Below are 143,496 nucleotides of genomic sequence, written 5' to 3' on the forward strand. Positions count from 1 at the left end.
ACTCTACGCCCGACCTTATGGAAGAGGTACGTAGACGACACTTTTGTCATCTGGCCACATGGCCGGCCTGCTCTAGACCAATTTCTCGACCACATCAATTCCATACATACCGTCTGTAAAAGATGTGGTTCCAGACATACAGTACCCTGGTGTCTACAAACTAAGTTGCCTCTGTGGTAGCAGTTACATTGGGGAAACCAAACGACATGTCTCGGACCGCATCCGTGAACATAAAGCTGACCTGAAACACGGTAGGACAAACACCTCAGCCTTGGCAGATCACTGTTACAACTCAGTGGGCTCACATGACATTGACTTCTCCAAGACAGAGGTTCTCTGCAAGCCATCTGGCTATCATGAGAGATTCGTTCATGAGGCGATCCACATATACAAACACAGAGACAATTTTAACCGAGAAGATGGATTCTGGCTTAGCAATCACTGGAAGGACGTAATAAACCATTTCGATACACATTAGGGTGGGTAGAATAATACATAGTGCTATATTAAAATGTATAAGGTATAGGGTGGTTTATAGCAATACAGTATGTAATTTAATGTTGGGTTTGTCTATGGCAGTATATAGTACGGTATAGACGCGTGTGATGTAAGAGAATAAAGTTTAGATGGAAGCATATTATATAATTTTTTACAACGTAGATTTTTTTTTTATGTATTACTTACTGTTAGTAACTCAGCTTATTGTAGAGTATAGTAAGTATACTGATGATGCTATGTAGTTTATACTTTAGTTTGGTATGCAGTTTATACTTTTTTTTTTTACGTGGTTGTTTAGTAACTGCAGCTACATACTATTAACATTCCTTTCCTTTGTTAATGCTACCCCCCTTCCCCCCCCCCCTTTTGATGCTGCTAATCCTGCATAATGCACGGGCATAGTATTGATTTGGAACCCCCCCCGCCCACCTCCTACGCATTTTCCATATGCTGAATTCCTCTTGATATGCAAATTACTTTGTCTAGGCGCTCTTCTTCCCACCTCCCCCCCTTTAACCCAGCTTAAATATACGCTCCAAGCTTGGTGGTGTTTCATTCTTCGCCTGAGGACGGCTGCTTGCGTTGTGGCCGAAACGTCGTGAGAATTGTTTTATTATGTTTTATTTTTATTATTTTATTACTTCCTTTCTACGTGACTTTACCGAAAGAACCAAGAAAAAAAAAAAGAAAAAAAAAAGTGTAAAGTTAATTCTTAATTTTGGAGCTTTCGTGACTGCAGGAATTATTCTTTGGTACTTTCGGTTAAGTCACGTCTGAAGATAAAATAATAAATTAAATAATAGCATATTACGACGTTTCGATTGCAACACAAGCAATCATCATCAGGCATAAAATAAATAGCAATAAAAATCTAACTAGAAAACTATAGACATACATGCATGTGTAATAATCCTTCTTGAGACGGCTTCGGAATCAGTCTTTTTTATTTCCACTTCCACAAATACACTTTACTCACACACTCTCCGTTGCTGGCAGACAACGGAGAGAGGGCAGACTTCACACCAAGTCCCCACCCCGCACGTGGCACCCTGCTCTTGTCGTTCCCAAGTCTGCTCTCGATCATTCCCTCTCTCTCTCTCTTAATCCCTTCGTCACGTGGTACCCCCCAGCCAATCCTCCATGGACAGCCTTGACCGTTCTCGATGGTTCCCTGTCAATCCCGGGACCACGCCTCTGATCCGGCTCCCCATTAGCTGGGGCCCCGAATGGCCAGACCAATCACCCCTGCTGACATGCCGTGATCACGTCGGGGCCATGCTCCCTGTCTCAACCCTTATTGGCTACAAAGCAGGACTGGCAAGCCAATCCCCACGTGAACCCTCTATGGCTGTTATTACATCACCCCCCCTCCCGGGGAAAACATTTTAGCCGTCTCGGCTGGGAAAAGGGTGATGAACCAATTCCGTTAAACATCTTATTAGGGCACCAAGGTGCGTTTAACAGTTGAGGGTGAAACGGCGTCCCCGCGCCTAACAACACTTAAAAACAGTCACCCATGAAAACCCCGACATACATTAGGGTGCCCCTGCAGCGCAGTAACGACAGGGAAAATAGCTAAACGATCAAACGTTAACGAAACGGAAGAGATTTCGACCGCGTACACGACGCGGGATCCTCTCCGCTTCCAGCGCATGGTCGCTTTGCTTCCGGATGGACAGGAGGTAGTAGGCTCGAAGAAGAAGTAGGTTGTTGGTGCTTGGTCACGTCCAGGGCAGGCCCCGTTGGAGGGGGGGCAGCGGGGGCTTCCTCAGCCCTCAGAACCTGTTCATCTGTAGGAGGCACAACACAGTCCCCCTTGGGATCAACGGGTGTGGCAATCGGTGTAGTCGGCTCGGCAGAACCCGGCAGGTCAGCTAGTGGGGATGAAGGACCGACACGCGCGTCAACATAGGGTTTAAGTCGCGAGGAATGAACATACCACCGACGTTTTCCGTACTGAACACGGATACTTTGCGAGTTCCAAACATCTACCAACGTCACAGGCCCCCACCACGGCCTGTGCAGTTTGGGGGACGTGCCCGCCGGTACCTGGGGGCAGTGGAGCCACGCCAGGTCTCCCACTGACCAAGGCATGCGAGTATGCGATTGACGCGCATACCGTTCGTTCCTTGCCTGGGCATGGGCCGTCGCACACCGGGCAGCCTCTCGCGCCTCCGTTACTCGTTCAAGCGAGTCACGCACGTGGTCAGGCAAGGAGCGGGATGGTCGTTCACTCGGCTTACCCAGTTACACATCGATGGGTGGAACATTTTCACGGCCATGCATCAAAAAGAATGGTGAGTATCCCGTGGACGTGTGCGGAACCATGCGGTATGCCGCTAAGACGCCTGGTATGTGCAGGTCCCAATCGGTTTGCTTTTCACTGACCGTGTGACAAAGCATAGCCGAGAGGGTACGGTTGAATCGTTCCACCATACCATCTGTTTGTGGATGGTATGGGGAGGTGCGAACTTTCTTTGTACCCAGCGCGTCACAAACGTCCCTAAGCAATTTAGAGGAGAAATTCCGCCCTTGATCTGTGAGCAGCCTCTCAGGTGCCCCCTTGTCCATGACATACCCGTTCAAGAAAGCGTCGGTGATGGACGCTGCCGTTTGGTCGGGCAGAGGCCAGACCATCGGCCATCGAGAAAAATATTCCACCCCGACCAGAAGGTATTTATTGCCCCTAGCCGACGGGGGAAACGGCCCCAGAATGTCGAGAGCAACTAATTCGTTGATACGGGACACCTTAATGGAACGCAACGGTGGTACATAGTGGTTCCGAGGCGGCTTCCTCTTTGCACAATCATGGCATGAGCGGACAAAGTCATTGACGTCTGCCGTCATACCGGCCCAGAAAAAATCCTTTTGCATCGCGGCCAAAGTCTTTTGGACGCCGAGGTGCATCAACTTATCAGCGTGCAGAGCACGGAGCAGGTCGTAGCGAAGCGAAGTAGGCACTACCAAGCGTGGTCGGTCAGACAGCCCGTCGGTACACATTAACAATCCCGACTTGCCTCGGAACATCTGCCACTTCCAGCCCGCCAAATGAGATTTTTGTTTCCCTACCAATTTTCGTAGCGGAGCCAGCGAGGCATCGGCCTCCTGCTCACGTAACCAGACCGCGTGCGGCAGCCGTAAGGTATCATCGGTGTCCACCGACACCTGTTGGTCATCTTCCTTCGCTTTCGCCCCTGCGTCGTCCTCATTCGCTATCGCCCCCATAACCGGGCAGGGCGACGTGGGCAGTGCCGCACAGCGGTGCGTGCCCGTCAGGAAAGTGCACGGAGGAACGGGCGGCAGCCTTGAGAGCGCATCAGCGTTCGCGTGACGGGCCCCCTTTCGGTATGTAATATCGAAGGAAAATTCCTGTAACGATTCCAACCACCGGGCCAATTGGCCTGACGGCTGATCCAATTTCAGGGATTATTGCAAGGCCGCATGATCAGTGCGAACCAGGAATTTCCGTCCATACAGGTACGGCCGGTACAATCGAACAAAATGGACAATTGCCAAGAGTTCCCGCCTTGTCACGCAATATCGCGTTTCCGCAGGGGATAGAACCCTGCTGCCGTACGCCACCACTCGCTCAACCCGTCCTTACGTTGCGACAAAACGGCCCCAATGCCGATATCACTAGCATCCGTATCAAGGATGAACGGCTTCGAGAAGTCTGGGTAATCTAGCGTAGGTGGTCCCGAAGTGCCCTAAAATAACTTTCTTCCTCCGCTCCCCATTTAAACCTTTGATTTTTGCCAGTTAGAACGTGTAATGGTTTTGCCAACGTCGCAAAGTTCTTAACGAAGCGGCGATAATAGGAAGCGAATCCAATAAACCGCCGAACATCACCCACTGAAGTGGGTGTGGGCCACTCACGTACACATTTGGTTTTCAGAGGGTCAGTGGATACACCGTCCGAACTGACAATATGACCCAAGTTACGGACGGAGTGTTGCAGAAGGTGGCATTTCTTAGGTTTAAACCTAAAGGTCAGCCGCGCGCATTCTTTGAAAAACCGTCTCTAGGTGTTGGAGGTGTTCCTCGAACGTGCGGCTGAAGACAATTATATCGTCTAGATATATGAGGCACGTTTCCCACTGTAGTCCCGCCAACACCAATTCCATGAGCCGCTGAAACGTCGCCGGAGCCGCATTCAGGCCCATAGGCAACCAATTAAATTCAAAGAGACCTTGCGGCGTGCGGAATGCCGTTTTGGCTTTCGACTCATCATCGAGGGGAAGCTGCCAGAAGCCCGAGGACAGGTCGAGGGTGGAAAAGAATTTAGCACCCGATAAAGCATCCAATGAGTCATCCATCCTCGGTAAGGGGTACGCGTCCGCTACCGAAATTTTGTTCAACCGGCGGAAATCAACGCAAAACCTCGTACCACCATCTTTTTTCTTAACCAGAATGACGGGCGCGCCCCAAGGGCTGTTGGATGGCGAAATAATATCCGCCGCCAGCAATTCATCTACTGCCCCACGCACGTGTTCCCTTTCTGCCGGGCTCATGCGGTGAGGGTGCATACAGATGGGAGGTGCCGCACCAGTGTCAATATGGTGTGACAAAAGCGACGTGCGACCGAGGTCCAAATCATTTCTGCTGAAAACATCAGCGTATCGTAACAATAGTGAACGCAGGGCGTTCCTATGTTCATTTGACAAGGAAGAATTCTCTCCACATAAATCTGCGATCCAGCATTCCTGTGAACAATTGTGCGGAGATCCACCCGCGGGCATCCGAGCGCGCGGCGTTTTGTCACAAGAGGCGAAATCAGTAGTGGTGTGAGCCAGCACCGATCCCTCCGGAACAACAACGCGGTCAGGTCCCCCATTCAACACCTGTATGAAAGGTGCCTGACCTGGTCGCACGATCGTTTGTGCTGCCGCCAAAGAAAAAGATTTAGATACCGAATTCGATGGGGATAATAGCACGCCCTTCGCATCCCTTCCCATTTGAAGGGGTTTTCGGTAACGCAGCGGAATGAGCATTTGCGCTCCCGACGGAACCTCCACCGTAGCTGCAACTACGGCGGTAACTGCGTTTCCTGTTCGCGCATTGGCCAGCAGGGAAGGCAGGAACGCCATCCTACGACCCTCCGGTATTTCCAAACAGTCCTGGTCGACCCGTATGCTCAGCGGCATCCGGCACAGGAAATCAGTACCAAGCAAGCATGGAACAGCTAGCGAGCGAGAGATTAACACAGGTCCTGCGGCGGTAATATTTCCGATAGCGATGCTCACATCTACCTGACCACAGATACCCATTTCGATTTAAAGCTTTCGTGACTGCAGGGATTCATCTTCTTGGTTCTTTCGGTAAAGTCACGTAGAAGGGAAGTAATAAAATAATAAAAATAAAACATAATAAAACAATTCTCACGACGTTTCGGCCACAACGCAAGCAGCCGTCCTCAGGCGAAGAATGAGAACATTATCAAGCTAGGAGCTTATATAGGTGTAGCGAGGAGGAGCGCCTTAACAAAAGAATGTGCATATGAAGAGGAATTTAGCATACCAATGGACAATGCGTAGGGGGTGGGCGGAGGGGTTTCAAAGTCCCATTATGCCCATGCATTATGCAGGATCAACAGCACCACGGGGGGGCGCAAGGAACAGCGTTAATAAAGGACAGGAATGTTAGTGATATGTAGCTGCATTTACCAAACAACCACGTAGAAAACCGAAGTGAAAACTACATAAAAACAAAAAAAAACTAAAATATAAACTGATACTTACTATACTCTACAATAAGCTGAGTTACTAACAACAAATAATAAAATTACAATTCTACGTCGTAAGAAGTATATAATAAACTTCCATCTAAACTTTATTCTCTTAGCATATACAGTACTATATACTGCCATAGATAAACCCAACATTAAATTATATACTGTATTGCTGTAAACCACCCTATACTTTATACATTTTAATATAACACTATGTATTATTCAACTCACCCTAATGTGTATCGAAATGGTTTATTACGTCCTTCCAATGATTGCTAAGCCTGAATCCATCTTCTCGGTTAAAATTGTCTCTGTGTTTGTATATGTGGATCGCCTCATGAACGAATCTCTCATGATAGCCAGATGGCTTGCAGAGAACCTCCGTCTTGGAGAAGTCAATGTCATGTGAGCCCACTGAGTTGTAACAGTGGTCTGCCACGGCTGAGGTGTTTGTCCTACCGTGTTTTAGATCAGCTTTATGTTCACGAATGCGGTCTGAGACGTGTCGTTTGGTTTCCCCAATGTAACTGCTACCACAGAGGCAACTTAGTTTGTAGACGCCAGGGTACTGTATGTCTGGAATCACATCTTTTACAGATGGTACCAGATCACGGATTTTATGTACTGTGTTGAATCGGACCTGGATCTTGTGTTTAATCAGGATTTTGGAGATCTTTTTTGTGACCCCAGCAATGTAGGGTAAGGTGATGGTCTTGAAAGGCTCCTCAACAGGATCTTTCTTGATGGTTGGAGTGATGGCTTTGCGGATTGTGTAGTCGGAGTAACCATTAGCCTTAAGAGCTTGGCGTACGTGTTTGAGTTCACTGGAAATGTGTTCATGGTCGGAGATGCATTGGGCTCTATGATATAGAGTCTTGATGAGGGAATTCTTCTGGGATGGATGGTGGTGGGAATCCGGTTTTAGATAAGCATCCGTGTGGGTGGCTTTCCTGTAGACAGAGTGGCTCATTGAACCATCAGGTCTCCTTTTGATTAGGACATCCAAAAAGGGTAGCTTGCCATCATTTTCGACTTCCATGGTGAATCTGATGGCTGGGTGTATGGAATTGATGTGGTCGAGAAATTGGTCTAGAGCAGGCCGGCCATGTGGCCAGATGACAAAAGTGTCGTCTACGTACCTCTTCCATAAGGTCGGGCGTAGAGTGGCAGTCTGGATGGCGTCCGTCTCAAATTTTTCCATGAAGATGTTGGCTACAACCGGAGATAGGGGGGAGCCCATTGGGGTGCCCTCAATTTGCTTGTGGAAGGTTCCATTCCAGGTGAAGTATGTATTGGTTAAGCAGTGTCTCACCAGGGGGGGTACCCCAGCATTTAATCCTTGATGAACCAAGTCTTCAATGATTGCGATGGTGTCAGGCACAGGCACCTTGGTGAACAAGGAAACCACATCAAAACTGACAAGCAGGTCCTCTGGGGACAGGGCAATCCCCTTGATTGTCGATACCAGGTCAGTAGAGTTTAGTACTGCAGAGGTGGTTTTTCCAGTGAAAGGCCGTAGGATTTCGGACAAAAAACGAGCCAGTTTGTAAGTGGGGGAGTTGATAGTAGAGACAATGGGACGAAGAGGTGTATCTTCTTTATGTATCTTTGGCAAGCCGTACAATCTTGGTGGCCTGGCTGCAGAAGGTTTCAACGAGAACTGTTTGGTCTGATCAATTAATGCGGTTGAAGCAGAAATGATGTTGTTGGTTTTGGAGACGAGGCTGTTGGTGGGGTCTCTTTTTATTTTTGTGTAGCTGCCATCGTTGAGTAGTTCTTGAATTTTGTTGTTGTATTCTATTTTGTCCATGATGACAGTGGCATTGCCTTTGTCGGCTGAGAGGATGACAATGTCATCCCTCTTTTTTAATTGAGCTAATTCAAAACGCTCATCTTTGCTGATGTTGCTAGCTGGCATCTTAGCGTGTCCCCAGAGGACCTGCTTGTCAGTTTTGATGTGGTTTCCTTGTTCACCAAGGTGCCTGTGCCTGACACCATCGCAATCATTGAAGACTTGGTTCATCAAGGATTAAATGCTGGGGTACCCCCCCTGGTGAGACACTGCTTAACCAATACATACTTCACCTGGAATGGAACCTTCCACAAGCAAATTGAGGGCACCCCAATGGGCTCCCCCCTATCTCCGGTTGTAGCCAACATCTTCATGGAAAAATTTGAGACGGACGCCATCCAGACTGCCACTCTACGCCCGACCTTATGGAAGAGGTACGTAGACGACACTTTTGTCATCTGGCCACATGGCCGGCCTGCTCTAGACCAATTTCTCGACCACATCAATTCCATACACCCAGCCATCAGATTCACCATGGAAGTCGAAAATGATGGCAAGCTACCCTTTTTGGATGTCCTAATCAAAAGGAGACCTGATGGTTCAATGAGCCACTCTGTCTACAGGAAAGCCACCCACACGGATGCTTATCTAAAACCGGATTCCCACCACCATCCATCCCAGAAGAATTCCCTCATCAAGACTCTATATCATAGAGCCCAATGCATCTCCGACCATGAACACATTTCCAGTGAACTCAAACACGTACGCCAAGTTCTTAAGGCTAATGGTTACTCCGACTACACAATCCGCAAAGCCATCACTCCAACCATCAAGAAAGATCCTGTTGAGGAGCCTTTCAAGACCATCACCTTACCCTACATTGCTGGGGTCACAAAAAAGATCTCCAAAATCCTGATTAAACACAAGATCCAGGTCCGATTCAACACAGTACATAAAATCCGTGATCTGGTACCGTCTGTAAAAGATGTGATTCCAGACATACAGTACCCTGGCGTCTACAAACTAAGTTGCCTCTGTGGTAGCAGTTACATTGGGGAAACCAAACGACACGTCTCAGACCGCATTCGTGAACATAAAGCTGATCTAAAACACGGTAGGACAAACACCTCAGCCGTGGCAGACCACTGTTACAACTCAGTGGGCTCACATGACATTGACTTCTCCAAGACGGAGGTTCTCTGCAAGCCATCTGGCTATCATGAGAGATTCGTTCATGAGGCGATCCACATATACAAACACAGAGACAATTTTAACCGAGAAGATGGATTCAGGCTTAGCAATCATTGGAAGGACGTAATAAACCATTTCGATACACATTAGGGTGAGTTGAATAATACATAGTGTTATATTAAAATGTATAAAGTATAGGGTGGTTTACAGCAATACAGTATATAATTTAATGTTGGGTTTATCTATGGCAGTATATAGTACTGTATATGCTAAGAGAATAAAGTTTAGATGGAAGTTTATTATATACTTCTTACGACGTAGAATTGTAATTTTATTATTTGTTGTTAGTAACTCAGCTTATTGTAGAGTATAGTAAGTATCAGTTTATATTTTAGTTTTTTTTTGTTTTTATGTAGTTTTCACTTCGGTTTTCTACGTGGTTGTTTGGTAAATGCAGCTACATATCACTAACATTCCTGTCCTTTATTAACGCTGTTCCTTGCGCCCCCCCGTGGTGCTGTTGATCCTGCATAATGCATGGGCATAATAGGACTTTGAAACCCCTCCGCCCACCCACTACGCATTGTCCATTGGTATGCTAAATTCCTCTTCATATGCACATTCTTTTGTTAAGGCGCTCCTCCTCGCTACACCTATATAAGCTCCTAGCTTGATAATGTTCTCATTCTTCGCCTGAGGACGGCTGCTTGCGTTGTGGCCGAAACGTCGTGAGAATTGTTTTATTATGTTTTATTTTTATTATTTTATTACTTCCCTTCTACGTGACTTTACCGAAAGAACCAAGAAGACAGATACCCATGCTTCCCCCATTTGCGGCAACACACACATCATTAACCTTGCGTATCCGCGACGTAGGAATGGACAACAAATGAAAAATAACATCTGAAATGATGGTAGCAGACGCGCCTGTGTCTACCAAAATATGGACGTCAACGCCGTCGATGGTACCCCGTACCGTCGACGAGCCCGACGCCGCGGCCACAACCCTGTGAGCCAATTTCTTCCACTGTGTGGCAGAACGTGTAAATGGAGCAGGAGAAGTAAAATTATCCTTAGGAGTGTAAGAATGAGTGCGAATGGATGAGTGATGTGACAAGACCTGCCGGGTGTCCGATTTGTGCCGACTCGCCCGAGGTTGTTGCAGCTCCGCAGCAGGTGGAGGAGATGGAGGTCCCCTTGGCGGAAGAGGCGACGGCAGAGGTCGGCAGCGGCAGTCACGGGCGAAATGGCCCCGTCTGCCGCACTTGAAACACGCGGCCGACGTCGGCCGGCGGTCGGACGACCCGGCCCTTGCGCGTGGACGGCCCGTGTAGTCGCCACGCTGGTCGCGCAGCCGCCGTCCCGGAATCCTATGCGGAACAGCAGCAGCCAGCATGTCGTCGTCGCCCGAGTCGTCGGAGCAGTGGACAACCAGTCGCGAAGACCACCCCAAAGGCGGCCCGTCGATTTCGGGTTTCCCCGTCCACGCCGCCATCTGGTCCCAACGCTTAATATTAAACTCAGCGTCCAGGCAGCGCGCCACCCATCGCGATGTAAGCGGTTCGTGGCCGCACACTGGTAGAGAAATGTTGAGCTCCTGAGACAACTCCAGCATACGGGAAAGGATGAGAGGATCCAAATGATCGGCCGTCGCGTCGGGGTAGGCAGCCATGGCGAGCGCCATCAATGCCCCCCGATAAGCCAATGGCGATTCCTCCGATGCTCGGCGACGCGACATAAATTTTCTGGTGGCTGACGTCGGTGGGTCATAAAATTCCGCCATCTCTGCGAACGCATCCCGCAGTGTCTTCTACTTGGACACCGGGATGGAGCGGAAGACCCCCAGAGAAACATCATCAAGCAGTGTAGGTAGCGCTCCCAGCGCTTCATCCTCCGTCCAGTTCACGGATCTAAAAGCTGACTCGAAGCGCCACGTAAAAGCACTCCAATCGCCCCCGGCGATAAATTCTTTAATTTGTGGAAGGCGATGTCCGCGGTGGCAAGCGCGCGCCGCGGGCGTCTCCGACTGCCGTTCCCGCTCTCCACCCATTGCAGGCAAAATGGCATCCGGCGGCCGCGTGGTGGTAGGCGCGCCCAAAATGGCGGCCGACGGCTCCGGCGCAGCCGACCCACCCAAAACGATGGCGTCCTCCCGCGTGGCAGGAGCAATGGCGGACTCAGATTCCTTTGCAGGACGCCTTCCCGCGGTGTCCAGCTGATCGGCGATCTGGCGACCCACGGCTGGTGAGGACGCCACCGCGGTCACCAGCAGAATGGCGCGTAGCGACTCGATCTGCTCCGCCATCAGCCGCCATTCGTCTTTTGTTCCTGCGGTGGTCGCATCTTCCCCCGGTCGACGCTGAGAGGCATCGAGGAGAGTATTATCAGCAGGCGGCATCGGGGCTGTAGCTCCGAACAGCTCATCTTCATCCGTCTCGACTTCTTCCTCCGATAGAGGCACGGGCAGGTTCTTTTTTCTGGGGTGTTTAGACATCTTGACGATCGTCCAAACAGTCGCAGAGAAGCACTTCTGACACCAGTGTAATAATCCTTCTTGAGACGGCTTCGGAATCAGTCCTTTTTATTTCCACTTCCACAAATACACTTTACTCACACACTCTCCGTTGCTGGCAGACAACGGAGAGAGGGCAGACTTCACACCAAGTCCCCACCCCGCACGTGGCACCCAGATCCCCCGTACGCGCGTGACCCTGCTCTTGTCGTTCCCAAGTCTGCTCTCGATCATTCCCTCTCTCTCTCTCTTAATCCCTTCGTCACGTGGTACCCCCCAGCCAATCCTCCATGGACAGCCTTGACCGTTCTCGATGGTTCCCTGTCAATCCCGGGACCACGCCTCTGATCCGGCTCCCCATTAGCTGGGGCCCCGAATGGCCAGGCCAATCACCCCTGCTGACATGCCGTGATCACGCCGGGGCCATGCTCCCTGTCTCAACCCTTATTGGCTACAAAGCAGGACCGGCAAGCCAATCCCCACTTGAACCCTCTATGGCTGTTATTACACATGTAAAGTTAATGTTCCTCCTTTCTTTTTTAAAAATATACTTCAAGTCCCACAACGATGTATAGAATAGCAGGTTTGGTCCACAGCTGCAGTGCGATCGTGGCCCCGCTGTCCGCTGCTCACTGCTCCTTCATGCTCGATCCACACTGGAGGGTGCTCGGGGCTCACAAGTCAGCACGCTCGTGGTCAGCCATTAACTGCTGCGCTGCACGTTTGCAGATGATCTGCACGCCAGGCTTGATCTGCAGTTGGAATACTCTGTGGCCATGCTGCTCAACACATTGCCTATCAGCAGCTGCCTGCTTCGCGCGAGCACCCTTGGTGCCCCCCCTCCCTTGGGAGGTCTCCTGCTGTGTGCCGGCCCCGCTGTTCCTCGCTCACTCTCTAAAACTCATAGAACATCAGTTACTTAGACGACATAACTTTTCCAGCCTATAGCCTGGACACCATTTCATGCACACTCGATATTGGTGTATAACTCAAATCTCCACTTAACTTCTCACACGTCTTAGCTGATAATAGTGTAGGGGTCTTACGGAGGAGAGATGTGTAGGGGTGATATGTATGGGATCCTATGAGAAACTAGCACAGTGGGCGGGGCTTAGTGAGCACACGGGAGGGTGCTCGCACCGACGTCCGCAGATGGTACCCCAGCGGGGGGGAGGGGTTCGAGATATAAGGGGATGAGCCGGAGGGCTCGGGGCAGAATGTGGTGGTGACTCTTGAAGACTGAAGACCTGCCTAGTGAGAGCCCTGGTCTCCCCTGGAACGCCGCCCTTGTAAGGGCCGCGCAGGTCAGAGCCAGTGGCGTGGTCCTGTGAACCAGAGTCAGCACTCTGGGACTCCAGGTACCGTAGCCCGACTCACCAGTGTCGGGCCAGATAGCCTCCCCTAGCCCGTTAGTGGAGGACTCGGGGGTAGGTTAGGGATAGCCAGCGGTGTGTCCCCAGTTATCCGGGTGAGGGGGCCGCTACCCCCTCCAGTATACGTTGCCCTGTGCCGAGTGTGAAGTTATAATAAACATCAGTGTGCCTCAACCCCGGGTGTCGACCTGTGTTCGACGGTACTACATCTGGCGTCAGAAGTAAACAACGAACATGGACACGCGCCGAACGGCTCGGTCCGGGGTGCAAGAGGCGGAGGACACCGCGGAAATGGCGGTACCAGAGACGGCTGATGAGGGCAACGAGCAGCCGGTACAGAATGCATCCTTACCGGGGCACCGGGAGGAAGGGGAGTCGCTGCCCGACGGACTTCGGCTGGCGCACGCGAGGTTGGCAGAGCTGCTATACGCCGCTGCCGCCACACTCTAGACCATTACTCGGCTGGGGGCTGCGGGACCACCGCGGGGCGAGGACGGCCGACGGCCGTTGCGCCTTCCCGCCATTTCTACCGACGCCACTTTTGAAAATCCCGCCATCGCCGCAGCAGCTGCCGAGGGCGTGGCCAACCTCAACCTGGGGTCCTACGTCGGCTCTACCGGGGCTGCCACGTCACCACCTTCGGACGGAGCGTCACTATCTGCGCGACAGGCGATTACATCTGCCGTTCGTGCTGACGCTCAGCCGAGTTGCAGGGACAGCAAAGTGCGGGCCTCCACGGCGGCCGCTGCGCTACACCAAAGGCTGCCCCTGCTGAAGGAGTTCGTGGCTGAGGAGGGCGACTGGGGGGGATTTCAGCGGCGCTTCCTCGCGCATCAAGAAATGGCGGGGTGGTCAGATGACGAAGCCCTCTGCGCGCTACCAGCGCTCCTTGACGGCGACGCCCTCGCCGCTCTTACGTCCGCATCGAGGGACAAGCGCTCTACTCTTCAGACGGCGCTGCAATTGCTGGCTGGGGTCTACGGGCCTTCGGCGGAGTGTAGGCAGCGATTCTACGATCGCCAGCGGGGTGCGAAGGAGTCGCCCCTCGCCTACCGTACGAGCCTTCTGGCGCTGGCCAAGACGGCCTTCCCTCGCATGGATGACCAAGGCGTGGATGCCATGGTCTCCGAGAAGATCCTTCTGCTGGCGGACGACCTGGATGTCGCTATCGTTGCGCAGGAGGACGCAGAGATGGATTCCCTCCAAGCGGCGCGGCTCCTCCACGCTAACCTCCTGTCGCAGCGAAGGAAGGCCAGCAGGGCAGCGGCCGGGCGTACGGTGGCTGCCATCACCCCACCGACGGAAGAGGTCTACGCCGCCGACTTCCGACAGCAGCAGCGGATGGGAGCACGGGCGGCCCGGGATGGGTCGGTCCGCTCCGACCGCCTGTCTTCACCGCCTACGCTCCCGCGCTGCTATAACTGCGGCGTCCGGGGCCACGTCGCCTTGGGGTGCCGCTCCCCTCGACAGCGGGGGACGACGCCTCGCCGGGACGACGGGCCTCCTCCTCCTCCTCCTCCCAAGCTCCACCGACATGACCCGGCAAGTCGCGGCACCCCACATGTTTGGCCAAAGCACACACCCGTTACACATGTACACACCGCAACGAACGGGGGGCCAACATTGCATACCGCGGGGCCAACACGAACCACTATGGGGACCCAATTCGAACCCGCACAGTGGTCCGTGTTGGCCCATCGCGTTCTGGCTGCGCCGTCGGGGTCGTCGGCCGTAGTAGGGTATATTGACGGGGTCGAAGTGCGTATCCTCGTCGATACAGGTGCGTCGGCGACCATCATTTCGGAACTAATATACAACATTCTCCCTGTCCAAAGTCGTCCCTTGCTACCGGTTGATGTCCCATTCTACGCTGCTAACGGGGGCTCACTGGGTATCATGGGTCAGATTCGCGCGCAAATTTCGATCGGTGATATTAAATTGTCCGGCCCTATTTTTGTTTCCTCCTCGCTGGCGGTTCCGTGCCTGCTGGGGACGGATTTCTTGGGCAAAATGCCGATTCGGATTATGATTAATCAGGGTTGCATTGAACTCCCGTCGGGACGACGGATGGCGTTTTTGCCTTCCTCTACTACGGATCGCTCGGCGTTCGCGGCGGTACCCGCGTTGGTAGTTCAAACGGTTCGAGTGCCGCCGGGGGCACAAATGTTGGTGCCCCTTAAGCTTCGTAGGCCCTTCGCTAAGGGTGTTGGGACCAGGGTGTCCTGCTGGGGCCATCTAGGGCTGGGGTTAGCGGGCCGCATTTGGTGCCCGCTCAGACCATTGTAAGGGGGGACGGGGACCCCTTCATCGCGGTCCTCAATGTGGGGTCGCAGGCCGTGGTCATTCCCCAAGGGACCGTGCTTGCTCACGCAACGCCGGTGCCCTGTGAGGAGTCTGTTGCAAATCACGTACACGTTGCCACTCTGCCGACTCCACATTCGGACACCGATGAAGGGTGGCTTGAGGCGCTTTGTGCGGGATCGACGGACCTGTCGGATGTAGAGCGTCAAAAACTTAGGACACTATTGCGCGAATTTGCCGATGTGTTTAGTCAAAACAAATTCGATCTGGGCTGCACCCATTTGCTGCGTCACCATATTTATACTGGTGACAGCGCGCCCATACGCCAAAATCCCTTCCGGCTGAGTCCCGCCGAGAAGGACCATGTAAAATCGGCTGTTGATGACATGTTAGCCGCCGATATCATTTCTCCCTCTACCAGCCCGTGGGGAGCACCGATCGTTCTGGTAAAGAAACAGGATGGATCGTTGCGGTTTTGCGTCGACTTTCGTCGCCTCAACAAAATTTCCCTTGCTGACGCATACCCGCTTCCCCGTATTGATGAATCGCTCGACGCCTTGGCGGGGGCGCGATTCTTCTCCACATTGGATTTGCTTTCGGGATTCTGGCAGCTTCCTCTGGACGATGAATCTAAGCCTAAAACCGCATTCTGTACGCCACATGGTCTCTTCCAATTTAACCGGTTGCCGATGGGATTACACTCGGCGCCGGCGACTTTCCAGCGATTGATGGAATTGGTTTTGGCTGGATTGCAGTGGGATTCGTGTTTAATCTATTTGGACGACGTTATCGTCTTTAGCAGAACATTTGATGAGCATCTCCAGAGGTTACGGGCCGTTTTCCTCAAAATGCGGGCTGCTAATTTGAAATTTAAACCACAAAAGTGTCATTTGTTGCGCGAATTGGTACGTTATTTGGGGCACATCGTAGGGCGCTCGGGTATTGCTACCGATCCCGCCAAAACGCAGTGTGTCAGCTCCTGGCCGACTCCCACCTCGGTGGGAGAGGTCAGGAGCTTTGTTGGTTTTGCGTCATACTACCGACGCTTTGTCGCGGACTTTGCCACCATTGCTAAGCCCCTGCACGCTTTGACGTCAAAGGGGGTCCGCTTCCATTGGGGACAGGAGGAGGAGGCTGCGTTCCGCTCACTTCGGGACGCTCTGGTTAATGCCCCTCCCCTGGTTTATCCCGATTTTTCGAAGCCCTTTGTGCTCGATACCGACGCGAGCAACACAGGTATTGGGGGCGTGCTATCCCAGGTGGTTGATGGCGTAGAACGGGTGGTCGCGTACGGAAGCCGAGTGTTGTCTCCAGCGGAGCAACGATATTGTGTGACGCGTCGGGAACTGCTGGCAATTGTCTACTTCATCCAGCAGTACCGGCCATATCTGTACGGACAGTGTTTCATTGTCCGTACAGACCATGCGGCGCTACAGTACGCCCTGCGAGTCCAACAACCATCGGGTCAATTGTCTCGATGGCTGGAGGTTCTCCAGGATTTTGATTTTCAGACCACGTACCGTAAGGGCGTTCGCCACACCAACGCGGACGCCCTGTCACGCATGCCGACCACCCCCGAATGCGCATGCCTCCTGGGGTCGGGTCGGTGCAGGCATCCTGCTGAATTGCCTGTCCCGGTCTTGGCGGCTACTGACGACGTAGCACCAATGACAAATTCCATCGCACAACAGGGTTCTGATTCCCTGTTGGGGTTGCCTGCTACGGAATGGGGTCGGTTGCAAATGGAAGATACTTCCCTCCTTGCGTTGCGCCGCCGCGTCAGGGACCGGGGGCGGGGGAGGGGTGATGCCGACGCATGGGAAATGCTCGGTGGGTTGTTAATGCATTGGGACGGGAAATCCCGTAGACACCGGCTAGTGGTCCCTTCGGGGTTACGGGGTAGGGTGGTGTGGGCCGCTCACGAGCGCCTCCTCCACCTGGGTACCCAAAAGACCCTGGCCTTGCTCCAACTTGATTTCTTTTGGCCGGGCATGACGAGGGATGTCGGGGATCTATTAGGATCGTGCCCTAAGTGTGCGCAGCGCAAACCACCAGCGAAGGAGTCGAACCCGCCCCTGCAATCTATCAGGGTTTCCCGGGTAAACGAACTCGTCGCGCTGGACATTCTAGGACCGTTCCCCGCCACCCCCAGGGGAAATAGGTATTTGCTAACCGGTGTTGAATATTTCACGCGCTGGCCTATGGCCTGGCCCCTGGCCAACCAGTCGGCGGCAGCCATCGTGGAGGCCTTTGTCCAGGGCTTTGTCCTTGACAAAGGTGCTCCCGAGCGGCTGCTGACCGACCAGGGTAAAAATTTTTCAAGCAAATTGCTCAAACAGGTCTGTGAGATCCTTGGCACTAAAAAGATTCGCACCTCTCCATATCACCCACAAACCGACGGGATGGTCGAGCGGTTGCATCGTACCATCACGTCGATGTTGTCGCAGCACGTTTCTGACTCACAGACAGATTGGGATTTGAAAATCCAGGGGGTCCTGTCAGCATACCGGTTGGCCCCCCATGCTGCGACGGGATTTTCCCCCTTTTTCCTTATGTATGGCCGCGAACCGGAGCCACCTGTTCAGGCCCAGCTGCAGATCCCAGCGCCTCAGGGAAAAACTCAATTGGCCGAACATGTTAAATTCAACCTGGAAAGATTAACGGAAGCGCGGGATGCTGCCATGCAAAATTCTGACAGGCAGCAGAGGGCTAATGAGCGCCTCAGAATGGCTCGCGCGCATGTGCTACAGTGGAAGCCGGGGGACAGGGCATGGTTGCACTGTCCCCAGGTACCGCTCGCGTCCTCCTCTAAACTGCTGCGACCATGGCGGGGTCCCGTCGAGGTGGTTGAGGTCCTGAGACCTCAGTGCGTGCGCATTCAATGGGGGAGGCGCCGGTGGTTTGTACACCCCTCCAGGCTAAAACCCTTCGTTGCGGTGCGAGGTCCCACTACACACGCGCGTGGCCAAACATGTGGCGGGGCGTCCGACTCAGGGAGGTCTTCTCCGGTTCTCTCGCCTAACGTGCTGCCGGCTGTACCACCCACAGGTGCACCGGGAGTGACGGGCTCACGCCCGACGACCCCCACAGGGAATGCTGAGGGTCTTGCGACGTCAGCAACAGACTCACTCGGTGATGAACACCTGCCGGCCGACGACCTGCCGGTCGGGCCTGTCCCGTGTGACGGGCCTGCGGCGAGGACGCGCGCAAAAATGCGAAAACTCTTGTGAGGAAATTAGAAAAAAAAAAAATTTTGATGGGGGTATTTCTTTTGGTTTCTCTTTTCCGATGTTCATTCGCATGTTGTGCTCACGGTGTGGGGCGTCCGTGCTGTGTTCCCGGCACGTTGCATTGTACGATTGTTGGGCGTGCTGTGTGTGTGTGTTCTGGGTGTTCTGTGTGTGCTGGGGGGGATTCCAGGTTAAGAAACACGTGTATATACGCTCGTATTACGGATTTCGTATTTATTCGGGCGGGGTTCGTCGGGTTCGTCGGGTTATTTTTCCTTCCTGTTGTTCTTCTCGTTGCGTTATTGTTGAAAAAAAATGAGGCACACGCTGGGGGATGGAGAGGGGTTTAACTTTTATTGTCAATGTTGCAGCCGGGACGGCTGCGAGCTGTACAGGGGGGGGTGATGTAGGGGTCTTACGGAGGAGAGATGTGTAGGGGTGATATGTATGGGATCCTATGAGAAACTAGCACAGTGGGCGGGGCTTAGTGAGCACACGGGAGGGTGCTCGCACCGACGTCCGCAGATGGTACCCCAGCGGGGGGGAGGGGTTCGAGATATAAGGGGATGAGCCGGAGGGCTCGGGGCAGAATGTGGTGGTGACTCTTGAAGACTGAAGACCTGCCTAGTGAGAGCCCTGGTCTCCCCTGGAACGCCGCCCTTGTAAGGGCCGCGCAGGTCAGAGCCAGTGGCGTGGTCCTGTGAACCAGAGTCAGCACTCTGGGACTCCAGGTACCGTAGCCCGACTCACCAGTGTCGGGCCAGATAGCCTCCCCTAGCCCGTTAGTGGAGGACTCGGGGGTAGGTTAGGGATAGCCAGCGGTGTGTCCCCAGTTATCCGGGTGAGGGGGCCGCTACCTCCTCCAGTATACGTTGCCCTGTGCCGAGTGTGAAGTTATAATAAACATCAGTGTGCCTCAACCCCGGGTGTCGACCTGTGTTCGATGGTACTACAATAGTATTATATGAAAATGCATTCGCACACCTCTTAGCATCTGGCAACTCTTAGCTTAGTACAGTACAACTTCTCAAAGTCCATGATTTTGCAAGTGACTAAAACATAAGGAAAACATAGAATAAAAACGTTTAGCAATACTCAACGCTTGACACAGAGCCTTTGCCTCTGGAAGACTCAACACTTGGCTGATTACGGGTGCCAGTCCCGGAATTTTCCGTTGCAAGACTCAATACTTGGCTGATTATATCACTGGTCTACAGCCAAAATGCTTCCGAAATAAATGTAGTCAAACTTTACTAATTCTGGGTCACCGAAAATGAAAATGCTTAAAATTGTTTATTGGCTCTGGTTTTCAAAGAATGCTACTGGGTCAGTATATACGACCCTTGATTTGGGAATGGCGGAGGATAAGTGAGTTCATCTTCTTGGTTCTTTCGGTAAAGTTACGTAGAAGGGAAATAATAAAATAATAAAAATTCAACATAATAAAATACAATTCTCACGACGTTTCGGCCACAACACAAGCAGCCGTCCTTAGGTGAAGAACAGGTCTGTCGGAAAGACAGCGTCTGAATGAACACCACCAAGCTTGGCAGCGTATATTTAAGCTGGGTTAGAGGAGGAAGGGCGCCTTGACAAAGGAATGTGCATATCAACAGAGGAATTTAGCATATTTATGAAAAATGCAGATATGGGATTAGTCACTACTTGTGGAATGCATAGGAGCGTTTTGAATTAGCTCAATTAAAAGAGGGATGACATTGTCATCCTCTCAGCCAACAAAGGCAATGCCACTGTCATCATGGACAAAATATAATACAACAACAAAATTCAAGAACTACTCAACGATGACAGCTATACAAAAATAAAAAGAGACCCCACCAACAGCCTCGTCTCCAAAACCAACAAAATCATTTCTGCTTCAACCGCATTAATTGATCAGACCAAACAGTTCTCGTTGAAACCTTCTGCAGCCAGGCCACCAAGATTGTACGGCTTGCCAAAGATACATAATAAAGATACACCTCTTCGTCCCATTGTCTCTACTATCAACTCCCCCACTTACAAACTGGCTCGTTTTTTGTCTGAAATCCTACGGCCTTTCACTGGACAAACCACCTCTGCGGTCCTAAACTCTACTGACCTGGTGTAGTGACATAGAATGGTCAATACTGTGTCGGCCTGTACGAGGGCTGGGGGCCCCAAGGGAGTGCCTGGGGGGTCACATGCTGGAGGGATCCGGACCTTCCCAGAGGTGGGGGAAGTGAGGCGTGTCCTGGGAAGGGAGGCGTGGCCTGAAGAGAGCCAGCCACGCCGGGGCGGAGCCAGCCACGCCAAACCAGATATAAGCGTGGTGTGAACGCAGAGCGAGGCTGTTGTACTGTACTCCAAAGTGAAGACATCATCGGTCGTCAAGTCCCGAGTCGTCGTCCTGGGCCAGGCAGGCCATTGCCTGCCTGGTCCAGTCTGTGTCGTGTTCCAGAGTGTTAGTGAGTTGAGGAAGGTGGTCACCACCTTATGTACAGTGTTATATTACTTACCGTTTAATAAATAGTGTTGCCTCCAAGCTGCGTGTGTGTGCACCTAATTCGGTCTTACTACATTTGGTGTAGAAGTGGTCATCGAACTTTCGCTGATTAATTTGAAGAAGCTGTACCCTTCGCTGCCATGGTGTAAAAGCTGGCAGCGAAGTGCAAGACCCAACCGGAGGTGCGGATGGACGGTGTGGGTTGCACCTGGCCTCTCCCTGCGACGACCCCGGAGTCCGGGGCCCCGGTGGTGTGCCCCGGGGGATGGGCGACTGCAGCCTGCATGGGAGGAGGCTGCGGGCCCGGGCTGGTCGCCATCGACGGCGAGTTGGAGCGACGTCACTCGTCAACTCGACCAGCTGCTGGTGGCAAGGGAGTGGCCGGGTGTTGGTGAGTGATGGCGAAATTGCAAGATGACGCAGCTGTGGCGTTCCCGCCATTTGCACCATGCCGGCGGTTCCCGCCACTTCAACGTGCCGGCGTTCCCGCCATTTCAACGTGTTGGCGTTCCCGCACTTCCCACAGCCGCGTTCCCGCCATTTTCACCGCGGCAGTGGTTTCGCGGTGGTGGCGGCGTTCCCGCCTTTTGCGCCTTGTGTGCTGCGCCGGCCTGGCGGCACGCCGCTGCAGCCCTGTGATTACGGGCCTCCCTCCCCACATTAAAGTAAGAAGAGCGGGGGAGGGCATCGGTGGTGAGAGCGAGAGGGGCCCGTGATTGAAGAGAGGGTTTCGACGTTGGAGACACTGCTGGGAGGGACTTTTCCAGTTTGACTCTCCGGTTTTGTGTTCCTCGCGGGCGGTTTTTCCCTCTGTTCTTTTTGCATTTTGGCTTGTGCGAGTGTTATTTGGTCTTATATTGTTGGTGTGATGTTGTGGCCAGGAAGAGGTTGGCTTAGGGCTTTTGGTTTGCTATTCATAGGGATGTTAGTTGGGTGCTTGGTGTTGTGGTGTGTTGCTGTGTGGCGTTTTTGATGCTTGGCGTAGGGGTTTAGGATTGGTTTGTTGTTGCGGTTGTCTAGGATTGTTGTTGTTTATATGTGGGGACTGGATGGAGCATTGCGCCAAATGATTGACTGTACGAACTTCGTATACTGCATATACTATATTAATCAATTCGGCGATTTTTGACGTTTGTGTCTAGTTTTTTTTGCTCTCAAAATTCGAATGCCCTGAGTCCCATGGTTAATGTTGAAGGGGATTTTGAAATGACAGGTTCGGTTTGTTTCAAACTCACTGGTTGGTTCCTGTCCATTGTTGCACAGATGATGTCTTTTGTGCGGGAATGCTCCTTGTGTTCTACGTGGATCGGGGGTGCGTTTCCGTTAATTGCCGTCAAATTGCGTTGCTCTCTCCACTCGGTTGGTACAGCTGCATGCTGCAATGTGAGTCTCGGAGATGATGTGTACGGATACGGGATGTGAGGTGTATTGTTGTGACCATTGAATATTCGGGATCGTCACAAATTGTGTGTACCTGTTCGGCATTGGATCAGTTCTGTGGGGGATCATAATTCAAATTGTATGTGTTGTGATGGTGTTAAATTGCGATGGTGACGTGCTGCCAGGGATTTGGAATTGTGCTGCTGGCTGTCACCTATCTTGGGGCGCAGGTCCTGACCAGGATGGCCCAGTGAGAGTTGCGTGTCTAACATGAACGTTGTGGTCCCGTCATGCTATGGCTGACGGCTTGACCTGACAGCCCGGAGATTGAAACACTCCGTGGCATGTCTAGCCTAGTGGGCTGTGCGCTCACATGGCTCGGAGAGTGTGGTCCCGTCATGCAATGGCTGACGGCTTGACCTGACAGCCTGGAGATCGAGACACTCCGTGGCTTGTCTAGCCTAGTGGGCTGTGCGCTCACATGGCTCGGGGAGTGTGGTCCCGTCATGCTGTGTCTGACGGCTTGACCTGACAGCCCGGAGATCGAGACACTCTGTGGCTTGTCTAGCCGTGTGGGCTGTGCGCTCACATGGCTCGGGGAGTGTGGTCCCGTCATGCTATGGCTGACAGCTTGACCTGACGGCTCGGAGGTTGCGACCCTCCGAGGCGCGTTGAAACAGTGGGCTGGAGATTCGTAAGGTTCAGGTGGAGTTGTCCTATTACGTTGAGACTGTATCCCTCAGTTGTTAGGGTGCATGTTGTGCAGTGAGTGAACGATGGGTCGTCTCAGCTTGGTCGGTACAGCTATATGCTGCGATGCGAGTCTTGGAGAGAGACTGGGTCGTCTCAGCTCGGTCGCTACAGCTATATTCTGCGATGCGAGTCTTGGAGAGAGACTGGGTCGTCTCAGCTCGGTCGGTACAGCTATATGCTGCGATGCGAGTCTTGGAGAGAGACTGGGTTAAAATCCCACCAATATGGCCGACGCGTGCTGCTGGTTGTGACGCCGCGTCGGAAAGGCGGTGGGGTGGTAACATGGAAATTCCCCCCCCGATATGGCCGACGTGTGCTACTGGTTGCGACGCCGCGTCGGAAAGGCGGTGGGGTGGTAACATGGAAATTCCCCCCCCGATATGGCCGACGCGTGCTACTGGTTGTGACGCCACGTCGGAAAGGCGGGGGGGTGCTAACGGGTGACTGTCATTGCATGCGTGATTCTAACGGGGGGGGGGGGGGGGGGGCTGTGCTGGAGCGTAAGTGGGTTAGCCAGTTTTCATGTATATTTGTTGTTAATTCCCCGTTTTCTGTGCGGTTCCCTTTTACCCTCGTCGATTCTGTATATATTACGTGATTGTATTTCTTATCGGTCGCCGGTCATTTATTGATGTTGCTGGTTCGGAGGCACACCTTTTCGATTTTTCACAGTTGTGTTACAGCCGGGGACGGCTGTGTGTTTATACAGGGGGGGGGTGATGTAGTGACATAGAATGGTCACTACTGTGTCGCCTGTACGAGGGCTGGGGGCCCCAAGGGGGTGCCTGGGGGGTCACGTGCTGGAGGGATCCGGACCTTCCCAGAGGTGGGGGAAGTGAGGCGTGTCCTGGGAAGGGAGGCGTGGCCTGAAGAGAGCCAGCCACGCCGGGGCGGAGCCAGCCACGCCAAACCAGATATAAGCGTGGTGTGAACGCAGAGCGAGGCTGTTGTACTGTACTCCAAAGTGAAGACATCATCGGTCGTCAAGTCCCGAGTCGTCGTCCTGGGCCAGGCAGGCCGTTGCCTGCCTGGTCCAGTCTGTGTCGTGTTCCAGAGTGTTAGTGAGTTGAGGAAGGTGGTCACCACCTTATGTACAGTGTTATATTACTTACCGTTTAATAAATAGTGTTGCCTCCAAGCTGCGTGTGTGTGCACCTAATTCGGTCTTACTACACTGGTATCGACAATGAAGGGGATTTCCCTGTCCCCAGACGACCTGCTTGTCAGTTTTGATGTGGTTTCCTTGTTCACCAAGGTTCCTGTGCCTGACACCATCGCAATCATTGAAGACTTGGTTCATCAAGGACTGAATACTGGGGTACCCCCCCTGGTGAGACACTGCTTAACTAATACATACTTCACCTGGAATGGAACCTTCTACAAGCAAACTGAGGGCACCCCAATGGGCTCCCCCCTATCTCCGGTTGTAGCCAACATTTTCATGGAGAAATTTGAGACTGACGCCATCCAGACTGCCACTCCACACCCGACCTTATGGAAGAGGTACGTAGTTGACACTTTTGTCATCTGGCCACATGGCCGGCCTGCTCTAGACCAATTTCTCGACCACATCAATTCCATACACTCAGCCATCAGATTCACCATGGAAGTCGAAAAAGATGGCAAACTACCCTTTTTGGATGTCCTAATTAAAAGGAGACCTGATGGTTCAATGAGCCATTCTGTCTACAGGAAAGCCACCCATACGGATGCCTACCTAAAACCGGATTCCCACCACCATCCATCCCAGAAGAACTCCCTCATCAAGACTCTATACCATAGAGCCCAATGCATCTCCGACCAGGAACACATTGCCAGTGAACTCAAACACGTACGTCAAGCTCTTAAGGATAATGGTTACTCCGACTACACAATCCGCAAGGCCATCACTCCAACCGTCAAGAAGGATCCTGGTGAGGAGCCATTCAAAGCCATCACCTTACCCTACATTGCGGGGGTCACAAAAAAGATCTCCAAAATCCTGAATAAACACAAGATCCAGGTCCGATTCAACACAGTACATAAAATCCGTGATCTGGTCCCATCTGTAAAAGATGTGGTTGCAGACATACAGTACCCTGGCGTCTACAAACTAAGTTGCTTCTGTGGTAGCAGTTACATTGTAGAAACCAAACGACATGTCTCGGACTGCATCCGTGAACATAAAGCAGACCTGAAACACGGAAGGACAAACACCTCAGCCATGGCAGATCACTGTTACAATTCAGTGGGCTCACATGACATTGACTTCTCCAAGACAGAGGTTCTCTGCAAGGCATCTGGCTACCATGAGAGATTCGTTCATGAGGCGATCCACATATACATGGAGACAATTTCAACTGAGAAGATGGATTCTGGCTCAGCAATCATTGGAAGGACGTAATAAACCATTTCGGATCTTAACTGATTGTGTTCACGTTTACGGTGACTTTTAGACTGCAGTCCACTCACTGGCATTGACTATATATCTTTTGTATTCTCCGCAGGGAATGGAGTCTTTGATCCGCTGCAAGTCTCCCTCCACCACTCTCCCATTGACATATTTCGTTGCTTCCTTTTAGTACCTTTCACGCGACGGTCAATGGTATAGTGTATAGCAGATTGTATAATAATAAATAGTATAAAAGTGTAATGTTTAATATAATGTATAAGGTAATATATAGTATCGTAATTGTATAGTGAATATACAGCAGTGTGGTATACATTAGGGTGGATAGAATAATACATAGTGTAATATTACAATGTATAGTCTAAGGTATAGGGTGGTGTATAGTAATGCAGTATATAATTTAATTTTAGGTTTGTCTATGGCAGTATATAGTACGGGGTAGATCCGTGTGATGTAAGGAAAAAGTTTAGCTGGAGGCATATTATATTTTTTGCGACGTAGAATTGTAATGTATGACTTACTGTTAGTAGCTCAGCTTATTGGAGAGTATATTTAGTATATTGATGATATTGACGTAGTTTATATTTTAGTTTTTTACGTGGTGGTTTAGCTGCAGCAGCTCCTTACTATTAAAATTCCTTCCCTTTATTACTGCTAACCCGACTTCCTCCCTTTGTTGCTGCGTATCCTACATAATGCACGGGCATAATATGACTTTGAGACCCCGCCCACCTCCTACACATTCCACAAGTAGTGACCAATCCCATATCTGCATTTACCATAAATATGCAAATTCCTTTGTCAAGGTGCCCTTCCTCCACTAACCCAGCTTAAATATATGCTGCCAAGCTTAGAGGTGTTCATTCAGACGCTGTCTTTCCGACAGACCTGTTCTTCATCTGAGGACGGCTGCTTGCGTTGTGGCCGAAACGTCGTGAGAATTGTATTTTATTATGCTTTATTTTTAATATTTTATTATTTCCCTTCTACGTGACTTTACCGAAAGAACCAAGAAGATGAATCCCTGCAGTCACGAAAGCTTTAAATCGAAAGATAAGCGAGTTATAAAGTGAAGGAATCTCAATTTAAACTATAAACGACTAAATACATATTTGACTTGATCTATGCATACATCTATTACTGGGTTTGGACAATACTTGCTTTTTGAGCAGCACAATGAATGATGCAATCTGAACCTGGTATTGTGTCATACATGATATGAATTGCATCATCTTATTTTGTTGTATATGTAGTGGGTTCCATGGAGACTTGAGACGTGACTTTAAAGGCAACACATTTATTTAAAGGCTCTCTAGGGAGGTATAGCCTCCGGGCTAACATGCCTTATTACTGGGACTAACTCAGAGCCCTCCGGCTAAGGGTGACCTAGGGGAGGGTAAATGACCCGACCCAGCCAAGGTGCAGGTCTCGACCACTGGTCCGTGCTCGGCCCCGGCCCTTAAAAGGACGTCAGTCCCTAGGTCCCAGGGTCCTAGCTAGGGAGGCTATGCTGACCCGACCCAGCCAAGGTGCGGGTCTGACCACTGGTCCGTGCTCGGCCCCGGCCCTTAAAGGGGTTCCAGGGTGCTAGCCTAGCTGGCCTTCTGTCTTCATCTTCAGAGCACTGCCAAGAGCCGACCTGAGAGACGTCTTTTATACACACCTCGGGGACTCTCCACCCTCGGTACCGCCCCTCTCTGGAACCTTCCAGGGGGCTCTGGAAAGACCCCACCAACTCCTCACCTGGGGTCGAGGAGGGGAACCCGGGCCTCTCCATGGTCCAGCTCTCTATCCCTTTGTGCAGGGTGGCACCCCCTACAGACCCCTGCTCGTAACTGCAGGTAAGTAAGCATAGGGCGGTGTGCGCATATGTATTTCCGATGCTACATCACCCCCCCCCCCCTTCCGCTCGTAGCACCCAGCTGTCCCAGCTGTCAAATAACAAAAAAAAAGACTGGCGAGAACGAAAACGAGTATGTGTGCCTCAATAAAACCATTATCAACAAGATAAACGAACATCCCTCAATCTTACGGGGAAGTTTTAAGCTTAAGCTTTCTTCCTGGCTATTTGTTCTCTCTGCCTGTGTCCTCTCTTTGGAATTTTCACACTTAAAATTCTAACTTAGCAAATTTTGAAACACGTAATCAACCAGGCGATGCGTTAATTGTGTGTTAACCGACTCTCTGTGTTGTATTACATCACATTTCGATATTTTGCTAGGTTATTTAATTTTCGTGTGCCTGTCTCCTAATTTTCAAGCTTGCGTGCCCGTTCCACATTGTCATCTTACTTGCAACAGCAGTACGTTGCCGTACACTCATTGATATGCTAATTCTCTCTGCCCCCTCCCTCTCTCCGTCCCCGCCCCCCCCTCTCTATATTTAAGGGACCGTCACAGAAACGACCCCTCTCTTTGTGCCGATGTGTGTCCTCTCTCTGTGTGCCGTTGTGATGTCTGTCTGCTTGTATGTCTGTCTATAGTTTTCTAGTTAGATTTTTGTTGCTATTTCTTTTATACCTGATGATGATTGCTTGTGTTGCAATCGAAACGTCGTAATATGTTATTTTAATTTATTATTTTATTTTTAGACGTGACTTAACCGAAAAGAACCAAAGAAGAACATCCCTCATATAAATAACCCAACCCGCCTGTACAAATATACACTATATACACCAATATACAAAACCCACAGCAACACGGCGCACCCCCCCCCCCCCACATACGACGCGACCCATGTGAACCAGCCGAAAAACAGCGGAGGCCGGTTGAGCATGGCAGTGTTCATGAAAATGTTTTCGATTTGGATCGGGTTTTGGTCGATGGACCACCGTAAGCAGTGGGGGGAAGACGTGGCCGCGGGGTTGCATGAAGTGGAGGATGGCAGTCCTGCAGTGATGTGTCAGCTGAGCGGGAGGTGTCCGAAGTGGCTGGTGCAGTGCGCCGCCGAGGCGCTACTCCCGAGGCATCTGAGGGAGCAACAACATGGCTGGGCTGAAGATTAGGCTCGGCGATCGCACGACTCGGCTTGTCGGACACGGCACGCCCTCGGCCCCCGCGTGGAGTTGGTGTAGTGTGATGAGGAAAGAAGGGTTTGAGATGTGATGGGTGCACAAACCAGCACCACTTCCCATGGCGGACCTTCACACACTACGGTCGAACGACCCGCACAATGTCGACCGGGCCCTGGTGATGTTGACAGGGGCACTTGGGGGCAATGGAGCCACGCCATGTTACCCACAGACCACTTGTGAGTGGAAACTCTGAGGTTCTGCAGTCGCTTGTTGGCCAATTAGCGGGCCTCCAAATTGTACTTCACCGCCTCTCGCGCCTCTACCAACTTTTGGACATTGGACCGAATATGTTGGGTGATCTTGGAATTTGGGGAGGCCTGCGTGACACGCAATTGAACATCCACTGGGGGATTGGCCTCTCTGCCATACATCAAATAAAATGGGGAAAACCCCGTGGACGCATGGGGTGCCATTTGGTAGGCAGCCAAAACCACGTGGATATGGAGATCCCAATCCTCTTGCAATTCGGACACCTGGTGGCTTAGCATGGCGGTGAGCATCCTGTTTAGCCGCTCAACCATGCATGAGTTTGTGGGTGGTAAGGCGAGGTGCGAACTTTGTGTGTGCCCTACAGATTGCAAACCTCCCGTAGGAAGGTGGACCAAAAATTATTCCCTTGATCGGTCAGCAGCCGCTCCGGAGTGCCCTTATCCAGGACGTAGCCCTGGAGAAAGGCCTCCGTGATGGCTGCCGAACGAATGGTTGGGGAGCAGCCAGGCCATAGGCCACCGGGTGAAGTACTCCACCCTGTACCAATAGGTACTTATTACCGCGAGGAGTGACAGGAAAAGGCCCCAAGATATCAAGGGAAACCAGCTCATTCACGCTATAACTTGATTTGACGCTTTCGTGACTGCAGGAATTACTCTTTGGTTCTTTCGGTAAAGTCACATGAAAAGAAAAGAAATAATAAAATACAACGTTTCAATTGCAACACAAGCAACCGTCATCAGTTAGAACTAAATTTGAGAGAGAGACAAAACACAGACACGGAGTCACACAGACAGACACTCCAGAGACCAGGTTTACTTGATGGAACTTGAAATGAGACTGCCTCCCCCCGCCCCCCCACTTTTCCCCCATTCTTTCCCCAAAGAGAAGGCATCTGCCACACGTACCACATAACGTTATGGTCCTACACATCCACGTTGGTTTTCTGTCCGAGCAGCCTATCCCGCTATACACCACTCACCTGTCACTGAAGTTGTACACCGTGGTTGGATGAATCAAATGTTACAAAACACAATCTAGAATGAAAACTCTTTTATTTGAAACAAATATTTGTGTTTAGGTTGTTGTCTTTCTCTCGCACCTCCGTTTAGCGCATTTGGCTACATATGGTGCGAAAGAAGTTCAAGATTCATAAACTACAACCCGTGGCCAGTCGACACCAACTACCACTTAGAAACGGGCTCAGGACAGCTGGGTAATAACGATGATGTAATCCCGTGCGTTATCATCACACAGGAGCAGCTCATTGCTCGCGTAGAGAGAGAGGAGAGGACTCAGAGGCACCAGGAGGAGGAACCACTGATGAGCAGGATGGCAGCAGCACCAGCGATAGTTTTACGCCCCTGTTTTTTTTTTTCTGGTAAGTTTTAATCCCTCTAAGTTTATGTAATTAAAACAAATACTTTACAAGCAGTTTTTTCAATATTGTGTGTCTTTAAATGTGTATGTTTTATTTTAACTTGCGTGGTGAAGTAGGATTGAACTCGTTACCGTACAAGTCAACAAAGCAAGTTGCACCAAAACACACGCACGCCATAAGCACTGCCTAGGAACCCTACGATCATGATCAAATATCGAACTCTTGATGGTGACTGCTTGCAGCAAAATGTGGTCTCGGGAGTAAATTGTGAGAGAAGTGGCATCATTGGGTCTTAGAAAAGCTGTTTGGTACAGACCCTACTGCAAGAAGAAGGAAGCAGAATGAGAATTCCAAGAGAGTTCATTAAACGGTTTTGAGATATCGATTGATCTACTATGTTAATGAACACCTATTAAGTCCGGCATGGCAAACAAGGGGGTCGGTTGGCCAACACCCCGCCCGGCCACCTTTGTCTCCTAAGTTGCAATACTTACATATAATATAGGTTACTCATTTAAGGCGGTCAATTTATTTGAGGCCCAGGACCAGCTCGGATAATTGTCACTGGTGTTGGCCGTGAACAGGAATCAAACTCGTGTTGCCGGGTTCGTCGAGCAGGATAGTAACCTTGCACCACCGTTCCCCACTCGCGAACAAACACATACACACGAACCTACTTTGAAGCTACTACGATGTCTTTGAAGGAGAGTTTCAACTAATCACCAGCTCCATGCTCAAATAACCATTTGACAATGTGAAGTTCACGAAACCTGTTCCCTGCAGATCCACAATTGGATTGTAAATGAGTTTTTTTTTTCTGTAGCAAGTTGCTGTTGTTCTTTGCGTGAAATGTTCTTAGCCCTCAGACGTGTTGACCAATGAACTCGTGCTTAATGACTGATCGATAACGAACATCGTCTCACGTCCTGTGACCAACGATGGCCATTTTCAAATCCCGGCCTCAACATTCCAAACCAGCTGCTCGGTGAAGTCTCACGCAAGAGCGTGTGTCGTTAGAACGTTGGTTAATGGACAATAATCAAGGAACACGTCGGTACAGCGTCGTTAAGATGCTTGACTGGGTGGGAAGCACGACCTGGGGGATTGTTTCAAAGCCGGCTTCCCTGCGGCCCGCCGATGTTCACGGTGAGGTTGGTGTAGAGGGGGCTCATCGTCCGTTTCACCAGCAAGTAGTGCAAAGAATTCAGCCCGTCCCACTTCATCCGTGAAACCGCCCGCCGGATCAGGTTAAACCTGTGGAATAAAAAAAAGCAAAGATCCCCCCGTATAGCGTTTAACAGATTGTTCGGGTAAGTGCGGTTAGTGAGCAACGCCTATGAAGGCCGGCACGGCACACCTATGAGGGTGGCCACCACCACGCCCGGCCACCTTTGTCGTCCCAGTGGTCATGGGTCATGTTTGCGATGTTTACACAGCACACCTGGTAATAAATTGAGGCTGAGTCGACCAAGGTAGGCTCAGGACCACTTCAGATAATCGTCACAGGTGTTGGCCATGAGCAAAACCTAAACTCTGGTCACTGCTTTCATAGCACAGCATGCTAACCGCTATATTACTGCTCTCCACACAATCACGTTCACACACTAACTTTCACATTGGTTCACACACACAAACACTCCCAGCACGATGCTGACTCATTACATCTAGCGGAGGATTGTTCCGCTAAAAAAAATAGTTTTGCGCTTCAGTTTGCAAGTGCGAGTTAGCATTTTAATCAATGTTAAAACATATTTCATGTAAACTGGTTCGTAAGTATACTCTTTGGTTCTGCTGGATAATTTTTTCCGCCTGAGGACGACTGCTTGTGTTGCGATTGAAACGTCGTGATATATTATTTTTTATTATTACTTTTTTCTACCTACGTGACTTTACCAAAGAACCAAAGAGTATCTTTCTTCTTTCTTATATATAAAAATATCCGCACGCTTGCGCTTGCGGGGGATTTGGCTCTCGGACGGTGGGATTTAAGACCGAAATAATTTGCCAGCCGGCACGCCCTAAGCCCCGTGGTGGGAATAGGCTATTCCGTTTTCACGTCCGTAAATTTTAAAGTCGTTTAATGAATTATCGACCGTACCAACTCACGACAATTGCCTGGGGGGGGGGGGGCGGACTCTGCCAAGTGATGCGCGTTCGCTCTAGCTCACGGGGGACATTTTATTTTACGCCTTTAACATGCATTAAATATACAAATCACGCTGCCGATTTCTCTTCACATTGTGATGTCCTCTTCCCCCACCCCACCCCAATGCGTGCAGTCACTGCTATAAAGTCCTTAGATATGAATTTAATATTATTAAAGCGCTTACATAGTACTGTATTATTCTGCCTCGGGCGGGGATGGTGAGGGGGGCGGGAGTAGCGGCACAGCCAGCAGCCTGGCAATGTCTCACCTCCTCCGGCTTGCCAATCTAGGCGAGGCCGCGGGCTCTGCACGGGACGAGGCGTCATCACGCCAATGTAAAGTACAATTTTATTGCATCTTTCGCTAAGAATTGAAGGTTTATTGTTTACTATTATTAAACAAACAAGTTTACAAATATTACAATGATAATGTTTGTGTGCATGTGAGTCGATGGGTTTCTGTGTGTGTGGCTCCATGTCTGTGTGTAAGTCCATGTGTGTGTCTGTCTTTTTCAAACGGACAACACCCCATGTGTACGTACGTACAAGTGTTTGTCTGTGTGTGTCAGTCCATTTGTGCGCGTATCAGTCGCTGTGTGTGTTAGTCCACATGTGTGTGTAAGTCCATACCTGTGTGTTTCACTAGATGTGTGTGTGTCTAAGTGAATGCGTGTGTATGAGTCGATGTGCGTGCATGGCTCCATCTGAGTGTGTAAGTCAATGTGCGTTTGTGTGTCTATGTGTGTCAGTCGATGTGTGTGTGTGTTAATCCATGTGTGTGTATCTAAAGTAGATGTCTGTGTGTCACAGTCCATATGTCTATGTGTGTGTAGGGCAATGTGTGTGTCAGTCTATGTGTGTGTGTCTAAAGTGCATGTCTATGCGTGTGTGAGTCCATATGTGTGTGTGTGTAAGTCCATGTGTTTGTGTGTGTCAGTCGATATGTCTGTGTGTGTCAGTCCATGGGCGTCTGTGTTAGTCGCTTTGTGTGCATGGCTCCATGTCAGTCAGTGTACGTTCATTTCTTTGCGTGTCTGTAGGTCCATGTGTGCGTGTGACTGAATGTGCTTTATTGACCTGCTCAAGGCCTATGATACCATCAGTAGGCGTGGCCTCTGGGTTGTTCTTCATGCTTTCGGAGTCCCTGACCAGCTGCTCATGATCATCAAAGATCTTCATGATGGTGAACGGAGCCGGGTAAAACTACCTGCCCAGGAGTCAGAGCCATTCCCTGTACACCTTGTGGTGTGTGACTGGGATGTCCTCTGGCTCCCTCATTATTTAACATATCTTTTGACCACGTAGTTCGTGAAGCATTCAATGGCTGTACCTGAGGAATTACCATATGGTACAGAAACAATGGGAGGCTGATCGATGCCCGGGTGCGGTCAAGGGATGGCTACCTATTGCTCAACCATGTTAGGTATGCCGATTCTCTGGTCATTGCTGCTCACTCAGAAGAGGAGTTGGAGGCACTGCTGCTGAACTTGGAGCTTGCCACTAAGAGGTGGGACCTTACCATCAGCCCCACCAAAACTAAGCACCTGCTTGGGTATTTTGTACCATCGGACAATTCACCCCTCACAATTGCTGATGCGGCAGTTGTGGAGAGATTGGAGAGATTCCCATACCTGGCCAGTGTGCTCATAACCGGCTCCGGTTTAACAGCAGAGGTTTCACTCCAAATCAGTCGAGCGCCATATCTTTTCATCGGCTGCGTTACGCTGTGTGGAAGCTACCTGGTCTCTCGCTCCGCATGAAGCTCCAGGTTTTTTCGGCCACGGTAATTCCCTCCCTTCTCTACGCTTGCAAAACATGCACCCCCCTAATGGAACAACTTCATCGGTTAGAAACATTTAGGCTGGCCTGCTAACGATCCATCCTGGGTTTCACCATATGTGTGTGTGTGCGTCTAAGTCGTTGTGTTTCTACGTGTGGGTCAATGTCTGTGTGTAAGTCCATGTGTGTGTCTGTCTTTTTCGCCCGGGCAACGCCGGGTACTTACCACTAGTGGATTCATAAGTGTGGGTGTTCATATGTCAGGTATTAGTAAGTTCAGGACTGCCTGTATTAATTGACAGCAACTCATGTTATGTAATCTACCACGCACCAAAACCTTAATTTTGTGAGCTGTCAAAGAGCTAAAGTAACTTGGTCTTCTTGGAAATAACTGGGTTTTGTTAATAAAACGGATAAATAATATGAATAACGATGACGTCATCTTGTAACTCTGCGTCACCACCACACAGGATCCTAATCTTTACAGAGCACCTTCACACTCAAGGCGCCTAATAGAGTAAAAAAAACGGTTACAGATTATAATGTTTTATACTGCAGCGGCATGCAAGGGTTGAGGAATTAAAAAGGATACAGGGATCAAAGAGCAAAAACCATCAAGTGAACTCCGGTCATTCTCGAAGCAGTGGCTTTTGGCTGGCCATTGAACAAAGATGGTCACTGCATCGCACGCATCGCGCGCTGTCAGATGTGCTTCCGATATTAAGTAGCCGCTAGAGTTATGTACTTGCAAAGCATTTAGATTGAAAATATATATTTTTTACTATTTGTGTTTGGTTTGTTGTCCTTCCCCCGCACCTCTGATTAGCACGGTTGGTTACGTACTATGCGAAATAAGTTCAACACACATACATCACGAAAGGAAGGTGATGGACGGGAAAGGAGTGGATGGGCGAGAGGAGGGATGAGGAAGATAATGGACGCACTCTCGCAGAAGGCAATTCAGAGGCGTGAGGAGGAGCAACTACAGACAAGTGGAGAGGCAGCAGCAATGATGTGGTGATGAACTAGGGGTACCAACAATTTCCGAAGCTTTGCGTACTTTTATAAATGAAGGTCTTATCTGACAATTTATCATGAGAGTTTATACATATGGGAGGAAACCAGAATACGCTGATAAACTGTGTATTGGCATATGGGTAAACACTCTATCCAGTACAGATGAAACAGGTGTGGTTAACATTTTTTGCTGTACCGCCTACTGCTAGAGTGAGGGAATGGCTCCTCCACGCCACCCACCCACGGGGATGGGACTTTCACAGCCCATCCATGCGTGATCCATCAACCCTCGGCAATGCTGCCTCCGTAGTGCTGGATTACCCTGCTGACACTTGGAACACAGCCAGCACCACTACCACTGCGCATACTTTGAGGACACAGAGTCATGTTGATTGCGATTCATGATCAGTCCGAACGACCTCTATACTGACCGTTGGGGGTTGGGCTCGTTGTGTGCATCGGCCTTGTGTTTGACCATCGTGTACCTCCCGATCCCCGCTCTGGGCCGGGCGACGTGCATGCCACTCGCCACTGTCCTGCAAAGGGGATTTCAGACAACGGTCGTGAGATGTTAACTCCCTTACCTGGTATACAGGAGGTCGTGGGTTCTATCCCGACCCCGACGCCTGTATATTTTTGGGTTTGCATGTTCTTCCCATGGTGGCATAGATTTTCCCTGGGTCCTCCGGTTTGTCCCTCGACAGTTAGACATGTCTGTTTATATTATTTGGCTGCTGCTATACATTTGCTAATGTTTATAAGCTATAATTTGTGATCGCCAGGTTGCTTTTGAAAAAGAGCAACATAGCTCAGTCGGCCTTACCTGCTAAATAATAAATATATTTTAGTTTAGATTTTAGAGCAGGTAACACCCACTTAGCTTTGTTCTTTTTCAGAGGCGACCTGTCCACGTGTCTTGATAGCTCATCATCATCGCAGTCATTTATGTAATGTGATTTGATTGTGGAGCGACTGCATAAGAAAACGCGCTGCGAGAGTGGACGCGGAGCCGCGGCACGGGCGCGCGGTGAGATAATCGCTCGCAGGTGTGGCCGCTCGTGTGCCGCTGTGGACTGCGTTAACGATATATGCGGTGTGCACGGACGCTCGTTGAGATAATACCTCGCAGGTGCGGTTGTACCGCTATGCGCCGCGTTCGCGTGAGTGGTGGTATGCACAGAAGAGTGAACGCGGAGCCGCAGCGTGTGCGCGCGTGCTAGGAGATAATCGCCCGCAGGTGCGAAGATGGTCGCGGCCCTGCATTAGAGTTGGCTGTGGTGTACACGGGTGAGTGTGGGTTAATTCCGTGCAGCGGTGAACCAGCAATTTAGCTATGTCCCTCAGAGAGGGCGCTAGCGCAGGGGGGCCGATCACCCGGTGGAGGAGGGAGCGGACGTCGCGCCCACCTGCCCAGCGAGGGCGGTGGGGTGTATGTCGGCCCTCACACATCTCCTCACGTGCACATCCCGTCAGCCACACGCACGGCCTGAACGTGCATACTATCATCTCTAATGAGCATTTGAGGCAACGCTATTTACAGCCTTGCACACAAAGGCCAGTTAGTGGAAATTCCATATTTTTGTAATAACAGCCATAGAGGGTTCACGTGGGGATTGGCTTGCCGGTCCTGCTTGTAGCCAATAAGGGTTGAGATAGGGACCATGGCCCATGCGTCATCACGACAGGTCATCAGGAGTGATTGGCCTAGCCATTCGGGGCCCCAGCTAATGGGGAGCCGGATGAGGGGCGTGGTCCCGGGATTGACAGGGAACCATCGAGAATGGTCGAAGCTGTCCATGAACGATTGGCTGGGGGAACCACGTGACGAAGGTATTAAGAGCGAGTGGAGGAGAACGATCGGGAGCAGACGGAAACTGACAAGAGCAGGGTCACGCGCGGACGGGGGCTGGGGTTGCCACGTGCGCGGTGGGGACTTAGTGCGTGGTCTGTCCTCTCTCCGTGGTCTGCCAGCAACGGAGAGTGAGTGAGCAAAGTGTATTGTAGAGTGGAAATAAAAGGACCGATTCCGAAGCCGTCTCCTGAAGGATTATTACACTGGTTTCAGAAGTAATTCTGCGACTGTTTGGACGATCGTCAAGATGTCTAAGCACCTCAGAAAAAAGAAGCTGCCCGTGCCTCTGTCGGAGGAAGAGGTCGAGACGGATGAAGATGAGCTGTTGGGAGCTACAGCCCTGGTGCCGCCGGCTGACGACGCTCGCCTCGACGCCTCTCAGCGTCGACCGGGGGAAGATGCGACCACCGCAGGACCGATAGACGAATGGCGGCTGATGGCGGAGCAGATTGAGTCGTTGCGCGCAATTCTGCTAAGCCTGGTGACCGCGGTGGCGTCCTCACCAGCCGTGGGTCGCCAGATCGCCGATCAGCTGGACGCCGCGGGAAGGGGTCCTGCTATGGAAGCGGGACCCGCCATTGCTCCTGCCACGCGGGAGGACGCCGTCGTCTTGGGTGGGGCGGCTGCGCCGGAGTCGTCGGCCGCCATTTTGGGCGCACCTGCTACCACGCGGCCGCCGGACGCCATTTTGTCTGCACCGAGTGGAGAGCGGGAACGGCGGCCGGAGACGCCCGCGGCACGCGCCTGCCACCGCGGACATCGCCTTCCACAAATAAAAGAATTTATCGCCGGGGGCGATTGGAGTGCTTTTACGTGGCGCTTCGAGTCGGCTTTTAGATCTGTCAACTGGACGGAGGAAGAAGCGCTGGGAGCGCTACCTACACTGCTCGATGATGTGTCTCTGGGAGTCTTCCGCTCCATCCCGGCGTCCAAGAAGAAGACACTGCAGGATGCGTTCACAGAGATGGCGGAATTTTACGACCCACCGACATCGGCCACCAGAAAATTTATGTCGCGTCGCCGGGCACCGGAGGAATCGCCGTTGGCCTATCGGGGGGCGTTGATGGCGATGGCCATGGCAGCCTACCCCGACGCAATGGCCGAGCATTTGGATCCACTAATCCTTTCCCGCATGCTGGAGTTGTCTCAGGAGCTCAACATCTCTCTACCAGTGTGCGGCCACGAACCGCTTTCATCGCGGTGGGTGGCGCGCTGCCTGGACGCTAAGTTTAATATCAAGCGGTGGGACCAGATGGCGGCGTGGACGGGGAAACCCGAGATCGACGGGCCGCCTCTGGGGTGGTCTCCGCGACTGGTTGTCCACTGCTCCGACGACTCGGGCGACGACGACAGCTGCTGCTGTCCCACATAGGATTCCGGGCCGGCGGCTGCGCGACCAGCGGGACGACTACACGGGCCGACCGCGGGCGAGGGCCGGGTCGTCCGACCACCGGCCGACGTCGGCCGCGTGTTTCAAGTGCGGCAGACGGGGCCACTTCGCCCGTGACTGCCGCTGCCGACCTCTGCTGTCGCCTCCTCCGCCAAGGGGACCTCCATCTCCTCTACCTGCCACGGAGCTGCAACAACCTCGGGCGAGTCGGCACAAATTGGACACCCGGCAGGTCGTGTCACATCACTCATCCACTCGCACTCATTCTTACACTCCTAAGGCCAATTTTACTTCTCCTGCTCCATTGACACGCTCTGCTACACAGTGGAAGAAATTGGCTCACAGGATTGTGGCTGCGGCGTCGGGCTCGTCGACGGTACGCGGTACCATCGACGGCGTTGACGTCCGTATCTTGGTGGACACTGGCGCATCGGCTACCATCATTTCGGATGTAATTTTTCATTTGTTGTCCATTCCTGCGTCGAGAATACGCAAGGTTAATGATGCGTGTGTTGCCGCCAATGGGGGGAGCATGGGTATCTGCGGACAGGTGGATGTGAGCATCGCTATCGGAAATATTACCGCTGTAGGACCTGTGTTAATTTCTCGCTCGCTAGCTGTTCCATGCTTGTTGGGGACGGATTTCCTGCGCCAGATGCCGTTGCGAATACGGGTCGACCAGGACTGTTTGGAAATGCCGGGGGGTCATAGGATGGCGTTCCTGCCTTCCCTGCTGGCCAAGGCGCCTACAGGTAACGCAGTTACTGCTGTAGTTGCGGCTACGGTGGAAGTTCCATCGGGAGCGCAAATGCTCATTCCGCTACGTTACCGAAAACTGCTTCAAATGGGAAGGGGTGCGAAAGGCGTGCTATTATCCCCATCGAATTCCGTATCGAAATCTTTTTCTTTGGCGGCGGCACAAACGATTGTGCGCCCAGGTCAGGCACCTTTCATACAGGTCTTGAATGGGGGACCTGATCGCGTTGTTGTTCCGGAGGGATCGGTGCTGGCTCACGCCACTACCGATTTCGCCTCTTGTGAAAAACCGCCGCGTGCTCGGATGCCTGCTGATGGGTCTCCGCATGATCGTTCACAAGAACGCTGGATCGCGGATTTATGCGGAGAGAATTCTTCCTTGTCAAATGAACATAGGAACGCCTTGCGTTCGCTGTTGCTGCTGTACGCTGATGTGTTCAGCAGGAATGATTTGGACCTCGGACGCACATCGCTTTTGTCGCACCATATTGAAACCGGTGCATCGCCACCTGTCTGTATGCACCCTCGCCGCATGAGCCCGGCGGAAAGGGAACACGTGCATGGGGCGGTAGATGAATTGCTGGCGGCGGATATTATCTCGCCATCCAATAGTCCTTGGGGCGCGCCCGTCGTTTTGGTGAAGAAAAAAGATGGTGGTACGAGGTTTTGCGTTGATTTCTGCCGGTTGAAAAAAATCTCGGTAGCGGACGCGTACCCCTTACCGAGGATGGATGACTCATTGGATGCTTTATCGGGTGCTAAATTATTTTCCACCCTCGACCTGTCCTCGGGCTTCTGGCAGCTTCCCCTCGATGACGAGTCAAAACCCAAAACGGCATTCCGCACACCGCAAGGCCTCTTTGAATTTAATCGGTTGCCGATGGGCCTGAACGCGGCTCCGGCCACGTTTCAGCGGCTCATGGAATTGGTGTTGGCGGGACTGCAGTGGGAAACGTGCCTCATATATCTAGACGATATAATTGTCTTTAGCCGCACGTTCGAGGAACATCTCCAACGCCTTGAGACAGTTTTTCAAAGAATGCGTGCGGCTGACCTTAAGTTTAAACCGAGGAAATGCCACCTCCTGCAACACTCCGTCCGTTACCTGGGTCATATTGTCAGTTTGGACGGTGTATCCACTGACCCTCTGAAAACGAAGTGTGTACGTGAGTGGCCCACACCCACTTCGGTGGGTGATGTTCGGCGGTTTATTGGATTCGCTTCCTATTATCGCCGCTTCGTTAAGAACTTTGCGACGTTGGCAAAACCATTACATGCTCTGACTGGCAAAAATCAAAGGTTTAAATGGGGGGCGGAGGAAGAAATTTCCTTTATGGCACTTCGGGACCACCTCGCCACGGCGCCTACGTAAGATTACCCAGATTTTTCACAGCCGTTCATCCTTGATACGGATGCTAGTGATATTGGCATTGGGGCCGTTTTGTCGCAACGTAAGGACGGGGTTGAGAGGGTGGTGGCGTATGGCAACAGGGTTCTGTCCCCTGCGGAAACGCGATATTGCGTGACAAGGCGGGAACTTTTGGCAATTGTCCATTTTGTTCGATTGTACCGACCGTACCTGTATGGACGGAAATTCCTGGTCCGCACTGATCAAGCGGCTTTGCAATATTCCCTCAAATTGGATCAGCCGTCAGGCCAATTGGCCCGGTGGTTGGAATCGTTACAGGAATTTTCCTTCGATATAACGTACCGAAAGGGAGCCCGTCATGCGAACGCTGATGCGCTCTCAAGGCTGCCACCCGTTCCTCCGTGCACTTGCCTGACAGGCACGCACCGCTGCGCCGCACCGCCCACGTCGCCCTGCCCGGTTATGGGGGCGATAGCGAATGAGGATGACGCAGGGGCGAAAGCGAAAGAGGAGGACCAGCTGGTGTCGGTGGACACCGATGATACCTTACGGCTGCCGCACGCGGTCTGGTTGCGCGTGCAGGAGGCCGATGCCTCGCTGTCTCCACTACGTAAATTGGTTGGGAAACAGAAATCGCAATTGGCGGGCTGGAAGTGGCAGATGTTCCGGGGTAAGTCGGGATTGCTAATGTGTACCGACGGGGTGTCTGACCGACCACGCTTGGTGGTGCCTACTTCGCTTCGCTACGACCTGCTCCGTGCTCTGCACGCTGATAAGTTGATGCACCTCGGCGTCCAAAAGACTGTGGCCACGATGCAAAAGGATTTTTTCTGGGCCGGTATGCCGGCCGACATCAATGATTTTGTCCGCTCGTGCCATGACTGTGCGAAAAGGAAGCCGCCTCGGAACCACTATGTACCACCGATGCGTTCCATTGAAGTGTCTCGTATTAACGAATTAGTGGCTCTCGACATTCTGGGGCCGTTTCCCCCGTCGGCTAGGGGCAATAAATACCTTCTGGTCGGGGTGGAATATTTTTCTCGATGGCCGATGGCCTGGCCTCTGCCCGACCAAACGGCAGCGTCCATCACCGACGCTTTCTTGAACGGGTATGTCATGGACAAGGGGGCACCTGAAAGGCTGCTCACAGATCAAGGCCGGAATTTCTCCTCTAAATTGCTTAGGGAAGTTTGTGACGCGCTAGGTACAAAGAAAGTTCGCACCTCCCCATACCATCCACAAACAGATGGTATGGTGGAACAATTCAACCGTACCCTTTCCGCTATGCTTTGTCACACGGTCAGTGAAAAGCAAACTGATTGGGACTTGCACATACCAGGCGTCTTGGCGGCATACCGCATGGTTCCGCACACGTCCACGGGATACTCACCGTTTTTTTTGATGTATGGCCGTGAAAATGTTCCACCCATCGATGTGCATCTGGGTACGCCGAGTAAACAACCGTCCCACTCCCTGCCTGACCACGTGCGTGACTCGCTTGAACGGAAGCGCGAGAGGCTGCCCGGTATGCGACGGCCCGTGCTCAGGCAAGGAACGAACGGTACGCGCATCGATCGCATACTCGCATGCCTTGGTCAGTGGGAGACCTGGCGTGGCTCCACTGCCCCCAGGTACCGGCGGGCACATCCCCTAAACTGCACAGGCCATGGCGGGGGCCTGTGACGCTCGTAGACGTTCGGAACTCGCAAAGTATCCGCGTTCAATATGGCAAACGTCGGTGGTATGTTCATTCCTCGCGACTTAAACCCTATGTTGACGCGCGTGTCGGTCCTTCATCCCCAATAGCTGACCTGCCGGGTTCTGCTGGGCCGACTACGCCGATTGACACGCCCGTTGATCCCAGGGGGGATTGTGTTGTGCCTCCTGCAGATGAACAGGTTCTGAGGGCTGAGGAAGCCCCCGCTGCCCCCCCTCCAACGGGGCCCGCCCTAGACGTGACCAAGCACCAACAACCGACTTCTTCTTCGAGCCTGCCACCTCCTGTCCATCCGGAAGCAAAGCGACCTTGCGCTGGGAGCGGAGAGGGTCCCGCGTCGCGTACGCGGGCGAAATCTCTTCCGTTTCGTTAACGTTTGATCGTTTCGTTGATTCCCTGTCGTTACCGCGCTGCAGGGGCGCCCTAATGTATGTTGTGATTTTTTTTTTTTGTATTATTATGGGTGACTGTTTTAAATGTTGTTAGGCGCGGGAACGCCGGTTCACCCTCAAATTGTTAAACGCACCTTGGTGCCCTAATAAGATGTTGCGGAATTGGTTCTTCACCCTTTTCCCAGCCGAGACGGCTAAATTTTTTCACCGGGGGGGGGGTGATGTAATAACAGCCATAGAGGGTTCACGTGGGGATTGGCTTGCCGGTCCTGCTTGTAGCCAATAAGGGTTGAGATAGGGACCATGGCCCATGCGTCATCACGACAGGTCATCAGGAGTGATTGGCCTAGCCATTTGGGGCCCCAGCTAATGGGGAGCCGGATGAGGGGCGTGGTCCCGGGATTGACAGGGAACCATCGAGAATGGTCGAAGCTGTCCATGAACGATTGGCTGGGGGAACCACGTGACGAAGGTATTAAGAGCGAGTGGAGGAGAACGATCGGGAGCAGACGGAAACTGACAAGAGCAGGGTCACGCGCGGACGGGGGCTGGGGTTGCCACGTGCGTGGTGGGGACTTAGTGCGTGGTCTGTCCTCTCTCCGTGGTCTGCCAGCAACGGAGAGTGAGTGAGCAAAGTGTATTGTGGAGTGGAAATAAAAGGACCGATTCCGAAGCCGTCTCCTGAAGGATTATTACATTTTTATGGCAGAAGGGAGGCGGGGTGATTCTCTTCGATTTGATGTCTGTTGATTTCCCTACCACAAAGTTTATTCATACCTGATTTTTTTGTAAAATTGCGCAAGTAAAATGTTGTGTTGTACACCCTCTTCCACCGGAGGCAGACAATTTAATAAAGTTTCAACGTGAAGTACTATTAATTACTGCTTGCGTAGCATCGGCTCAGCACGGGCGCGATGCTGTTTAGCGATCCACATGGACACCATGTTTAACGAATATGTTATAAGGTCGGGCTCATTATAAACAAAGTGCTTGCCACAAATGAACCAAATATCTTATTCATCTGGTCAAGAAGCATAAACCATCACGTAAACTCCGGTCACCCTTGCAGCAGCGGATTTTGGTTAACCATTGAACAAAGATGGTTACCGCATCCCGCACTTGCAGATGTGCTTTTTTGGCTGCCTGGAATGCTCTTCCTTCCGATATTAGGAAGCTATTGAAGCTATGCAATTTTTTTTATATAAATTGAAAACTAATTTCTTTAGAACTGCTTTTTGCTATTTGTTTGTTGTCCTTCTCCCACATCTCCAATTAGTACAGTTGGCTACATATTGTGCAAAAGAAGTTCAACATACATATGAAAGAAGACGCTGGGCCTCTTTGTCCATGAGGTAAGTCTTTTTTTCTACGGGAGGGATTTGTGATGCCACAGCTGCGAAGCCGCTCTACGGGCGCCCCACCTACGATCTCACCACCAAGCGACGGGACCGACACTGCTTCCCCCTCACCACCCCCCACATAAACACACACCCCCACATAGAGCCCCGAGGGGAGGTCACCTGGCCGACAGGTTTTCACCCAGAAGCCCTCTCATGAGGATAATCTTCACGGTTTCCTGCGGCCAGGGAATTGGGCGATCTCCCCCAATGCTAACTCGCACCGCGGCGCCGTGACTTGGGTTGAAATTACATGGTCACGACGGGGCTGCCCAGCCACCGCGGTTAAGACACACACCACACACACGGGTCGGCAGGCAGGAAGGGGGGCAGAGCCACGAACAGCGGGGAAAAAAGGGCAGGTCCTCTGATTAGTCAGGAGCGTAGCGACAAATCTGGATGCGGACGTCGCTGAGAGCAACGGCTCAGGACTGGAAATCCGAGCGATCTGATTGGCTGGGAAGGCCAGCGGATCAGCGGCGAAGTTTCTTTGATGTAGGTAACAATAAAGGTGAGAGAAGGTAGAGATGAGTCAGTCGTGTTCTTTTGAAGTTGGAGATCGGAGTAATCACCGAGCCAGCCACTGGATCGTCCGTGAGACGTGTCCCAGCGCAGCCAGGCACCATGAGAACTTCGTGCAGCCTCCCCTCTCCATGGCTTCCCGCACATCCGAGCTGAACCGACCCGACGACTCGTGGTGCCGCATCATGGGGAGGGGAGCCGGAGAGCGGCAACCCTCTCTCCAAGAACGAGGAGTCAAGCAGCAGCAGCTCTCACATGAGTGAGGAGTCCGGTGCCCACAGCCTTCCCAATATCAGCCCTCCGCCGGGGGAGGACTCTGGGGCCAGCAGCCTCAACAGATTCACACGTTTACTCGCTTTCTCTTGCAACGTCTCGAACTCCACCTCCCCTCTCTTAACCTTTTCCTGGCTCCGCCCTTCGATCCACTGTCTCCACCAATCCTCATCTCTTCCCCTCTCATCAACTAACCATCCCCCCATCTCAATCACTGACTTTCCTGCTATTTTCTCTTTTGAACGTCCCAGCCAATCCACTTGTTCCCCGTGCCCTAACCAATTAGAGCGTGAAGTGTTTTCTCCATCCTTCTTGATTGACCGGCGCTTCTTAGTCTTTGGCGAGTAAGCGCCGCTCTGTTCTCTAGTTCCAGGGTCTGTGTGGGACGAATGCTACACATACATTAACAACTGGGTACAGGCGCCTACTGGCACAAGACAGAGGAAAGTATAAACAGATTACGAAATGTACAGTGGACACCTACGGGCTATCTGGCCATGGATTGTGATGATGACGAATTAATTCTATGGGAATCTGTGTGAGTGTCTCTGTGTATGTAGCGGGGAGCGGTAGTGTCGTGGTTAACGCGCTCTGCTACGAACCTGGTGACCCAGGTTCGACTCATGCTCACGGTCAACACCAGTGGCGATTATCTGAAGCGGTCCAGGGCCTCTCCTAGGTTGACAGCCTCAAATAAGTACCTGATGCGATATGTAAACATCGCTAGTAGGGAGACAAATACGGCCGAGCGTGGTGTTGGCCACCCATCCCTTGGTGTGCCTTGCTGGCCGTCATAGGTGTTATACGGGGATCTTTGTCTTTGGGGGGGGGGGGGGCGGGGGTCTGTACAATGGTGCTAGAAAGATGTGCCACTAATTGAGCATATTGGCACGACAAGACAGAGGAAAGGGGAATCAAATTATGAAATGTGCTGTGGACACCTACGGGCTATCTGCCCAAAGATCGTGATGATGATAGGAGCTTTGCTCCTCGTAGTCACAGTCAGCAGCATCAGCCTCCAAAATAAAGTGATGATTGGCTGAGTCAACACTCCCCACCCTTGATCTGTGATAGTGAACTCTCGAACCCTCGGCTATTGCGAGGCACTCGCTCTACCGCTCTGAGTCAGTCAAGGCGAGGTAAGGAACTCACTCGGCAATATCAATATTAAATACATGGGCAGATCTCGCTTAGCGCTCCTCAAGATGCGTATTCCCTCAGTGAAGCGAGCTCTAATTGAATCAACGCTCAAAGGGGTCATTGTATCTATCTTCTATCTCTCTATATAAAAGTCAAAAATTGTGGGTTTGTGTGTGGTTTGTGTGTGGTCGCGCGCTTGGCTCTCCAACGGTGGGGTATAAGATAAAAAAAATATATAGCCAGGTACCACGCCGTAAGCCCCACGGTCAACAAGCGCGATTCCTTTTTTACATCCGTCAACTTTAAATTAGTTTAATTAGCGATTTTGTGAGATTTTTTGTGCGTTTCACTATTATTTATTTATTTCTGAAGCGTTTGTAATATCGTTGAAGACTCTTGGACGCCGGGGTTGAGGCACACGTATTTATTCCGCAACAGTTGTCACAACCGCGGACATACAACACTGGAGGGTGTATCGGCCCCCTTATCCGGCTAGCTGGGAATACACTGTTAGCTATCTCTGACCTACCTCCTAGTCCTCCACTAACGGGCTAGGGGAGGCTGTCTGGCCCGACACTGGTAAGTCGGGCTACGGTACCCGGAGTCCCAGAGCACTAGCTCTGGTTCTCGGGACCACGCCGCTGGCTCGGTCCTGCGCGGCCCTGACAAGGGCGGCGACCCAGGGGAGTCCAGGGCTCTAGCTAGACGATCTTCGGTCTTCACTGGTTTAGCCTAACATTGTTCCCCGAGCTCTCCGGCTCATCCCCTTTTATACCAAAACCCCCCGCTGAAGGGTGGGGCCCCCGGGGGATCACAACTCCGGGCCAGCCCCCCAGGCTGCCCGGTGCGGACGTCGTTGAGAGTACCTCCCCGTGCACTCACGAAGCCCCGCCCACTGTGTTTGTTTCCCGTGTGATCCTATGTATACAGCCCCTCCGTAACACCCCTACACGTGCACGACCATACCAACTCACGCGCCTTTGGTGGGGGTAACGGCCCATGCCAAGTCGCACGCCTTCGGTGGGAGTGAGGGAGACATTTTCTTTCGTGTTAAAAATGCTATAAAAATGCAGTGTTAAAAATGCTATACAAATACAGCGTTAAAAATGCTAAAAATACACCAAACGCTAACGTAAATTCTTCACTGTGTCATGCCCCCCCCCACCCCGATGCACGCAGTTACTAATATATATAGTCGCTAGATGCTCGCACTATAGGCAGTAGGCCTTTTATTTATTTATCACGTGCGCACGACCATACCAAGTCACGCGCCTTTGTGGGGGGGCATTTTCTTTCGCGTTAAAAATGCTATAAAAATACACTAAACGCTCAGGTAAATTCTTCACTGTGTGATGTCTCCCCCACCCCGATGCGTGCAGTTATTACTACTATTCAGTCGCTAGATGTAGCAGGTATCACCACAGTCGGTATTCACTGCTGTAATCATAGCAGGTACCACCACAGCCAGTATGCACTGCTCTAATCATAGCAGGTACCACCAGTCAGTACGCATTGCTGTTAGACTTTTAAGAGTAGTTTTGAATTATTTTGAAGACCCGGGCAAAGCCGGATACTTCCCGCTAGTTATTTTATACAACACAGATATGCGTTCCGGACAGTATAGTGCTATGCCACTACATGTATTAAGTCATGGCTATATGATTACTTAATAGTAGCCAAATGTGTTGTAGAGCCCTGACATGAACATTGCAGGACCTGACAATATTTTGCACGTGGTGATCAAACGACATATTCTCGTCGAGTAAGGTGCCGATGCTCTTTAGTGGAGTAGAAAACTGAATCCTGAAGTCTGCAACTGCCACACCTAATCTTCCCACACTTATTTTCACCTGAGCCAAGAGGGACAACCAACAGTACTTTCTATTTTCTTGGATTAAGCAGCATTTACTTTCGTGCAAACCATACAAACACCACTTGCGTGCAATCTTCGAGATATTGCTGAGGCTCTCCATATCTAACTTTGACTTCACTGTGGTGTATAATTTTGTATAATCAGCATATCTATGGAACTGGATGTCATGTGATGAGATGCCAAAGAAACGTAAAAAATAGGAAGGGCCTGAGGGCGGTTCCCTGTTTTATGACAACTAGGCATGGCATAGGAGATGACTGTTCATCACCCAGCTTGACGAACTGTGATTGACCATGCAGGTAGAACTCAATCCATCCCAGTGCCGTACACAATACACGAACCTTTAACTTAGCCCCAGGATGAGTATCTCATGGTCACTGGTGTCGAAGGTGGCTGAGAGATCGAGGCCAACCAATGCTGCGGTAGACTGGTCATTCATGACTTTGTAGAATTCATAATCGATCTTTAGTAGAGCTGTCTTAGTGCTGTGGAACTTCCGGTACGCCGAATGCAACCTGTTGAATCTGCCCATTGCAAGAATGTGGAGAAGTAACTGCTGCAGCTAAATGCACTCTATTTCTTTTTGAAAGTTTGCAGATTTGAGATTGGGTGATGATTCCGGGGTGACTAAGGATCAAACAAACCTTTTTCAGGAGTGGTGTTAGCTGTGCAATTTTAAACCAGTCTGGGAAACAGCCCTCGCTGAATGAAAGATTTCCGAGGTTGACAATCAGCAGTGCAAGCACGTCCAAGCATGATGTGAGAATCGATGTATGGATGTAGTCAAGCGGCGATGTCTTATTCGGCAGCCATGCGATGAACTTCTACACCTCAGCCACTGACATTGGTGCCAGGTTTTGCATAGGTTCCAGGTTGATCAAGCTCATATAGCTGACTGTGTAGCCTTCAAGTTTGAAAATGCCGCCTTGAACGTCGCACGTACTGTGCACAAATCGGGGTGACTGGTTGATGGGTGGTTGGAGTGCACTTCACGACACGGCACAGAGCACGGAGGTTCTGTAAGTAAGTAATACTGTCTTGAAACTAGTTTTCTTCCAAAGATGCTCTAGCCTCCTCCGGGTCTGCTTCGGTGTGATCGCTTCCGATGAAAGTTACCATGCACTTTCCCCATTTTATGTGTGCTTGTTCAGATGGGCACGAGTTCACTAAAAACAGCAGTTATGTACATTTATAATTGAGCTGCAAATTAATCGACCGTCGATGGAGGATTAGACACACTGATAATGACTTGGATGTTCTGACCGAAAGTATGGTGGGATCAAAACGTTTGTAGTCTCTGTATGATATCGTTGTCATCAACTGTGATCTAAAATACCCACACCTCCAATAACATTGGTCACAATTACGACATTGGTGGATGTGAAGATGTAATCCATTATATTAGGCCACTGTACGCGAGCTGTATCGTTCAGTTTCGTTTCGACAAACGGGCCCCTACTTTTTCTTTTGTCAATATGTTCAACGTTAATAAAAGGTATCCAAGCAAAACGTTCTCCACGCATTATCCTGCAGTTAATGAGAAAAGTGTCATTTATTGGCGCACTATATTGACTGCGTATTGAGACATATAAAACTGTTGAGCTAGATTTTCAACCAATCAGCATCGAAAATGTTAGTAGGTCAGAGCCAAAATCAAGCCAATATCACTACGCACATGTAAACATGGAGGAGGACGTAAGCAGTGCAGCTTCATCTGATAGCGGCGATCAAGCTCGATTAACACCCGTAAAGTGTATTTTTCATGTCGGAAACGATGGTGGGAAAGGTCCGCAGCCCTGTACTGAAGTCAGATGGAAAAAAAATCAAGCAATGTGCGAAGGAATGGCTCAAAACGTCGGACACTACGGAGCTAGCTATTGCTAATAAACATGTTGCCCTCCTGGACAAACCGGTCTCTGATGTCCCAACAAACTACGGGTTTCACCCGGCCTGCTATCGGCGTTTTATAGACAAAAAACGCTTGACTTGTGCACTAAAGCGTCAAGATAAGACTGAACGGTTGAAAAGACTTGTAACCCCGGTTGAAAGCTCTGAAACAGTTTCGCCAAAGAGGCTGCGTTCCAAGTACAGCTTGATGAAGGTTACCCCTACCACAACAACCACTTCTTCAAAGCCATCAACAAGCCAGCACGTTCTGCCTAAAATGTGCATAATTTGCAAAATGTTTGATCGGTTTATTACAATCAACAGAAAGCGCCAGCTTGACAAGTTGGTGCAGTCTGAGACAGAAAATGCAGGTATGTTTACTCACTTGAATTGAATGTTATGCAAGCTAATATATTGCCAACTGGGTTTATAATTTATTCTTCATATCTTTAATATAGGACTTCTTCGTGAGGCAGCTCAAATGAAATCAGATGAGAGCATTCTGACACATTCGTGGGAAAGACTGCATTGCAATCGAGGTCCGATACCACAAATCCTGCTATCGAGATTGCACAAGATTTCTCAGCAAAACTGAAAAAACAGATAGGTAGGTACAAAAAAATGTTCGTTCACAAATCTGTGGGGTCACTCCAATTACATTTACATATTGCGTGTGAATGCAATGTAATTCCAAAATCAAATTATTTCTCTATAGAAGGTAGGGCTTTAAATACACATGTCCTATCTAATGCTCTTGGTGCCCTTCACAATTTTCTATACATACAAAAGGACCAAGACTATTTAAAATTAAATTTTAGTGACATCTGATATTCAAATTTAATTAATTACTTGTTTATTTGGTCGTGACAATGCATGTTAATTAATCTCTTACCCCCTGCCTGAACCGAGTGCATTTTTTCCATTTTGGCTTTACCCAAATCTAAAATCTTCTCAACTGGAGAGCAACAGTGTAATGCCTCAAAAACATAGAAACCAAGGCACTCTCAGCCTCATTTGAAAGCTATGACCTACTAAAGTGATTGTAACTTTGTTGTCACATTGTTGCCGCGTTTTTGTCACATTATTGTTGCGTTTTCGTCACGTTTTTGCGTCACTTTTTTGTGGCTTTTTGTCATGTTTTTGTCGTTTTTTTGTTGCCTTTTCATTGCTTATTTTCATTGCTTTTTTGTCATGTTTTCGCCTTGTTTTTGTCACTTTTTTGCTGCGTTTTCATCCTGTTTTTCGTCGTTATTTTGATGCTTTTTTAAGCTTTTATGTTTTGGGTTGCCAAACTGGAGAAAATGTACTCGGTTCAGGTGGGGGTTAAGAGGTTAACATACATCAGACTCATGCATGTAAACACGCCACACGGATTGTATTCATGGAATAATTTACATCTGTTTACCCGCACTCACACTCTAAAACACACAAACTCATTCATCCTGACATAATGTACATGTTTTCATTTGCCTATCAGCGAATAGTTGCTTTGCAGATGACTCATTATGACTTTCTGTTTTCCTATTTCAGAGCACGTTACTCAAATGTCCTGCAGTATCAGAGAGGCTACAAAGCATTCTGCAAAACAGTGATTGAGGATCGCTTAATCGAGAAGCAAAGAAATTCTCCGGATGACGAGGCTTGTGCAGTTGTTTTGTAAGGCTATAAAAGAAGAAGAAGGATATGACGTTAGATCATACAGGTAATAATTATACAATTGTGAAGTTTGTGTTCCCACATAAATGTTGGCTATAAAAACCCAAGTTAGAACAGTGATTTGTTTTCTGTGAAATTATGAATTGTTGTATTGTTATCTTCTATGACAAATATCTCTTATACCTCGTATCTCCTGCTCCTGGTTAAATGTGAAATTGAAACATATTTTATTCACCCACAATTAAGTCACTAAAAAGGTATCTCTATTTTACAGGTCCGATCTGCTGAAGCCTTTCCTACAGCGAGATTATCCACAACTACTCTTCCATAAACCTGTGAGACGGAATCTCAGCGAGATGGTGTTTTGTGAAGGACTGTCAGCTACAGACTTTATGGAGCCAATGTCGACCTCAAGTACTGAGACTGAAAAAGATAGTGACAGTGCAGAAGATATCGGTGAACTCTCTCGTGACACTGCATCTTACACAACACATGAGGTCTACAGTTCAGACAGAAAGCATACTTTGTTCTCTGCTGGCATCATAGTGCAACAAGCTATGCGAGGTACTTCTGGTATGACAATGCCATGGCCACCACTGTCAACAGATCTGAATATTGATGCAGCAGATACCATGGTACAAGTGGAGCTGTACAATCTGATTGGCTGGTGTACTGGATCATCAGATGAACCTATGTTTGATTAGAAAGTACAGTTGCCTGAGGATACCAACAGGAGATTACTGTCCATCTGCCAAGACATAGCATACCTGGCATCAAGTGGTAAAAAGCCTACACCTAAATCCCTTGCATTAGGACTGACCGTTAGGCACTTAACCGGCTCTTCCCAATTGTTAGATATTCTGAGCAGACTTGGACACTGCATATCAACATCAAGTACCATTGGTTTTGAGACAGCCTTAGCCGAATATCAGCTGGCTACCGGAACAGATATACCAAAGTGTATGTCAAAGCAGCATCCAACCGTTTTGGTCTGGGATAACATTGACTTTGGGGAGGAGACCCTGTCTGGACGAGGTACTACCCACCACACCAATGGTATAATGGTTCAGAGTAAAATGAAAAGCGAAGACCATAGGAGAACTGTGTTCATCAGAAAAGGTGTAAGGACACTGCAACCACAAAAGAGTGTTCTGGACCTATACATTCATACCAAGAGACAGGGCCCTCAAGAGCTAAATGTTCCTCTGCTGGAGTATAATACTGTCCCATCTATGGAGCTGGCACAAAAACTGATACAATCTATGTGCTGCTAAAATATAGCTGACATGCAGTATCAGACACTTCTCTTCCAGGATGGACTGGGTTTAATTGTTCTACTCAGACTAGCTCACTGCCAAAATCTGCTCTCTACTATCTACCAGTTATAGAGGCTTCCCCTACAGAAATGACCACTGTAAACACCATACTCACTAGAAGTGTGGAAATTGCTGATCGACTAGATTTGGAGAGTATTGTTACTGTGTATGACCAGGCTATATACGCTAAAGCGAAACAAATGAGGTGGAAAGACCAAAATCTGATGCAGCGTATCATCCCAAGACTAGGTGAGTTCCACACAGCCATGTCCTTTATGGCAGTGATAGGCAAACGTTTCAAAGAAGCAGGACTACAGGATATGCTGATTGAATCAAATGTGGTAGCTGTTGGTTCAATAAATGGAGTCATTAGTGGACATCACTACAACCGTAGCATTCGTGCACACAAACTCCTATTTGAGGCAATGCATATCTTGCGGTTGAGGTAATTTCTTCAGTCCCTTCCTGAGCAACAGCACACTCGTTACATATCAGCCATGGAAGATCTAGTACGAGAGTACAAGTCTGAGGCAGGATTTTGATCTAACTCAGTGTCTGACATATTATCAGATATGCTGTCCTGCTATGATAGATATGTACATGAGATGAACTCTGTTAATCCCACCTTTGGACTTTGGAGCTCATACATTGAAATGGTTCAACTGTTACTGTTACTGTGTTTCATTAGAGCAACCAGAGACTCTGACTGGAGCCTTCACTTAGCAACAGTGAGACGTATGCTGGCATTGTATTTTGCATATGACCGCCAAAATTATGCAAGGTACCTATCAGCATATTGGGTCGAGATGATCAATCTTCCAAAGACTCATCCACACTGCTATGAAGAAGTTACTGCAAAATGAAACTGGACAGTACAGCGTAAGGATGCTAACAGGTTCTCATCCATAGCTTGTGACCAAGCAATAGAATAAACCTGCAACCGTGATTCAAAGACCAAAGGCGGCATAACTGGGATAACATTGAACAGAGGTGCCGTCCAGCGATGGATACTGTCTCATCCTGAACGTTCTGCAATCACAAGGCAGTGTGAAATGATGGCTGGAATGCAACATGAAGAGAGGGGTCATAAAGAGTTGGATGCAACAATAATTGCAAAAGACAATGCTGCTGTTATATCTTTGGTTTCAGCGGTTGAGTCTATGATCAATCCCTTCCTGCCTCGTGAAGATCTTGTATGTGTAGTGGTGATAAGCGCTGGGGTGAGGATCGTGTGGCAGCGCGTATTCATTGGCTGTGTGTTGGTGACGCGCGCTGACGGTGAAGGATCATAGGTCAGCGCGGGGTCATGGGTTGTGAGGCGGTGATTGGCTGGGTATCGGTGACGCGCGCTGACAGCGAAGGGATCGTGTGGAAGCGCGTGGGGATTGGTCAACTAAGGGGGTGCTCACGTCGCGGTCCGCATACGCTCCGTCTCCCGGGAGGGGAGGCTATATAAGGCGGTGCACGCAGGCGCACGGGGAGTTGGTAACCAGTGAAGACAGAAGACGGAGGAGGAAGAGATAGGGCCCTGAGACACCTAGTCCCGCCGTCCTTGTCAGGACCAGGGCCCTGTGTGGCTCAGAGGCGGGATCTTGGGACCCAGGGCCGGACGTCCGTGTGAGGGCCGGGCCGCGGGACCCAGAGGTCGAGACCCACGCCCAAGCTGGGGTGGGTCTGTAGCGCCACGGACGCTACGGGGCTGGAGTGCCCGTGAGCGTGTACCGTGAGCTGTAGTAACCACGCGTGTCAAGTGAGCGTGTACCGTGAGCTGTAGTAACCACGCATGTCAAGTGAGCGTGTAGCGTGAGCTGTAGTAACCACCAGTGTCAGGTGGAGTGTGTAGTGTGAGAAATAGTGACCACACGTGTTATTGTGGAAGACAAGTGAAAATAAAGTGTGCTACCCGTCAAGTGGTTTCCCGTCGTCATTCAGATACTTCATATGTATTAGCTCTGGTGTTGTTGCTACAAAGACTGTCAGAGATGACATACAAAGTGCTTGTGATAAAGGTGAAACAGCTCTGAAAATTTTCATCCAAGATCGAGTCCAGTCATCAAAAACAGACTTCTTCTCTCCAATAAAGTCCTTGAAGCTCACTACGTTTGGGGATCAAATGAAGAAATAATCCAAGACAAAAATGGAAATCAAGTCATTCTAAAAAATGACAGGAGACTCTTTGCACGACTGTTAGTGATAAGTCAATCCCGGTCTGTAAACTTGAAAGAGATTCTGACATATTCACTTGGCAATATCTCATCCCCGCTAGCAAGCACTGATGGTTCATTAGCCAAAACAAATAAGGCTGCTCTTCTAGCTTGTTTAGAATCAAAGAACAAGGACTGTCATGTGAACAAGACTGTTGGTGATAATGGTGCCCTACTGATAGATGGCATGGCATTGATCAGGAGTCTCAATAATATACCAGACACATTCGGTGAGCTTGCTGATGATCTTCTTCAACTTATGATTAAGATGGGTAGAAAGTGCAGTTGTCCAAGGGTCGATTTTGTCATTGATCGCTACCCGGCAGTGAGCATCAAAAATGATGAACGATCAAGACGTGCTGTTGCTGGACAACAATTATTGCAAATATACAGCATCAAGCAGAAGACTCCAAGTCAGTGGACCAAGTTTCTAGCCAGTGGTGAAAATAAAGAAGCATTGACAGACTTTCTCTTTGAGACATGGAGAACTGTGCCTTTACCAACAGCTGGAAAAGACATAGCTATCTTTGTGGCACACATATGTCATCAACTCACTCTTAAAGATGGCATTATGTCTGTCAAAGAGGTAGAATCTTTGACTTGTGACCATGAAGAAGCTGACACGAGGCTCCTACTTCATGCAAAACATGCCTGCAGTGAACTTTATAATAAGATAATCATCCAGAGTCCTGACACTGATGTTGCTATCATTTCACTTTCAATAATGGCTAAGCTTCCCTCAGCAAAGATGTACTTTCTGACAGGAACAAAAGACAGGCAAAGAATGTTAGATCTCCAGGCTATTGGTTCTGCTTTGGGTCCTTCACTAACAGAGGTACTGATAGGACTACACACATTCACTGGCTGTGACTCAACTAGTTCCTTTTATGGGAAAGGAAAAGAGAAACCACTAAATATAGTGTCTGGAAATGCAGAGTACATCAGTGCATTTGTTGCTCTTGGGAGGCAATTTGAAATGGACAGCACCACATTTGTGACCATAGAACGTTTTGTGTGTGAGCTGTATGGAGAAAAGGAATCAGATGTTAATTTGGCCAGAAACAATAGGTTCTGTGTCCAGGCCTCTTCCGAACAGGCATTACCTCCAACAAAAGATGCACTTACAGAGCACTTCAAGCGTGCTAACTACCAAGCTGCAATCCACAGGAGAGCATTGGGTCATTTTATAAATGCTCCCAGTCCAGACGGCTTTGGATGGATTGTCAAGGATGGTGATCTCATCATATCATGGATGACTAAAGATCCAGCTCCTCAACAGATTTTGGGGTCACTCCACTGTGGGTGTAAGTCTGGTACTTGTACAGGTGGAAGGTGCTCATGCCACAAGGCTGACCTTGCCTGCACTGACCTATGTAAATATGTTCATTGTGACAATGTGAGATTAACTGAGGATATTGTTTCATGTGAATCTGATAGTGAGGACAGTGATCTTGATATTTAGTGATGTGTATATGATAATAAAATTAATATAGGACATATATATTTGATATAAATCAATCAAAATTTAATCTTGTTTACAATAATCATTCCTGTGAATATGTACATGTACTGCAGTTACTGCTCGTGTATGCGAATTGACAATTCACCATTAAATGTGTTATTTTGAAAAGTGTTTTTTTATATATTATATTTTGGCTTAATTCTATTTGTTATTCAGATTTTACCTCAAATATTACCTTTGAATTGGAACAACATAATGAGAAGTAATTGGGATGTTAATGCTACAGTAGAAGTTTTCTTGATAATCTTATCATGTTTACTGTGCATAGATAGCAACTTCAGGTATATCACACATTTCAAACTGGTTTATTTTGTAATTCAAGTGGTAATTCTGCATTTTTGGGTTTATATGATAAACAGGTTTGAAAAAGCAAAATCATTTTTCTCAAAAACTGCAAGGTTGTGTGCGGAGAACTTTTTCCTAAGGAATCTCTATATATTTTTGATGTTAAATATAAAAAAGTAGGTAGTGCCCCACTTGGTGGAACGAAACCCTATTTCTAGGCCTCTTTTAGGTTACCGATAGCAGCCCATATAAACCCGAGCCACATGTTGCGTTACTTACATCATGGGTTAAACTATCTGTCGATAATATAATCTAAGCGAGATCACTGTTGATTTTACCACAAGAATGGGTCGGTCTGGGACAGTTCAGGTAACCTACAGTCTAGCAGACTGGAAAGCTCGGAAAATAATTCCTACGGAGGCAAAGACAGAGGTCGATAGATGACAGTGGTCATAAGCGACCATATTCTGTTTGTTATTTTCATAAGCAGCAGCTCAAATGACGTGATTGTTGATTAATCTCTCAGGATTTTCACGCAGATTTCTTCACAGTGAATTAGTGCTATCCCTCCAACATGCGAGCTACCAGTGACAGGCTTCCTGCAATTGTGCTGATGTACAATAGCGTATCCATTCGGTGCAGCCTCATGGTCATATACCCAGGTTTCAGGAACGACCAATATGTACTGTCCACAATCGTTAATCAAATCGTGGATCAGCGCCGTACCGTTGAATATAGAGCATGCATTGGCCAATCCAAATTTGAGGAGCCCTGTTCCAGGGCTTGTATCGATATCTGACATCAGCAGCAGTATGGCTATGAAGTTGCTCTTCCATGATTGCGTGGATGTAGGGCGGAAGAAGAACCGACTAGATCTGCAGCACAACCATGTGCGAAGCATTGCAACAAGTGACAAACACATTCGGTTAGGGGTCAGCATTTCCATAACAGATCGTAGCACATTGGGTGCAGAACTCGAGTAGTTTGAATTGGAAAGTGGGCCAGCACTTCCTTTAGCACGTTGGAAGCCGGGCTGAGTCTGTTGGCGAGTCCCGCTGAAGTATAGGCGAAGTTTGGATGAGATAGAATTGGTTTGTCGATATAATCCAAGATAAATTCCCGGTATGGCCCCCATTCTCCCCGGAAGATGAGGCATTACTTGACCAGACCGCTCGGCTCGCTCAGCGGGAATCCCACAAGAGCAGGGCCCAGCTGCAAGCAGCCAGAAAGCAGAATTCATCACAAGGTGTTGTTGCTGTTATTGCTGCTGTTATTCCTGCGGGGGGGGGGGTGCAGGGGGGGTGGGGCGCAGAGGGGTAGTCTCTCACCGTCTAAAGAAGTCATCATCCTCCCCTCCCCAGCCCCAGTAGAGATTCGAGAAGCCGTTGATTGTCTTGAACTGGGCCCTGGACAGGGCAGAGACCCCTCCGAAGGACTGCAGGTACGGCAGCCTGGGAATGCACAAATGAACACCAAGGACATAGATCCCCATAAAAAGTACCATAAATATTAAAACATCTGTTTTGTTTTCCTGATGGTGGCTGGCTTGTCTAGAAAAGAGCGCAATAAGTAACCCCAATTGCATACACGGGCACGTGCGTACTGTTCCAAAATTGATATTAAGAATAATTCTTCCAATATTTTTTTGTATAATTGATCGGGGCGAGCATGGGGCATGAAAGGGTAAGGCACAACGCTCCCCACACAGCAGCTGCCCTTCACACCCGACCGCGAAGGAAGGAGCCAGGCCTTGAGGAAACAACTTATCACCCCAATAAAGTAGAACAAACACACACACATACCCAAAACAGCGGGGGACACAACTCTCCCCGGACGAGAGATGACGAAACAGACAACGTTTTGTTTTGGTTAACTGATTTTTTGTTTCTTCTAACAACAAGTAAAAGTGTAAAACTTAGCGACAAGAATAAGTGAACATCATAGACCCACACACTCCGATTAAAAACCAGGCTACAATCTACATTAGTGGGTTATTATTTTTCATTTATTATTTTAATACTAATGTTATTCACCTTTTTTATTATTCTTCCTCTATCTACACAACCTTACCAAAGCACCAAAAGATGAATTCTGGCAGTCAGGGATGTTTTAAGCCAAAACGTAGTCACATCTCCAACCTCTGGATATCAAAAATAATAATAATCATAATAACTCGAAAATAAACAGCACAAATCCCTGGATACAGACGGGGGAACAAATGTTAATACAATCCTAGGAATATACGTGGTAATAACAATGATAAATCACAAATCTTGGATAAACATTAACTAAATAATAATTATGAAGTATTAGACCAAGGGTTATCGAAAAAAAAAAGGCGAAATAGGTCAATCACGCGCAACCAAGATGAAATGTATACCATAGAGAAAGCCTCCCAGCCGCCATTGTCTTCCAGAAACATGTGGTAGCAATAAAATCACAACGGGAAAAGGGGGTAGAGCAGGAGCATAGCACTCACAAGGAGAAACTCCCTCAAAGAGAGTTTATTGCAATAATGATTCGGGGTGTAGCAATTTGGAACATCTGTTTTCCACGGATAAAAAGATAGTTTGAAGAGGGGGGCAGGAACCAGGCCAGGGTGAGACTTAACACATTGCTTAATAAATCAGAACACACACACACACGGACACACGTACAGCTGTTCCCACAGGCTGAGAGCGAAATCAAAGGGATTCCGGTCCTTTCTGAGAAGGCGAGCGGAGGGGAGAGAATTTTGCAGATAAAAACAGAGACACGACCCATACATTGCTGCTACTGCGAGAGACAGAAGACTACACAATACAGAAGTGTTCTGCAAGCGACAAGCTCCGGGGTGGGCTCTGCAATCAACCAAGGATGGCGAGACTTGCTGAGTAGTGACGGGTCACCGGGTACGAGTTCAGCGCTGATAGAAGAAGTATCACTCAAAGTAATTCTACACTGAGTGCCAGCTCCCACCCAGAAGCTGCACGATCATGGAGAGCAACGACAAGCAATCAACCTCGAGAAAGGGCAGAAAGCGCCAAGCATCGTCCAAGCCAGCATCGCAGATAACCAGTTGCACGCGCAATCGTGCACCACCAGAGAGTACGGAGTAAGAGAGAGAGCACGCAGCAGCGCCACGAGCGCCACCGAGCAAGGGTGTCAGCTGCCAGCAGACAAACGACAAGCGTTGTGCAGACTCAGCTCATCCAGCAGGGCAAAGAGCCTGACCAGCCGCCCGTGAGGAAGAGGAGAGCGCCGGTGAGAGAGCCGTGGGTTAAACCCACACACACACCGACCAGCACCAGCTGGGAACCAAGACAAGAGTGAGGAACGGCAACCAGCGCCCACACTCACACACTACCACGCATCGCCTGGCGTCTGCCTGACGCAAAGAATTGATCAAGGAGACCAAACCACACACACATAAACATACCCGGACTAATAGTAAGGATCAAGGAGACAAATCACCACACACACATGAAACACATTCCCGGACTGATAATAAGAAGACTAATGATAAGAGTGCGTCAACTATTAGCTGATAACGAAGAACATTTCTGCCCATTGAGTTACGTGGATACAGTGCATAATCTTACCGATTAATTCATTGGCGTATACTTTTGCCTTCGGAATATGTTTCTTTTTTGCTATTCGTATGAATATCGTCGCATGCATGTTTAAGGACGTTTTCCTATCGCCGTATATGCTCACGTTACTCTGAGGAATTAATCGATTGTTCTGCTACCCAGTTTAACAACGTAATCATTGAGGGTTAAATGTACGTGTAATAATCTTTCTTGAGACGGCTTCGGGATCAGTCCTTTTATTTCCACTCCACAATACACTTTGCTCACTCACTCTCCGTTGCTGGCAGACAACGGAGAGAGGACAGACTTCGCACTAAGTCCCCACCGCGCACGTGGCACCCAGAGCCCCGTCCGCGCGTGACCCTGCTCTTGTCAGTTTCAGTCTGCTCTCGATCGTTCTCCCTCACTCTCTCTTAATACCTTCGTCACGTGGTCCCCCCAGCCAATCGTTCATGGACAGCTTCGATCATTCTCAATGGTTCCCTGTCAATCCCGGGACCACGCCCCTCATCCGGCTCCCCATTAGCTGGGGCCCCGAATGGCTAGGCCAATCACTCCTGATGCCATGTCGTGATCACGCCTGGGCCATGGTCCCTATCTTAACCCTTATTGGCTACAAGCAGGACCGGCAAGCCAATCCCCACGTGAACCCTCTATGGCTGTTATTACATACGGATCAATGAGGAGAATATCTCCAGGAGTACTGTGTTGACAATTTCAAGCATAAGAGTTCGCATATTAGAGTGTTATGTTTGTGTTTAGAAATTGCTTAACACAAAAGTGTCTGAGTGGTGTCTTCCTAAGTTCATGCGTAATAATCTTAATTATAAGAACTGTATCCTGCAGTGAGGTTTGAAATTGGAGACCTGACATAAACACACTGAAACATAATCAGTAAATTTTAAAGTGAGAATCATTGTATTATCCCAATTGATAATACAACCCTAGACAACGAAGCCGAGCTTAATTTAGTATTCTTGCATCACACTTGTATAACTTCATACAATGCATTGCATCATCCCGATTGATAATGCGACCCTAGACAACGAAGCTAACCCTAATTATCATAACTGCATACATTAGCATAATCGCATACATTCGCATACCTTAATACACTTACACCTCCATAATTAGCATAAGTACGTGCATAATTATATAACTTAGCATAATTTAGGAAAATTACGTAATTTGCCATTTCCATTAAATTTTTATTATAAATTTTAGTTTTTCAAGATCCGGCATATACAATATAATGGGTGGCTTGCCCGGGATCTCTCACAGACAGTTTAATTAAGGAATGAATCCCTGTTGTGTTAACCAGAGTATTGTGAACTAACATTGCCTTGTAAACGGGCGTAAAACAAACAAAAAAACGCACTCTGAGGTGAAATACCAGAGTAGCAGAGTATAACGAAGACAATTGGATTAAGAGGATTTTCTCGAGTCGAATTGACTGCATCCTGTGATATAATTGTTTTCATATGCACTCTGAAGTGAAATACCAGAGTAGCTTACACTATACATGAGATGCTCGGATTAAGAGGAATTTTTGAGTAGATTGCGGAATATTGGGAACTCGTATTCAAACACACAGGCCGGTCTGCTAAAGAGCAGAACAATCAGAGAGACACATGGGAGGAGAGCCGTATCGATGACATTAAGACACATCGAGGGAAACTACTTAAAGACTTGATTAAATGTGACAAAAGTTAACAGGATGTAAAAACTGCAGAAATAGCAAGACTGGATTAATATCTTCTCACACAGGCAGACAGACAGAGACTGTGGAATGAGGAAAAATTCGAAAAGGAAACGGACGAGAAACTGTTTCTGATAGACGAGGTAATATGTCTTCACACCCTCGTAAATAAAAAAGGAATCGGTGCTAGCGACACCAGCAAAACTCACAGACACTCATTCACAGAACAAATATGAAGGTAGCAGTACACCACAGTCACGTGACTGTAATCCAGGAACAGACCACACAAAAAGTATGGTTATCAATCAAAGTAGCTTTGACAAAGAAACCCCCTCACAACTCGAGAGAAGGGATGGAGAAATACAGACGGAACAGAAAAGCCGAGCTCAAAAGGCACTCACCACATAAGCACAGGCTAAGAGGACAACGCACACCAACCCATAAACAAGGATCACAAGACCAACATAGGAAACCTAAGGAACACAAGCCACGGGACAGGCAGGAATTACCAAGCAAAGTTGACCCACGTTACAGGCGCAAAATACACTACAGAAGTTATGTTAAGCAGCGCCACAGTTGGAGTAATAGCTGACACTGACTCCTCTGACGACGACCAACTTTCCGAATACTCATTCAGTAGTAGGACTCTGAAATTGATGGACAAAGCTCTTGTCAGAATTCCCTATTTTGATCCACACAATAGAAACAGAAACATATATATATTCATATCGCAACAGTAGAAGTGGAGGCAATGATCAGAGGTCTGAGGAAAAGGGACGAGAAAGCGAGTCCGCTGAAAAGAAGTTTACATGAACATTCTATACCATTGGCAAAGCCACTACCATACAAGGTTCGGAATGATTTCAAACAACTGAGCCTGGCAGTGATTCGGAAGTTTGGAAAATATTCAACACTGTCTGAGGGGTTTAATGCGCCAAATCTATGACCCAATGCGTAGACGAGGAACTGCGAGATTACCTCCTACGATTTAAAAGAGCGTACTACGCAAGCGATGTTGATCAATACCACGAAGGTGACAAAATGTTCATGATAATGTTTTTTTAATGCTTGAGTCCAGAGATTACAGAAATTGTGGGAATGGTTTTGGACCCAGAGACGGCCTCCTTACACAGCATAGAGAATAGGGCTCACATGGCATGACTATATAGAACTAGGAGCCATAATTCGGATCCAACACACAGGGAGAGGGATAATGAACCAAGCCTTTCAGAGGGAAGTAAAAATCACGTGAACAGCTACAGCACCCCACATGTGAGGCATTTAATACACCAAGCCCCACAATGCAGAGAAGAGCAAGCACCCACGAACTACCAACGTAATTAAATACACAGATGGCAAAGTAACAATTCAGCGAGAGAGTGGCACACAAATTGGAGGCGACCACAGCGCACAAAGACAAGTATTTACGGGAATCGCAGGGCATGGAGGCCAAGAGTGGAATCATACCAGCACCCAATGCGACGGCACACGGAAGGTCAAACACAATATGCCCATTTCCGATCGATACCTCCACCGGCTCTACCAGGAGGGAGTAGAGAAACAGGAAATAAGGAAAAACAAATGGGCTCAACTGAGACACAAAATGTGGCACAAACATGTAATGAATCACCCACATTGATTGAGAATGAGCTGTCAGTGAGAGCACTACCCGCTGAATTACAGCAAAATCACAGCCCCGTTGAAAAATACAAGCAGGCTAATAGTGGCAAAACATTTTAATTAATGGTCTTCCCAAGATCCATAAAGAAGGCACCCCGCTACGACCCATCGTGTCGATGATCAACTCTCCTACCTACAAACTAGCCCGGTTTCTATCAGATACTCTGCTTCCCTTCACAGGCAAGACCTCTTCGGCAGTACTCAACTCAACCCAATTAGCCTCTATGGTCAAGGACATGGTACTATCTCCTGATGATATCCTTGTCATGATGTAGTATCTCTGTTTACCAAAGTCCCAGTACCTGACACCCTAACAATAATTGAGGACTTGGTCCAACATGGATTGAATTCGGATGTACCTGCGCTGGTTACGCATTGCTTCACCAACACTTATTTTACCTGGAATGGCACCTTCTACAAACAGAATGAGGGTACCACTATGGGCTCCCCCTTGTCACCAGTGATAGCCAACATGTTCATGGAAAAGTTTGAATCAGACGCCATCCAGACATCCACCCTGCGTCCTTCCCTGTGGAAGAGGTATGTGGATGACACTTTCGTCATTTGGCCACATGGTCTCCCAGCATTGAACCACTTATTGGACCACATCAATTCCAGACACCCATCTATCAGATTCACCATGAAAGTGGAGAAAGATGGTAAACTACCATTCTTAAATATTCTGTTTGAGAGGAGACCTGACGGATCATTGGGACATTCTGTCTACAGGAAAGCCACCCACACAGATTCCTACTTGAAACCTGATTCCCACCACCACCCATCTCAAAATAATTCTCTCATCAAAACGCTATACCACAGAGCTCATGGCATTTCTGACCAACACTACCTGGCCAGTGAATTAAGACATGTACATCGGGCCCTCAGGATGAATGGATACTCTGACCGCACCATCCGCCAAGTTGTTTCTCCCACCATACAGAAATAGCCACATGAAACGCTGATCAAAACTATCACGTTGCCATACATAGCAGGCGTGACCTAAAAGATCTCCAAAATTCTAAACAAACATAAGATCCAAGTCTGATTCAGTACAGTACATAAAATCCGTGATCTAATTCCATATGTGAAAGATGTCATTCCTGACTTACAATACCCTGGAGTCTACAAACTGAGTTGCAGTTGTGGTTATTGCTACATTGGAGAAACGAAACGTCATATCTCTGATCGTGTCCGCGAGCACAAGTCAGATCTGAAACACGGCAAAACTGATTCTTCCGCCGTTGCCGATCATTGCTACAACGCTGTGGGCTCTCATGAAATTGTCTTTTCCGAGACCAAGGTGCTCTGCAAACCTCCTGGCTACCATCAAAAGTTTGTACACGAAGCCATCCAAATATACAAACACAGACATAATTTCAACCGTGATGATGGGTACAAACTTAGTAATCATTGGAAAGATGTTATTAACCATGCAAAAAATATTTAACTACACATATTTGGACCATCTTATTTGACAGGCACTATTCTTCAGTTACCGTATAGTTTCTTCTTCTTTTTTCAAACACTGGTTTTCCTACTTTAAGTTTTACCACACATATTAGGCAAATCTAGAATTAATCCCAGCAACGTAGCAAAAGTGCTGTTTCATCTACATGTAATAAAAGACTTCGTCAGGCACTGCTGGTCTCCGTTGGTCTTTTATTTAGTTTCTTTCTCCGCATCCCGCTGGTCCTGACCGCGGACCAGCGTCTCCTCGTGCGCGCCCCGCACGCTCCTCGTGCGCGCCCCGCATGCACTCCTTCATCAGCTCCTCTCCTCGCGCGCGCCCCGCACATGCTCCCTCGTCAACTCCTCCGCTCTTCCTCGCACCCCGCTGGTCCTGACCGCGGACCAGCGTCTCCTCGCGCGTGCTCACGCGCGTTCCTCCAATAGCTCCTCCATGCCCTCACTCCGCACACCGCTGGCCGACGGCGTGCTGAAGGTCCTTCGGCCACGTGGCCAATGGCACGGATCCACTCTCGCCACCCAACGTGGCTCAGCCTTCTTACTCCCGCAACTGACCCCAATCCCTTCTGGGCTCCCCCCTATATCCTGTTTACCACGTGATCCTGACTCCTCCCCTTCTGGATCATCAGATCCGGCCTTCCCATACTGGCTCCGCCCCCCAATACCCCGGCCCGTGTGATTGGGCCAGAGCCCAGCAGCACACCCCATTTACGCTCGCATTACATGATGTAAAAGCCAGCCGTCCCGGCTGAAATAGGGTAAAATAATGCGAGCGACGGCAACACACTCAGGAATCACACCAGACACAACGGAGAGCACAAAACAACGAACACAACTAACGAAAGGGAAGGGATTTGGAACGAGTGCGGGTTGCCGGCCCGTCCTTCACGAGAGGCGGCGCCTCGAAGGTCGCAGTCCCATCAGGGTTTTATGAGCGGCGAAACCGGAATCATCTGCCGCTGGTGAAGGCCTGTCCATCCCAGCACCCCATTCCCCAGAGAGGTCCGTAATCGGGGCCCCCTGCAACTGCAACCGCGGCGGGGTTGGAGGGGCAGCGGGGCCAGGTGTCCCCGTCACCGTGGTAGGCCCACCCGGTGCAGGAATCCATATGTCCGGCAGGATTACCGCCGGGCCATCTACAGGAGGCACGACAGGCATGCTTGCAGGTTGAACAGGCAAGGGCAGTGGCGCGTCGGACGCGACGAACACCGGCAAGGCAACGTTAGGAGATGATGCATCGACACGCGGGGCCACGTAGGGTTTCAATCGGGACGTGTGAAGGTACCAACGTCGCGACCCGACCCGAACACGTGCGGACTGTGGGCTAGGGACCTCAATGAGCACAACTGGCCCCTGCCAGGGTTTGTGCAAATTAGGGGAGGTCCCCACCGGCACCTGTGGGCAGTGGAGCCAGACCATGTCCCCCACTCGCCAAGGGGACCCACGATGAGAGCGCCGGGTGCACCGTTCGTTCCGGGCTTGGGTCTTGGCCGTAGCCAATCGGGCCACCTCCCATGCCTCCGCCATGCGCCGAGCGGCGTCGGGAATATACTCGGGGAGGGGTTTAACAGGATCCTTCGCCCGCGTGCCAAGTTGCATCTCCACAGGCGGCACATTCTTGCAACCGTACATCAAAAAGAAAGGTGAGTACCCCGTCGACGCATGTGGTGCCATCCGGTAAGCGGAGAGCACTCCCGGGATATGCAAATCCCAATCGGCCTGCTTCTCGCTAACCGTATGGCAGAGCATGGCCAACAGGGTCCGGTTCAACCGTTCAACCATCCCATCAGTTTTTGGATGGTAGGGAGAGGTCCGAACTTTCTTAGTCCCCAGTGCGTCGCACACATCCTGTAATAGGTTTGAAGAAAAATTTCGCCCTTGGTCTGTAAGCAGCCTTCCCGGCACCCCCTTGTCCATCACATACCCGAACAGAAATGCATCCGTGATAGACGCCGCCGACTGGTCGAGCAAAGGCCAGGCCATCGGACAATAGGAAAGATATTCGACCCCGACCAGCAAAAATTTGTTCTCCCGAGCGGACGGGGGAAAGGGCCCCAGAATATCCAACGCCACCAACTCGTTAACCCGCGTCACTTGTATTGACTGCATCGGGGTAACATACGGTTGCTTAGGCGGCTTCCGCCGGGCACAGTCGGAACACGCCCGAATATGCTCGACGACGTCAGTCGTCATACCGTGCCAAAGATAATCACGCTGTAACGTCAACAAGGTTTTCTGCACCCCGAGATGTAACAACTTCTCAGCGTGCAGAATCTGAATCAACTCATATCGCAACGACGATGGCACAACAAGGCGCCAGTGATCGTGCAAGCCTTCCCTCCACATCAACAAGCCGTCACGGAGAGCCACTCCCGGCATACCATCAGACGACGGATATCCTTTCGACTTCGCAGCCTGACTACGCAAGGCCCCAAGCGAGTCATCGAGCAATTGCTCCCGAACTCACACGGAACGCGGCAAATTCAAAACCCCGTCGGCCGGTTCCGGACACGTGGAAGCCGCGGGCATCTCCACAGTGGACACGACAGGATGCGGGGGCTGTGGAACCCGCATGCACCTATTCGTGCCAGAGGCACAGGCGCAGGTGGATCCCTGCGGCAATCGGGAGAGCGCGTCCGTATTAGTGTGACCCGAGCCCTTACGGTTGAACATCAAACGAGAACTCCTGCAAAGTTTCCAGCCATCGTGCCAGCTGGCCAGACGGCTGGTCAACTTTCAGGGAATATTGCACAGCCGCATGGTCCGTGCGCACAATGAATTTGCGGCCATACAAATACGGTCGGTATTGACGGACAAAATGCACAATAGACAACAATTCCTGGTGGGTGACGCAATAGCGGGTCTCCGCCAGAGAGAGAACGCGGCTCCCGTAAGCCACAACGCGTTCAACGCCACCCTTAAATTGCGATAGGACGGCGCCAATACCTGTGTCACTAGCGTCGGTATCCAGAATAAAAGGCAGAGTGAAATCAGGGTAGTCCAGCGTCGGCGCTGACGCCAAGCGATCGCGTAGGCCGTGAAACGCTGCCTCCTCCGCCGGCCCCCAACTGAACCTCCGGTTCTTTGCCATAAGGAGGTGCAGTGGCCTAGCGATTATAGCAAAATTTGGAACGAATCTGCGGTAATAGGAAGCGAACCCGACAAATCGACGTACATCTCCCACCATGGCCGGAGTCGGACAGTCCTGAACGCACGCCATTTTGTCCGGGTTCGTGGCCACACCATCAGGGCTGACAATGTGACCCAAATAGCGCACGGATTGTTGCAAAAGGTGACACTTCTTGGGCTTAAATTTCAAATTGGCGGAACGCACCCTAGCAAAAACAGCATCCAATCTCTGAAGATGCTCCTTAAACGTACGGCTGAAAAAAATAACGTCGTCCAAATATATGAGACACGTCTCCCACTGCAGACCGGTCAACACGAGTTCCATCAACCTCTGGAACGTAGCAGGGGAGGCGTTCAAACCCATGGGGAGACAATTAAACTGCAACAGGCCCTGCGGCATACGGAAAGCCATCTTTTCCCTCGACAATTCGTCCAGGGGAAGCTACCAGAACCCCGAAGAGAGGTCAAGAGTCGAAAAAAATTTCGCCCCTGACAAGGCATCGAGGGAATCATCCATACGTGGAAGGGGGTAAGCGTCTGCAACCGACACTTTGTTTAACCTCCGATAATCAACACAAAACCGCAGATTACCATCCTTTTTCTTCACCAGGACCATGGGCTGTTGGACGGAGAGATAATGTCGGCGGCCAGCATATCATCCACTGTGCCGCGGATTATGATCCCTCTCTGCTGGGCTCAACCGATGCGGATTCATCCGAATGGGACTAGCATCTCCGGTATCAATGTGATGGGAGAGCAACGAGGTGCGTCCCAGATCGAAATCGTCTTTGCTAAAGACGTCAGAATATTTAAACAGCAGCACGCGAAGCGCGGACCGCTGGTACGTAGTCAGGGATGCGATCCATCGATCATCCTGCGACGTCGAGGCCGAAACCCCCCCTACGAGGCCCTGGTGACTCGGATCATCATGGGCCATGAAGGCGGTTGTGGCATGGACGAGGACCGTACCGGCCGGCATGACAACATTGTCCGCACCTTCGTTTAACACTTGTGTAATGCGGGCGTAAGCGACCTTCCGGATGTGACGTCACGAGAGGTGGAGTCATGTGACGTGGGTGGAAGGTTCGGGTCCTTAAGCGGGTAAACCGGAAGGGGAAGTCAGTCGGGGTGTGAGCGGGAAAGAGTGAGGCCACGCGGGCGAGTGAGAAGAGGGGGGGGCACCGACGGCCATCGGGAGCCAACCCCGAAGACAAGAGGAAGCTGCGGAGTGGTGTGCAGCTGCAGAGGAGACAGCCAGAAGGGCTGCGTGTTAGAGGCAGCGGTGTGGCTGCCAGGTAGAGCTGCGGAGGGAGAGAGGGAGACAGCACGAGGCTGTCAGAGCTGCGGAGAGAGAGAGGAGTTGCAGCGAGTACAGCCAAGGGGGGCTGTGTGAGAGAAACAGCAGCGGGGCTGCTGTTGTGAATCGGGCCGACATTGGAGTCAGCACCGTGGAGAAGCTACAGAGTAAAGACAGCCGTGTGGGTGTACAGCACGAACCGAATAAAGGACACTGAGCCAGACATCGTGGTCCAGTCGTTTATTACACTGGTGTCGGAAGTGCAACGGCATGTCGAAACAAGTGAGGAAGAAAGTTAATCCGGCGCCTGCATCGGCTTCTTCGTCCGACGACGACGAACTCCCTCCAACCACGGATCCTGTTGGGGTGGTGGAGGAGAGCCCGGCTGAGGCGACCACGGGAACGGGAGTGGAGGATGTTGGCGCGGTGGCGGGTCCGTCGACATCATCAGACGCGGATCAATGATGGCAAGCGATGGCGGTACAACTGGAGGCACTTAAGGACGTCCTGGCGCATCTATGCCATCTCGTCGCGCCAGGGACGATGGAGGACGCAGTTGGTGCTCCGCGGCCCGCCACGTTGCCTGTCCTGCCGCCGCCATTGCCCACGCGGCAAGAGGCCGCCATTTTGCGCGCTCCGCGGCGCCAAACCGCCATCTTGGCTACGCCGCGGGCCGACGCCATTTTGAATTTGCCACCACAACCACCACCATTGGAAGACGGCGGGAAGAGGAGTCGGAGTCGCCACCTTACCACGGTTAAAGAATTTTCCGTCGGTGGGGACTGGAGCGCGTTCGCCTGCCGCTTCTTGGCGGCGGTACGCACAGCAAGATGGACCGATGCGGAGGCTTTGGAGGTGTTGCCGACTCTCCTGGACGACGAATCTGTCCGATTCTTCCGTTCCATAACGACCGATAGGAAGGCAACTTTATGTGGTGTTTTTCAAGAAATGGCCGATGCTTATGAGCCACCAGATGATGCGCATCGGCGATTCGCTCAACGACAACGAGCACCAGAGGAGTCGCCCGTGGCGTTCAGGGGTGCGGTGCTGGAGCTGGCCATGGCAGCTTATCCTGAGACGCCACAGGACCTGCTCGAGCCTCTCATATTAGGGAAAATGTTGGAGCTGTCTCGGGATCTAGGGATCCCCATGCCTGTGTGTGGGCATGAGAAACTAACTTCCCGGACGGCTGCTAAGTGTCTCGATGCGCAATTCAACCTCCGTCGCTGGAAACAAGTGACGGCGTGGACGGGGGGGCTGTCTATGTTCCGGATGACCGGGGCCCTCAACAGCTGACGGCCGCCTCCGCTCCATGGACGGGACGCGGCGGGCCGAGACCGCGCGCGGCGCTACCAGAACGGGGCCGTCGGGAGGCAAGGCCTGCGCTTCGGCGCAACGAGGCCGAATGTTTCCGCTGCGGGCGTAGGGGCCACTACGCCAGAGACTGCTGGGCCCGCTTCCCAGCTCCGCCGCAGCAGGAGGCCTCGGCACTGGACAAGTCGGCTAAAGATCCTCCGAAACAGGCATGTCGGCACACACCAGACACTCGGCAAGGCTTTACACCTCACCCATCACCGTCGTTGCGCCATCCTAACGTTGTGGTTAAAGCATGCCCTTCGACGGGGCCTTGTCGCTCGGTCACGCAGTGGCGCAAGTTGGCACGGAGAGTCGTCGCGGCCGCTACGGGCTCGTCCACTGTACCGGGGTCTATACAAGGGGTGGACGTACGCATTTTGGTCGACTCCGGCGCGTCTGCGACTATTATTTCGGATGTCATTTTCCATCTGTTGGGCATCCCGCCGGGGGCTGTGCGTCCGGTTTATGGGTCGTGCGTCGCTGCGAACGGGGGTAGCATGGGTATCGTGGGTCAGGTGGATGCTAAGATATCTATTGGGGATGTGTCGGCCTCGGGTGTTGTGTTGATATCGAGATCTTTGGCGGTTCCTTGTTTGTTAGGCACCGATTTTTTGGCTAAGATGCCCATTTTGATCAAAATCAATGAGAATTGTATTGAACTGCCGGGGGGCCGTCAAATCTCGTTTCTGCCGTCGCCCTGGGGGCGACCTGCTTCGGCCGTACAAGTGCAGGCGCTGTCCGTCGCATCTGTGGACATCCCACCTGGTACACAGATGCTTATACCCTTGCGGTATCGGAAGCCCCTGCCTGATCGGCTAGGAGCAGTAGGGGTCTTGTTGTCACCGTCCGCCACGATAACAACCGGGTTGGCGTTAGTGGGGGCACAGACCATCGTCCGGCCGGATCAATTACCGTTTTTACAGGTGCTTAATGCGGGGGGAGAAAACGTCCGTGTCCCGGCCGGTACGGTTGTGGCACATGCCACTACGGCGTTTGCGACCCATGATTGTCCGCATAGCCGGGGAGTTGTTGCTGGGGTTTCCGAGCCAAGGAGTTCGGATGATCGTTGGGTTGCTGATTTATGTGACGGAAATTCTTCCCTGTCCATGGAGCAACGTGGTGCGCTGCGTAAATTGTTGTTGACATATTCCGATGTGTTCAGCTCCGATGATTTGGATTTGGGACGCACTTCGTTGCTTTACCATCACATTGAGACGGGCGATGCTGCCCCTATTCGATTAAATTCGCATCGGATGAGTCCTGCGGAGCGAGAACACGTACGGGGGGCAGTGGAAGACATGTTGGCTGCGGACATTATATCGCCATCAAACAGCCCATGGGGCGCTCCGGTCGTCTTGGTTAAGAAGAAGGATGGCAAATTGCGATTTTGTGTTGATTTCCGCAAATTGAATAAGATATCGGTGGCAGATGCGTACCCCCTGCCGCGTATGGATGACTCCCTCGACGCATTGTCGGGGGCTAAGTTCTTTTCCACACTGGACCTCTCTTCGGGATTTTGGCAGCTTCCCCTTGACGAGTCCTCACGGGAGAAAACCGCATTCCGTACGCCGCAGGGGTTATTTCAATTCAACTGTCTCCCGATGGGATTGAATGCGGCCCCTGCTACATTTCAAAGATTGATGGAGCTCGTTTTGACGGGGTTGCAGTGGGAGACGTGTCTTATATATTTGGACGATATTATTGTCTTCAGCCGCACATTTGATGAACATTTGACGCGGCTGGAGACAGTGTTCACGAGGATGCGTTCTGCCAAATTGAAATTCAAACCAAAGAAATGTCACCTACTGCAACGGTCCGTCCGCTATTTGGGGCACATTGTGAGTGCTGAAGGAGTGTCCACGGATCCGGAAAAGACGGCGTGCGTCCGGGATTGGCCGACTCCGGCCACCGTGGGGGATGTTCGGCGGTTTTTGGGATTTGCCTCGTATTACCGAAGATTTGTGCCGGGTTTTGCGATGATTGCGAGGCCCTTGCATCTCCTTACGGGTAAAGGACGGAAGTTTGTTTGGGGACAGCCGGAGGAGGCGGCCTTTCGGAGTCTGCGTGATCTATTGGCCACGGCCCCAACATTGGATTATCCCGATTTCGATCACCCATTCATTCTTGATACGGACGCGAGTGACACAGGTATTGGGGCGGTATTATCACAGTCTAAAGGGGGTGTAGAGCGTGTCGTGGCGTATGGTAGCCGAGTCTTGTCTCCTGCGGAAACCCGCTACTGTGTCACTCGCAGAGAACTATTGGCGGTTGTTTTTTTCCTACGGCAATTTCGACCATACCTCTACGGTCGTTCTTTTATTGTGCGTACGGATCATGCGGCCTTGCAATATGCCCTTAAAATTGACCAGCCATCCGGACAGTTGGCACGTTGGTTGGACACGCTACAGGAATTTTCCTTCCAAATTCAACATCGGAAGGGAGTGCGCCATGCGAACGCTGACGCACTTTCCAGATTACCGCGGCGCGCCCCTTGTAAATGTGAGTCGGGGACGCATAGGTGTTCGCCGATTCCAAACCCCCCTCAGCCGCTTGCGTTGGCCGTCGAGAAGTCGGACACTCCGATGGAACCGGGACCGGCTAACGGGGTTTTGAATCTGCCGCGGTCTGTCTGGATCCGGGAACAGATGATGGATGAGTCGTTGGTGTCCTTGCGGAAGCGGTCTGCTAGGGACAATGGGAGTCCGAGTACGGCTATGGGGCCGCAAACCGCTCTCCGAGATGGTCTGCTTATGTGGCGGGAGGGGTTCCAGGAACGTTGGCGCCTGGTGGTACCAACGTCCTTGCGATTCGAGTTGATTAGAACCCTCCATTGTGACACTCTCTTACATTTAGGGGTGCAGAAGACCTTGTTGACGCTGCAACGTCATTATTTTTGGCACGGCATGGCGACAGATGTCGTAGGGCACGTGCGCGCGTGCCCTGCGTGTGCACGACGTAAGCCGCCGAAACATCCTTACGTGCCGCCTCTCCAGTCGATTCAGGTGTCTCGAGTCAATGAATTGGTGGCACTGGACATATTGGGACCTTTTCCACCATCGGCGAGGGGTAATAAATATTTGCTGGTAGGGGTTGAGTACCTCTCCCGTTGGCCGATGGCCTGGCCGTTGCCCGATCAGTCGGCCGCGGCCATTACCGACGCCTTTTTGTTTGGGTATATTATGGATAAGGGGGCGCCTGAGAGACTCCTCACGGACCAGGGCAGGAATTTCTCTTCTAAATTATTGGCGGAAGTGTGCGCGGGCCTTGGGACTAAGAAAGTACGGACATCCCCATACCATCCGCAGACGGATGGTATGGTTGAACGGCTGAACAGGACATTGTCTGCCATGCTTTGCCATACCGTGAGTGAACAACAATCAGATTGGGATCTGCACATCCCCGGGGTGCTTTCGGCGTACAGGATGACGCCTCATGCGGCTACAGGATATTCGCCGTTTTACCTTATGTATGGTCGGGAAAACGTGCCGCCGGTGGATGTGCAATTGGGAACCGGGGTGAAGGGACCTCGTAAACCACTTCCTGAATACATTCAGGACACGGTTCGCCGAGTCACGGAGGCGCGGGAGAATGCCCGCGTGGCTACGGCCAAAGCCCAGGCCCGGAACGAGCGATATGCGCGACGGTCCGAGGGGGAGTGCCCTTGGAAGGTTGGGGACCTAGCCTGGCTTCATTGTCCACAGGTACGTCCGGGAACCTCGCCGAAATTGCACAAACCCTGGCATGGTCCCGTACGCCTCATTGCGGTTCCCAACCCACAGTCAGCACGCGTCCAAATTGGGTCTCGTCGCTGGGTTGTGCATACGTCACGCTTGAAACCATATGTTGCTCCCTTACATGATGCGTCATCCCCCAATGTTGCCTTGCCGGGGTCTGTTGCTGCTGACTCTCCCCTGCCTGCGTCCATTGATCTTGCTAGAGCGCCTGTCGTACCTGTTCCAGACAGGCCGGCCGTGACATTGCGGGGGACGAGGGGCCCTGCTCGGAGGACGCCTGCCAGGTCTGCGGGACCTTCGAGCCCTGCAGCCCTTCCGATCCAGCTGCGGGCACGGTCACAGGACAAGCCCAAGACTAACTCTTTAGGGACACGGGACGTCGGTGGACTTCCAGCTGCGACAGGGGGATTACCCCCTGTCATTCCTCGACTTTCATCGCGTTCCCGTTCTGCGAGTGGGCCGCCGACCGTCCGGGACGGGCCGGCGACCCGCACACGTTCCAAATCGCTTACGTTTCGTTGATTGTTGCTGTGTTGTTATTTTTTCTTACAGTTGTATTTATTGCATGCTTGTTGTACGTTCGTTGATGTTAATTGCGTTGTTGTTGTTGTTCTTGCTGTTACATTGTATGCTTAGTGTCCTTTAGGGGGTGAAGCTCGGTTCGCCGCATTACGATTTGCTATTGGTCAGCCGAGGTCGGCTGGGATTTTTCTACGGGGGAGGGTGGTGTAATGCGGGCGTAAGCGACCTTCCGGATGTGACGTCACGGGGGGTGGAGTCATGTGACGTGGGTGGAAGGTTCGGGTCCTTAAGCGGGTAAACCGGAAGGGGAAGTCAGTCGGGGTGTGAGCGGAAAAGAGTGAGGCCACGCGGGCGAGTGAGAAGAGGGGGGGGCACCGACGGCCATCGGGAGCCAACCCCGAAGACAAGAGGAAGCTGCGGAGTGGTGTGCAGCTGCAGAGGAGACAGCCAGAAGGGCTGCGTGTTAGAGGCAGCGGTGTGGCTGCCAGGTAGAGCTGCGGAGGGAGAGAGGGAGACAGCACGAGGCTGTCAGAGCTGCGGAGAGAGAGAGGAGTTGCAGCGAGTACAGCCAAGGGGGGCTGTGTGAGAGAAACAGCAGCGGGGCTGCTGTTGTGAATCGGGCCGACATTGGAGTCAGCACCGTGGAGAAGCTACAGAGTAAAGACAGCCGTGTGGGTGTACAGCACGAACCGAATAAAGGACACTGAGCCAGACATCGTGGTCCAGTCGTTTATTACACTTGCAAAAACGGAGGTTGACCCGGCCGAACAATCGTCCATGCCGCGACCAGCGCCAGACCACCCGTAACAGCATTGGACAGCGACAATAACACACCCGCCGCCCCCTCAACCCTAGGCACGGGCTTCTGATAGCGCAGCGGAATGAGCATCTGCGAGCCTGGCGGAATGTCGACCAAAACGTCGGACAGCGCCTGCACCTGGAGGTCCGGGGCGGACCGGCCCCACGGCGATGGCAAAAAGAAAATCTTCCGGTCCGCCGGTAACTCAATACGACCCTGATGGACCCTTATCTGAATCGGTATCTTCGCCAGAAAATCGGTCCCCAATAAGCAAGGCACAGTGAGGGACCTGGAGATCAACACCGTCCCTGAAGCGGACACATCCCCAACAGAAATACGTGCCTCCACCTGACCCACGATGCCCATACTCCCCCCATTAGCAGCAACACATGAATTGAAAACCGGTCGTACCTGCGACGGCGGGATGGACAGGAGATGGAATATAACATCCGAGATGAAAGTGGCGGATGTGCCCGAATCGACCAAAATCCGCATGTCAATCCCCTGTATCGAGCCCGATACAGTAGCGGCTGCGACCACTCTTTTAGCCAGTTTCCGCCACTGTGTCATCGACCGCCGCGAATCCCTTAGAGTCCCCCCATTAGAACAGGTCCCCGGAACACACTCCGATGGTGATGAATGAGATGACAGGCCTTGCTGGGTGTCTGATGCGTACCAACTTGCCTGACACGGGTGACCATCCGACGTGGATAGTGCATCCCTGGTCGGGGACTCCGGGCCTGGAGGTGGACGAGGGCGACTCTGACAGTCATGCGCGAAATGTCCAAGATGTCCGCAGCGGTAACACGCCAAGTCGGCCCGCCGCCCAGCTCCCCCGGCGTCCCGGCGATCCGTTGATGGTGGCCCCGAGCGCGACACCGCTCCCCCTCGAGGAACCCACTGGGAAGCCGCCGCAGTGAGATCGCCAGCACCCCTCTCGTCCGGGACGAAGACGGCCTTCGACGGTGTCCACCCGACAGCATCTCCCTCCACGGTCGGACCCCCCATCCAGGTGGCCATTTGCGCCCAACGGCCCAAGTTGAACTGTGCGTCGAGGCACTTGGCAGCCAACCGGGAGGTCAGCTGCTCGTGGCCACACACGGGCAGTGGAATGCCTACTTTACCGAAAAAACCTAAGAATATGAATGCCCAGGTCCTTGGACAACTCCAACATCTTACCCAGTATCAAGGGCTCCAACAAGTCGGGCTCGGTCTCAGGATACGCGGCCATGGCCAGCTCAACCACAGCGCCGCGGAAGGCCACTGGTGATTCCTCCGGCACCCGTTGTCTCTGGACAAATCTACGGTGTGCGTCGTCCGGTGGCTCATATGCTTCCGCCATCTCGTCGAACGCCCCTTTCAGCGTTGCCTTCTTCGCAGCCGCGATGGAGTGGAAACATTTTAAGAACTTGTCGTTTAGGAGCGTCGGCAGAACTTCCAAGGCTTCCGCATCCGTCCACTTGGCGGATCGGGCAGCCGACTAAAACGCCAACCGAATGCGCTCCAATCCCCTCCAATTGTGAATTCTTTAATAGTCGTCAGACGGTGGCTGCGAGTCCCCGAGCTGCTGTCATCCGAAGCGGGCGCCCCACGTGGCGGTGACAAGATGGCAGCTTCCCGCCGTTCAGTCGTGGCCGCTCCCAAGATGGCGGCGTCCTGCCGCGTGTCGGGAACGGCGGGAAGCCTCGCAGAGGCCGCAATGGCGGATGGCTCGGCCCCACCCGAAGTTTTCCCCCGTGGAGGCCCGACGCGTGGCTGTCCCGGCATCGTCGCTGGCGCGACCAGGGTGACCAAATCAAGCAAAACGGCCTGTAGCAAGTAAATTTGTTTTGCCACGAGCCGCCATCCGTCCTCGGCGCCCGTCGACGCAGACGGCCTGGCTGCCGCGACGACATCTTGTACCCGTCGTGTCGCTCGCCGCCACTTCGCCTGCACCCTCTGTGGTCGGGACCGCCACCACCGGAGGAAGGTCCTCTTCGTCTTCTGAAGATGGCGTAGGTAAATTATTTTCTTGAGATGTTTTGACATCTCGAAGCGCTTCTGACCCCAATGTAATAAAAGACTTCGTCAGGCACTGCTGGTCTCCATTGGTCATTTATTTAGTTTCTTTCTCCGCACCCCGCTGGTCCTGACCGCGGACCAGCGTCTCCTCGCACGCGCCCCGCGCGCGCCCCGCGCGCGCCCCGCACGCGCCCCGCGCGCGCCCCGCACGCGCCCCGCACGCTCTCCTTCGTCAGCTCCTCTCCTCTTCCTCGCACTACGCTGGTCCTGACCGCGGACCAACGTCTCCTCGCACGTGCTCACGCGCGCTCCTCCAATAGCTCCTCCACTCCCTCACTCCGCACACCGCTGGCCGACGGCGTGCTGAAGGTCCTTTGGCCACGTGGCTGATGGCGCGAATCTCCTCTCGCCACCCAACGTGGCTCAGCCTTCTTACTCCCGCAACTGACCCCGATCCCTTCCGAGCTCCCCCCTATATCCTGTTTCCCACGTGATCCTGACTCCTCCCCTTCCAGATCATTAGATCCGGCCTTCCCATACTGGCTCTGCCCCCCAATACCCCGGGCCAGAACCCAGCAGCAAACCCCATTTACACTCGCATTACATACATAACAAAGGCTCAGTCCCATTCACAGCAGCCGCACCTTTACATCAACAGCACCTTAACAACTCTTAGAACCTCCCAGTTCAACCAGTCTACACAACAAAGACTCATTCCTGGCAGCGGTTTCAGCCACACCACCTCTAAATAACACAAGGCTCAGTCCCATTTACACGCACGTTTACATCAGCCGCACCTTAACAACTCTTGGAACCTCCGAGTTCAACCAGTCTACAAAACAAAGGCTCATTCCTAACAGCGTGCTTCAGCCGCACCGAACCTCACAATAATAATATCCAGGTCCTAACTTGGCTCCTCCCACCCTCAACCAGTATATATATGTGGTGGTCAAGATTGACACACGGCCCACAACCTAGGGGAGGGGTAGGTACCGGTCTGAACCGGTCCGAACCGGTCGGGCAAGAGGCGGTTGGAACCGCTCTGAAAGGAGGGGGCTGGCGAGAGCTGGGGGCCCCCAGAACCGCCGCCCCTCAGAAAGGGAGTATATAAGACGGCTCCCGGAGAGCGGGAGTTAGTTCCTGTCATCTCAAGCTGAAGCAAGAAGCCGCCCGAAGACCCTGGACCCCAAGCCGCCGATGTCCTCCGACAGGGCCGGGCTGAGCGGGGTGCCAGTGTGGGTTAGCCTCCCCTAGGCTAAAGAGCCATAGGGCTTGAGTAGGGAGTGTGGTTAGAATAGCCCGGAGGCTGTACCTCCCTAAGTTGGGGTAAAGGGGCCATTCCCCAGTGTGTCAAGATGTCGTAACTGTTAGTGAATAAAAGCGTGTGGCATCTAAGAAGTCTCCGTCTCCTTCGAGAACATTACATATACAAGGACTGTTTTCTTGGAATTTCTCTTACTTGATACAGCTATCGTGCTGTGACGGTTCCACCTGAAGACGTAAGCTTGTGTTGCCTCCTAAACGTCGTGATTTTAATTTTACTTTAATTAATTTTAATTTTTTACCTACGTGACTTTACCGAAAAAAACCTAAGAATATGAATCCTTGCAGTCCCGAAAGCTTCAAATCTAGAATTAATAGTGGCAAAACAAACCAGAAGGGTAACAATGATCGGAAAACACTAAAAGCGTCCAATACCAATTCTGATAATGTGGTAGAGAACGCAAGCATCGCTCCCGTAATTGACACACCTATTGAACATAAAAACATAACTGCATTCAGGTGTGATCCGACAGGAGATGATAACAAACCACAGGGAGGGGGAGAAAAACCTGATCGCCAGGTAATGGGAAAAGCAGCCCATTGTGTCGCGGATTTGCGTGATTATACTATAGATGGGGCAGAGAAATGTACTACAGGGACACGCCCTGAGGAATGCAGGCATCACCCTTTGGATGAAAAATTGTGCATTGACACATTGAGGATGGATGGAGATCGGAGTGCTGGAATGGAGGAGATGAAGATCCATGACGGATCTGGAATTGTGTTGAAACCCACCACACTCACAAGTACAAAAATGGAGATGCAACGGGGCACAGAATCTAATCGACTCATTGAGTCGACAAATGCACATATTGCTGCGGGGATGGCAATTGCCACCGACAGTCGAGCACAGAAACTCGTGGTGTGTGCTGATTCTGGCTATGTGCAACACAACTTCACGCCACACAGCCCCACATGTAAAGAGCGACATAAGAAACTACAAAACAAACAAGCAAACCGTGCTAAATTGACCAAAGCCATGAAAACGAAGAACCAGGAGGATGATGGCGTGATGTTGTGTGAAAAGGTAAATGGTTATTCCAAAGTACCGGGCCATGAGAAAATTGATAACGATCATGAAAATTCCATAAACGAACCAAGTCTGAAAGACATTGCGTGGAAATAAGCATGTAAAATTAAAACCACTGAGGAAAGAAAGAAATATTCCAAACATACAGCACTCTTAATCAAAAGTGGCAAAGCAGCCAACACTCATAACTTAGTAAACATGTGGCAAGAAGGTAACATGAAAAAGACAATGCACAACCGTGTTCGAAATCGCTGCCTAGCATTTCCCAGGAACCAAAACAAAAATCACAGTAACAATAATTGATAAGAACCGATGTAACATGTTGCCCTGATATATATTTTTTCTTATTTCAAATGTAACCATGCTAAGTTCGTGATAGGTATGCGCACGTTGTAAGGAAAATAGCAGCCGAAACTTGAGGACAGTTGATGGTTCATGATGGAAAAAGGCATTTATTTTGTTTTAAAATAACCCGTGGCCAATCGACCACTGATAATTTTTAAAAGGGTGGAATGTTGTAGATATAGGCCTCTTTCCAAAACTGATATTAAGAATAATTCTTCCAATATTTATTTTTATAATTGATCGGGACGAGCATGGGACGTGAAAGGGTGAGGCACAACCTTCCCCACACAGCAGCTGCCCTTCACACCCGACCGCGAAGGAAGGAGCCAGGCCTTGAGGAAACAACTTATCACCCCAATAAAGTAGAACAAACACACACGTACCCAAAAGAGCAGGGGACACAAATCTCCCCGGACAAGGAATGACGAAACAGACAACGTTTTTTTTGGTGAACTGATTTTTTTTTTCTTGTAACAACGGTAAAAGTTCAAAAACTTAGCGACAAGAATAAGTGAACATCATAGACCCACACACTCAGACACACGTACAGCTGTTCCCACAGCAAAATCAAAGAGATCCTGGTCTTTTGTGAGAAGGCGAGCCGAGGGGAGAGAATTTTGCAGAAAAAAACAGAGACACGGCCCATACATTGCTGCTACTGCAAGGGACAGAAGACTACATAATACACAAGAGAGCTGCAAGCGGCAAGCTCCGGGGTGGGCTCTGTTGTATCTATACCCTTTTTTTAATTAATATTAAGAATAATTCTGCCAATACTATATTTCTTTTTAACAGCCACCGGTGGCAATTTGGGAGCAAACAAAGACGAGCGGAAAACCCGTTTTTCCACAGGCGTGCACACCTCGCTTCAAATGCCAGAAGGCAGGAAAGAGACAGCCATCAAATGTCATAAAACCTCCCCGAATTTCACACAAGAGAGGGGGAGGGGGGAGTTGCAAGCGGGGGTTAGGATAACACCCATTCTTCAAAAGCCCCTTTTACAATACAAAAAAAACCAGGCGCCACGAAGAATATATATAATTACACTCTTAACAAAAAAATAGCATTGACAACAAGAAAGCACAGACGGGTTTTGAACCATATTAATAAAACGAAGTTACCAACTTAACCATGAAGATTAAGCAAACATTATCTATCCTCGCTCCAATTGGAAACCAGACTACAGTCTGCACCAGCGTCGCGATTCATCATTTGTTAAATTAAATATGGACATTATGTACCCTTAATAATTTCTACGCGGCCGGGCCGAAGCATCAAAGAATAATTATGGCAGTCAGGGTCGCTCCTAAGCAAAAAACAAAAAACAAATTCCCTAGCCCCGGGATATCAGATAAAATAATAACAGGAAGTCAAATAATAAGTACGAAATTAGAGTGAATCTCCTAGGAAAGTTAAGGGCGGAGAAGTCTATCATAATTAACCAACAGGCAACACTCCAGGGAAAGCGAGCAGCTCACAGCCGTCTTTATCTTCCCGAGAGAAACGGCCACAGAGCAGGCACAAGCCAGGAGATGGCCCCCATAAAAGTTCGTGGCGAGCGGGCGACGGCTCGAGAAAGGAAATCAGATGCTTCTAAAAATAAATAAACAAATAAAACACACGCGCAGTGTGCTCCAACGACGAAGCACAGCCGTCTTTGTCTCCCCGCAGCACGGACAGCAAGATTTGCGCACACGAGCAAATAACATCTCCCCATAAAGAAATCAAACCACGATGGAAATACCGTGAACACGGCTACTTACAATCAAATCACAATAATACTAAGCAGCAAAGTGAGTCGTTTTAACTTCCAAACCAAACGAAGCGGTGTGAGACAAAGGATAAACGCCCAAAGCGGGGGAGGGGATTTTAGAGCTCGCTTAACGCGTAGGCTTTCGCGACCAATATTATTCATAATCAAAAACGTGGATTATGATTTTGTAACCTCGGTGCAAACGCGAATCGTCGGTCTGGTTTAGTTTGATGACTCATGTGACGCCAGTTCGCGAGGAAGCCCCCACCCCTCCTTCCAGAATTATTGCGGGCAGCTGCAGCTTTGAAGAATTTTCCTTCCATAAAGCACACACGACACACACGGACAGACACACACACGGCACACAGACGCAGATGTGTCCACACACAACAAATAGTTCCCGGCCTTTGAACAACTCAGAAAACCGGGTGGATTTTCTCAATATAAGCCGAGGAAAAATCCATTCAACACAGATCACCAGGGCTCAGGGCCCCCATTTCTCCGGGGCTCCGGTCCCCACATCTCACCAGGGCTCAGAGCCCCCATCTCTCTGTGGCTCCGGCCCCCACATCTCTTCTCGTCGCCGACAACGAAGAAGCTCTTCCGTCATCCAGAATGACGATGTTCGCGGGGTAGCGACGTGCATCGACAAGCTGAGGTCTGCACCACCTAAGAAGAATCGCCACACTGAGCTGACGATCTGCGAGTGAAGCTGACGGAGATTCCAGCTATCATTCTCGTGAGAGAACCGACTCGTCATCCAGTAGTGGAGAGAGAGAAAGTCCGAGCCTTCCGAACGAGAGGCATCAGCGAGTGCCCGTATGAAGCTGGCAGCTGCACGAACAAAGGAAAGCACGGAGAAGAGAGAGTGACGAGCGACAACGAGAGCGAGCAACCTGAAGAAAAGGGCGGAAATCGCCAAACGACCAAGCGAGCAAAGCAGAGAGCACGAAGTAGTGGAGAAAGCCTGATTGAACGCCGCGAGGAAGAGGACAGCGCCATCGAATGCGCCGTGTGTTTAATACGCACACACAGATCAACCAGCACTAACGAGAACCGACTCGTCATCAAGCAGTGGAGAGAACGGCACCGTGTCGTCAGAGCTGCAGAACGGCACAGCGCCGTCAGCTACAGAGAACGGCACCGCGCCGTCAGAGTCACACAGTACGGGTGCTGCGCCAAGCGTCGCAAAACGCCAAGCACCACACAGCGGACAAGCCTCTCCGCGAGCCGCAGCTCATCATCTCCCAGCGGAGAAAGTCGCGGCTGCAACCCGCACGGGCGAGAGGAAATCTCCGAACCAGGGTCGTATCACCTCCCCCACTCACCACCTCCAGGAAGCACATACACACACACACGCACACATCTACCTTCAGCGGGGCATGCAATAATTTATCCAAGAGACAATCTACCTCTCTCACAATGGGACCAACCCTAGACAATCATCAGAAGACTAATTATAAAGTTTGAACACCAGCTGGCCGTAAGGAATCGTGGCCCTCTGAGTAATTAAGAATCCGTCGGTTATAAGAGTGAAGTTTTTCTTGCCTTTTTCGTTCTCTTATCGCATAAACGACCAATAGATTCGTCGATGCAAACTAAAACTCTAGAAATCCTCATTGCGAATCGACACGTTACAGAGAGAGAATATCGTGTCAAACCTGTTTCTTTGTCATAGAGTCTCGCCAAAGAATTAATTAAGGCAAAGCCAGATACGCGCTCGCACAAACACACGCCCTCAACCACCATTGTCTCAAACATTTCATTAACAGATATAATCTTGCCGACAAATCGATTGACGTATGCTTCGCCTTCGGGGTACAATAAGTGATTTTATTGCCGTCATATGAATATCGTCGCATGCCTGTTTTAAAACTCGGCCGGTCGCCGGTGATGCTCGATACATGGGGAACTAATGAGATGTCTGGTGGAAAAGTAAAAATTACGATTGTTAGAAGAATGTTAGCCTTCAGTTTCGTTAATTGCATAATCTCGCCAAGGAATCTATTGACGTATACTTTTGCCTTTGCATGTTAAGAGTATCACATGTTTGTTTAGAATAAAATTGTTAACCCAGAAGTATCTCGAGTGTTTCTTTCCAAATCCATGCAAAACTGTCTTATTCATAAGAACTGTTACCTGCGAGGAGAAAGAATTTGGAGACCTAACATAACATAACACACACTAAGATGATCAGTAAATGTTCAATCAAAGATAATCGTTTTATCCCGATCGATACAACTCTGGATAACGAAGCTAAGCCTAATTATCATAACTGCACACATTAACATAATCGCAAGCATTCGCATAAATTAATACGATTACCTCCGTGATTATCATAATTTATGCATATAATTGCACACATTAACATAATTTATGCGATTTGCGCATTTTTTGCAATTTTTATTAATTTTTATCAAAATTTCATAATCCGGCATAAACAACAGCTCTGCAATCAACCAAGGATGGCGAGGCTTGTTGAGTAGCGACGGGTCACCGGGTATGAGTTCAGCGCTGACAGAAGAAGTATCGCTCAGTCATTCTACACTGAGTGCCAGCTCCCACCCAGCAGCTGCACGATCAAGGAGAGCAACGACAAGCAATCAACCTCGAGAAAGGGCGGAAAGCGCCAAGCATCGACCAAGCCAGCATCGCAGAGAACCAGCTGCACGCGCAATCGTGCACCACCAGAGAGCAGGGGGCAAGATAGAGAGCACGCAGCAGTGCCACCAAGCGCCACCGAGCAAGGGTGATAGCTGCCAGCGGACAAGCGACAGGCGTTGTGCACTCAGCTCATCCAGCAGGGGAAAGAGCCTGACCAGCCGCCCGTGAGGAAGAGGAGAGCACTGGCGAGAGCGCCGTGGGTTCGACCCACAGACACACCGACCAGCACCAGCTAGGAACCAAGACAAGAGTGAGGAACTGCAACCAGTGAACGAGCTGCGGGTGCTATCTGACGACAGAATCATCGCGCACCTCCGACGACAAGCATCGTGCCAACGCAGCTTATCCAGCAGTGGAAGGAGCCTGAAGCGGCAGCAGCTGCTGCTTCAAAGAGAATGAACAAGGAAGCTGTTCGTATGACACGCCCACACTCACACACTACCACGCATCGCCCGGCGTCTGCCTGACGCGAATAATTGATCAAGGAGACCAAACCACACACACATAAACATTCCCGGACTAATAATAAGGATCAAGGAGACAAATCACCACACACACACATTTAACACATACCCGGACTGATAATAAGAAGACTAATGATAAGGGTGCATCAACTATTAGCTGATAACGAAGAACATTTCTGCCCATTGAGTTACGTGGATACGGTCGTTTAGAAGTATTTTAGTCGTTATTTTTATTTTTAATTGCATAAATATTACTAATGAATTTAATGATGTAAACTAAACGTTTGAAACCTACGTTACGAATCTACACGCTCACAGGGAGAATATTGTGTTAAAATCTTTCTTTTGATCACAGAATCTTGCCAGCGAATTTATTGAAGCCTTAGCCAATTGATAAGTATCTGCTGAAGCAGGCACACTGCCGCACACCATTGTTAAATGCATAATCTTACAGATGAATTCATTGACGTATACTTGTGCCTTCGGGATATGTTTCTTTATTACCATTCATATGAATATCTTCGCATGCATGTTTAAGGACGTTTTCCTATCGCCGTATATGCTCGCGTTACTCTGAGGAATTAATCGATTGTTCTGCTACCCAGTTTAACAACGTAATCATTGAGGATTAAATGTACGAATAAATGAGGAGAACATCTCGAGGAGTACTGTGTTGACAATTCCAAGCATAAGAGTTCGCATATTAGAGTGTTATGTTTTTGTTTAGAAATTAAAGTTGCTTAACACAGATGTGTCTGAGTGGTGCCTTCCTAAGTTCCTGCATAATAATATTAATTATAAGAACTGTATCCTGCGGTGAGATTTGAAATTGGAGGCATGACATAAACACACTAAGACATAATCAGTAAATGTTAAAGCGAGAATCATTGTATTATCCTGATTGATAATACAACTCTAGACAACGAAGCCAAGCGAGATTTAGCATACTTACATCACACTTGTATAACTTCATACAATTCATTGTATCATCCTGATAGATAATACGACCCTAGACAATAAAGCTAAGAACAATTATCATAACTGCATAAATTAGCATAATCGCATACATTTGCATTACTTAAGAAGCATACATCTCACTAAATAGCGTAATTATATGCATAATTACATAAATTCGCATAATTGCGGATGATTATGTAATTATTTTTATAAAATTTGTATTATTATTTTAAAATCAAGACCCGACACATACAACAGTACGCACCGGCACGTGCGTACGCACACAATGACCCCCCCCCATCCCCATATAGCCTTAACAGACTGTTGGGGCAAGTGCTCTTAGCGAGTAGCACCTATGAAGGCCGGCAAAGCAAAGGGGGTGGGGTGGCCAACATAATGCCCGGAAGCCTTTGTCTCCATAATGGCGATGTTTACACAACGCACCAGGCTGAGTCGACCTCACATTCAGATAATTAGCACTGATTCAGATAATTAGCACTGGTGTTAGCCGTTAAGTGGAGATTGAACTCCGGTCACTGGGTTAGAAGCGAAGGACACTAATTGCAACACCATCTCTCTCCACAGCAACACCACCAACAACAACTACACCATCCAGGATCGCACAAGAGCTGGGTTCACTATCTCTGGCTCGGCCACTATAACGAGTTCTGCTTGTAACACAACTCCTCTTTTTTGCTGCAGCAAATGACTCACTCTTCACTCTCTAAGAAGAGAGAGAGACAGGGGACAACTCAGAGGTGGCAGGCGAAGGAGGTACTGCAGAGGAGTGGGAAGGCAGCAGCAGCCATTCGGTGAACACCTGGTGCTCACAACAATTGCCCAAGCTTTGTGGTCTTCTATATATTAAGGTGTTATTGGCCAATTACTGACGAGTGTTTGTAACTGGGATAAAATGGAGAAAACCCATGCGTCAAAACAAGGGAGAAACAGTCTATCCTATTCGGGCCAAACACATGGAGTCCACATTTGTGCTGTACTGCCTTTTCCTAGCAGAGCCTGAGTATGGATCTTCCTCGATGCCCACCCACAGGAAGATAGATTACGCTGTCTCCACACTCCCATTATGAACCTCTGAGGAGCGATGCATTCAGTCCCTTTGTGAGAGGGAGAGAGACGGACCCAGAGCAAGGGATCTAACGCAGGGTCTCATCTGCACTGGCGCTATGTTTCTGACATGGCCATTATGAACACCCACTCCACCCACCCACCCCATGACACCTCACCCTTCCCGACCGCACCTCACCCTTCCCGACCGCACCTCACCCAACCACTGCACCTCACCCAACCACCGTACCTCACCCACCCCACCCTACCCCACCCCATCCCACCCCACTCACTCATCCTCATACCCACTCAACCACCTACCTATTCAGTCACACAATCACCCACACACTAATTCATTCAGTCACCTACCCACCCATACTACCCACCCAGTCACCCCCATAGTCGCCCACCACCTGAAATCGAACTTGTCTACGGCCACTGTGAGGTGTTGCGGCTGCTCCCCGCATCGGTAGAGGTTGCGGTCATCCAGGGGGATGAGGTCGACGTCAGAGAAGATGAAGCAGTCGAAGGATGCGTCTCTGAGCGCTTCCACGTAGCCCACGTTCATCAGCTTGGCGCGGTTGAATATCCCGTTACCAGCCTAGAAGGGGAGGAGGAATTGGAAAACACGAGGTGGGCATGGTGGGATTAGCAGGGGGGGGGCAAAGGTGGGTATCAAGGGCAGCATCATCAGTAGCAGTTTCAGGTGGATGATTGATGGTGGTCTAGAGTAGAGGTATCATCATCAGCTCAGTGTGGTTAAACGTCCAGCTACCCGCCTGGCAGGTGGGCACAGGGTGGCATGGGGTGGCAAGCGGTGGAAAAGGGTGGTAAGGGGTGGGGGCACAAGGTACACGGGATGAGCACAGTTGGGTTGGCAAGGAGGGGGGGCAAGGGGGGGGCAAGGGTGGGCATCAAGGGCAGCATCATCAGTAGCAGTGTCAGGAGGATGATTGATGGTAATCTAGAGTATAGCCATCATTTGCATAGCTCACGTTCATCATCTTAGGGTGGTTGAAACATCCCTCTGCCAACCACGTTTGGGGAGGGGTTCAGGGGGTAGGGTATGGGGTGTGCACGATGGGGTGTGCACGGTGGGGTTAGAAAGGGGGGTAAGGGGTAGGCAGCATCATTAGTAGCAGTGTCAGGAGGGTGATTGAAGGTGATCTGGAGTAGAGGCATCATCATCAGCTCAGCGCAGTTAAACGTCCCGCTACCCATGCTTAGCAGGTAGGCACAGGGTGACACAGGGTTGCAAGGGGTGGTAAGGTGTGGGGGCACATGGGGCATAGAGTGGGCAGCAAGGGCAGCATCATCAGTATCAGGATGATCTGAAGTAGAGCCATCATCGTCATAGATGATGGGGAAAGGGGGCACGGGGGGAGGGGCGGTGGAGTGGGGGGGGGGGTAGCGAGTGACATTATCATTGTCTTTGGCAGTGGCAGTAGCAGCAATATCATCAATACGATGGCCAGCATGATCCTCGTCAGCAGCAGCAGGAGCATCACCATCAACTATGGTGAAGCTGCTGCAGCAGCATCACCATCAATTATGGTGAAGCTGCTGCAGCAGCAACGCCAGGTGGCGCTCTAGAGCTCGGCACGCAATCACCACGGCGACCTCCATCACCACATCCATCACCTCTATCACCATCACCAACACCTCCATCACCACCACGTCCAAAACGACCACCACCGCCACCTCTGTCACCACTGATACCAATTCCTACTATTCGCCACTAAGTGACGGCTGCTTGAGTAACAGCGTCAGGTGGCGCGCTCGAGCTCGGAACAGGATCACTACAGCGACCTCCATCAACACCTCCATCACCACTATCACCATCACCGCCTACATCACCACCTCCATCACCACCACCGCCTACATCACCACCCCCATCATCTACATTACCTCCATCGCCATCATTACCTCTACCGCCATCAAAAAATATACAAAGACAAAGGTACCCCGTTTAGCCTTCAACATACTGTTGGGGTAAGTGCTGTTAGCGAGCACCTATAAAGGCCGGCACGACAAACGAGGGAGTGGATGGCCAACACCCCGCACGGCCTCCTTCGTCTCCCTAGTAGCGATATTTACACACCGCATCAGGTACTCATTTGAGGCCGAGTCAACCTAGGGAAGGCGCAGGACCAGTTCAAATAATCGTGGCTGGTGTTGGCCGCGAGAAGGAATCGAACTCAGGCCGCCGGGTTTGTAGTGCAGCACGCTAACTGTTGCAATACCGCCATCACCAACATCACCACCTCCATCACCACTTCCACCATCACCACCATCTCAACCACCGCCCATCGCTCACCTGGGTGACCACGTAGACCGAGTAGTGCGCCTGCTGTCTCTGGAGCATGGGGTGCAGCTGCTTGAGTAGCAACGCTAGGTGGCGCTCCCGAGCTCGGAACGGAATCACCACGGCCACGCGCTGCTGGGCCAGACAGCCGTCAGGGCGGTAGCTGCCCCCAGGGCTCACCAAGGGGTTGGACTGGGACACCGACTCCAGACTAGGAGTCGAGGAGACCTGGACGTTCATGGGACCCACTGTGTGGGTGTGTGGGTGTGTTACAGGATATTTGGGTATCTTTGTCTTTGTTGTGTAGGTGTGTCAAGGTGTGTGTTGTGGGGAGCAGTAGTGGAGCGGTTAGCGCGCTGCACTACGAACCTGGCGACCCGAGTTCGATTCCTGCTCGAGGCCAAAATCAGTGACGATTATCTGAACCGGTCCTGGGCCTCCCCTAGGTCGAGTCAGCCTCAAATGAGTACCTGGTGCGGTGTGTAAACATCGCCACTGGGGAGACAAAGGGCGGCCGGGCGTGATGCTGGCTACCCACCCCCTCGCGTGCCGTTCTGGCCTTCATAGGCGATCGTTAACAACAGTTGCCCCAACATTCTGTTAAAGTTATATGGAGGATCTTTGTGTTTGTAGTTTGTACAACGGAGGGCACAGGTCGTGCATCTGCCAGTCATCTCAGTCTACCAATGGCACCTGGGCCGTCCCGTGTTCTCCTGCCAGTCGGGAGCCTTCAACACGTCATGTGGTCTCAAGGTGCACCTTGCCTGGCACATACACTGTGGTGACATCACCACCACTTAGTATTTAGTAGCAAACGTAGGCTGTTGTTTGTGTGTCAGTGTCGATGCGTGTTGGTGATGGTGCTGGTGATAATGCTGGTGATAATGCTGATGTTGATACTCATGATGATGCTGCTGCTGATAATGCTGCTGATAATGCTGCTGCTGATGATGCAGATGATGGTACTGCTGATGATGCTGCTCACGCAAGGCGGGTGGAAAGTCCGGGCACATTTCGCTTGCTGCGCTCGTCCCATTGCGCCTCTCTGTACCGCCTCCCTCGCTGTTCATCCGCGCCAGGACACGAACCGGTTCAGCAGAAGTCCTAGGCCAATTCGTCATCAGCATCGTGGTCCAAGCCTCGCCCTCTCCTCTCCCTTCTCCAGGCGTCTCCTGCCCCCCGCCCACTCGCTGAGATCTTAGGATCAAGGAGGAGGCGGCTCCTCTGAACCAAGGAACCCGACGGTTCACAACCAGGAGCCATCCCAGCTGCAGCACGCAGAGTACTGCGAAGAGTTTTGCGATGAACCTGAGCAGCGAGGAGGCGACGACAGTCATGGTCCTGACTGCAGGAGACAGAGGGGTGGTGGCTGAGTGGGTGGGTGCGAGTGGGTGTGGGAAGCTGTATATATATGGATATTTCTCGACATATTAACATATTTTGTTCCTGAGACCCGTTTGTAAGTGGAACGGTTCGTTAGTCGGAACACAATAATGTCCTGTATTTAAATACCCATAGGTAAGTGTTATAAAATTGGTTACGGTTCAATGAAAAGGAAGCATTGTTAAAGTCGTAAAAAGGAAGAAATAATGTACATTCGCATGTAAAACTGTTAAATAAATACTGTATAGTAAACAACAAATAAAATAACATAATTATAGTTTTTAAAAAAATCCGTTTTATTTTATTGATGCTGTTTGGCTTGTCTCGGAAAGGGCGTAATGAGTAACCACAGTTGCGCACACGGGGCACGTGCGCATTCACACAAAGACTCCCGTATAGACAATACAGACTGTTAGGGCAAGTGCACCTATGAAAGCCGGCACGGCACACGAGGGGGTGAATGGCTAGCACCACGCCCTGCTGCATTTTCCCCCCAGTGGCGATGTTTACACACCGCACCACGTACTCGTTTGAGGATGAATCGACCTTGGAGAGGCCCAAGACCTATTCAGATAATCGTCACTGGTGTTGGCTGTGAGCGGGAATTTTACTCGGGTCGCCGCTTTTGTAGCGCAACGCGCTAACAATTACACTACCACCAGTGCCGGCCCGAGCCTCTTGGGGGCCCTAAGCAGAATTTGATTTGGGGGCCCCCCTCCCACCACGCAGACTCATCTGTGCTAGAAGATTATTGACACAAATGTCACACTATAATGTTATAGCGAATATTATAAACGAATACAGTGAGGTTATGTATTAATAAAAAATAAAAACAACACTTAAAATACTTCACTCTTTTATTAAAACTTCTGAATACAAACGGTCACAAAAAACATATTAAATAAATTATTTGCAAATGTGCATTAAATGTGCAATCTTTTAAATAAAACCAAAATAGACAAACATTAATCTAATCAAAAATAGAATGTTACAAAAAAAAAGATACTTAAATAATGAAAGCAAACATAAGAACAGCAAGGGTTCAACAATGTCAACTGTACAACAATGACCTCAAAATCGTTCCTTCCTAGCTTTTCTGGAGGCAAAGTCACTAATGACATCATTGTATGGTATTGCTTGGCCAACTTTGTTATTAATACTAATGACTGCAAGTCCACTTAGTCTTTCCTGGGCCATTGATGATCTCAAATATGTTTTTATCAATTTGAGCTTGGAAAAGCTCCTCTCTGCTGAGGCAACTGACACAGGCAGAGTGCAGGCTATCCTGAGAGCTACCCAAAGATTTGGGTAAAGCTCACACATCTCATTTTGTGAGAGGTATGTGAGAAGCTCAAAGGCAGTCATCATAGTTTGGGGAAGTTCAGGAAGACTCTCTATCTCTACTGCCAGTGCGCTACCATCAATATCAGCCTCCTCTCCACAAGAGAGTTTTTCCCCAAGAAGCTCACATTGTTCCCTCCGGACCTTTTGATCTAGCTCCCTAAAATTGAGCAGCACTCCAAAGTTCTCTTTAACCTCACTTAGAGACTTAAATCTATCCTCCAATGACATTAATTCATTTATATCACTTGTTTAAGTTATTTAATTGTAAAAAAAAAAAAACGATTCGGGGGCCCCCTGGTGGCCAGGGGGCCCCAAGCAGCCGCTTAGTTCGCTTATGCCTCGGGCCGGCCCTGACTACCACTCCCCACACACTCACTTCCACACACTCACTTTCATACACACTCACTTTCACACACACGTGGCCGCTTGCACATACACTCCCAGCGTACGACTGACTCATGACATCTCGAGGAGGATTGCTCATTTGAACAAAATAGTTCTGCAAATGCGAGTTCGCGTTTTAAGTCAATGTTAAAACAAATCATGGTCTGTAATTGTGGGTGTTCATAAGTCGGTTGTTGGTGAGTCGAGGACTGCCTGTATGTTAAACTTCTTTCGCACCCTACGGAGCCAACTATGCTAATAGGAGGTGCGGGGGTAGGACAACAAACCAAACACAAAAATGGGGAACAATGATTACCGCTCACAGCCACAAACACCACTGCCAATAATCTGAATCGATCTTGGACCTCTCATAGTTCGACTCAGCCCCACATTAGTATCTGGTGCGGTGTGTTAACATCGTCACAATAGAGATAAATGGAGTCTGGCGTGGTTCTGGCCACCCAACCCCTCGTGAATTGTGCCGGCCTTCATAGTGCTCGCTTACAGAACTTGCTCCTATAGTCTGTTAAGGCTATACGGAGGATCTTTGTCTTTGGGAAACTGTGAAGGGGGCACAGTTGGTGCATCTGACAGATCTGCCAGTCGTCTCAGTCAATCAACCCATGGCATCTGGGTCTGTCACATGACCTGTCAGCAGTGAGCCTTCGACAGAGGTCGCAAACGGGTTTTTATTCCTTACCCGTACCCGTACCCGGCCGCACCAGGGTCGCAAATGGGTACCCGTACCCGGCCGGGTACGGGTATATGGTAACCGTTCCCTACCCGTACCCGTACCCTACCCGAAATGAGTGATAAACGGTTACTCACCAGTGACTCACGGCCTACCCGTACCCGTACCCGGTCGCACCAGGGTCGCAAACGGGTACCCGTACCTGGCCGGGTACGGGTAGCAGGGTATCGGGTAGGGTACGGGTATCGGGTACCCGGTTGCGACCTCTGGCCTTCGATACCTAACGTGATAGCCTCAAAGTGCACATAGCTTGGTACAAGCGCCGTGGTGATGTCACTGCCTCTTCGTAACGGCTTTTGTTAAAGTTGTCCCAGGTTGCTGCGGGCTCGCCTCCCCATCAATAGAAGGCCAGGAATGGTGGTTGTGGTGGTGGTGGGTTACCTCTAACTTATTTTGCACTCTACGTAAAAAGCCTTCAGATGCAGGCAAGGCTGCTGAGTAATATGCTTTCTCTAACTTCATGTCCGAGGTTTTATCTAAAGTGACCCCTTGGGATAGAATCATCCGGTTTTCTTTGAACACGTGGTTCAAAAAGGTTCCCATTAGTGTACCGAAGGAATTTCCATCTGACAGAGACCAATAGACTCACACATAGACCCATAGATTCGTCACAAAAAAACGCATAAACTCACACAGAGACTCATATACTCACAAAGAGAACCATATACTTGCATAGAGACCCATATACTGACAGAGACCCAGAGTCTTCAACAGAGACTCATAGATTTGCACACAGAACCTTAGACTCACATATAGACCCATAGACTCGCGCAGAGACCCATCTATAGAATCACGGCTTCCACATCCGTAGAGAACAGACGTGCACATGTACGACTGGAAGGGTATTCACGTGTACTCACTTGTGGGTGGAACTGGAATATTGGAAGACTGTTGCTCCTGTTACACACAGAGCAATGTGGGAGCAGGGTTCCTCCTCTTCTTCTTACACACAGGGCGATGATGGAGCAGGATTCCTCCTCTTACACACAGGGCGATGTTGGAGCAGTGTTCCTCCTGTTACACAGTGTGATGATGGAGCAGGGTTCCTCTTGTTACATACAGGGCGATTTTGGAGCAGGGTTCCTCCTCTTACACACAGAGAGCGATGTGGGAGCAGGGTTCTCCATGTTACACACACACGGGGCGATGTTGGAGCTGGGTTCCTCCTGTTACACACGGTGCAAAGTCGAAACAGGATTGCCTCCTGTTACACAGGGTATGATGTGGGAACACAAGGGAGTGGTTGAGTGAGCGGAGGAGGAGCCCAGCGATGACAGTGTGGAGAATGAGTGACGTCTCCTCTCAGAGTCGCGCAGCTGCCCTTGATTGACTTATTTGTATTCCTAAGGAAAGAGAGAGAGAGCATGGAGTGTATAATATATTAATTTAGTGTGTCTTTGTGTAAGTGTCTTTTCGAGGCATAGTGGTTCGAGTACTAAGCTAAGGACAGCTGAGCATAAAGGACTTCACAACTGCGAGAGGGGGCGTCACTCACTCGGAGAGAACCACACCTTGTGTTCCAACATAGCCCTGTGTAATGTATGTATGTATAAACTATTTCGCACCATACGTAGCCAACTGTGCTAATCGGAGAAACCCTGCTCCAACATCGTTCTGTCTAGATTGAAAACTTGATTTTTAAAAAATCTATATTAAAAGCAAATGTCTTGATAACTGCGTTTTGTGTTTAGTTTGTTGCAATTACCCTGAATTTCCAATTAGCGTAGGCTGGCTACGTACGCTGCGAAAGGCGTTCAACACACATACAACTCTACATAGTCCCGAGTTTGATTCACCCTCTCAGCCAACACAAACACCAGTGACAGCGATTATCTGAACCGGTCCTAGGCATCCTCCCTAGGTGGACTCATCCTTAAAACGAGAACCTGGTGTGGTGTGTAAACATCGCCACGAAGGAGACAAAGGTGGTGGGGCGTGGTGTTAGTCGCCCACCCCCTCGTGTACTGTGCCAACCTTAATAGGTGGTACTCACTGGCCCCAAAAGTCTGTTTAAGACCATGAGGGGGATATTTGTTATGCAAGAGGATCCGATGCGCTACGAACCGGGCGACGGGAGTTGTTCGATTCCCACCGGACTTGGTCGTCCCCTAAGTCGATTTAGCCTTAACATGACTACCTGGTGCGAGGGGTAAACCCACTTTAAACGTTAAACTTCCCCTCCGGGCGGAGACTCCCCTGATAGATGCTGCTGCTGAAGATCAAACCCGGGCCGGTTTCTAAACCGGTTCAGCTCATTTCAGCGATTTAATGCCAGAGGCCATACCCGCAGAATTTCTCACAGCTACCTGGCCCTGTCCCCCTCTGGTGTGGCTGTTAACCAACATCAATTGGAAGCAGCAAATATGTTCGGGAGCCCAATGCCAACGTTAACTAAACTCTAAAAGTATTTATTATTTTAGCAAGTAAGGCCCACTGAGCTATATAACTCTATTTCAAAAGCGACCTGGCTATCACAAATGATAGCTCAATGAAGTGGCTTTTCATCGTTTGGAAATGTATAGCAGCCAAATACTCTAAAAGCGTGACGTTAATTATAAATGTGGAGGGAAAACCCGGAGTTAAGTGCAGAAAAATCCACGGGGAGAGAGGGAGATAAAAACACGTAAAACTATATACAGGCATCAGGATCGAGATGAGACCTCCTGTATACCAGGCGAGGTAGTTAACATCTCGCCACCGTGGCAAGATATCTGCTGATAGCCACGACAAGTGGGCTTCAGCAGTAGTTCAGCGCAGACTCTAGTGGTTCCCAAAATGGATCTCTATGTATATCTATGGGTTCACTATGTGGTCCAGAGTTTTATTTGCATGCCAATAATCGCACTACTTTGGTGTATCTTTAATGCATCTCTATGTATATCTATGCATTATGGGGCTCTATGTATCCGTATGAGTCTGTATGAGTCTCCACATATCTGTGTAGTGGCATAGAGCTGGCCGCTGGCGATAAAGGGGATCTGCGGCATACAGCAGTTCTGACGTCAGCAGGCCATGATATACACGAGAGGGGGATCTAGGGGAAAGGTCACAGAAGGGGCCCGTCGAGAAGCCTCGGGAACCCGCAAGTAGTTTCCAGAAAGGGGGTGTGGCTGGGGCGGAGCGAGGCCACACTGAAGAGTATAAGAGGGGCCCCTTAGGGAGACCTTGTGGCTGTTGCTGGAAGTGGGATCCCCGTCGTGCTGCTCAAGTCCATCGCCACCATTATTCTCGTCGTCATCACCATTCTTCTCGTCGTCATCTCTGTCTTCACCATCCCAGGGCACCACTAGTCAGACAGCGTACCAACTGTTCTAACAAAGTAGTGCCACCGACAATAGGCGGCCTTATTAAATAGTGTGTTATCCCGATGGCGCTTGTTAAATAAAGAAGTGTCCCCAAGTCTTACTGTCTCCTAGTTAGTCACTACATCTGTATGAGTCTCTATGTGTCTCTATGAGTTTACTATTTGGTCCATAGCTTGGGTTGTATGGCTACAATCGTGTGCAGCTACAACCTGCTGTTGCTGCTATTGCTACTGTAGTGACAGAGAAAGGTCACTACTGTGTCGGCCCGTACGAAGGCTGGGGGCCCCAAGGGGGTGCCTGGGGGGTCACGTGGTGGAGGGATCCGGACCCTCCCAGAGGTGGGGGAAGTGAGGCGTGTCCTGGGAAGGGAGGCGTGGCCTGAAGAGAGCCAGCCACGCCGGGGCGGAGCCAGCCACGCCAAACCAAATATAAGCGTGGTGTGAACGCAGAGCGAGGCGGCTGCTGTACTGTACTCCAAGGTGAAGACATCTTCGGTCGTCAAGTCCCGAGTCGTCGTCCTGGGCCAGGCAGGCCGTTGCCTGCCTGGTCCAGTCTGTGTCGTGTTCCAGAGTGTTAGTGAATGGAGCAAGGTGGTCACCACCTTGTGTACAGTGTTATATTACTTACCGGTTAATAAATAGTGTTGCCTCCAAGTTGCGTGTGTGTGCACCTAATTTGAACCTACTACATTTGGTGTCAGAAGTGGGGTAAATAAATATTGCTAGGTGTTATCCTAGGGAAGTAAAATGGGCACACGAAAAACAAATATAAAACTCACCTGGACGCCTTCGTACAACGGGGACGGTGTGACGACCATCCTTCTGACAGCCCCGGGGATGGCAGCCCCCGGTGACAGAGAGAGAGAGATGGCGCTGCACGCGGAGCGGCGGGACTGTCACCACACTGCTGCTTCGCCGCCATCGGGAATGGAGCGACGGAGCCGCGGGGAGAGGACACCATCGTCGCTGCGGGGGCTGGCAGGGGAGGCCCGGCCATGCGGGCCACGGGGTTCCCGCCATTTCGGCGGCTGGTCGGGGCGCGGTTCCCGCCAAAGCGCCGCTCCCGCCATTTCGGCGGCTGGTCGGGCGCGCTTCCCGCCAAAGCGCCGCTCCCGCCATTTCGGCGGCGGGAACGCCGCTCCTGCTGCTGAAATGCCGCTCCCGCCGACATCAACGCCTGCGAAGGGGGAGTTCCACACGTTCGGGTGGCGCCCCCGTCTTCTGCTCGAGCACGAGAGGGTGGATGGGTTCGCAAGAGCAGGCCGTATTCATCATGCAAGATTCTTTGGGGCGTCCCCGTGCTCCACCTTGCCGCGCTCCGCTATTTAAAGGTTGCCAGGCGAGTCGTCACATGACAAGCACCCGTCCCCAAGAAAAATAATAACTTCACCCATCTTGCGTGCGCCGGGTTGCGATCGCGGGTGTTTTTTTTACTCGCTGGGTTGCGGAGCGTGTTCGTCCGGTTGTGTGCGTGATAAATTGACGCGCGACCATGGGGGGTTTCTGCTTGTAACAAGTGTTGTTGTTAAATACGGCGTCGAGATCGGTATCTTCTGGGTGTAGTTAATTATTAATTCGTGTTGGTGTCCCGAGCTCCGTTGATATCCTGTATGTTGCCGTGTTAATGACTCGTGTTGTTACATCGTTTTGTTGCGAAATCGCCGTTGTTATTGTGTATACTGTATGGAGTTTCGCTCGTGATTGCCACGTGTAACTGTAAGAAACTTTGATCGTCATTTTTGCCAAGGTACAGACCGTATGGAGCTTTGCTTGGAATTGTTAACAGTGTATGGACTGTTGGGTACTTGCTTGTGATTATTTACTATGTACGGATTGTCTGGAGTAGTGATTGTGTGTGTTGCCATGTGGGGACTGGATGGAGCATTGCACCAAATGATTGACTGTACGAATTTCGTATACTGCATATACTGTATTAATCAATTCGGCGATTCTTGGGGTTTGTGTATAGTTTTTTTGCTCTCAAAATTCGAATGCCCTGAGTCCCATGGTTAATGTTGAAGGGGATTTAGAAATGACAGGTTCGGTTTGTTTCAAACTCGCTGGTTGGTTCCTGTCCGTTGTTGCACAGATGATGTCTTTTGTGCGGGAATGCCCCTTGTGTTCTACATGGATCGGGGGTGCGTTTCCGTTAATTGCCGTCAAATTGCGTTGCTCTCTCCACTCGGTTGGTACAGCTGCATGCTGCAATGCGAGTCTCGGAGATGATGTGTACGGATACGGGATGTGAGGTGTATTGTTGTGACCATTGAATATTCGGGATCGTCACAAATTGGGCGTACCTGTTCGGCATTGGATCAGTTCTGTGGGGGATCATAATTCAAATCGTGTGTGTTGTGATGGTGTTAAATTGCGATGGTGACATGCTGCCAGGGATTTGGAATTGTGGTGCTGGCTGTCACTTATCTTGGGGCGCAGATCCTGGTCAGGATGGCCCAGTGAGAGTTGTGTGTCTAACACGAACATTGTGGTCCCGTCATGCTATGGCTGACGGCTTGACCTGACAGCCCGGAGATTGAAACACTCCGTGGCATGTCTAGCCTAGTGGGTTGTGCGCTCACATGGCTCGGAGAGTGTGGTCCCGTCATGCAATGGCTGACGGCTTGACCTGACAGCCCGGAGATTGAAACACTCCGTGGCATGTCTAGCCTAGTGGGCTGTGCGCTCACATGGCTCAGAGTGTGGTCCCGTCATGCTGTGTCTGACGGCTTGACCTGACAGCCCGGAGATCGAGACACTCCGTGGCTTGTCTAGCCTAGTGGGCTGTGCGCTCACATGGCTCAGAGAGTGTGGTCCCGTCATGCTGTCTGACAGCTTGACCTGACAGCCCGGAGATCGAGACACTCCGTGGCTTGTCTAGCCTAGTGGGCTGTGCGCTCACATGGCTCAGAGAGTGTGGTCCCGTCATGCTGTCTGACAGCTTGACCTGACAGCCCAGAGATCGAGACACTCCGTGGCTTGTCTAGCCAAGTGGGCTGTGCGCTCACATGGCTCAGAGAGTGTGGTCCCGTCATGCTGTCTGACAGCTTGACCTGACAGCCCGGAGATCGAGACACTCCGTGGCTTGTCTAGCCAAGTGGGCTGTGCGCTCACATGGCTCAGAGAGTGTGGTCCCATCATGCTGTGTCTGATGGCTTGACCTGACGGCCCGGAGAGTGAGACACTCGGAGGTGCGTTGAAACAGTGGGCTGGAGATTCGTAAGGTTCAGGTGGAGTTGTCCTGTTACGTTGGGACTGTATCCCTCAGTTGTTAGGGTGCATGTTGTGCAATGAGTGAACGATGGGTCGTCTCAGCTCGGTCGGTACAGTTATATGCTGCGATGCGAGTCTTCGAGAGAGACTGGCTCGTCTCAGCTCGGTCGGTACAGCTATATGCTGCGATGCGAGTCTTGGAGAGAGACTGGGTTAAAATCCCACCGATATGGCCGACGCGTGCTGCTGGTTGTGACGCCGCGTCGGAAAGGCGGTGGGGTGGTAACATGGAAATTCCCCCCCCCGATATGGCCGACGCGTGCTACTGGTTGTGACGCCGCGTCGGAAAGGCGGTGGGGTGGTAACATGGAAATCCCCCCCCCCCGATATGGCCGACGCGTGCTACTGGTTATGACGCCGCGTCGGAAAGGCGGTGGGGTGGTAACATGGAAATTCCCCCCCCCGATATGGCCGACGCGTGCTACTGGTTGTGACGCCACGTCGGAAAGGCTGGGGGGTGCTAACGGGTGACTGTCATTGCATGCGTGATTCTAACGGGGGGGGGGGGGGGGGGGGCTGTGCTGGAGCGTAAGTGGGTTAGCCAGTTTTCATGTATATTTGTTGTTAATTCCCCGTTTTCTATGCGGTTCCCTTTTACCCTCGTCGATTCTGTATATATTACGTGATTGTATTTCTTATCGGTCGCCGGTCATTTATTGATGTTGTTGGTTCGGAGGCACACCTTTTCGATGTTTCACAGTTGTGTTACAGCCAGGGACGGCTGTGTGTTTATACAGGGGGGGGTGATGTAGTGACAGAGAAAGGTCACTACTGTGTCGGCCCGTACGAAGGCTGGGGGCCCCAAGGGGGTGCCTGGGGGGTCACGTGGTGGAGGGATCCGGACCCTCCCAGAGGTGGGGGAAGTGAGGCGTGTCCTGGGAAGGGAGGCGTGGCCTGAAGAGAGCCAGCCACGCCGGGGCGGAGCCAGCCACGCCAAACCAAATATAAGCGTGGTGTGAACGCAGAGCGAGGCGGCTGTTGTACTGTACTCCAAGGTGAAGACATCTTCGGTCGTCAAGTCCCGAGTCGTCGTCCTGGGCCAGGCAGGCCGTTGCCTGCCTGGTCCAGTCTGTGTCGTGTTCCAGAGTGTTAGTGAATGGAGGAAGGTGGTCACCACCTTATGTACAGTGTTATATTACTTACCGGTTAATAAATAGTGTTGCCTCCAAGTTGCGTGTGTGTGCACCTAATTTGAACCTACTACACTACTATTGATGACGTTTTGATGTGGCTGATGGCTCCGATTAGCACGGTTGGCTCCCTCTGGTGCGAAATATGTTCAACATGCATTGTGTTTCGGTGCAATTAATATAGAAGTACTGTTATTATAATTATTATGTTGGAGTGCAAGATGAAAGCGTTCACATGGCCCACTCTGTTAAGTAAGAAACCAGAGCAACAACACAACAACACACATACATTCGGGTTCCACCATGCAGTGCACGCGAGTAGTAGCAACAATGTCAAAGCCAGGAGGAGCAAGATGAGGTTCGAGGATGTTCGGGTCTCGAATATGTATGTTGAACTTCTTTCGCAATGTATGTAGCCAGCCGTGCTAATCAGATGTGCGTGAGGACACGAAGACCACCAACCGTACTAATATGAGGTGAATATAAGGAGGTGTTTATGATTCCGGACATCCGTCGTTGTACCACTCTGCTTGTACAGCAGCATCTGCAAGCACCGTTTCTCTGGACCTGGCTGGTAAGATTCTAGGCCGGTGACAACAGCCGCAGCAGACGTTCAAACACGTAGTAGTAGACTTTCAAAATAAAAAATGGATTATAGAACATAAATAATAACCTTTCGTTAACCCACAAACACCACCCGACACAGCCAATTAGTAAGTTCAAGTTCATTTATTAGGTATAGCCCTGTGAGCCATTCGGCTCTTGAATCGGGTGCAACCGCAACAAACAAAAAACAAAAACATGAACAAGAAAACATCTTAAAGTGACTATATGCAAACAGAAAATCCAAGAAAACACAGCAAAATATTGCAGAAAAAGCACCGTACACCAACACTGTGTGCAAACATCCCAGTGGGATGCAAGTCAAACAACAACAACAACCACAAGACAACTTAGATTAAGGCCATCAGTCTAACTCTGTACTACAACAAACAAACATGGCCAAACCAAAACACTTTTTGAAAATCACCAAAATAAAGCCATCAAAGCAATGAAATAGTGGTCATAGGAACTGTGACCGAATTTTCACAATAAACGACGTAAACAACATATACTACCAAACTCTGCAGCCATAGCTGGCTGCATGAGTCACTCCACAACAGCAGGAGCATTAATCGGAGTATTAACATTTTCCAATGCACCTTTAAGATCAGCACACTAAATCAAAACACAGATCATACTTTGCAGCGATCATCCGGAGCGAAACATTGTATTTTAGGCCACTAAATTGCAGTGGCAGCTAGGGGTGTACAACTCCTCTAGAGCAGTTTTGAGTGAATATCTCATAGGTAGTGATTCAAGTTGCAATTTATTGGCAATAGCATTCCAGACCCTGGGGGCATCAATAGCAAAAGCCCTTCCTCCAGTATTTGTACGGCAATAGGGAATGTGAAGCTGGTAAATGAGCAAAGACCTTAGGTCAAATTTGTTCTTTGAAACAGAGAGGAGATCCAGCAGGTAATCTGCGTATTTTTTTGTAAGTACATCATGAATAAATAAGATCTGATGCACAAACCCGTCGAACATTGAGAGATGTTAAGTTTGACCCAATGTAGAGATCACAGTGGTGAGTCCTATATGGGCAGTTCAATGCAAATCTTAAGGCCGAGTGATACATTGAGTCAAGCTTCTTCAGTACAGTACTTGGGGTTGATTTATACACAATGTCACAGTAATCAAGTAGAGGCAGTATGGTAGCTTTTATCAATTCCAAACGGAACATAGGGGGGAAGCAGTGCTTGTGTCGATACAGAAAACCAATTTTTATTTTTGTCTTTTTACCAATATAATCAATGTGATCTTCAGTTTTGAATCAAGAATGACCCCAAGATACTTATAGATCTTGACTTGCTCTATTTGATAATTATTTAAGGAATGCAATTGGGGAAAAATAACTTCCTGCTTTAGTCCTGGTGAGAAGCATAGCACCTTGGTTTTGGAGGTATTCAGGACTATACTCTTAGGTTTTTTCGGTAAAGTCACGTAGGTAAAAAATTTAAATTAATAAAAGTAAAATAAAACAAATTAAAAAATTCACGACGTTTCGGAAGCAACACAAGCCTCCGTCTTCAGGTGGAACCGTCACAGCCACGACAGCTGTATCAAGTAAATGAGAGATCACAAGAAATACTACCCCGTATATATAATGGTTGAGGGGGGAAGGGCCAGGAACGGGACACTTTTTTTATTAATATGGTAAGGTGAGGCTTAAGACCAAGAGTAGACTGCATAACAAAGGACTGAGCCTTTGTTATGGAGAGGTGCGGTTTGTAACTAACACATGGCATACATAACAAAAGTGTGAAAAAAGAAAAGCAAGTAAAAACTAAAACTGGTAAAACAACAAACTGGCTGTCTATCAATAACCTGTAATAGTTGTCTGTCAAATAAGATGGTCCAATTAAGTGTAGTTACATCATTTTTGCATGGTTAATCACATCTTTCCAATGATTACTCAGTTTGTAACCCTCATCACGGTTGAAATTATGTCTGTGTTTGTATATTTGTATGACTTCGTGTACAAACCTTTGATGGTAGCCAGGAGGTTTGCAGAGCACCTTGGTCTCGGAAAAGACAATTTCATGAGAGCCCACAGAGTTTTAGCAATGATCGGCAACAGCCGAAGAATCAGTTCTGCCGTGTTTCAGATCTGACTTGTGCTCGCGGACACGATCAGAAACATGACGTTTCGTTTCTCCAATGTAGCAATCACCACAACTGCAACTCAATTTGTAGACTCCAGGATACTGTAAGTCAGGAACGACATCCTTCACAGATGGAATCAGATCACGGATTTTATGCACTTTACTGAATCGGACTTGGATCTTATTTTTGTTTAGAATTTTGGAGATCTTTTTGGTCACGCCTGCTATGTATGGTAACGTGATAGTTTTGGTCGGAGTTTCATGTGGCTGTTTCTGTATGGTGGGAGAAACAGCTTGGCGTATGGTGCGGTCAGAGTATCCGTTCATCCTGAGGGCCCGATGTACATGTCTTAATTCACCGGCCAGGTGGTGTTGGTCAGAAATGCTATGGGCTCTGTGGTATAGCGTTTTGATGAAATAATTCTTTTGAGATGGGTGGTGGTGGGAATCCGGTTTCAAGTAGGAATCTGTGTGGGTGGCTTTCCTGTACACAGAATGTCCCAAGGATCCGTCAGGCCTCCTCTCAAACAAAATATCCAAGAATGGTAGTTTACCATCTTTCTCCACTTTCATGGTGAATCTGATGGATGGGTGTCTGGAATTTATGTGGTCCAAGAAGTGGTTCAATGCTGGGAGGCCATGTGGCCAGATGACGAAAGTGTCATCCACATACCTCTTCCACAGGGAAGGACGCAGGGTGGATGTCTGGATGGCGTCTGATTCAAACTTTTCCATGGACATGTTGGCTATCCCTGGTGACAAGGGGGAGCCCATAGGGGTACCCTCATTCTGTTTGTAGAAGGTACCATTCCAGGTAAAATAGGTGTTGGTGAGGCAATGCCTAACCAGCGTAGGTACATCAGAATTCAATCCATGTTGGACTAAGTCCTCAATTATTTAGGGTGTCCGGTACTGGGACTTTGGTAAACAGAGATACTACATCAAAACTGACGAGGATGTCATCAGGAGATAGTACCATGTCCTTAACCATAGAGACTAATTGGGTTGAGTTGAGTACTGCCAAAGAGGTCTTGCCTGTGAAGGGAAGCAGATTATCTGATAGAAACCGGGCTAGTTTGTAAGTAGGGGAGTTTATCGTCGACACGATGGGTCGTAGTGGGGTGCCTTCTTTATGGATCTTGGGAAGGCCATAGAGTCTGGGAGGTCTTGCTGCCGATGGTTTTAGAGAGGGACGTTTGCTTGGTTCGATTAGGGAAGTCGAACTTGTGATGATGCTGTTGGTTTTTGTCGTTAGGCTTTTAGTGGGATCGTTTTTAATTTTGGAGTAACTCCCATCATTAATGGGATAGCCAACATGTTCATGGAAAAGTTTGAATCAGACGCCATCCAGACATCCACCCTGCATCCTTCTCTGTGGAAGAGGTATGTGGATGACACTTTCGTCATCTGGCCACATGGCCTCCCAGCATTGAACCACTTCTTGGACCACATCAATTCCAGACACCCATCCATCAGATTCACCATGGAAGTGGAGAAAGATGGTAAATTACCATTCTTGGATATTTTGTTTCAGAGGAGGCCTGACGGATCCTTGGGACATTCTGTGTACAGGAAAGCCACCCACACAGATTCTTACTTGAAACCGGATTCCCACCACCACCCATCTCAAAATAATTCTCTCATCAAAACGCTATACCACAGAGACCATGGCATTTCTGACCAACACCACCTGGCCGGTGAATTAAGACATGTACATCGGGCCCTCAGGATGAACGGATACTCTGACCGCACCATACGCCAAGCTGTTTCTCTCACCATACAGAAACAGCCACATGAAACTCCGACCAAAACTATCACGTTACCATACATAGCAGGCGTGATCAAAAAGATCTCCAAAATTCTAAACAAACATTAGATCCAAGTCCGATTCAGTACAGTGCATAAAATCCGTGATCTGATTCCATCTGTGAAGGATGTCGTTCCTGACTTACAGTATCCTGGAGTCTACAAATTGGGTTGCAGTTGTGGTGATTGCTACATTGGAGAAACGAAACGTCATGTTTCTGATCGTGTCCGTGAGCACAAGTCAGATCTGAAACACGGCAGAACTGATTCTTCGGCTGTTGCCGATCATTGCTACAACTCTGCGGGCTCTCATGAAATTGTCTTTTCCGAGACCAAGGTGCTCTGCAAACCTCCTGGCTACCATCAAAGGTTTGTACACGAAGCCATACAAATATACAAACACAGACATAATTTCAACCGTGATGAGGGTTACAAACTGAGTAATCATTGGAAATTTGTGATTAACCATGCAAAAAAGATGTAACTACACTTATTTGGACCATCTTATTTGACAGACAACTATTACAGGTTATTGATAGACAGCCAGTTTGTTGTTTTACCAGTTTTAGTTTTTACTTGCTTTTCTTTTTTCACACTTTTGTTATGGATGCCATGTGTTAGTTACAAACCGCACCTCTCCATAACAAAGGCTCAGTCCTTTGTTATGCAGTCTTCTCTTGGTCTTAAGCCTCACCTTACCATATTAATAAAAAAGTGTACCGTTCCTGGCCCTTCCCCCCTCAACCATTATATATACGGGGTAGTATTTCTTGTGATCTCTCATTTACTTGATACAGCTGTCGTGGCTGTGACGGTTCCACCTGAAGACGGAGGCTTGTGTTACTTCCGAAACGTCGTGAATTTTTTAATTTGTTTTATTTTACTTTTATTAATTTAATTTTTTTACCTACGTGACTTTACCGAAAAAACCTAAGAGTATGAATCCTTGCAGTCACGAAAGCTTCAAATCTAGAATATTCAGGACTAGTTTAAGAGCAACTAGCTGATGTTGTAGTTTGTTGAAATCACCCTGGAGCTTTGCAATCACGTCATCCGGAGAGCGGCCAGCAGTAATCAGTATCGTGTCATCTGCAAAAAGATTTACCCTGAAATGATCCAGGTCAGTGCCCAATTCATTGACATAAAGAGAGAACAAGACGGGCCGAGGATTGAACCCTGTGATACCCCTTTTGTTATCTTAACACTGTTTGACCTCCAACCATCTGTGAGTACAGTTTTGGTGCGAAAAGAGAGGTAATTATTCAACCATTATATTGCTTGTTTGGAGAAACGGAGGCAACTTAGTTTACTAACGAACTGAAGGATTGAACTCGGCCCTGCGGCACTGCTGAAGAGCAAGAAGGAAGCGAGGCTTCGCGCACCGGCTCCAAGACCTGGCCTTGCAGACCCCTCCCTACTGCCTCGGTCTCAGGTACGCATCTTCGAATCAATCTGTGCACAGCGTGAACTCCTCACGAACGGCAGAAGGGCACGACTTCCATCCATATGCCACAGAGCGCCACGGTGGTGAGATATTAACTACCTCGTCTGGCATGCAGGAGGTCGTGGGTTCGATCCTGACCCTGACGTGAACAAAACGTGCAATTTAGTTACTACTTCAGCACACCGGTGGAAATACAAAGGTGGTCTGGCGTGGTAGGGCTGGCCACCCTCTCAACAGTCTGTGTGGGTTACACAGGGAAATCTGTCTCTGGGTGTGTCCACACCATGATGGTATGATTGGCGGCATCATCATCATGTCCCCGAATCCATCAGTGGCTAATCTCAAATGCACACACACACAACACAAATCCTCTGCCAATTCTATGTTTGGCTTAGGGATTAGACTGGGAACATGTTACTGTGACACATCGCTTAGGCTTGTTGCAACTCAAGTTCAATTATAACTTCTGACATGAACTTGCTGCAACTGGAGGAAGCAACTGGGAGCTATGCAGTTTTAAATCATTTAGGTTGAAAACGAATTTATTCCCCTGCACGATTGGCTCAGTTGCCTACATACGGTGCGAAAAAAGTTCGAAATACATAAAAAGACAACGATATCCCATATGGCCTTAACAGACTGTTGGAGCAAATGCTATTAGCGAGCATAGTACAGCGTGCTAACCGCTGCACTTCCGCTCCCCAGAACGTACGTAGATAAACATACCTACAACGCCCACTGAAGAATACTCAGATGAGTTCTACCTTGCGGCTGATGGCACTAGCAGCAGCGATGATGTTCAAGAGCTCAATGCCAATGTCTTGGTCTGCTGCTCGCCACAATGAGACTGTGGTGCCACGACCGCGTAGAAACTCTGCAAGCGCCGCGACTCCCCCCTGCCCCCCACCCTGAACACACGTGCACACGCAGCACACACACGTAGCGTCCCGGCGGGGGATCGCCTGGCACAACAGGTTTTCATTTGAAGGGCGCCTATGTAGGAAGTCCCACGGTTTCCCGGTGCCAGGAGAATGGCCGACCTTCCCAGGACAAATCACATTGCGGTGCCCCTAAATTGCCTTAAAAATTGTATGGGCTCACCTTTGTGCGCCCATACAATTTCACCGGGCCAGCCGCAATGAGTCATGCACGACATCGGGGAGAGGGCTGGGGTGAAATTTTAAGCAAGCAAAGCAGATGATGAGATCAGGGGATCCCAGTGCCACAGACTCTGTAGAAACGGGTATGTATTTGCCAGCCAGTCGCCCATCCAAATTAAACAGGCTGAGTCAGGGATTCATGAGCACGGGTGCAGAGGCAATGGGTCGAAAAATAACGTAACGTTCCATGTTAGGGCAGAGAAACGGGTGATAATCACAGGTAGGCGCACGATTGGCTGCGCAGGATGACGTAACTCTGGATTTCAAAAGTAAAGGTGGTAAAATGGGGAGCAAAAACACAGTTTAAGAGATCTGATTTTCAACAACTTGGTCGCCAAACCCCCCCCCCCCCCGGCCGTCCTGCCTCATTGAGCCACACGCAGCATCCATGGGATGCTAGCGAGTGCTGCTACAAGGCAGTGATAGGCAACGTTTTTTCATCATCCTCCCTCCGACTCTCACAGCGTCCATGCGACGCCGTGAGTACAGCTGCGAGGTACGTGATAGGGCGTGTAAGTATCTGGGGAATTGGATAATAGTAGGATAGGCTCTGCTTGCAGAATATTCCCTCCGGCAGTGCAGGGTTTTGCTCCTTGAATAAACGTTAGCACAGCGCATCGGTGCAGTGTGATGTGTGTGGAGCGGCTGCGACAGTGATGGCACATCCGCAACACGAGCGCTCGTTGAGATAATCGCCTGCAGGTGTACGCGTGTTCGCGCAGCTGCTTTAGCGTCAGCTGTAGTGTGGGCGCGTGTTAGAATATAACCGCCCGCAGGCATGCGTGTGTTCGTGCAGCCACTGTAGTGTTAGCTGTGGTGCATGCGCATGTTAGGAGATAATCGCCTGCAGGTGTACGCGCGTTCGCGCCGCCGCGTTGGCATTAGTGGTGGTGTACGCCAGGGGTGTCCAAACTTTTTGCAAAGAGGGCCAAATTTGATCAAGTGAAGATGCCCGGGGGCCAATAGTTCCTTCTGACATTTTTTTAGCCACAAAAGTTACATGAAAATACACACTGTTATAAAAAAAATTCATTGCCACAATTACCTTCATTTTTAAATTGACAATGTAACCAAATATAAGCCACTCAGGCAGACGTGAACAACTCTAAAAACACAATTCTGCCTTTCATTCAGTCAGATAACATTGAACAGACTGTATAGAATACCTTAAATTTCCATGAGTTAAATATCTTTGCCTCATGAACATTTTAAACAAGAGTTATAAGTAATGCAAAGTGGTCTGTTATCATTAAACTTAAAAAAAAGTTAATTTTGCCCTTGTCTTTTACAAGATCTTTCAGAAAGCAATAGTTTGTGTCACATCTACAGGTACGTAACATCAACAGTTATAACCAAATCATATTCAACAGTTTAATAAAAACAAGTGCCATAAGTCCATGTGCATTAGTGTGCTTTAGGCTTTTCACTGTTAATAGTGACAGATGTTACCGTTCAAAACACTCAATTTCAGATTGATCAAGGAACGGATAACTTGCTGACACTAATGAGAAGGGTGATACTGAGATCTAGATTTCAGTAAAGAGACCAGGTCTGGCTTGAGGGCAGTGGTTGAGATGCGTAAAATGTCACGCAAGTGGGAGTCACTCATCCTTGACCTCAATCGGTTCTTGTTTAAGTTCATAACTGAGAATGTTTGCTCACACAAATATGTGGAGCCGAATAAGCTCAGCATTTTCTTAGCGAATGACCGCATTTCTGGAAACCTGCTTTTGTTCAGCTGCCGGTAAAAGTCAACAAGAGAACACTGCTGGTGTTTTCCGCGGCACTCATCGTCACACTGCAGCTCAATGAGCTCCAGCTGCAGCTGTGGAGGAGCATCATCAGGGTCCACGGAGAAGGGAGAAGAGAAAAGCAACATGTCCTTTTCAATAACTGCAACGTCCCGAAAGCGTTTGTTAAATTCCACAGAAAGAGATGCGATAGCTGTTGCATAACTCTTCATTTGCGCACCAATGTTGTCGTGTGGGAAACTGTCAATGACCTCTTCTTGGTTCTTTCGGTAAAGTCACGTAGAAGGGAAGTAATAAAATAATAAAAATAAAACATAATAAAACAATTCTCACGACGTTTCGGCCACAACGCAAGCAGGCGAGGACGGCTGCTTGCGTTGTGGCCGAAACGTCGTGAGAATTGTTTTATTATGTTTTATTTTTATTATTTTATTACTTCCCTTCTACGTGACTTTACCGAAAGAACCAAGAAGATGAATCCCTGCAGTCACGAAAGCTTTAAATCGAAATGTCAATGACCTCTTTCAAAGCTGGGAAGTGCGCGGTGCAGGGCTCTGTTTGGGACAAGTGTCTTTGGAAAAGTTGCAGTTTGGTTCCAAAGGCCTTGATGTGAGCGTATAGCTGGCTCACCACTGCATCTTTTCGTTGAAGATTAACATTCAGCGCATTCAGATGCTTCGTTATGTCCACCAAAAAAGCCAGATTTGCCAGCCATACAGGATCGGACAGTTCTTCCATTGGTTGTCCCTTGTCACCCTAAACATTTTCAATTTCCTCTTTGAGAGAGAAAAATCGCTGCAGTGCGGATCCCCGACTTAGCCACCCCACATCGTTGTGATATATTACGTCACCGTATTCAGCCTGGATGTCACGCAAGAACTGCTGAAACTGTGGGTGGTATAGAACTTTATAGCGAATAGAATTGATTGCCTTTGCCACTGGTTTCATAACATCGTCAAATTTGAGATGTTTGTCGCAGAGAGCCTGCTGGTGAATGATAAGTAAAGTTTAATAGCGTTACCTGCTTCTTCGCTGACTTTATTGCAGATCAGTGTGGACAATCCACTTCGCTCACCAGCCATGGCACGCGCACCATCGGTAATGATCCCAGAAACTTTACTCCATGGTAGTTTCATATCATCAACAGCTTCCCAATCAAAAACGAATAAATATGTTCCTCTGGTTTTCCCTTTAAGGATTTTGAGGTCAAGCAGCTCCTCTGTCACGTTCATGTTGTCATCAACTCCTCTTAAAAAAATAAGTAGTTGTGCAGTGTCAGATGCATCGGTGCTTTCATCGCAGGCTAATGAGAAATAATCAAAAGCCACTCCCCTGTCCCCCAGTTGTCTCTGAATATCTGACGATATGTCCTCAACTCTCCGTGCCACAGTGTTGCGTGCCAGGCAAACATTAATACATTCTTGCTTCTTCTCGGGGCAAATGTTCTCCACCATTTTCATGACACAGTCTTTGATAAACGCACCTTCAGTAAAAGGTTTGCCATGTTTAGCTATTAACATGGCCACTTTATAGCTGGCTTTGGTGATGTTTTCCTTTGTCTCACAGGCCCGCGTGAAGAATCGCTGTTGCAATGCTAGAGCAGCCTGGAGTTGCTTCAGCGCGGTCACTCCTTGTTAGCTTGTCGTATGTTGTAGCATGTTTAGTCTCGTAGTGTCTCTTTACGTTGAAATCCTTAGACAAGGCAACCGTCTCTTTACAAATTAGACAAACACAATTGCCTCGATTTTCAGTGAAGAAGTATTGTAATTCCCACCGCTCCTGAAAGCGGCGGCCCTCACTGTCAACTTTTCTCTTTTTTTGCAGTCGCCATGGCAGAAATTACTCGAGAAGGGTTCGCGGCACGGATCCAGAGCCAGATAGCATTAGAATGGTGCTGCCACCGCGTGGTGAAAGGATGAAATGTTATGATTGATTTATTCTGACAGAGCTAGCGAGCCATAAATAACACATTATAAGACCGAAGCTGCGGGCCGTATGAAATCTGACCGCGGGCCGTGTTTGGCCCGCGGGCCGGACTTTGGACATGCCTGGTGTACGCGGTCATGTGTGGAATAACCCCATGCGGCGGTGAGCTAGCAATTTAGCTATGTCCCTCAGAGAGGGCGCTGGCGCGGGGGGGAGGGGGGGGCGATCATCTGGTTGGCGGGGGCCCGGCAGGAGCCGATCGACGCGGTGGAGGAAGGAGTGGAGGGGGCGGACGTTGCGCCCCAACTGTCCGGCGAGGGCGGTGGGGTGGACGCCGACCCCCAAAAGATGGCTTCAGCAAAGAGTTCGTGTTGCTTTGCTGTTCCTCCTCCGTTTAAAGAGGACAGACTGCAGTAGTTTACTACATGCGTCTATATGATTATCTATGGCTCTCTATGTTTCTCTAGAGGTTTACTATGTGGTCCATAGTTTGGGTTGTATGGCCACAATCACATTTCTGTTGCTTGCCTGTGTAGTGTGTCGAACGAGGCACACGCAGAAATCTGGAGGCACCACAATTTATTATAACATCTAGCCTAGGGATAACACAACACTTGAACACAACACTAGAACGCAACACTTGAACCCAACACTTGGGGGAATCTATACTAGACCCCTTGAAAGGGGTCCCCTTATCCCTCAGCCCCTATAGCCGATCTCCCGGGCTCCCCGCGCAGCCGCCCCGATCGCTTCCCACGCTGGACTGAATTCTCCGCTCTGCCCCCGTTCCTCTTCCCTCCCCCGAGCCTCGTCTCGTGCAGCCCCGGCCACGCCTCCTGTTCGGTCTCTAGAGAAGAACCAGAGCCAGCGTCACATGTCCTCGGGCCCTCTCATCCGGGCCCCTTTTAATTCCCCTGAGCCGGTCCATCCCCTCTCTCTTCCAGCGACGGGACCCCGCCAAGCAGGTCCCACTTTCTGCAATGTCTCCATCGACTCCCTGCAGAGGTACGTGCCCTCACACAAATCGTGGGTGCTTACAGCATACACCCCGTAGGGACACTACTTATGTCCCTACACCTGTAACGTATCTCTATGTATCTCTGTATCTCTTGAGCCTCTCTGGGTTTGCTATGTGGTCTAAATCTTGGGTTGCATGGCCACAACCGCAGTACTGTGGCTGTGCCTGTAATGTCCTATCTGTACAGGAGATGTGGTGCAGCATCGGCCTGTTGCTGCTGATATTTTGATGCAGTTTATAGTTCTACCAGTGTCTTCGAGGAGTGGATGACGTGCTTCGCTGATGTTTGGTTAGTGAGTTGCTCAATTACAGCTCTCTTGACTGTTGCTGCTGCTGATGCCGTTACTGTGACATTTACACAAAGCCAAGTGCTGGCATAATCGGCTCAGGTTGTGAGCTCATTGTCAATACAGTGTAATGCTGTCACGCTTTGTTTACCCCAAGGGGGATATTACGGCCGTGGGGTATGTATGTGTGAGTCATGGTTAAGCGTTATGATGGACTGGTTCATCCAGAGCTCGCGGGTTCGATATTCCCATCTTTAAAAGGCAGTCACGACAAGTCCGTTACATCCAAACCCTTACTTCCGATGTGATGTTATCTTCCTCGCCTGGTATGCATGAGATCGGGGGTTCGATCCCGAGCATAATGCCTGTATATTTGGAGTTTGCATGTTCTCTCCGTGGTCGCGTGGATTTCTTATCCGGGTCCTCTGGTTTATTTTTGTGCAATAAATGTACACGTGATATGCCAAGCAATGGACAATATATTAAACTCATAAAGAAACATAAAGACTCATAGAGATACATGGATATTCATAGAGACTCATACAGATACATAGAGCCCCATAATGCATAGATATACCGAGAGATGCATTAAAGACAAGCCACAGTAATGCGATTGTTGACATTAAAATCAAGCTATGGACCACATAGTGAACCCATAGATATACATAGAGAGCCATACAGACACAGAGACTCATAGAGATCGGTATAGTGAACCACTATAGTCTGCGCTTCTTCAATGGAGGAGGAACAGCAGAACTACACGAACGCTCTCACTCTCTGTTGAATGTTTCTTGTTGTGAATATCAGCAGATATCTTGCCACGGTGGCGAAATGTTAACTACCTCGCCTGGTATACAGGAGGTTGATCCCAACCATGATGCCTATATATTTAGAGTTTGCGTGTTTCTCTCCCCGTGGATTTTTCTGCGGGTACCTTCTGTTTCCCCCTCTACATCTAGAATTAACGTCACGCTTTAAGAGTATTTGGCTGCTATACATTTCCAAACGGTGAAAATCCACTTAATTGAGATATCATTTGTGATAGCCAGGTCGCTTCTGAAAAATAAGCTAATAGCTCAGTGGGCCTTACCTGGTAAAATTAGAAGAGTTTAGTTGTACTTGTCTACATATATATTTGAAGTGATTTTTTACATTTCCTATACTTTGCACTTCTATCGTGCTTTGGTATTGTTTGTTGTTGTAACGTTCTGACCTCCGTGCCCTTACTGGACATCTGTGAAAAAAGAGCTTTAATGTTCATCACATTCCTCCAGTATACATACACATTGTGATTCTGTCCACCCAGCAGTGTAAATAGGTGCATCTTCACGGTACGCAATGGGCACGTCGCCTTCTGTGGTGGGGTATAGTGTGGGTACTAACAACCTCTTTCCAAGGGCATCAGGCCAATTTGGAAGAAGAGGCCTAGATGGTCCTCTCTCTTAGAGGGGCTTTCTCTCTGGAACTTCCTTTACTGGTGAACCTCTTCCATGGTGGCGAGATGTTATCTCTCTCGCCTGATATGCAGGGAGTCGGGAGGTCGATCCCGACCATGAAATCTGCTGTATATTTGGAGTCTGCGTCTCCCGCGTGGGTTTTTTTTCTCTGGGCTCTCCCTGCGGTCGCATTGTTTTTTTCTTCGGTTCCTCCGGTTTTCCCCTCCACATTTAGAATCAAAGTCATGCGTTTAGAGTATTTAGATTGGGTGAGTGATTGATTGAGTGGGTGAGTGAGTGGGTGAGTGATTGATTGATTGAGTGGGTGAGTGATTGATTGAGTGGGTGAGTAGGTGGGTGAGTGGGTGAGTGAGTGAGTGGATGAGTGAGTGGGTGGGTGAGTGGGTGGGTGAGTGGGTGGGTGAATGAGTGGGTGAGTGGGTGAGTGGGTGAGTGATTGATTGAGTGGGTGAGTGATTGATTGAGTGGGTGAGTGAGTGGGTGAGTGGGTGGGTGAGTGGGTGAGTGGGTGAGTGGGTGGGAGAGTGAGTGGGTGAGTGAGTGGGTGAGTGAGTGGGTGAGTGAGTGGGAGGGTGAGTGAGTGCGGGGGTGAGTGAGTGGGTGGTTGAGTGGGTGAGTGAGTGAGTGAGTGGGTGAGTGGGTGAGTGGGTGTGTGAGTGAATGGGTGAGTGGGTGAGTGAGTGGGTGAGTGGGTGAGTGAGTGGGGGAGTGGGTGAGTGAGTGGGTGAGTGATTGATTGAGTGGGTGATTGAGTGGGTGATTGAGTGGGTGATTGAGTGGGTGAGTGAGTGGGTGAGTGAGTGGGTGAGTGATTGATTGAGTGAGTGAGTGGGTGGGCAAGTGAGTGATTGATTGATTGAGTGATTGATTGGGTGAGTGGGTGAGTGAGTGATTTGATTGAGTGATTGAGTGAGTGAGTGAGTGGGTGAGTGAATGGGTGGGTGGTTGGGTGAGTGAGTGGGTGGGTTAGTGGGTAGGTTAGTGGGTGGGTGAGTGAGTGAGTGGGTGGGTGGGTGAGTGGGTGGGTGAGTGGGTGGGTGGGTGAGTGGGTGGGTGAGTGATTGATTGAGTGAGTGAGTGAGTGGGTGAGTGAGTGGGTGAGTGAGTGGGTGAGTGATTGATTGAGTGGGTGAGTGATTGATTGAGTGGCTGAGTGAGTGAGTGGGTGGGTGGGTGAGTGGGTGGGTGAGTGGGTGAGTGGGTGAGTGATTGATTGAGTGCGTGAGTGATTGATTGAGTGGGTGAGTGATTGATTGAGTGGGTGAGTGATTGATTGAGTGGGTGAGTGATTGATTGAGTGGGTGAGTGATTGATTGAGTGGGTGAGTGATTGATTGAGTGGGTGAGTGAGTGAGTGGGTGAGTGAGTGAGTGGGTGGGTGAGTGATTGATTGAGTGGGTGAGTGATTGATTGAGTGGGTGAGTGATTGATTGAGTGGGTGAGTGAGTGAGTGAGTGAGTGGGTGAGTGAGTAGGTGAGTGGGTGAGTGCGTGGGTGAGTGTGTGGGTGAGTGTGTGGGTGAGTGCGTGGGTGAGTGGATGGGTGAGTGAGTGAGTGAGTGAGTGAGTGAGTGAGTGAGTGAGTGGGTGAGTGGGTGAGTGGGTGAGTGGGTGGGTGAGTGGGTGAGTGGGTGGGTGAGTGAGTGAGTGGGTGGGTGAGTGGATGAGTGAGTGAGTGGGTGAGTGAGTGAGTGGGTAAGTGAGTGCGTGAGTGAGTGAGTGGGTGAGTGAGTGATTTGATTGAGTGATTGAGTGATTGATTGGGTGGGTGGGTGGGTGGGTGAGTGGGTGGGTGAGTGAGTGGGTGGGTGATTGGGTGGGTGGGTGGGTGGGTGAGTGGGTGGGTGAGTGAGTGAGTGGGTGGGTGAGTGGGTGGGTGAGTGGGTGGTGGGTGAGTGGGTGAGTGATTGATTGAGTGGGTGAGTGAGTGGGTGAGTGAGTGAGTGGGTCAGTGATTGATTGATTGAGTGGGTGAGTGATTGATTGAGTGGGTGAGTAAGTGAGTGGGTGGGTGACTGAGTGAGTGGGTGAATGAGTGAGTGGGTGGGCGAGTGAGTGATTGATTGATTGAGTGAGTGGGTGAGTGAGTGATTTGATTGAGTGATTGAGTGAGTGAGTGAGAGGGTGAGTGAGTGGGTGGGTGGTTGGGTGAGTGAGTGGGTGGGTGAGTGGGTGGGTGAGTGAGTGAGTGGGTGGGTGAGTGGGTGGGTGAGTGGGTGGGTGGGTGGGTGAGTGGGTGGGTGAGTGATTGATTGAGTGGGTGAGTGAGTGGGTGGGTGAGTGAGTGGGTGAGTGGGTGAGTGATTGATTGAGTGGGTGAGTGATTGATTGAGTGGGTGAGTGATTGATTGAGTGGGTGAGTGAGTGGGTGAGTGGGTGGGTGAGTGGGTGAGTGGGTGGGAGAGTGAGTGGGTGAGTGAGTGGGTGAGTGAGTGGGTGAGTGAGTGGGAGGGTGAGTGAGTGCGGGGGTGAGTGAGTGGGTGGTTGAGTGGGTGAGTGAGTGAGTGAGTGAGTGGGTGAGTGGGTGAGTGGGTGTGTGAGTGAATGGGTGAGTGGGTGAGTGAGTGGGTGAGTGGGTGAGTGAGTGGGGGAGTGGGTGAGTGAGTGGGTGAGTGATTGATTGAGTGGGTGATTGAGTGGGTGATTGAGTGGGTGATTGAGTGGGTGATTGAGTGGGTGATTGAGTGGGTGAGTGAGTGGGTGAGTGAGTGGGTGAGTGATTGTTTGAGTGAGTGGGTGGGCAAGTGAGTGATTGATTGATTGAGTGATTGATTGGGTGAGTGGGTGAGTGAGTGATTTGATTGAGTGATTGAGTGAGTGAGTGAGTGAGTGAGTGGGTGAGTGAGTGGGTGGGTGGTTGGGTGAGTGAGTGGGTGGGTTAGTGGGTGGGTTAGTGGGTGGGTGAGTGAGTGGGTGAGTGAGTGGGTGGGTGAGTGGGTGGGTGAGTGGGTGGGTGGGTGAGTGGGTGGGTGAGTGATTGATTGAGTGGGTGAGTGAGTGGGTGAGTGAGTGGGTGAGTGATTGATTGAGTGGGTGAGTGATTGATTGAGTGGCTGAGTGATTGATTGAGTGGGTGAGTGAGTGATTGATTGAGTGGGTGAGTGATTGATTGAGTGGGTGAGTGAGTGAGTGGGTGAGTGAGTGAGTGGGTGAGTGATTGATTGAGTGGGTGAGTGATTGATTGAGTGGGTGAGTGATTGATTGAGTGGGTGAGTGAGTGAGTGGGTGAGTGAGTAGGTGAGTGGGTGAGTGCGTGGGTGAGTGTGTGGGTGAGTGTGTGGGTGAGTGTGTGGGTGAGTGCGTGGGTGAGTGGATGGGTGAGTGAGTGGGTGAGTGATTGATTGATTGATTGAGTGGGTGAGTGAGTGAGTGGGTGAGTGGGTGAGTGGGTGGGTGAGTGGGTGGGTGAGTGAGTGAGTGGGTGGGTGAGTGGATGAGTGAGTGGGTGAGTGAGTGAGTGAGTGGGTAAGTTAGTGGGTGAGTGAGTGAGTGGGTGAGTGAGTGAGTGATTTGATTGAGTGATTGAGTGATTGATTGGGTGGGTGGGTGAGTGGGTGGGTGAGTGAGTGGGTGGGTGATTGGGTGGGTGGGTGGGTGGGTGGGTGAGTGGGTGGGTGAGTGAGTGAGTGGGTGGGTGAGTGGGTGGGTGAGTGGGTGGTGGGCTAGTGGGTGAGTGATTGATTGAGTGGGTGAGTGAGTGGGTGAGTGAGTGAGTGGGTCAGTGTTTGATTGATTGAGTGGGTGAGTGATTGATTGAGTGGGTGAGTAAGTGAGTGGGTGGGTGACTGAGTGAGTGGGTGAATGAGTGAGTGGGTGGGCGAGTGAGTGATTGATTGATTGAGTGATTGGGTGAGTGAGTGATTTGATTGAGTGATTGAGTGAGTGAGTGAGTGGGTGAGTGAGTGGGTGGGTGGTTGGGTGAGTGGGTGGGTGAGTGAGTGAGTGGGTGGGTGAGTGGGTGGGTGGGTGAGTGGGTGGGTAAGTGATTGAGTGGGTGAGTGAGTGGGTGAGTGAGTGGGTGAGTGATTGATTGATTGAGTGGGTGAGTGATTGATTGAGTGGCTGAGTGAGTGAGTGGGTGAGTGAGTGGGTGGGTGAGTGGGTGGGTGAGTGAGTGAGTGGATGAGTGAGTGGGTGGCTGAGTGGGTGGGTAAGTGGGTGGGTGAGTGAGTGGGTGAGTGGGTGAGTGATTGATTGAGTGGGTGAGTGATTGATTGAGTGGGTGAGTGAGTGGGTGAGTGAGTAGGTGAGTGGGTGAGTGCGTGGGTGAGTGCGTGTGTGAGTGCGTGGGTGAGTGCGTGGGTGAGTGGATGGGTGAGTGAGTGGGTGAGTGATTGAATGATTGATTGAGTGGGTGAGTGAGTGGGTGAGTGAGTGAATGAGTGAGTGAGTGGGTGAGTGGGTGAGTGAGTGAGTGGGTGAGTGAGTGGGTGAGTGGGTGGGTGAGTGGGTGGGTGAGTGAGTGAGTGGGTGGGTGAGTGGGTGAGTGAGTGGGTGAGTGAGTGAGTGAGTGAGTGGGTAAGTGAGTGGGTGAGTGAGTGAGTGGGTGGGTGAGTGAGTGATTTGATTGAGTGATTGAGTGATTGATTGGGTGGGTGGGTCAGTGGGTGGGTGAGTGAGTGGGTGGGTGATTGGGTGGGTGGGTGAGTGGATGGGTGAGTGAGTGAGTGAGTGGGTGGGTGAGTGGGTGGGTGAGTGAGTGGGTGGTGGGTGAGTGGGTTAGTGATTGATTGAGTGGGTGAGTGAGTGGGTGAGTGAGTGAGTGAGTGGGTGAGTGATTGATTGATTGAGTGGGTGAGTGATTGATTGAGTGGGTGAGTAAGTGAGTGGGTGGGTGACTGAGTGAGTGGGTGAATGAGTGAGTGGGTGAGTGAGTGGGTGGGTGAGTGGGTAGGTGAGTGAGTGGGTGGGTGAGTGAGTGGGTGATTGAGTGGGTGAGTGAGTGGGTGAGTGAGTGGGTGAGTGATTGATTGAGTGAGTGGGTGGGCAAGTGAGTGATTGATTGATTGAGTGATTGATTGGGTGAGTGAGTGGGTGAGTGAGTGGGTGGTTGGGTGAGTGGGTTGGTGGGTGGGTGGGTGGGTGAGTGAGTGAGTGGGTGGGTGGGTGAGTGAGTGGGTGGGTGAGTGGGTGGGTGAGTGAGTGAGTGGATGAGTGAGTGGGTGGCTGAGTGGGTGGGTAAGTGGGTGGGTGAGTGAGTGGGTGAGTGGGTGAGTGATTGATTGAGTGGGTGAGTGATTGATTGAGTGGGTGAGTGAGTGGGTGAGTGAGTAGGTGAGTGCGTGGGTCAGTGCGTGGGTGAGTGCGTGGGTGAGTGCGTGGGTGAGTGGATGGGTGAGTGAGTGGGTGAATGATTGATTGATTGAGTGGGTGAGTGAGTGGGTGAGTGAGTGAATGAGTGAGTGAGTGGGTGAGTGGGTGAGTGAGTGAGTGAGTGGGTGACTGAGTGGGTGAGTGGGTGGGTGAGTGGGTGGGTGAGTGAGTGAGTGGGTGGGTGAGTGGGTGAGTGAGTGGGTGAGTGAGTGAGTGAGTGGGTAAGTGAGTGGGTGAGTGAGTGAGTGGGTGGGTGAGTGAGTGATTTGATTGAGTGATTGAGTGATTGATTGGGTGGGTGGGTCAGTGGGTGGGTGAGTGAGTGGGTGGGTGATTGGGTGGGTGGGTGAGTGGATGGGTGAGTGAGTGAGTGGGTGGGTGAGTGGGTGGGTGAGTGAGTGGGTGGTGGGTGAGTGGGTTAGTGATTGATTGAGTGGGTGAGTGAGTGAGTGGGTGAGTGAGTGAGTGAGTGGGTGAGTGATTGATTGAGTGGGTGAGTGATTGATTGAGTGGGTGAGTAAGTGAGTGGGTGGGTGACTGAGTGAGTGGGTGAGTGAGTGGGTGGGTGAGTGGGTGGGTGAGTGGGTAGGTGAGTGAGTGGGTGGGTGAGTGAGTGGGTGATTGAGTGGGTGAGTGAGTGGGTGAGTGAGTGGGTGAGTGATTGATTGAGTGAGTGGGTGGGCAAGTGAGTGATTGATTGATTGAGTGATTGATTGGGTGAGTGAGTGGGTGAGTGAGTGGGTGGTTGGGTGAGTGAGTAGGTGGGTGGTTGAGTGGGTGGGTGGGTGAGTGGGTTGGTGGGTGGGTGGGTGGGTGGGTGGGTGGGTGAGTGAGTGAGTGAGTGAGTGAGTGAGTGAGTGGGTGGGTGGGTGGGTGGGTGAGTGGGTGGGTGAGTGAGTGGGTGATTGAGTGGGTGAGTGAGTGGGTAAGTGAGTGGGTGAGTGATTGATTGAGTGAGTGGGTGGGCAAGTGAGTGATTGATTGATTGAGTGATTGATTGGGTGAGTGAGTGGGTGAGTGAGTGGGTGGTTGGGTGAGTGAGTAGGTGGGTGGTTCAGTGGGTGGGTGGGTGAGTGGGTTGGTGGGTGGGTGGGTGGGTGAGTGAGTGAGTGAGTGGGTGGGTGGGTGGGTGGGTGGGTGGGTGGGTGGGTGAGTGAGTGAGTGGGTGAGTGGGTGGGTGGGTGGGTGGGTGAGTGAGTGAGTGAGTAAGTGAGTGGGTGGGTGAGTGAGTGAGTGAGTGATTGATTGAGTGATTGATTGGGTGAGTGAGTGGGTGAGTGGGTGAGTTGGTGGGTGAGTGAGTGAGTGATTTGATTGAGTGATTGAGTGATTGATTGGGTGGGTGGGTGAGTGAGTGAGTGGGTGGGTGAGTGGGTGGGTGGGTGAGTGAGTGAGTGAGTGAGTGAGTGAGTGGGTGGGTGGGTGAGTGGGTGAGTGAGTGGGTGAGTGAGTGATTGATTGAGTGGGTGATTCAGTGGGTGAATGAGTGGGTGAGTGAGTGGGTGAGTGGGTGGGTGGGTGGGTGAGTGAATGGGTGAGTGATTGATTGAGTGGGTGGGTGAGTAAGTGAGTGGGTGAGTGAGTGGGTGAGTGAGTGGGTGAGTTTGTGAGTGGGTGGGTGAGTTAGTTAGTGAGTGAGTGAGTGAGTGGGTGATTGAGTGAGTGGGTGGGTGGGTGGGTGAGTGAGTGGGTAGGTGGGTAGGTGAGTGGGTGAGTGGGTGGGTGAGTGAGTGAGTGAGTGGGTGGGTGGGTGAGTGGGTGTGTGGGTGGGTGAGTGAGTGGGTGGGTGGGTGGGTGAGTGAGTGAGTGGGTGAGTTGGTGGGTGGGTGAGTGGGTGGGTGAGTGGGTGAGTGAGTGAGTGGATGAGTGAGTGGGTGGGTGAGTGGGTGGGTGAGTGGGTGGGTGAGTGGGTGGGCGAGTGGGTGGGTGAGTGAGTGGGTGAGTGGGTGAGTGATTGATTGAGTGGGTGAGTGATTGATTGAGTGGGTGAGTGAGTGAGTGGGTGATTGAGTAGGAGAGTGGGTGAGTGCGTGGGTGAGTGCGTGGGTGAGTGCGTGGGTGAGTGGATGGGTGAGTGAGTGGGTGAGTGATTGATTGAGTGGGTGAATGAGTGGGTGAGTGAGTGCATGAGTGGGAGAGTGGGTGAGTGAGTGGGTGAGTGAGTGAGTGGGTAAGTGAGTGGGTGAGTGGGTGGGTGAGTGAGTGGGTGAGTGGGTGAGTGGGTGGGTGAGTGGGTGGGTGGGTGGGTGAGTGGGTGGGTGAGTGGGTGGGTGAGTGAGTGGGTGGGTGGTTGAGTGAGTGGGTGGGTGAGTGAGTGGGTGAGTGGGTGGGTGAGTGGGTGAGTGAGTGGGTGAGTGAGTGAGTGGGTGAGTGAGTGAGTGAGTGGTTGAGTGGGTGAGTGAGTGGGTGAGTGAGTGGGTGAGTGAGTGATTGATTGAGTGCGTGATTGAGTGGGTGAATGAGTGGGTGAGTGAGTGGGTGAGTGAGTGGGTGGGTGAGTGAGTGGGTGGGTGGGTGGGTGAGTGGGTGAGTGAGTGGGTGGGTGAGTGGGTGGGTGAGTGGGTGAGTAGGAGAGTGGGTGAGTGCGTGGGTGAGTGCGTGGGTGAGTGCGTGGGTGAGTGGATGGGTGAGTGAGTGGGTGAGTGATTGATTGAGTGGGTGAGTGAGTGGGTGTGTGAGTGCGTGAGTGGGTGAGTGGGTGAGTGAGTGAGTGGGTGAGTGAGTGGGTGAGTGGGTGGGTGAGTGGGTGGGTGAGTGAGGGGGTGGGTGAGTGGGTGAGTGAGTGGGTGAGTGAGTGAGTGGGTAAGTGAGTGGGTGAGTGAGTGAATGGGTGGGTGAGTGAGTGGGTGAGTGAGTGAGTGAGTGGGTGAGTGAGTGAGTGGGTGAGTGAGTGAGTGGGTGAGTGAGTGGGTTAGTGGGTGGGTGAGTGAGTGGGTGAGTGAGTGGGTGAGTGAGTGAGTGAGTGAATGGGTGGGTGAGTGGGTGGGTGGGTGGGTGTGTGAGTGAATGGGTGAGTGGGTGAGTGAGTGAGTGGGTGAGTGAGTGATTGATTGAGTTGGTGATTGAGTGGGTGATTGAGTGGGTGAGTGAGTGGAGTGGATGAGTGAGTGGGTGAGTGAGTGGGTGAGTGGGTGGGTGAGTGAGTGAGTGGGTGAGTGATTGATTGAGTGGGTGGGTGAGTGAATGAGTGAGTGGGTGAGTGAGTGGGTGGGTGAGTGAGTAGGAGAGTGGGTGAGTGCGTGGGTGACTGAGTGGGTGAGTGGGTGGGTGAGTGGGTGGGTGAGTGAGTGAGTGGGTGGGTGAGTGGGTGAGTGAGTGGGTGAGTGAGTGAGTGAGTGGGTAAGTGAGTGGGTGAGTGAGTGAGTGGGTGGGTGAGTGAGTGATTTGATTGAGTGATTGAGTGATTGATTGGGTGGGTGGGTCAGTGGGTGGGTGAGTGAGTGGGTGGGTGATTGGGTGGGTGGGTGAGTGGATGGGTGAGTGAGTGAGTGAGTGAGTGGGTGGGTGAGTGGGTGGGTGAGTGAGTGGGTGGTGGGTGAGTGGGTTAGTGATTGATTGAGTGAGTGAGTGAGTGAGTGGGTGAGTGAGTGAGTGAGTGGGTGAGTGATTGATTGAGTGGGTGAGTGATTGATTGAGTGGGTGGGTGAGTGAATGAGTGAGTGGGTGAGTGAGTGGGTGGGTGAGTGAGTAGGAGAGTGGGTGAGTGCGTGGGTGACTGAGTGGGTGAGTGGGTGGGTGAGTGGGTGGGTGAGTGAGTGAGTGAGTGGGTGGGTGAGTGGGTGAGTGAGTGGGTGAGTGAGTGAGTGAGTGGGTAAGTGAGTTGGTGAGTGAGTGAGTGGGTGGGTGAGTGAGTGATTTGATTGAGTGATTGAGTGATTGATTGGGTGGGTGGGTCAGTGGGTGGGTGAGTGAGTGGGTGGGTGATTGGGTGGGTGGGTGAGTGGATGGGTGAGTGAGTGAGTGAGTGGGTGGGTGAGTGGGTGGGTGAGTGAGTGGGTGGTGGGTGAGTGGGTTAGTGATTGATTGAGTGGGTGAGTGAGTGAGTGGGTGAGGTGAGTGAGTGGGTGAGTGATTGATTGAGTGGGTGAGTGATTGATTGAGTGGGTGAGTAAGTGAGTGGGTGGGTGACTGAGTGAGTGGGTGAATGAGTGAGTGGGTGAGTGAGTGGGTGGGTGAGTGGGTGGGTGAGTGGGTAGGTGAGTGAGTGGGTGGGTGAGTGAGTGGGTGATTGAGTGGGTGAGTGAGTGGGTGAGTGAGTGGGTGAGTGATTGATTGAGTGAGTGGGTGGGCAAGTGAGTGATTGATTGATTGAGTGATTGATTGGGTGAGTGAGTGGGTGAGTGAGTGGGTGGTTGGGTGAGTGAGTAGGTGGGTGGTTGAGTGGGTGGGTGGGTGAGTGGGTTGGTGGGTGGGTGGGTGGGTGGGTGAGTGAGTGAGTGGGTGGGTGGGTGGGTGGGTGAGTGGGTGGGTGAGTGAGTGGGTGAGTGAGTGGGTAAGTGAGTGGGTGAGTGATTGATTGAGTGAGTGGGTGGGCAAGTGAGTGATTGATTGATTGAGTGATTGATTGGGTGAGTGAGTGGGTGAGTGAGTGGGTGGTTGGGTGAGTGAGTAGGTGGGTGGTTCAGTGGGTGGGTGGGTGAGTGGGTTGGTGGGTGGGTGGGTGGGTGAGTGAGTGAGTGGGTGAGTGGGTGGGTGGGTGGGTGGGTGAGTGAGTGAGTAAGTGAGTGGGTGGGTGAGTGAGTGAGTGAGTGATTGATTGAGTGATTGATTGGGTGAGTGAGTGGGTGAGTGGGTGAGTTGGTGGGTGAGTGAGTGAGTGATTTGATTGAGTGATTGAGTGATTGATTGGGTGGGTGGGTGAGTGAGTGAGTGAGTGAGTGGGTGGGTGAGTGGGTGGGTGGGTGAGTGAGTGAGTGAGTGGGTGGGTGGGTGAGTGGGTGAGTGAGTGGGTGAGTGAGTGATTGATTGAGTGGGTGATTCAGTGGGTGAATGAGTGGGTGAGTGAGTGGGTGAGTGGGTGGGTGGGTGGGTGAGTGAATGGGTGAGTGATTGATTGAGTGGGTGGGTGAGTAAGTGAGTGGGTGAGTGAGTGGGTGAGTGAGTGGGTGAGTTTGTGAGTGGGTGGGTGAGTTAGTTAGTGAGTGAGTGAGTGGGTGATTGAGTGAGTGGGTGGGTGGGTGGGTGAGTGAGTGGGTGGGTGGGTAGGTGAGTGGGTGAGTGGGTGGGTGAGTGAGTGAGTGAGTGAGTGGGTGGGTGGGTGAGTGGGTGTGTGGGTGGGTGAGTGAGTGGGTGGGTGGGTGGGTGAGTGAGTGAGTGGGTGAGTTGGTGGGTGGGTGAGTGGGTGGGTGAGTGGGTGAGTGAGTGAGTGGATGAGTGAGTGGGTGGGTGAGTGGGTGGGTGAGTGGGTGGGTGAGTGGGTGGGCGAGTGGGTGGGTGAGTGAGTGGGTGAGTGGGTGAGTGATTGATTGAGTGGGTGAGTGATTGATTGAGTGGGTGAGTGAGTGAGTGGGTGATTGAGTAGGAGAGTGGGTGAGTGCGTGGGTGAGTGCGTGGGTGAGTTCGTGGGTGAGTGGATGGGTGAGTGAGTGGGTGAGTGATTGATTGAGTGGGTGAATGAGTGGGTGAGTGAGTGCATGAGTGGGAGAGTGGGTGAGTGAGTGGGTGAGTGAGTGAGTGGGTAAGTGAGTGGGTGAGTGGGTGGGTGAGTGAGTGGGTGAGTGGGTGAGTGGGTGGGTGAGTGAGTTGGTGGGTGGGTGAGTGGGTGGGTGGGTGGGTGAGTGGGTGGGTGAGTGGGTGGGTGAGTGAGTGGGTGGGTGGGTGGGTGAGTGGGTGGGTGAGTGAGTGGGTGATTGAGTGGGTGAGTGAGTGGGTAAGTGAGTGGGTAAGTGAGTGGGTGAGTGATTGATTGAGTGAGTGGGTGGGCAAGTGAGTGATTGATTGATTGAGTGATTGATTGGGTGAGTGAGTGGGTGAGTGAGTGGGTGGTTGGGTGAGTGAGTAGGTGGGTGGTTCAGTGGGTGGGTGGGTGAGTGGGTTGGTGGGTGGGTGGGTGAGTGAGTGAGTGAGTGGGTGGGTGGGTGGGTGGGTGAGTGAGTGAGTGGGTGAGTGGGTGGGTGGGTGGGTGGGTGGGTGAGTGAGTGAGTGAGTAAGTGAGTGGGTGGGTGAGTGAGTGAGTGATTGATTGAGTGATTGATTGGGTGAGTGAGTGGGTGAGTGGGTGAGTTGGTGGGTGAGTGAGTGAGTGATTTGATTGAGTGATTGAGTGATTGATTGGGTGGGTGGGTGAGTGAGTGAGTGAGTGGGTGGGTGAGTGGGTGGGTGGGTGAGTGAGTGAGTGAGTGGGTGGGTGGGTGAGTGGGTGAGTGAGTGGGTGAGTGAGTGATTGATTGAGTGGGTGATTCAGTGGGTGAATGAGTGGGTGAGTGAGTGGGTGAGTGGGTGGGTGGGTGGGTGAGTGAATGGGTGAGTGATTGATTGAGTGGGTGGGTGATTAAGTGAGTGGGTGAGTGAGTGGGTGAGTGAGTGGGTGAGTTTGTGAGTGGGTGGGTGAGTTAGTTAGTGAGTGAGTGAGTGGGTGATTGAGTGAGTGGGTGGGTGGGTGGGTGAGTGAGTGGGTGGGTGGGTAGGTGAGTGGGTGAGTGGGTGGGTGAGTGAGTGAGTGAGTGGGTGGGTGGGTGGGTGAGTGGGTGTGTGGGTGGGTGAGTGAGTGGGTGGGTGGGTGAGTGAGTGAGTGGGTGAGTTGGTGGGTGGGTGAGTGGGTGGGTGAGTGGGTGAGTGAGTGAGTGGATGAGTGAGTGGGTGGGTGAGTGGGTGGGTGAGTGGGTGGGTGAGTGGGTGGGCGAGTGGGTGGGTGAGTGAGTGGGTGAGTGGGTGAGTGATTGATTGAGTGGGTGAGTGATTGATTGAGTGGGTGAGTGAGTGAGTGGGTGATTGAGTAGGAGAGTGGGTGAGTGCGTGGGTGAGTGCGTGGGTGAGTGCGTGGGTGAGTGGATGGGTGAGTGAGTGGGTGAGTGATTGATTGAGTGGGTGAATGAGTGGGTGAGTGAGTGCATGAGTGGGAGAGTGGGTGAGTGAGTGGGTGAGTGAGTGAGTGGGTAAGTGAGTGGGTGAGTGGGTGGGTGAGTGAGTGGGTGAGTGGGTGAGTGGGTGGGTGAGTGAGTTGGTGGGTGGGTGAGTGGGTGGGTGGGTGGGTGAGTGGGTGGGTGAGTGGGTGGGTGAGTGAGTGGGTGGGTGGTTGAGTGAGTGGGTGGGTGAGTGAGTGGGTGAGTGGGTGGGTGAGTGGGTGAGTGAGTGGGTGAGTGAGTGGGTGAGTGAGTGAGTGAGTGGTTGAGTGGGTGAGTGAGTGGGTGAGTGAGTGGGTGAGTGAGTGATTGATTGAGTGCGTGATTGAGTGGGTGAATGAGTGGGCGAGTGAGTGGGTGAGTGAGTGGGTGGGTGAGTGAGTGGGTGGGTGGGTGGGTGAGTGGGTGAGTGAGTGGGTGGGTGAGTGGGTGGGTGAGTGGGTGAGTAGGAGAGTGGGTGAGTGCGTGGGTGAGTGCGTGGGTGAGTGCGTGGGTGAGTGGATGGGTGAGTGAGTGGGTGAGTGATTGATTGAGTGGGTGAGTGAGTGAGTGGGTGTGTGAGTGCGTGAGTGGGTGAGTGGGTGAGTGAGTGAGTGGGTGAGTGAGTGGGTGAGTGGGTGGGTGAGTGGGTGGGTGAGTGAGGGGGTGGGTGAGTGGGTGAGTGAGTGGGTGAGTGAGTGAGTGGGTAAGTGAGTGGGTGAGTGAGTGAATGGGTGGGTGAGTGAGTGGGTGAGTGAGTGAGTGAGTGGGTGAGTGAGTGGGTGAGTGAGTGGGTTAGTGGGTGGGTGAGTGAGTGAGTGAGTGGGTGAGTGAGTGGGTGAGTGAGTGAGTGAGTGAATGGGTGGGTGAGTGGGTGGGTGGGTGGGTGTGTGAGTGAATGGGTGAGTGGGTGAGTGAGTGAGTGAGTGGGTGAGTGAGTGATTGATTGAGTTGGTGATTGAGTGGGTGATTGAGTGGGTGAGTGAGTGGAGTGGATGAGTGAGTGGGTGAGTGAGTGGGTGAGTGGGTGGGTGAGTGAGTGAGTGGGTGAGTGATTGATTGAGTGGGTGGGTGAGTGAATGAGTGAGTGGGTGAGTGAGTGGGTGGGTGAGTGAGTAGGAGAGTGGGTGAGTGCGTGGGTGAGTGCGTGGGTGAGTGGATGGGTGAGTGAGTGGGTGAGTGATTGATTGAGTGGGTGAATGAGTGGGTGAGTGAGTGCATGAGTGGGAGAGTGGGTGAGTGAGTGAGTGAGTGGGTGAGTGAGTGGGTGAGTGGATGAGTGAGTGGGTGGGTGAGTAAGTGGGTGAGTGAGTGGGTGAGTGAGTGAGTGGGTAAGTGAGTGGGTGAGTGAGTGAGTGAGTGGGTGGGTGAGTGAGTGAGTGAGTGGGTGAGTGAGTGAGTGAGTGGGTGAGTGAGTGGGTGAGTGAGTGAGTGGGTGAGTGAGTGGGTGGGTGAGTGGGTGAGTGAGTGGGTGAGTGAGTGGGTGAGTGGGTGAGTGGGTGGGTGAGTGAGTTGGTGGGTGGGTGAGTGGGTGAGTGGGTGGGTGAGTGAGTGGGTGGTTGGTTGAGTGAGTGGGTGGGTGAGTGAGTGGGTGAGTGGGTGGGTGAGTGGGTGAGTGGGTGAGTGAGTGGGTGAGAGAGTGGGTGAGTGAGTGAGTGGTTGAGTGGGTGAGTGAGTGGGGTGAGTGAGTGCGTGAGTGGGTGAGTGGGTGAGTGAGTGAGTGAGTGGGTGAGTGAGTGGGTGAGTGGGTGGGTGAGTGGGTGGGTGAGTGAGGGGGTGGGTGAGTGGGTGAGTGAGTGGGTGAGTGAGTGAGTGGGTAAGTGAGTGGGTGAGTGAGTGAATGGGTGGGTGAGTGAGTGGGTGAGTGAGTGAGTGAGTGGGTGAGTGACTGGGTGAGTGAGTGGGTTAGTGGGTGGGTGAGTGAGTGAGTGAGTGGGTGAGTGAGTGGGTGAGTGAGTGAGTGAGTGAATGGGTGGGTAAGTGGGTGGGTGGGTGGGTGTGTGAGTGAGTGGGTGAGTGGGTGAGTGAGTGGGTGAGTGGGTGAGTGAGTGGGTGAGTGAGTGGGTGAGTGAGTGATTGATTGAGTTGGTGATTGAGTGGGTGATTGAGTGGGTGAGTGAGTGGAGTGGATGAGTGAGTGGGTGAGTGAGTGGGTGAGTGGGTGGGTGAGTGAGTGAGTGGGTGAGTGATTGATTGAGTGGGTGGGTGAGTGAATGAGTGAGTGGGTGAGTGAGTGGGTGGGTGAGTGAGTAGGAGAGTGGGTGAGTGCGTGGGTGAGTGCGTGGGTGAGTGGATGGGTGAGTGAGTGGGTGAGTGATTGATTGAGTGGGTGAATGAGTGGGTGAGTGAGTGCATGAGTAGGAGAGTGGGTGAGTGGGTGAGTGAGTGGGTGAGTGGATGAGTGAGTGGGTGGGTGAGTGAGTGGGTGAGTGAGTGGGTGAGTGAGTGAGTGGGTAAGTGAGTGGGTGAGTGAGTGAGTGAGTGAGTGGGTGGGTGAGTGAGTGAGTGGGTGAGTGAGTGAGTGAGTAGGTGAGTGAGTGGGTGAGTGAGTGAGTGGGTGAGTGAGTGGGTGGGTGAGTGGGTGGGTGAGTGGGTGAGTGAGTGGGTGAGTGGGTGAGTGGGTGGGTGAGTGAGTTGGTGGGTGGGTGAGTGGGTGAGTGGGTGGGTGTGTGGGTGGGTGAGTGGGTGGGTGAGTGAGTGGGTGGTTGGTTGAGTGAGTGGGTGGGTGAGTGAGTGGGTGAGTGGGTGGGTGAGTGGGTGAGTGGGTGAGTGAGTGGGTGAGAGAGTGGGTGAGTGAGTGAGTGGTTGAGTGGGTGAGTGAGTGGGTGAGTGAGTGATTGATTGAGTGGGTGATTGAGTGGGTGAATGAGTGGGTGAGTGAGTGGGTGAGTGAGTGGGTGGGTGAGTGAGTGGGTGGGTGGGTGGGTGAGTGAGTGAGTGAGTGGGTGAGTGAGTGGGTGGGTGAGTGAGTGGGTGGGTGAGTGGGTGGGTGAGTGGGTGAGTAGGAGAGTGGGTGAGTGCATGGGTGAGTGCGTGGTTGAGTGCGTGGGTGAGTGGATGGGTGAGTGAGTGGGTGAGTGATTGATTGAGTGGGTGAGTGAGTGGGTGTGTGAGTGCGTGAGTGGGTGACTGGGTGAGTGAGTGAGTGGGTGAGTGAGTGGGTGAGTGGGTGGGTGAGTGGGTGGGTGAGTGAGGGGGTGGGTGAGTGGGTGAGTGAGTGGGTGAGTGAGTGAGTGGGTAAGTGAGTGGGAAAGTGAATGAATGGGTGGGTGAGTGAGTGGGTGAGTGAGTGAGTGAGGGGGTGAGTGAGTGGGTGAGTGAGTGGGTTAGTGGGTGGGTGTGAGTGAGTGAGTGAGTGAGTGAGTGGGTGAGTGAGTGGGTGAGTGTGTGAGTGAGTGAGTGGGTGAGTGAGTGGGTGAGTGTGTGAGTGAGTGAGTGGGTGGGTGAGTGGGTGGGTGGGTGTGTGAGTGAGTGGGTGAGTGGGTGAGTGAGTGGGTGAGTGGGTGAGTGAGTGGGTGAGTGAGTGGGTGAGTGAGTGATTGATTGAGTGGGTGATTGAGTGGGTGAGTGAGTGGGTGAGTGAGTGGGTGGGTGAGTGGGTGGGTGGGTGGGTGGGTGAGTGAGTGAGTGAGTGAGTGAGTGGGTGGGTGAGTGGGTGGGTGAGTGGGTGAGTAGGAGAGTGGGTGAGTGCGTGGGTGAGTGCGTGGGTGAGTGCGTGGGTGAGTGCGTGGGTGAGTGAGTGGGTGAGTGATTGATTGAGTGGGTGAGTGAGTGGGTGTGTGAGTGCGTGAGTGGGTGAGTGGGTGAGTGAGTGAGTGGGTGAGTGAGTGGGTGAGTGGGTGGGTGAGTGAGGGGGTGGGTGAGTGGGTGAGTGAGTGGGTGAGTGAGTGAGTGGGTAAGTGAGTGGGTAAGTGAGTGAATGGGTGGGTGAGTGAGTGAGTGGGTGAGTGAGTGAGTGAGTGAGTGGGTGAGTGAGTGAGTGAGTGGGTGAGTGAGTGGGTGAGTGAGTGGGTGGGTGAGTGGGTGGGTGAGTGGGTGGGTGAGTGGGTGAGTGAGTGGGTGAGTGATTGATTGATTGAGTAGGTGGGTGAGTGAGTGAATGAGTGAGTGGGTGAGTGAGTGGGTGGGTGAGTGAGTGAGTGAGTGAGTGGTTGAGTGAGTGAGTGAGTGGGTGAGTGAGTGAGTGAGTGAGTGGGTGGGTGAGTGGGTGGGTGAGTGGGTGGGTGAGTGGGTGAGTGGGTGGGTGGGTGGGTGAGTGAGTGAGTGGGTGGGTGAGTGAGTGAGTGAGTGAGTGGGTGAGTGGGTGGGTGAGTGAGTGAGTGAGTGAGTGAGTGAGTGGGTGGGTGTGTGAGTGAGTGATTGATTGAGTGGGTGAGTGAGTGGGTGAGTGAGTGGGTGAGTGAGTGATTTATTGAGTGGGTGATTGAGTGGGTGAATGAGTGGATGAGTGAGTGGGTGAGTGAGTGGGTGGGTGAGTGAGTGGGTGGGTGGGTGGGTGGGTGGGTGGGTGGGTGAGTGGGTGAGTGAGTGGGTGGGTGAGTGGGTGGGTGAGTGGGTGAGTAGGAGAGTGGGTGAGTGCGTGGGTGAGTGCGTGGGTGAGTGCATGGGTGAGTGGATGGGTGAGTGAGTGGGTGAGTGATTGATTGAGTGGGTGAGTGAGTGGGTGTGTGAGTGCGTGAGTGGGTGAGTGGGTGAGTGAGTGAGTGGGTGAGTGAGTGGGTGAGTGGGTGGGTGAGTGGGTGGGTGAGTGAAGGGGTGGGTGAGTGGGTGAGTGAGTGGGTGAGTGAGTGAGTGGGTAAGTGAGTGGGTGAGTGAGTGAATGGGTGGGTGAGTGAGTGAGTGGGTGAGTGAGTGAGTGAGTGGGTGAGTGAGTGGGTGAGTGAGTGGGTTAGTGGGTGGGTGAGTGAGTGAGTGAGTGGGTGAGTGAGTGGGTGAGTGAGTGAGTGAGTGAATGGGTGGGTGAGTGGGTGGGTGGGTGGGTGTGTGAGTGAATGGGTGAGTGGGTGAGTGGGTGAGTGAGTGGGTGAGTGAGTGATTGATTGAGTGGGTGATTGAGTGGGTGATTGAGTGGGTGAGTGAGTGGAGTGGATGGGTGAGTGAGTGGGTGAGTGGGTGGGTGAGTGAGTGAGTGGGTGAGTGATTGATTGAGTGGGTGGGTGAGTGAATGAGTGAGTGGGTGAGTGAGTGGGTGGGTGAGTGAGTAGGAGAGTGGGTGAGTGCGTGGGTGAGTGCGTGGGTGAGTGCGTGGGTGAGTGGATGGGTGAGTGAGTGGGTGAGTGATTGATTGAGTGGGTGAATGAGTGGGTGAGTGAGTGCATGAGTGGGAGAGTGGGTGAGTGAGTGAGTGAGTGGGTGAGTGAGTGGGTGAGTGGATGAGTGAGTGGGTGGGTGAGTGAGTGGGTGGGTGAGTGGGTGAGTGAGTGGGTGAGTGAGTGAGTGGGTAAGTGAGTGGGTGAGTGAGTGCATGAGTGGGAGAGTGGGTGAGTGAGTGGGTGGGTGAGTGGGTGAGTGAGTGGGTGAGTGAGTGAGTGGGTAAATGAGTGGGTGAGTGAGTGCATGAGTGGGAGAGTGGGTGAGTGAGTGGGTGAGTGAGTGAGTGAGTGGGTAAGTGAGTGGGTGAGTGGGTGGGTGAGTGAGTGGGTGAGTGGGTGAGTGGGTGGGTGAGTGAGTTGGTGGGTGGGTGAGTGGGTGAGTGGGTGGGTGGGTGGGTGAGTGGGTGGGTGAGTGAGTGGGTGGGTGGTTGAGTGAGTGGGTGGGTGAGTGAGTGGGTGAGTGGGTGGGTGAGTGGGTGAGTGGGTGAGTGGGTGAGTGAGTGGGTGAGTGAGTGAGTGGTTGAGTGGGTGAGTGAGTGGGTGAGTGAGTGGGTGAGTGAGTGATTGATTGAGTGATTGAGTGGGTGAATGAGTGGGTGAGTGAGTGGGTGAGTGAGTGGGTGGGTGAGTGAGTGGGTGGGTGGGTGGGTGGGGGAGTGGGTGAGTGAGTGGGTGGGTGAGTGGGTAGGTGAGTGGGTGAGTAGGAGAGTGGGTGAGTGCGTGGGTGAGTGCGTGGGTGAGTGCGTGGGTGAGTGGATGGGTGAGTGAGTGGGTGAGTGATTGATTGAGTGGGTGAGTGAGTGGGTGTGTGAGTGCGTGAGTGGGTGAGTGGGTGAGTGAGTGAGTGAGTGGGTGAGTGAGTGGGTGAGTGGGTGGGTGAGTGGGTGGGTGAGTGAGGGGGTGGGTGAGTGAGTGGGTAAGTGAGTGGGTGAGTGAGTGAATGGGTGGGTGAGTGAGTGGGTGAGTGAGTGAGTGAGTGAGTGAGTGGGTGAGTGAGTGAGTGAGTGGGTGAGTGAGTGGGTGAGTGAGTGGGTTAGTGGGTGGGTGAGTGAGTGAGTGAGTGGGTGAGTGAGTGGGTGAGTGAGTGAGTGAATGGGTGGGTGAGTGGATGAGTGAGTGGGTGGGTGAGTGAGTGGGTGGGTGAGTGGGTGAGTGAGTGGGTGAGTGAGTGAGTGGGTAAGTGAGTGGGTGAGTGAGTGCATGAGTGGGAGAGTGGGTGAGTGAGTGGGTGGGTGAGTGGGTGAGTGAGTGGGTGAGTGAGTGAGTGGGTAAATGAGTGGGTGAGTGAGTGCATGAGTGGGAGAGTGGGTGAGTGAGTGGGTGAGTGAGTGAGTGAGTGGGTAAGTGAGTGGGTGAGTGGGTGGGTGAGTGAGTGGGTGAGTGGGTGAGTGGGTGGGTGAGTGAGTTGGTGGGTGGGTGAGTGGGTGAGTGGGTGGGTGGGTGGGTGAGTGGGTGGGTGAGTGAGTGGGTGGGTGGTTGAGTGAGTGGGTGGGTGAGTGAGTGGGTGAGTGGGTGGGTGAGTGGGTGAGTGGGTGAGTGGGTGAGTGAGTGGGTGAGTGAGTGAGTGGTTGAGTGGGTGAGTGAGTGGGTGAGTGAGTGGGTGAGTGAGTGATTGATTGAGTGATTGAGTGGGTGAATGAGTGGGTGAGTGAGTGGGTGAGTGAGTGGGTGGGTGAGTGAGTGGGTGGGTGGGTGGGTGGGTGGGGGAGTGGGTGAGTGAGTGGGTGGGTGAGTGGGTAGGTGAGTGGGTGAGTAGGAGAGTGGGTGAGTGCGTGGGTGAGTGCGTGGGTGAGTGCGTGGGTGAGTGGATGGGTGAGTGAGTGGGTGAGTGATTGATTGAGTGGGTGAGTGAGTGGGTGTGTGAGTGCGTGAGTGGGTGAGTGGGTGAGTGAGTGAGTGAGTGAGTGGGTGAGTGAGTGGGGTGAGTGGGTGGGTGAGTGGGTGGGTGAGTGAGGGGGTGGGTGAGTGAGTGGGTAAGTGAGTGGGTGAGTGAGTGAATGGGTGGGTGAGTGAGTGGGTGAGTGAGTGAGTGAGTGAGTGAGTGAGTGGGTGAGTGAGTGAGTGAGTGAGTGAGTGGGTGAGTGAGTGAGTGGGTGAGTGAGTGGGTTAGTGGGTGGGTGAGTGAGTGAGTGAGTGGGTGAGTGAGTGGGTGAGTGAGTGAGTGAATGGGTGGGTGAGTGGGTGGGTGGGTGTGTGAGTGAATGGGTGAGTGGGTGAGTGAGTGAGTGAGTGGGTGAGTGAGTGATTGATTGAGTGGGTGATTGAGTGGGTGATTGAGTGGGTGAGTGAGTGGAGTGGATGAGTGAGTGGGTGAGTGAGTGGGTGAGTGGGTGGGTGAGTGAGTGAGTGGGTGAGTGATTGATTGAGTGGGTGGGTGAGTGAATGAGTGAGTGGGTGAGTGAGTGGGTGGGTGAGTGAGTAGGAGAGTGGGTGAGTGCGTGGGTGAGTGCGTGGGTGAGTGGATGGGTGAGTGAGTGGGTGACTGATTGATTGAGTGGGTGAATGAGTGGGTGAGTGAGTGCATGAGTGGGAGAGTGGGTGAGTGAGTGAGTGAGTGGGTGAGTGAGTGGGTGAGTGGATGAGTGAGTGGGTGGGTGAGTGAGTGGGTGGGTGAGTGGGTGAGTGAGTGGGTGAGTGAGTGGGTCGGTGAGTGAGTGGGTGTGTGGGTGGGTGAGTGAGTGGGTGAGTGAGTGGGTGAGTGAGTGAGTGAGTGGGTGAGTGGGTGGGTGAGTGGGTGAGTGAGTGGGTGGGTGAGTGGGTGGGTGAGTGGGTGAGTGAGTGGGTGAGTGGGTGAGTGGGTGGGTGAGTGAGTTGGTGGGTGGGTGAGTGGGTGAGTGGGTGGGTGGGTGAGTGGGTGGGTGAGTGAGTGGGTGGTTGGTTGAGTGAGTTTGTGGGTGAGTGAGTGGGTGAGTGGGTGGGTGAGTGGGTGAGTGGGTGAGTGAGTGGGTGAGAGAGTGGGTGAGTGAGTGAGTGGTTGAGTGGGTGAGTGGTTGAGTGGGTGAGTGAGTGGGTGAGTGAGTGGGTGAGTGAGTGATTGATTGAGTGGGTGATTGAGTGGGTGAATGAGTGGGTGAGTGAGTGGGTGAGTGAGTGGGTGGGTGGGTGAGTGAGTGGGTGGGTGGGTGGGTGGGTGGGTGGGTGAGTGAGTGAGTGAGTGAGTGGGTGAGTGAGTGGGTGAGTGAGTGGGTGGGTGAGTGAGTGGGTGGGTGGGTGAGTGGGTGGGTGAGTGGGTGAGTAGGAGAGTGGGTGAGTGCGTGGGTGAGTGCGTGGGTGAGTGCGTGGGTGAGTGGATGGGTGAGTGAGTGGGTGAGTGATTGATTGAGTGGGTGAGTGAGTGGGTGAGTGAGTGCATGAGTGGGAGAGTGGGTGAGTGAGTGAGTGAGTGGGTGAGTGAGTGGGTGAGTGGATGAGTGAGTGGGTGGGTGAGTGAGTGGGTGGGTGAGTGGGTGAGTGAGTGGGTGAGTGAGTGAGTGGGTAAGTGAGTGGGTGAGTGAGTGCATGAGTGGGAGAGTGGGTGAGTGAGTGGGTGGGTGAGTGGGTGAGTGAGTGGGTGAGTGAGTGAGTGGGTAAATGAGTGGGTGAGTGAGTGCATGAGTGGGAGAGTGGGTGAGTGAGTGGGTGAGTGAGTGAGTGAGTGGGTAAGTGAGTGGGTGAGTGGGTGGGTGAGTGAGTGGGTGAGTGGGTGAGTGGGTGGGTGAGTGAGTTGGTGGGTGGGTGAGTGGGTGAGTGGGTGGGTGGGTGGGTGAGTGGGTGGGTGAGTGAGTGGGTGGGTGGTTGAGTGAGTGGGTGGGTGAGTGAGTGGGTGAGTGGGTGGGTGAGTGGGTGAGTGGGTGAGTGAGTGGGTGAGTGAGTGAGTGGTTGAGTGGGTGAGTGAGTGGGTGAGTGAGTGGGTGAGTGAGTGATTGATTGAGTGATTGAGTGGGTGAATGAGTGGGTGAGTGAGTGGGTGAGTGAGTGGGTGGGTGAGTGAGTGGGTGGGTGGGTGGGTGGGTGGGGGAGTGGGTGAGTGAGTGGGTGGGTGAGTGGGTAGGTGAGTGGGTGAGTAGGAGAGTGGGTGAGTGCGTGGGTGAGTGCGTGGGTGAGTGCGTGGGTGAGTGGATGGGTGAGTGAGTGGGTGAGTGATTGATTGAGTGGGTGAGTGAGTGGGTGTGTGAGTGCGTGAGTGGGTGAGTGGGTGAGTGAGTGAGTGAGTGAGTGGGTGAGTGAGTGGGTGAGTGGGTGGGTGAGTGGGTGGGTGAGTGAGGGGGTGGGTGAGTGGGTGAGTGAGTGGGTGAGTGAGTGAGTGGGTAAGTGAGTGGGTGAGTGAGTGAATGGGTGGGGTGAGTGAGTGGGTGAGTGAGTGAGTGAGTGAGTGAGTGGGTGAGTGAGTGAGTGAGTGAGTGGGTGAGTGAGTGGGTGAGTGAGTGGGTTAGTGGGTGGGTGAGTGAGTGAGTGAGTGGGTGAGTGAGTGAGTGGGTGAGTGAGTGAGTGAATGGGTGGGTGAGTGGGTGGGTGGGTGTGTGAGTGAATGGGTGAGTGGGTGAGTGAGTGAGTGAGTGGGTGAGTGAGTGATTGATTGAGTGGGTGATTGAGTGGGTGATTGAGTGGGTGAGTGAGTGGAGTGGATGAGTGAGTGGGTGAGTGAGTGGGTGAGTGGGTGGGTGAGTGAGTGAGTGGGTGAGTGATTGATTGAGTGGGTGGGTGAGTGAATGAGTGAGTGGGTGAGTGAGTGGGTGGGTGAGTGAGTAGGAGAGTGGGTGAGTGCGTGGGTGAGTGCGTGGGTGAGTGGATGGGTGAGTGAGTGGGTGACTGATTGATTGAGTGGGTGAATGAGTGGGTGAGTGAGTGCATGAGTGGGAGAGTGGGTGAGTGAGTGAGTGAGTGGGTGAGTGAGTGGGTGAGTGGATGAGTGAGTGGGTGGGTGAGTGAGTGGGTGGGTGAGTGGGTGAGTGAGTGGGTGAGTGAGTGGGTCGGTGAGTGAGTGGGTGTGTGGGTGGGTGAGTGAGTGGGTGAGTGAGTGGGTGAGTGAGTGAGTGAGTGGGTGAGTGGGTGGGTGAGTGGGTGAGTGAGTGGGTGGGTGAGTGGGTGGGTGAGTGGGTGAGTGAGTGGGTGAGTGGGTGAGTGGGTGGGTGAGTGAGTTGGTGGGTGGGTGAGTGGGTGAGTGGGTGGGTGGGTGAGTGGGTGGGTGAGTGAGTGGGTGGTTGGTTGAGTGAGTTTGTGGGTGAGTGAGTGGGTGAGTGGGTGGGTGAGTGGGTGAGTGGGTGAGTGAGTGGGTGAGAGAGTGGGTGAGTGAGTGAGTGGTTGAGTGGGTGAGTGGTTGAGTGGGTGAGTGAGTGGGTGAGTGAGTGGGTGAGTGAGTGATTGATTGAGTGGGTGATTGAGTGGGTGAATGAGTGGGTGAGTGAGTGGGTGAGTGAGTGGGTGGGTGGGTGAGTGAGTGGGTGGGTGGGTGGGTGGGTGGGTGGGTGGGTGGGTGAGTGAGTGAGTGAGTGGGTGAGTGAGTGGGTGAGTGAGTGGGTGGGTGAGTGAGTGGGTGGGTGAGTGAGTGGGTGGGTGAGTGGGTGGGTGAGTGGGTGAGTAGGAGAGTGGGTGAGTGCGTGGGTGAGTGCGTGGGTGAGTGCGTGGGTGAGTGGATGGGTGAGTGAGTGGGTGAGTGATTGATTGAGTGGGTGAGTGAGTGGGTGTGTGAGTGCGTGAGTGGGTGAGTGGGTGAGTGAGTGGGTGAGTGAGTGGGTGAGTGGGTGGGTGAGTGGGTGGGTGAGTGAGGGGGTGGGTGAGTGGGTGAGTGATTGGGTGAGTGAGTGAGTGGGTAAGTGAGTGGGAAAGTGAGTGAATGGGTGGGTGAGTGAGTGGGTGAGTGAGTGAGTGGGTGAGTGGGTGGGTGAGTGGGTGGGTGAGTGAGGGGGTGGGTGAGTGGGTGAGTGAGTGGGTGATTGAGTGAGTGGGTAAGTGAGTGGGTGAGTGAGTGAATGGGTGGGTGAGTGAGTGGGTGAGTGAGTGAGTGAGTGGGTGAGTGAGTGGGTGAGTGAGTGGGTTAGTGGGTGGGTGAGTGAGTGAGTGAGTGAGTGGGTGAGTGAGTGGGTGAGTGAGTGAGTGAGTGAGTGAGTGAGTGAGTGAGTGAATGGGTGGGTGAGTGGGTGGGTGGGTGGGTGTGTGAGTGAATGGGTGAGTGGGTGAGTGAGTGGGTGAGTGGGTGAGTGAGTGGGTGAGTGAGTGATTGATTGAGTGGGTGATTGAGTGGGTGATTGAGTGGGTGAGTGAGTGGAGTGGATGAGTGAGTGGGTGAGTGAGTGGGTGAGTGGGTGGGTGAGTGAGTGAGTGGGTGAGTGATTGATTGAGTGGGTGGGTGAGTGAATGAGTGAGTGGGTGAGTGAGTGGGTGGGTGAGTGAGTAGGAGAGTGGGTGAGTGCGTGGGTGAGTGCGTGGGTGAGTGCGTGGGTGAGTGGATGTGTGAGTGAGTGGGTGAGTGATTGATTGAGTGGGTGAATGAGTGGGTGAGTGAGTGCATGAGTGGGAGAGTGGGTGAGTGAGTGAGTGAGTGAGTGAGTGAGTGAGTGAGTGGGTGAGTGAGTGGGTGAGTGGATGAGTGAGTGGGTGGGTAAGTGAGTGGGTGGGTGAGTGGGTGAGTGAGTGGGTGAGTGAGTGGGTAAGTGAGTGGGTGAGTGAGTGCATGAGTGGGAGAGTGGGTGAGTGAGTGGGTGGGTGAGTGGGTGAGTGAGTGGGTGAGTGAGTGAGTGGGTAAATGAGTGGGTGAGTGAGTGCATGAGTGGGAGAGTGGGTGAGTGAGTGGTGTGAGTGAGTGAGTGGGTAAGTGAGTGGGTGAGTGAGTGCATGAGTGGGAGAGTGAGTGAGTGAGTGGGTGGGTGAGTGGGTGAGTGAGTGGGTGAGTGAGTGAGTGGGTAAATGAGTGGGTGAGTGAGTGCATGAGTGGGAGAGTGGGTGAGTGAGTGGGTGAGTGAGTGAGTGGGTAAGTGAGTGGGTGAGTGGGTGGGTGAGTGAGTGGGTGAGTGGGTGAGTGGGTGGGTGAGTGAGTTGGTGGGTGGGTGAGTGGGTGAGTGGGTGGGTGGGTGGGTGAGTGGGTGGGTGAGTGAGTGGGTGGGTGGTTGAGTGAGTGGGTGGGTGGTTGAGTGAGTGGGTGGGTGAGTGAGTGGGTGAGTGGGTGGGTGAGTGGGTGAGTGGGTGAGTGAGTGGGTGAGTGAGTGGGTGAGTGAGTGAGTGAGTGAGTGAGTGGTTGAGTGGGTGAGTGAGTGGGTGAGTGAGTGGGTGAGTGAGTGATTGATTGAGTGGGTGATTGAGTGGGTGAGTGAGTGGGTGAGTGAGTGGGTGGGTGAGTGAGTGGGTGGGTGGGTGGGTGAGTGGGTGAGTGAGTGGGTGGGTGAGTGGGTGGGTGAGTGGGTGGGTGAGTGGGTGAGTAGGAGAGTGGGTGAGTGCGTGGGTGAGTGCGTGGGTGAGTGCGTGGGTGAGTGAGTGGGTGAGTGAGTGAGTGAGTGGTTGAGTGGGTGAGTGAGTGGGTGAGTGAGTGGGTGAGTGAGTGATTGATTGAGTGGGTGATTGAGTGGGTGAGTGAGTGGGTGAGTGAGTGGATGGGTGAGTGAGTGGGTGAGTGATTGATTGAGTGGGTGAGTGAGTGGGTGTTTGAGTGCGTGAGTGGGTGAGTGGGTGAGTGAGTGAGTGAGTGAGTGGGTGAGTGGGTGGGTGAGTGGGTGGGTGAGTGAGGGGGTGGGTGAGTGGGTGAGTGAGTGGGTGAGTGAGTGAGTGGGTAAGTGAGTGGGTGAGTGAGTGAATGGGTGGGTGAGTGGGTGGGTGGGTGTGTGAGTGAATGGGTGAGTGGGTGAGTGAGTGAGTGAGTGGGTGAGTGAGTGATTGATTGAGTGGGTGATTGAGTGGGTGATTGAGTGGGTGAGTGAGTGGAGTGGATGAGTGAGTGGGTGAGTGAGTGGGTGAGTGGGTGGGTGAGTGAGTGAGTGGGTGAGTGATTGATTGAGTGGGTGGGTGAGTGAATGAGTGAGTGGGTGAGTGAGTGGGTGGGTGAGTGAGTAGGAGAGTGGGTGAGTGCGTGGGTGAGTGCGTGGGTGAGTGGATGGGTGAGTGAGTGGGTGAGTGATTGATTGAGTGGGTGAATGAGTGGGTAAGTGAGTGCATGAGTGGGAGAGTGGGTGAGTGAGTGAGTGAGTGGGTGAGTGAGTGGGTGAGTGGATGAGTGAGTGGGTGGGTGAGTGAGTGGGTGGGTGAGTGGGTGAGTGAGTGGGTGAGTGAGTGAGTGGGTAAGTGAGTGGGTGAGTGAGTGAGTGGGTGGGTGAGTGAGTGGGTGAGTGAGTGAGTGGGTGAGTGAGTGGGTGAGTGAGTGAGTGAGTGGGTGAGTGGGTGGGTGGGTGAGTGAGTGAGTGGGTGAGTGAGTGGGTGGGTGAGTGGGTGGGTGAGTGGGTGAGTGAGTGGGTGAGTGGGTTTGTGGGTGGGTGAGTGAGTTGGTGGGTGGGTGAGTGGGTGAGTGGGTGGGTGGGTGGGTGAGTGGGTGGGTGAGTGAGTGGGTGGTTGGTTGAGTGAGTGGGTGGGTGAGTGAGTGGGTGAGTGGGTGGGTGAGTGGGTGAGTGGGTGAGTGAGTGGGTGAGAGAGTGGGTGAGTGAGTGAGTGGGTGAGTGAGTGGGTGAGTGAGTGGGTGAGTGAGTGATTGATTGAGTGGGTGATTGAGTGGGTGAATGAGTGGGTGAGTGAGTGGGTGAGTGAGTGGGTGGGTGAGTGAGTGGGTGGGTGGGTGGGTGGGTGGGTGAGTGAGTGAGTGAGTGGGTGAGTGGGTGGGTGAGTGAGTGGGTGGGTGAGTGGGTGGGTGAGTGGGTGAGTAGGAGAATGGGTGAGTGCGTGGGTGAGTGCGTGGGTGAGTGCGTGGGTGAGTGGATGGGTGAGTGAGTGGGTGAGTGATTGATTGAGTGGGTGAGTGAGTGGGTGTGTGAGTGCGTGAGTGGGTGAGTGGGTGAGTGAGTGAGTGGGTGAGTGAGTGGGTGAGTGGGTGGGTGGGTGAGTGGGTGGGTGAGTGAGGGGGTGGGTGAGTGGGTGAATGAGTGGGTGAGTGAGTGAGTGAGTGAGTGAGTGGGTAAGTGAGTGGGAAAGTGAGTGAATGGGTGGGTGAGTGAGTGAGTGGGTGAGTGAGTGGGTTAGTGGGTGGGTGAGTGAGTGAGTGAGTGAGTGAGTGAGTGGGTGAGTGTGTGAGTGAGTGAGTGGGTGGGTGAGTGAGTGAGTGGGTGGGTGAGTGGGTGGGTGGGTGTGTGAGTGAGTGGGTGAGTGGGTGAGTGAGTGGGTGAGTGGGTGAGTGAGTGGGTGAGTGAGTGGGTGAGTGAGTGATTGATTGAGTGGGTGATTGAGTGGGTGAATGAGTGGGTGAGTGAGTGGGTGAGTGAGTGGGTGGGTGAGTGGGTGGGTGGGTGGGTGGGTGGGTGGGTGGGTGGGTGGGTGGGTGGGTGAGTGAGTGAGTGAGTGGGTGAGTGGGTGGGTGGGTGAGTGGGTGGGTGAGTGGGTGGGTGAGTGGGTGAGTAGGAGAGTGGGTGAGTGCGTGGGTGAGTGCGTGGGTGAGTGCGTGGGTGAGTGGATGGGTGAGTGAGTGGGTGAGTGATTGATTGAGTGGGTGAGTGAGTGGGTGTGTGAGTGCGTGAGTGGGTGAGTGGGTGAGTGAGTGAGTGGGTGAGTGAGTGGGTGAGTGGGTGGGTGAGTGAGGGGGTGGGTGAGTGGGTGAGTGAGTGGGTGAGTGAGTGAGTGGGTAAGTGAGTGGGTAAGTGAGTGAATGGGTGGGTGAGTGAGTGGGTGAGTGAGTGAGTGAGTGAGTGGGTGAGTGAGTGGGTTAGTGGGTGGGTGAGTGGGTGGGTGAGTGGGTGGGTGAGTGGGTGAGTGAGTGAGTGGGTGAGTGATTGATTGAGTGGGTGGGTGAGTGAATGAATGAGTGAGTGGGTGAGTGAGTGGGTGGGTGAGTGAGTGAGTGGGTGAGTGAGTGAGTGGGTGAGTGAGTGAGTGGGTGGGTGAGTGGGTGGGTGAGTGGGTGGGTGGGTGGGTGGGTGGGTGAGTGACTGAGTGGGTGGGTGAGTGAGTGAGTGAGTGGGTGAGTGGGTGGGTGAGTGAGTGAGTGAGTGGGTGGGTGTGTGAGTGAGTGAGTGATTGATTGAGTGAGTAGTTGAGTGGGTGAGTGAGTGGGTGAGTGAGTGGGTGAGTGAGTGATTGATTGAGTGGGTGATTGAGTGGGTGAATGAGTGGGTGAGTGAGTGGGTGAGTGAGTGGGTGGGTGAGTGAGTGGGTGGGTGGGTGGGTGGGTGGGTGGGTGGGTGGGTGAGTGGGTGAGTGAGTGGGTGGGTGAGTGGGTGGGTGAGTGGGTGAGTAGGAGAGTGGGTGAGTGCGTGGGTGAGTGCGTGGGTGAGTGGAAGGGGGAGTGAGTGGGTGAGTGATTGATTGAGTGGGTGAGTGAGTGGGTGTGTGAGTGCGTGAGTGGGTGAGTGGGTGAGTGAGTGAGTGGGTGAGTGAGTGGGTGAGTGGGTGGGTGAGTGGGTGGGTGAGTGAGTGAGGGGGTGGGTGAGTGGGTGAGTGAGTGGGTGAGTGAGTGAGTGGGTAAGTGAGTGGGTGAGTGAGTGAATGGGTGGGTGAGTGAGTGGGTGAGTGAGTGAGTGAGTGGGTGAGTGAGTGGGTGAGTGAGTGGGTTAGTGGGTGGGTGAGTGAGTGAGTGAGTGGGTGAGTGAGTGGGTGAGTGAGTGAGTGAGTGAATGGGTGGGTGAGTGGGTGGGTGTGTGAGTGAATGGGTGAGTGGGTGA

At 51.3% G+C, this 143,496-nt stretch overlaps 1 protein-coding gene across 1 annotated transcript; it reads right to left on the reverse strand.

Annotated features, from left to right (window-relative positions):
- Positions 1-31,262: 31,262 nt before the first annotated feature.
- Positions 31,263-91,287, reverse strand: LOC144943561 (beta-1,4-galactosyltransferase 2-like). Its single transcript, XM_078871156.1, has 6 exons — positions 90,936-91,287; positions 89,963-90,198; positions 88,059-88,246; positions 58,117-58,239; positions 35,669-35,773; positions 31,263-31,550 (listed from the first exon to the last, which is right to left on the reverse strand). The coding sequence occupies exons 1-6, from the start codon at positions 91,285-91,287 to the stop codon at positions 31,406-31,408; spliced, it is 1,149 nt and encodes a 382-aa protein (XP_078727282.1). The 3' UTR covers positions 31,263-31,405.
- Between the last annotated feature and the right edge of the window lie 52,209 nt (positions 91,288-143,496).

Source organism: Lampetra fluviatilis, chromosome 31, assembly GCF_964198595.1.
Source record: "Lampetra fluviatilis chromosome 31, kcLamFluv1.1, whole genome shotgun sequence".
Classification (NCBI taxonomy): Eukaryota; Metazoa; Chordata; class Hyperoartia; order Petromyzontiformes; family Petromyzontidae; genus Lampetra; species Lampetra fluviatilis.

What these genes read in the sequence shown, in the direction of transcription:
- LOC144943561 (XM_078871156.1), bottom strand. Translation starts at nt 91,287, where the DNA reads ATGACTGTCGTCGCCTCCTCGCTGCTCAGGTTCATCGCAAAACTCTTC. An exon ending in GGACTTTCCACCCGCCTTGC is followed by an intron (nt 90,199 to 90,935) that starts GTGAGCAGCATC and finishes ACACCCACACAG; the next exon opens with TGGGTCCCATGAACGTCCAG. An exon ending in CGGTCTACGTGGTCACCCAG is followed by an intron (nt 88,247 to 89,962) that starts GTGAGCGATGGG and finishes CTCCCCTTCTAG; the next exon opens with GCTGGTAACGGGATATTCAA.